The following is a 142,274-nucleotide window of genomic DNA, read 5'->3' on the forward strand; positions in this document are numbered from 1 at the left end:
TGGATTTCTTCCCTAGTTCTTATAATCCAATTCATTTTACGATCAATATCATCCCAGTAGTTGTCTAGAAGGTTTTGTTGGAAACGATAATCTTCAAAAGCCTTATCCACATCATCTTCTCTTTGTAACAACACTTTTTTCACTTCCTCGTCCATCTTCTCCCCTAATATAGGATGATCGACGTGGGGAGGGGAATTGGTTGAAACGTTATGGGAATTTGACTCCAAAGGAGGCTTATTGTTGGACGTAGATGTCCAATTAAAATTTTCCAGGATCCTTTTCATCTCCTCTGATCTTTCTGTCATTTTCACACTACAATTTTTTTGTTTTGTTTCTTTGATTTATGAATTGAAAAGAAATGTACATTAAATATTACATTAAATAGTAGTCAACGGTTAGAAGATAGTAGTCAAAACCTATAGAAAATAGTTACTCCAATAAAATAGTAGTCAAAGACTAATAGAAAGTAGTCAAAACCAATAAAAAAGTAGTCAAATAACAATGATGTGTCGAAACTTCACTGTACCATAAGACTACACATGAAGTAGTAGCCAATGGCTAGTAGACAGTAGTCAAATCCTATAAGAATGTAGTCAAATTACAATAATGTCTTGGTACGATATGACAACACCTAATATAATAGTCAAAACCTATTTGACAGTAGTCAAAGCCTATAAAAAAGTAGTTAAATTGTCAATTATATATAGACACTTAAATGTATGCGTCTGAGATTTACAAATAATATATTAGTGGTTAATCTGTAACCCTCATACACATACAATCATGTCCACCTCTCAAGAAAAATGGTGGTTGATGCCACAAGAGAAGCGATTGCAAATGTTAACAAAGGAAGAAGAGAACAAGAACGAGATTAAAGACGTTGAAGAAGATAGGAAACGGTTGGATAAATTACAAGCCGATATTTTGTCTAAAATGAGGTCAGTTCAAGACAAAGAACGCGACATAAAAACTGCAAGAGCTTGGGTACGAGATGTAATTGACTACGCCAACAAAGAAGAGGTTAAAATGAAAAAGATTCTAAAAAAACATACAAAAAAATTATGACCGGGTGATTCAAGAAAAAAACAAAATTTCCAAATGATTTTCCAGATGTTTGAATTTAATAATTCTTGATTAATCAAGTAGTAAGTTTATGCATTTTTTTGAGTTTATCTATGTAATAAGTTTTATATTTGCTTGTTTGTTATGATTAATCTATATACTATGTACTATTCTCTTGATAGTTTGTTTATGTTTAATAATTAGGGGAAATTTTGTTAAGTAATCGTCATCAAACAGTACACATTAAATGTCACTAAAAACATACAACTCGGACTAACTCAAAATCGACTGTATAGAAGATCCATAAAATACCATGACCGTCCTATAACGAAACTGAGTAGCAGCAACAACAGGTGTCATCGATATACCAATCGGTCGACCTGAAACAAGCTGCTCCATGAACATCAACATAAATACACCACACTCTACATACATCCCCTCTTGTTGGGTCACATCCATAACATTCATAACAGTGATGGATGCTTTCTGAAAAGGCAAACCCATGTGGTTCTAATACCCAATTTCCACCAGAATGCGGTCCATAAGCTCTTCAAACCGCACAAAATCAATAATCTTCACGGCGCCAAATAATCGGAAGTTGTCGTACAAATTCAATGACAATGTGTCCATCCATAACTCTCCAAGTACCCAATGATGTGGGTTGATGCATATTGGAAAGTAAACCTGTTTTAACACACAACCGTTGCAATTAATTACAATTAAATTCACTGATAATATATATTTTATCTTTACTTACACGGTTAACTTCCAGCTAAGATTTACATCCATCCAATGGGTCAAACAGATTTCCCGTTGCACTTCCTGCCCACAGGAACATCTCAAATGCACCAAAAAATGACGATGGCATGATTGTCCATCGAGCATCGTTCGGTCTCCGCTCATTCAAAAGCCTTCCCCATATGTCAACATGTTGCATTTAAATTTAATTTAAACATAAGTAGCCTATAAACTTTTTATATTATAAATATAAAGGAATGTCTTCATTACCGCTTCATCTAAAAATCTCATGTCACTTGCATAAAAAAGTCGATCCCAAAACCTTGCTTCCATTTTTTCATTGTATAACCGATGTTTCAAAAAAACAGTCGGGTTGTTTCCCATGTATAGAGCAGGGGCATTACAACCCGGATTCACATACGGCTCCAATAAAAGTGTCGAGGGATCGCTGGCAAATACGGGGGGCGGTTGTTCGTTGTGTATTACCCCACTTGTACGATATCAGGGGGCATTTTGAACCTACATTATATACGTAGTCAATAACTATCCATATAGTAATAAAATTATAGTAAATATGATTATTACCATACTTACCGAAACGTAAGGAGAACTAAGATATTGAGAAGGTTTCAATTGCCTAACCGAACGACCTTCTTTAACAACAGGAGGCCTGGGTATATATGATTTTCCGCATCCACAATGTCGCTAGCAACAACCTCCTTCTTTTTTTTCTTCTTCTTCTACAAAAAACATATTCATTTTTAATATACTTTGAAAAAATAAAAAGTTTAATATGCAAAAAAAAAACCTCCTTCGCAATTTGTTTTCTAGAATCATACTCTGGTGGATTACCAACATGATCATCATCGTTAACTCGATTTGATTTTTGTGGACTATATACCAAATCCTCAATCCCCTACATTTAAAGAAAAAATAATTAATAAAAAGCTTCATTAAAAAATTAAATAATACATCATATATATTTAAATTGATAGTAATACCTCAAAGGCGTCATTAAAAAACTATTCAAAATCATAACCGTCTCGAGTTCCACCTTTATTTTTCAATCCTCATATTTCTTCCTCCAAAGATTAAAGTCTTGCCATTATTTCTCGCGCGGTGTTTTTCTTAATTTCCACCGTATGAGTTCGCTCGGTAGACTTGGAAGATTGGTTGTTTCCACAACTTGTTTTTTACGAAGACGCCCCCTACATAAATTTTTTCATATATCAATAATACTTGAAAATTTTTATTATACTAAATTCTGCTTTTACAAATTTACTTACATCATTTCTAAAGTTGTAGCGTAAAGAAGAAGGGACTTCAGACGATTCACAATTCAGACTAGTAATATATGACAGATAATGTGGAGTAGAGGCCTCGACATCTGAGGCAATCATCTTTTTTTTCGGTTGATGCGCCTCGTCCTGATCAACATCGAAAAGATTGCAGACTTTCGCCCAAGTTAACCTCCTAATATGAAATCAGCGCAACATACGGGGATATAAATAATTGCGTCGTATCGCACCATTTCCCTGGATTGCTGGGAACATCTCCCATATCCATATCTTGTAATAAATATGCGTTAATTTATAAGTGTTAGCAATAACTAAAATTTAGAAAAAAAAAATATTAACCGATAAATTATTAAATATATTTTTTAATTACTTAAATATACCTTCAAAGGTATAACAAAACCCGATAGTGTGTACACAATCGCTTTTGTTGGATGGTTGGACATATGATCCTCAAATTTCTTAAACATACCCGACAATTTAGGGTATGTTTTAGTCCATAGATAACTCCCCCACGAGAACCTATATTATAAGAAAAAAGTATTAGTTAAAGGTATAAAAATTAGTATTTTATTATAAATATTAAATTGACAAATACCTGTTCCATTGATCCAGGTTCTCCACCACCCACAAATATTCCTTGGTGACTTTATCATTAAGCTCCTTTCCCAAAAAACCTTGATTGAGGATATATAGCAAAATGGCACGGACACTGTCTTGAGCCGATATGTCATTGAACTGTTGATTCAAGATAAGGAGCCCTAAATCTTCTACAACTAAAGAAGTGTCCGTGCGATATGGGAAGACTCTGGACCGAAATGTATTTTCACCATATTCGTGTTTATACATGGTTGAAAATTCGATCATAGATTTAGGACACCGGCCCATGTAAAGTCCGGTCACAAGACAAAACTCCTCCGGCCCAAATGATAGTGTACGTCTAGAAAACTAAAAATATAGGCGTTCAGTGGCGTCCGTTTCAGCAGTAGGACGCAACATATGCAGTAACAGGCCATGAATAAGAAGTCCGTCTTCGGACTGAGCTGGTACAACAAGTAACCAAAGCTAGTTGTTGAAAAAAGATCATGCACGGGTCTGTTTAAGTGACTCAAAACTTCATGCAATTTATGGCATGAAGCTTTGACAAATAAGTGACCCATCATCGATTTGTTTGGAAGCTACAAAATTAACTAAACATTAAGGTTAAATAAAGTTTTATAAAACTAAAAAAACTGATAAACAATTAAAGAAAGCGCACAATATAAGACTTAATCATTTCATATATTCTATTTACTTTGTATAAAATACCAAAAGAAATTAATTTACTACATTTTTTTGTATTTTCTATACTACTAGTATACCAAATTTAGCATTGTACTTTCAAAATGGTGTGACAGTAACATATTTTATAACAAACCCGAAAGTACCAAAACACAATGTTATTTTATCAACATAGTATACTTCAAAGTATCTACAAATTATAAACATAAAAACATTTTCAAATCAATAGTACATTGCTACTGTATGCTATAATTGAGACATAGAAAATAACATCATTTTAAACAACATGCAAACATTGAATCATAACATACATACAAGGGGATACAATCCTTAAAAATACGTTTAAAAATAACTTTCTTTTGAAGAATAATGAAATATATATATATATATATATATATATATATATATATATATATATATATATATATATATATATATATATATAAACATAGGTTTTAGGAAACCTACGATTTTTTTTCAAAAAAAAATCATAAAATACATAAAGGGGATACAAATGTTTATTAGTTATATTAAAAAAAAAACGAAACCATAGGTTTTTGGTAAACCTACGGTGTACAAGTTTTTACTGCACAAACTGTGCAGTAAATGCTTGTACACCGTAGGTTTCCAAAAAACCTACGGTTTCATTTTTTTTTATATATAAAAATTATACGACTACAAAATTAAGAAGGATCTGATGCTATTGAATCGATTTTTTTTTTTTTTAAAAAAAAAACGAATTTTTTTTTTCGTACGGTTCATACAAAATCGTAGGTGTACAAGTCGACACTGCACAATCTGTGCATTGGGCACTTGTACACCGTAGGTTTTGTATGAAACCTACAGTTTTATATTTTTTTTCGTTTTTTTTCAAAAAAAATTAACCACATATATAAAACCTACTCCTAATCACAAAGACGGTAAAATTTTGATAAAAAGTAGACAAACCTAGTTGTTCTTCGGGTGCTCCATTGAGAGAAAAAGTAGCCAAACCAAATAAAACAATAGGCAAAATGACCTAATCTGGAAAAAAAAATTCATTATATACTTTGGGCTAATGGGCCACGAAAAAGTAAACGGGCACGTGAAATAGTAGCTCATTTGCACAAAACAGTAGTTTTCTCCCTAAAATAGTAGTCAGCGGCGTTGACCGTAGTCAACCATAAGTTGACTACGGTTTTGTGGGCTATTTTTGGCTAAGTGGTATTTTTTGGCTATTTTTTTATAAATAATTAAGAAAAAATGCTAGATTTGTATTTTCCCCTTATTTTTTTTTAATGTTGATATAGAAAATGTTTAGGTGTTGAACTTTTTTTTAGATGTTTTATTTCATTATATTTTTTTAAGCTATCAATTAGTTATTGAAGTTTATTATTTTTTGTTTATTTTTGTCATTCTAACCGGTGATAATCAATATATAACATCGAACAACATTGTCAAGGTTATAATTAATCATTGATTTTTTTTTGTGTGTTTTATTTTAGTTATTATATTTTGTTTAAGTTATCATTGGTCATTGAACTTGGTTATTTTTTCATTTTAGTCGCTCTATTCTTTATTATAATTTATAAAAATTAAAAAAAATTACTATTTTTTTTCCTTTTTTTCAACAACTAAATTTGTTACATCAATTACTTTAGAGTAAATTATATGAATAATCATTGTGATTTATGGCAACGTTACATGTAGTCCTTAACTTTTTTAACCTAAATGTTCTCAATGACTTTAAAATGGATTATTGTCCCCTTGTCCATCTCATCGCTTTTGTCGTTGGTAAAAATGTATCCGATCATCATCAATAACTAGTTTTATTTTGGGTGACCCATGGAAAGTCTTCGTATCGGGTGACCTAAAGCAAACGATATCTTGGTACATATGAATCAACGGAAAACACTAACAAATTCACTTCTTCTTTCAGAAGCTCGAATCAGGATTCGGTAATCCTTTAATGCACAAGGGCTATGTTTTGTATAAAACAATTGAAAACATTAAACGTGCATGCTACCCTAAATCACATGAATTATTCATATAATTTAATCTAAAATAATTGATGTAACAAGTTTAGTTGTGGAGAAAATATAACTCCCACGTTTTCTTGCTAGGAATTAATAAAATGATGTAATTGAATTGATCAACAATTGTAACCTTTCATGAAGTAATAAAGGAAATTATTTGAGTATTATGTGCTTTAGTGTAATTATATGTAATATACGTGTTTATAGCGATATAATATGAATAAAATACGTGTCTAAAATAGAATAATGATTAGGCCGAATATCCTTAATGAAAGATGAAGTAGTCGCGATGAAGATTTCGAAGATATAAGGAGCACTCTAATCCGAATTATAACGAAGAAGCTATGATCGTTTGAAGTTTCGTGTGCAACCCGATACGGCAATGTGCGTCGTAAAAAGTGAATTTTAGATAGGTTGCTTATTAGCATAAGTAATCTAAACAAAAGTCGTAGTAATCGTAAAACCAAGAGTGTGCATATAAATAACGTTCAAATCTGACTTCGTATAAGGAAATTATGATTTTTCGAAGTTCCAGTGCAATGGTGCGGACATAGAAATCAAATTTTAAATCGATTGATTTTTAGCTGAAACAATCTAAAGGATAATTGAAGATCTCATTAATAGAAGCCCAACAATATACAGAGAGTCAAAAACGTAATCCGTATGTGAAAGTTATGAATTTTACACGGCCTATACGGCCATTATGAATTTTACACGGCCATTAACAGTGTAATCTTCGTAGACTGTTAAATTTAAGATCAACTGAGAATTAGCTGACGGGGTCTACTCGAAAATATATACGTCTAGATATAAAGAGCGTCAAAAATGGAGTTCGTATGGTCAAGATATGATTTTTTGATGTTTTAAATCTTACTTACCTATCAACAATGTGGCTCCACCCACCAGACGCCGCGTGTCTATTTCTAAGATGATGAGGAGCAACCACACCTGGGCGTGGCGCGCGTTCTATCTTTGTGCGACGTGCTTTAGGATGGCTCCATAAATAGCCAGTGATCTCTTATTCGATTCTCACACCCCTACAACCCTTTCTCTCAAGTCTTTCAACCTTTTAGCCTATTTTCCATTAGTCTTTGGTACTCCGAAGAAGCCCTGCAACCCCTAGGTGCTCAGCAGGTAGTAGCTATCAATTAGAAGCTCCACTAGTGGGATTTCCAGACTTTTTCTAGGAAATCTTTGTAAGTTAAATTACACTCAAGCTTATTTTAGTGTAATTTATATTTATAGTCATAGTTGTTGTTATGAATCTATAAATAAGATTTATCAGTAATTCCATGTCATTATACCGATTAATCTACTTACGAGAGAGGTGCCTAGAATGGTCACATTAGTTTGTTTGTTGGATTTCAGAAAAGTTATATGCTGAAATGGTCATGTCTCCTAAGTTTCCTTCCTGATTGATCCTTACTTGATAGATCTCTGAGTATACATTAGGATTGTTGAAGAATTTAGACTATTAATTAGTCGTAATAAAAATTAAACTAAGACTTAGTGATAAATGAACCCAGGTCACATTAAAGGAAATGCTAAGTGCTGAAGCGAAGTGCTGCCCAACTTTCCGGTCATCACTTTAATAAGTGAGTGCATAATTACTTTCAACTTACACATAGATATAAAATATCTAGACGATTAATTGCTATGTGTATGTATTGACGATGGAATATCAAGGTTTTTATATATCAATGAAATATGTTTCTTCCGAAACGCCTTTAAATATTTTTTGGAACAAATTTCGCATTAATTTTTATATTCTGAAAAAAAAAATTAAGCATAAGTATAAAGTTTTAAATTGGTTATGAAAATGGGGATGTCATAGTTGGTATCAGAGCATTAGTTTAAGCGAACTAGGAATATTTGAGGATTTCTAGACTTAAACTTAGAATGCTAAGCAATGATTGTGAGAGTGTGTCTTCAATATTTTAGCTAGTATGCCAGAAATGACACATGCACTAGCTTATTTTAGGAATGATGCCTAAATTGCTTTTATGTGCTAAATAATTTACGATAAAGCATGTTATAGCAATAAGATGTGTAACATCCATAAAATTCATAAAAATTTAAAACTTTTTCTAGCATCCAAAAACCATTACTTATTGCAAGATGTTTTTAAAATAGCTTCATATCAGAGTATCCCAGAAATCAAAATCATAAAATGTGAGGAGGTGTACGATCAAGCCTTCGCCTTCCCGCGATCACCCGAAGTACCTGAAACAAAATCCAAAACTATAAGCCCGAAGCTTAGTGAGTTCCCCTAAAATACCAATACATAACAAATAGCACACATAATAACAACATGTAATGGGTCCATAGCTTTACAGACTGGATTACCCTCGAGCCCACAGTATGAGTCTGGCTTGCCTTATAGGCCCACGACTCACATCTGGCTTGCTCCCGAGCCCACAACATAAGTCTGGCTTGCCCGTTCAGTCCTAGGACTAGAATCTAAATGATCAGCCCTCAGTGCAAGTCTGGCATGCTCCCCTGGATCTCAGCTCGCATCTGGAATGCTTAGGAGTCCTCAGTATGAGTCTGGCATGCTCTCCTTGGCCCTCAGCTCATATTTGGCATACTCCAGGGTTTTTTGGTTACCGCACGGAGCAATACAACCTCAAACCTACCCACACAACATGTCGAAATGTAGCAGCTAAATGCACATACAGATAATCGGACAATATCACAGGTAGTCCTACAGATCTACCAGACTAGCATATCAAACTAGCATGCATATCTAGCTCATGCTCAGCATAACAACAACTACCAGGATATCTATCCAATGGGTCGGTCTTAGTGCCTTCGACCCATAAGTATAGTTAGGAAAACTCACCTCATAATGTCGAACTGAACTGAAAAGATCAAGTTCTCGAACCACGACTCCAAACTCAAACACCGACAACCACCAGAGGACCAATTCCATTAAGAGCCAAATTACTAGAATACCCTCATAAGTCACACTTGGTCAACCTCGTTCAAAGTCAAAGTCAACAGTCAAGGTCAACAATCCATGTTGACCCAACTCGTCGAGTGCAGCTAGTAACTCGTCGAGTTCCTTCAGAACTCAGAAAACTGGGAAAAACCCTAATTAACTCGTCAAGTTGTCTCATCAACTCATCGGGTTTATTCAGAATCCAGAAAACGGGAAAACCCAACTCAACTCGTTGTCTTCGTTGCGAGGAGAGGGGTTTTTCAAGAGCGAGAACTCATAAGCCAAGGGGACAGTGGGAGGCAAATCGATCTTGAAGAGATTCAAGAGTCGAGCGATGAAGGAACCTCTAACGTTGGCGCTCAACCCAAGGAGGAAACTCCTATTGAACTAATTGACGAGTCCCTACCTCTTAGACGTTCCGAAAGAGTTAGGGTTCAACCTAAGTTTTATAGTTTTCATATTACTACAAAAGGGGATACATTCATTAGTGATTGTACACTAGTGAATTTGGACAAACCTAACAGCTATAAGGAAGCCATGGCAGGCCCGGATTCTGTAAAAATGGAAAGAGGCTATTAACAATGAGATTCAGTCCATGTATGACAACCAAGTTTGGAATTTGGTTGATAACATACCAGGTCGTAAGACGGTCGAGTGCAAGTGGATCTTCAAAAAGAAGACCAACATGGATGGGAATGTACACACCTATAAGGCGCGATTAGTTACGAAGGGTTTCACTCAAACTTCTGGAGTTGAATATGATGAAACGTTCTCACCAGTTTCGAAGATAAAGTCTATTAGGGTGATGCTAGCCATTGTTGCATTTCATGACTATGAGATATGGCAGATGGACATCAAAACTGCTTTCCTTAACGGGAAGTTGGCTGAGGATGTTAACATGGCTCAGCCAGAGGGTTTTGTCAATGGAAGCACCCTAATAGAGTATGTAAGCTTCAGAAGTCCATTTATGGATTGAAACAAGCGTCTCCCGGATGGAATCTTTGTTTCGATGAGAAAGTCAAAGAGTTTGGTTTTCTACGAAGCGATGATGAATCATGTGTATATGTCATAGCCAGTGGGAGTATAGTAAGCTTCCCTATATTGTATGTCGATGACATACCACTTATAGGAAACGACATCCTGACATTGCAGGAAGTCAAGTCCTGGCTTGGGAAGTAATTCGCTATGAAGGACCTCAGAGAGGCTGCCTATATTCTGGGAATAAGGATAGTGAGAAACAGAAGTAAAAGACTAATAGGACTTAGTTAGAATACTTACTTGGACAAGGTACTAAAGCGTTTTAGTATGGAGAACTCAGAGAAGGGGGATTTACCAATCCAAAGTAATGCCAGGTTGAGTAAAACTCAAAATCCGAGTACCGAAGTCGAGATAGCAGAGTTGAGTTGAGTACCATATGCTTCCGCAGTTGGCTCGATTATGTATGTTATGAATTTTACTCGCCCTGATGTGGCCTTCGCTTTGAGCATGGTCAGCAGATATCAAGGGAACCCTGGCAAAGCACATTGGACTTGAATTGCTAATTGCATATAACTTGGTAACCAACTTCACAAATCAATAAATGAGAACTAACCATAAGAAAAGTGGATTCGAAACTAAACAAAATTGTTTTTAATATATTGATTACAATCATTTTTAGTTGAGAACTTAAGTTTTTCTAAACTTGTAAAATGAGATAATAAACCCCCATTTTAGTTGTTTTTATTAGTTTAACTTTTAGTAGTTATTTGATTAATTAAATACCATTCCCTGTGATCAACACCCGACTTAATTAAACTATTCTATATTTTGACTAGGTACACTGCCTAGGTGTATTCTAGCTAGTTAAGTTCGTTAGGTTATAAATTTAAAACTACATACGTATAATCTGTGCACATCAGCAACCATGTATTTTCTATGCGTTTCGGCAGTGCGAGGTGAGTTTCTTCACTAGGTTTAGCGGGTCTAAGGCACCAAGGCCAACCCTCGATTCGTTATGTTATTATAATTATTGTCTGTGTGATACGTGTATGTGCTTGTATATGTATGTTTATTGGGCGGGGCCCGTATCTCATTGTTATTCGAGTGTGGGCGGGGCCATTATCTCATTGGGCGGGGCCCGTTATGTAACACCCCAAAATTCAAGTAAAGCTATTTAACCCTTCTCTTTTGTCAAGTTGTCAATATTAGCCCTTGAGTGAAATTTGTAGCAAATGAGTATGCTGGGCGTACTGGGGAGTACGATGCGCGTACTCATGCGCTTAATTTGGACGCGGACTCGCTTGGGTACGTTGGGCGTACCCAGGGTTACACTGGGCGTAGAGGGCCCATATGCAAACCCTAATATTTGGCTTGTGCACTATATAAGGGATGCTAAGGCTTATTTCTCAGCCACCATATCAGAGAGTGAAACCCTAAGAGAGCCTTCCTTCGTCCTTTAGCTTGTTTGTGAGTGTTTTGAGCTAAAATTGCCTTAGTGTGTTAGTGAAGAAGAAGGAGAGGAGCTTGTGGAGGCTAGGGATTGAAGTTCAAGTTTGGATCTGGGATCTTCAGGGGAAGGAGCTTCATCTAGAGGTATAAATTTCAAAACTTTCCTCTTTATCTTGGTTTGGTGTTGCATGGACCATTTCTAGGGTTAAAAGTCCCAAAGGTGGAGACTTTATGAGTGTAATGGACTCCATGGACCTAGATTTGTCCCATTTCAGTGATATTTGTGTTATAGATCCATAAAAATCACAACTTGGTCGTTGTTATGGGGTCATCCTTGAGTTATGAGTTTTCTAGGGTTGGAAATGGAATGTTATGGGTGTTAGTGACTTGTCCAGCCATGCAAAGGCTTAAAGTCACCAACTTTATGGATTAAGAGGCTTAGAAATGGACAGATCTAGAAGTTGGACGTGTGTCTTAACTGTTTAAGACCCCAAAAGCTTAGGGTCTGAAATTGAGAGTTACGCAGGGCGTAATCCCAATACGCGTGGCGTAAGGGGTTGCGTACCCCGTTTCTGTGAAGTCGTTGGGTACGCCCAGCGTAACCCGGAGGGTTGACTTTTGTTGACTTTTAGGGTATGGTCAACTTTAGGGTATTTGAACCATGAGAAGGGTAAAATGGTCTTTTACCCTTCTGAGAGTACTAAGAGAGGGAATAGTCTAGCCTTGAGAGTTGTATTGATTAGGAGTGTTTATTTCATATGATTAGGCGGAGGCTAGACCGGATTTTTACCGAGCCCGAGATTACTGAGTTACCTGAGGTGAGTCTTCTCACTATACTTTACCAAAGAGTGGTAATTAGAGTTATGTGACAGAGTATCTTGTATGCTTTTATATGATGTGATTTCTATGTGATTCTGCTATGTATGATTCAGAGTTTATAGAGTTAGGACCGACATGTCCACAGAGTTAGGACCAGAGGGGTCCACAAAGTTATGGGACTGGAGGGTCCCACTGAGACATACTGACCAGAGGGTTAAACAGAGTTATAGCCTCGAGTGGCTAATATGTGTTGTATGTGGTATTTTGGGGAACTCACTAAGCATTCATGCTTACGGTGTTGTGTTATGTGTTTCAGGTACCAGTGAGAATCGCGGGAAGGCGCCAGCATGATCAGTACACACATGAGGAGTTTTTATACATTATGATCTTGGGTTGTGTTTCTATGGATTGATATGTGATACAATGACATTTTTATAATATTTATGAATGAAAGTGTGTTTCTAAAATGTGAAAAACTATTTGAAAATTTTGGGTGTTACAAGTTGGTATCAGAGCCTTGGTTTGAGGGATTCAGGTGCACCTTCGGGCGTATCTGAACTCAAATTGAGGATTTGAGAGATTTTCAAAATAAAATCACAAAATTTTTCTCAAAGAGTAAAAAGTTTTTGAAAGAACAGAGTAGAGTAGTGTGTACGATCAGCCAGCCCCCGAACGGTGATTTCCCAAAATACCCTTACATTATAAGTTATGAGTTATGAGATATGTTATGATATGATATGCATGTTGGATTAGTGTCTAAGTCCATAACTATTTTGGTATGTACTTGACCCGATTATGAGCATGGTCCTTTTGGGTTGCCTTCACCATAACAATATGTAAGATGAATTATGGATAGAAAGGTTTAATTATGATTTATTAATATATTATAAGAATAATATATTAAAGGAGAAATCATATTGTTTAATTAATATTAGTCAAGAATTAATTGATAATTAATTTTGTGGCTAAAAGAGATTAATTAAATATAGGGGACTAGACTGCAATTATTGGATAATTGAGTTATTGGGCTAAGGAATGCTAAAGGAACAAGGGGTGAACGAAATTATGATGGGAGCCCATCATATTTTCGTCCATGGCCTTATCCAGAAGGTTCCATGGGCTGCTTAGAGTTTAAGCTGTCCATTAGGGTTTTGACTGAAACCCTAGCAGCCCACACATGTATATAAAGAACCCCTTAGGCCCCAAAAATGGGGTGAACTGAATCCTTAGGGTTTCTAGACGTTTTTGGATGTCCCCTCTCTTCTCTTCTTCGTCTTCTTGCTTAGTGGTGTTTGTGACTCCATTAGAGGTGCAACACTTGAGGCACTAAGCTTTCTGAAGCTAAGGATTGATTGTTATTGCTATATAATAGTCAAAGGTCAGATCTAAACCCTATTTTATGTTAATATGATTAATTGTCTGCTAGATCTAAGGTTTATAGCTTTGGATATTCAATTGCATGTTCATTAGACAAACTAGATCCAAAAGCGATTAGGGTTTGCATGTACACCATATGAATGATGTTTTGCTTAAAGCCCAACAATGCATGCTGGAGTAGGCTAGGTGTTCTTATTAGGACTAGAGTGGCCTGATTTGTGATGCCTTAGCCTAGGGGTTTTGCTGCTAGGAGATGCTTGGGAGTGAATAGATAGCAGCGAGGAGCTTATGAGAGATCTGCTAGAGAGTGGATTATGCATAGAGAGAGTAGAGTACTTGGGACTTGGGATTTTAGGAGGATGACTTGGGGTGAATATTGATGCGGTGTGGACGGTAATATTGGGCCCGTACTACCGAAGGCACCGGATCAGTGCGCAGCCCAAGTAAGAATCCTTAGGGCACCAGGGATCGAGTAGGAATGGGATATCAAGTGTGTGTACACTCCAACGAGTCTCTGATATTTTGTGTTGTATTTCAAAGAGACACCATGGTTGGGACACGCCACACACCTGAGAGCAGTGGTGTTAGCGATAAGGAGAACCGCAGATTGATTCATGAGGAGGTGGTTGTTGCCATCCGAGCTAAGATACCAGAGATGTTTGGGTCTATCAAGACCACCCTGATCGAGACTTTTGACGAGCGTTACGCTGATGCTGCTGTTGCTGCGGCCACCGCAGTCGTTGCTGCTAAGAGGCCACAGGGGGTGACTCATTGCTGTACCGAGAGTTCAACAACATGAAGCCACCAGAGTTTAATGGGAAGCAGGACCCGATCGCTGCGATGAGATGGATTTCTGATATTGAGGGATGCTTCTATACATGTTCTTGTCCAGAGCATCTGAGAGTTCGGTTCGCGCTGAACCAGCTTCGCTTGGGGACGAAGGACTGGTGGAAGTTTGTAACAGCGCATTATTCTTCTGCAGAGCTTGCCGCGGTGACCTGGGAGAGGTTCACCGCTATGTTTCGTGATGAGTACGTTCCCCTGGTGGAAAGGGAGCGTTTGGCCCATGAGTTCTTGACCCTCAAGCAGGGTATCGAATCTGTTATAGTGATCACTAGGATGTTTCATGAGAGGGCGATGTTAGTCCTGAGCACGTGTCTTCCAAGCAGGCACGCATGAGTAGATATTTGAGCATTTTGAGGAGAGAAATCCACGAGTTCGTGGAGAACTCGACGTACCGGACATTTGCTGAGCTTCAGGAAAATGCCTGAAAGAAGGAGATTGAGCTCGAGACTCAGGCCAGGGAGGAGGCGGAGTCTCAAGGGAGGGATCGGCGACCGACACAGTCCCAGTCGGCTGCCAAGCGGGCTAAGCCCGCCGATTCGATATCGGGGAACCAGAAGGGCCGCACTTGTGGCAAGTGCGTCAAGAGTCATGAGGGGGTGTGTAGGGCAGGGTCTTGCTACAAGTGTGGCAAGGAGGGGCACATGGCCAAGGTTTACCCCAAGGGGTTTGCAGTCTGTTTTCACTGCAACCAGACCGAACATCGGAAGGCCGAGTGTACGTAGTTACGGGGGTCAGCTCAGGGAGCATCTCAGGGATCTGCCCCTGCTGCCATACGAGCTACGGAGAGTCGGCCGGTGAAGGCCGAGGTGCCGAAGGCTCGCAGGAGAGCCTTCCAGTTGACAGCGGAGGAGGTCCGCGCAATACCCGATGTTGTGGCCGGTATGTATTCTTTCATCTATTTATTTTGAGTTTGTGGTGTTATGCTTATATTATGATATGCGTAGGTACATTTCTTGTGAGTTCTATACCTGCTTTGGTGTTATTTGACTCGGGTGCGAGTCGATCTTTTGTGTCGTTATCCTTTAGTCAGCACATCAGTATTCATCGAGAGGCGTTGAGTCAAACTTTGTGAGTTTCCATAGCGGACCAGAGAGCGGTGTATGCTAATGATGTGATTCAAGTATGTGTACTCGAGATCTTCGGCATTGAGTTTCCGATTGATTTAGTCCCGATTGCTATGGGAGATGTCTGTGTCATCGTGGGCATGGACTTGTTGAGCAGATTTGGAGCGGTTATCGACTGCGAGCGACAATTGGTAACCATACGAGACCCTAGTGGGGGAGTTCTTACGGTTTATGGCCAGGGTACCCGTTTTGGGTCAGCATTTTGCTCGGCCGCTAGAGCGAGGTAGAGTCTACAGCAGGGCTGTAGTGGGTTTGTGGCTTATGTGGTGGATACAAGAGTATGTGCAGAGAGACCGAGGTCGGTCGATGAGGTCCCGATAGTGCGTGAGTTCCCGGATGTTTTCCCCGAGGAGTTGTCGGGAGTGCCTCCCAAGAGGCAGGTAGAGTTCCGTATCGATTTAGTCCCGGGGGTAGTGCCTATCGCCAAGGCTCCCTATCGCCTTGCGCCACCAGAGATGCAGGAGTTATCCTCACAGCTGCAGGAGCTGCTGGGGAAGGGGTTTATTCGGCCGAGTAGCTCGCCGTGGGGAGCGCCGATCCTTTTTTCAAGAAGAAGGATGGTTCACACCGGATGTGCATTGGTTACCGGGAGTTGAACAAGCTGACAGTCAAGAACCGTTACCCCTTGCCGAGGATCGACGATTTGTTCGATCAGTTGTAGGGAGCGTCTTGGTTCTCCAAGATTGATCTGAGGTCTGGATATCACCAGGTGAGAGTGCGTGATGAGGATATCCAGAAGACAGCGTTCAGGACTCGTTATGGGCATTACGAGTTCGTGGTGATGCCTTTCGGGCTCACCAATGCACCGGAGGCGTTCATGGATCTCATGAATAGTGTGTGCAGGCCGATGTTGGATCGTTCAGTGATCATGTTCATTGATGATATATTGGTGTATTCGAAATCCATAGAGCATCATGAGGAGCATTTGAGGGAGATCCTTAGAGTTCTGAGATTGGAGAGGCTGTACGCCAAATTCTCCAAGTGCGATTTCTGGTTACGAGAGGTCTAGTTCTTAGGACACCTCGTCAACCAGAATGGGATATTTGTCGATCCGGCCAAGATTGAGGCGGTGATGAGTTGGGAGGTGCCAAGATCCCCTTCAGAGATCAGGAGTTTTTTGGGGTTCGCCGGTTATTATCGGAAATTTATCAAGGATTTCTCCTGGATTGATGTTCCTCTCACCAGACTGACCCGGAAGGGCGTTGCTTTCAGTTGGGGCCCGGAGCAGCAGGCTTCATTCGAGACAGACACTTCGCCAGAGATTGTGCGAAGCCCCAGTGTTAGCCCTTCCAGAGGGAATGGAGGATTTTATGGTATATTGTGACGCGTCGATATCGGGCTTGGGTGCGGTGCTGATGCAGATAGGGTATGTGATAGCATACGCATCGAGGCAGCTGAAGCCTCATGAGACGAGGTATCCTACTCACGATCTGGAGTTGGGGGATGTGGTGTTCGCCCTCAAGATCTGGCGCCACTATTTGTATAGGGTCCGGTGTACCATATACACAGACCACAAGAGCTTGAAGTATCTGATGGATCAGCCCAACCTGAATATGCGCCAGAGGAGATGGCTGGATGTGGTAAAGGATTATGAGTGTGAGATCCTGTACAACCCGGGCAAGGCTAATGTGGTAGCCGATGCCCTGAGTCGTAGGGTGGAGAGTGCCCCATTACGAGATGTCTGCTTGAGATTGACAGTGATGACTCTGGTGTTGGACACCATTTGGGAGGCCCAGGTAGAGGCCATGAGACCGGAGAACCACAAAAGAGAGCGGGTGATCGGACAGATATCTGAGTTCATTGCCGATAGCCGTGGGCTTATGACCTTACAGGTTCGGATTTGGGTGTCGTATGAAGGCGGGACACTTACCATTCTGATGGAGGAGGTGCATAGATCGAGGTTCTCGATCCATCCTGGGGCCACCAAGATGTATTTGGACCTGAAGAAGGAGTATTGGTGGCCCTTTATGAAGAGGGATGTTGCGTGGTTCGTAGAGAGGTGCTTGACCTGCCGCAGGGTGAAGGCCGAGCACCAGCGTCCGCATGGCAAGTTGTAGCCGCTTGAGGTTCCCGAGTGGAAGTGGGAACAAATTTCCCTGGATTTTATCACCAAATTGCCAAGGACTGCGAGTGGAGTCGATGCAATTTGGGTGATCGTCGACCGGCTGACTAAGAGCGGTCATTTTCTTTCCATCAGTGAGAGCTCTTCCGCAGAGAGGCTGACGGAGGTGTATGTGAGGGAGGTGGCATCGCGACATGGTGTACCGATCTCAATTGTGTCAGATCGAGACGTGCGCTTCACTTCTAGGTTTTGGAAGAAGTTCCATGAGGAGTTGGGTACTAGGCTGCATGTCAGTACCGCTTACCACCCACAGACGATTCAGGCGCTCAAGGACATGCTTCGGGCATGTGTGTTGGACTTTGGAGGGATTTGGTACACGTACTTGCCATTGGCTGAGTTTTCCTATAACAACAGTCACCATTCGAGCATTGGTATGCCTCCCTTCGAGTTGTTGTATGGGAAAAGGTATCGTGCTCCCATCTGTTGGGGAGAGGTAGAGCAGCGAGTGATGGGAAGCACTGAGATAGTGCTTCAGACAACAGAGCAAATACAATAGGTTAGACAGAGGTTGCTAACGGCCCAGAGTCGCCAGAAGAGCTACGCGGATAGGCGACGATCCGAGCTCGAGTATCAGGTTGGAGATTTTGTACTCCTGAAGGTATCTCCTTGGAAAGGAGTGATCCGATTCAGGAAAAGGGCAAGTTGAGGCCCGGATACATTGGACCGTTTAGGGTGATCGCGAGGGTGGGCAGGGTAGCATATTGTTTGGAGCTACCTATGGAGTTGAGCCAGATTCATGATACCTTCCATGTGTCTCAGCTGAGGAAGTGTATAGCCGACGAGTCGACAGTGGTGCCGTTGGAGGATATCCAGGTGGACGCGAGTTTGAATTATGTTGAGAGACCGATCGCGATCTTGGACCGGAAGGTCAAGGTTAAGAGGAACAAGGAGGTGCCTCTGGTTCAGGTCTATTGGCAGCATCGGAAGGGGTCCGAGTTGACTTGAGAGCCGGAGTCAGAGATCCGGGAGCAACATCCGGAGTTGTTTTCGGCATGAGACTTCGAGGGCGAAGTCTGGTTCTAGTGGGGGAGAATTGTAACATCCTGAAATGCAGGTAAAGCTATTTAACCCTTCTCTTTTGTTAAGTTGTCAAGATTACCCCTTGAGTGAAATTTGTAGCAAATGAGTACGCTGAGCGTACTGGGGAGTACACTGCGAGTACTCATGCACTTAATTTTGACGCGGACTCGCTTGGGTAAGTTGGGCGTACCCAGGGTTACGCTAGGCGTAGAGAGCCCAGATGCAAACCCTAATATTTGGCTTGTGCACTATATAAGGGATGCTAAGGCTTATTTCTCAGCCACCATATCAGAGAGTGAAACCCTAAGAGAGCCTTCCTTCGTCCTTTAGCTTGTTTGTGAGTGTTTTGAGCTAAAATTGCCTTAGTGTGTTAGTGAAGAAGAAGGAGAGGAGCTTGTGGAGGCTAGGGATTGAAGTTCAAGTTTGGATCTGGGATCTTCAGGGGAAGGAGCTTCATCTAGAGGTATAAATTTCAAAACTTTCCTCTTTATCTTGGTTTGGTGTTGCATGGACCATTTCTAGGGTTAAAAGTCCCAAAGGTGGAGACTTTATGAGTGTAATGGACTCCATGGACCTAGATTTGTCCCATTTCAGTGATATTTGTGTTATAGATCCATAAAAATCACAACTTGGTCGTTGTTATGGGGTCATCCTTGAGTTATGAGTTTTCTAGGGTTGGAAATGGAATGTTATGGGTGTTAGTGACTTGTCCAGCCATGCAAAGGCTTAAAGTCACCAACTTTATGGATTAAGAGGCTTAGAAATGGACAGATCTAGAAGTTGGACGTTTGTCTTAACTATTTAAGACCCCAAAAGCTTAGAAGTCTGAAACTGGGAGTTACACGGGGCGTAATCCCAATACACGCGGTGTAAGGGGTTGCGTACCCCATTTCTGTGAAGTCGTCGGGTACGCCCAACGTACAGGTTTGGTACGCGCAGCGTAACCCGGAGGGTTGACTTTTGTTGACTTTTAGGGTTTGGTTAACTTTAGGGTCTTTGAGCCATGAGAAGGGTAAAATGGTCTTTTACCCTTCTGAGAGTACTAATAGAGGGAATAGTCTATCCTTGAGAGTTGTATTGATTAAGAGTGTTTATTTCATATGATTAGGCGGAGGCTAGACCGGATTTTTATCGAGCCCGAGATTACCGAGTTACTCGAGGTGAGTCTTCTCACTATACTTTACCAAAGAGTGGTAATTAGAGTTATGTGACAGAGTATTTTGTATGCTTTTGTATGATGTGATTTCTATGTGATTATGCTATGTATGATTTAGAGTTTATAGAGTTAGGACCGACATGTCCACAGAGTTAGGACCAGAGGGTCCACAAAGTTATGGGACTGGAGGGTCCCACTGAGACACACTGACCAGAGGGTCAAACAGAGTTACAACATCGAGTGGCTAATATGTGTTGTATGTGGTATTTTGGGGAACTCACTAAGAATTCATGCTTACGGTGTTGTGTTATGTGTTTCAGGTACCAATGAGAATCGCGGGAAGGCGCCGGCATGATCTGTACACACATGAGGATTTTTTATACATTATGATCGTGGGGTGTGTTTCTATGGATTGATATGTGATACAATGACATTTTTATAATATTTATGAATGAAAGTGTGTTTCTAAAATGTGAAAAATTATTTGAAAATTTTGGGTGTTACAAGTTATTCAAGTTTGAGCGGGGCCCGTATCTCATTTTTATTCGAGTGTGGTATCTCATTGGGCGGGCCCCGTTATTCGAGTGTGGGTAGGGCCCATATCTCATTGGGTGGGGCCCGTTATGCGAGTGTGGGCGGGGTCGTATCTCATTTGGGTGGGGACCGTTATATGATATGTATGGTATGCGCTATCTTAGGGAACTCACTAAGCTTTGTGCTTACGGTTTTCAGTTTATGTTGTAGGTACTTTGGTTTTCAAATCGAAGAGCCCGGGATGATTTCAGAGCACACACCACATGTTTCCGCATTCTGTGATTTACTCTGATTTGATGATGTTTTGCTAAGTCTTAATTACCCATGTTTATGGAAATGATGTGTATTAACGAATTATCAATCTAAAAATGAAATTTTTATGTTATTATCAGTGGGACGTTACACTAGAGCTGGAATTTGGACAAAAGAGCTTAAGGATTAAGCTCTTAGTGTCATGCCCTGTTCCAAATCGCTTTCCTAATTCGGGACTGTGGCCTGAAGATGGGTTATCATAAGGCTGAGGGCCTTTGGAAAAGAGAGATCTAGACCCATTTAGGTGCGGATAATGTAATTTAGGTGATCCCGGAGTTTGGGTTGTGTCTTGGAGCCAAGGGGTAAATCGGTAAAGTGGTTGTTCGAGCTCTTTATAAATTTTTGATTTTTTGGAAGGTTTTGATGTAAGGATAAGTTGATAGATGTGTAGGGCTTCTCGCCACCTTTCCATGGATATAAAGAACGTCAAAAATAGAGTTGAAACGAAGAAGTTATGGCCGTTTGAAGTTGGAGTGGTTCGGGTGAGTGATCGTTGACTTGTTGACCAATCACATTTAAGGCTCACGACGTGAGCTTTAAGTGCTCACAACGTGAGACGCACCTGATGCACCAAAACCCTAATTTTCAGGTATTTAAAGGTATGGGATGATTAGGGTTGCTTCTCCTTAGCCTCTTTCACCCCCAAGTCACTGAAAACCCCTAGATTCGGCCCTCTTGAGCTTTTGTTGGTGGTTTTGGTGTGCTAATGGTGCTTTGATTCCCTTGAAGAAGAAGAAGAAGAAGCTCTTGTGGTGACTCATTTTGGAAATATAATCACATCTTTGTGGACTAGCTGAACTTGTGAGCTCCAGTAAGGTATAAAGATCCTACCTTTTTCACTTGAGGTTGCTAGATCTAGGTTTTGGCTACCTTCTTTGCATGAGATCTTGGCTTACCAAACATGAGGTCCATAAAGTTAGCAACTTTATGAACCATTGAGTCATTTGTTTTATTAGAACCCCTGGATTTGGAATTTGGTGTAAGTTATGGACTCTAAGTTTGAATCTTGATGTTTATACCCATCTTTTGACCTAACTAGTGTTTAAGTCATGTATTGGACACATGTGACTAAAAAGCTTCGATTTTTATGGTCCTTGGGGTCAAGGAAGACCCTCTAGACTACCCCATGTTAAGGCTTAAAGGATTAGGAGCTAAATGCTCATTTTTTTGGTCAGATCTGAACTCACAACGTGAGGAATGAAGCCTCACGACATGAGAGCGTATTCGAGGAAGTTTCAGGGCCAAAATCATGACCTCATGAAATGAGCATCACCTAAGCAAGTTTTGGGCTCTTTGATTGTGGGCTAGCTTGGTATTGGACTTATCCTTTGGTTTGGGCCTTGCCCTAATGGGTCTTGGATGATGAATTGGGACTTAGTGGGCCCAATGTAGTTAGGCCTTGATTGGGCCTAATGGGTTTGGACCTTTGGGCCATCAGAAAGTCATTAGTTAAGAAAAGTAAATGGGCTTTAGGAAAAGGCCCATGAAAGGGTTTGGGCCCAGTTTGGAAAATTGGGCCATTGATGGACTTTATTGGATTTTATAGTTTTGGGCCTCGATTGTAAGTATTGAATGGACCAGGGGTGAAACGATCATTTCACCCCAAGTAAGAATTAAGGATCATGGTTTGAGAACCATTTGCTAATTGGGTGATATTCTCGTATTGATAGTTTGAGGAGTTTCCAGGACAACAACTAAGGATTTTTTGCAATGGACTTCAACAACGCGAGGTGAGTTACTGTAACGACCCAAAAATCAAGGGTAAAAATTTCATTTTTAATATAACCCAAAAATAGATATCATTTATTCCAAATATTTCAAGTCATCATTAAGTAAAACATTTATGAGAGTTCATCCCAAAATCATTCATTGCGGAAATCATAGGTGTGTGCACTGCGATCAATCCGATCCCTTCCTTTCCAAAACGATGATACCTGAAACAATAAACAAAACCTGTAAGCACGAAGCTTAGTGAGTTTCCCAGAGCATACCATACACACAATCCACATAACACATATCCTGTTAGCTATAAAAGCTACCTACATCACATAAGCCATGCATACATAAAACCTAGGAAAGCCATGGGCTACCCCACATGGTCTTACTTCCAATCCCATGGGCTACCCCACATGGTCTTTACCTAGGACTACCATGGGCTACCCCACATGGTCTTACATCCAATGCCATGGGCTACCCCACATGGTCTTTACCTAGGACTGCCATGGGCTACCCCACATGGTCTTACATCCAATGCCACAGGCTCCCCCCGGGGTCTTCCATGCAAGTATCACAAAGACAATTAGCATAACACATATCATATAATCACTAGCATACCACTTAGCATAAAACTAACTACCATACCACATATATCTACTATAGCTAGTTTACCACATAACATAAAATGGGCCAGCCTTGGTGCCTTAGACCCATTGGTATGGTGACAAGACTCACCTCGAATGCAGAAGCTTCATGAACAAATCCCTAGCTGCTGCCCCGCCAGCTTCCCGAGCTGCCACTACCAATCAATACTCCCAAGTTAGCAATTGGGCCCCATACCATTATCCTTAATCCAAGCATGGGGTAAAATGACCATTTTACCCCTGGCCCCATATGATCCACAACTAAGGGTCCAAACCCAAAACAAAGGCCCAACATTATAATGCCCATAAAACCATCAATGGCCCAATTTTCCAAATTGGGCCCAGACCTTTCCAATGGACCTTATACTAAAGCCCATTACTTTCCTTAGTCAATAATCCTGACCCAAATGGCCCACGAAGGCCCACAGCAACCTAGTCCAATAATTGGCCCAAACCGAGGCCCAGAAATTTGATGTCCATTTCTATATTGGGCCACAAGGCCCAATAGGCTCATCTATTCCATTGTTGGCCAAAAGATGCATTTAGGCCCAACTATCAACAAATCCAAGCCCAAAACCACTAGGGCCTAAAGGTCCGAAGTCCACAAAGGCCCAAGTCCTTCTAAGAACATACGCCCATCATACGTCTTCTGTACGCTTAGCGTACTGAGCAAATGGAATGTACGCACAACGTACTACATAGTACGCCCAGCGTACAAGTAGCTCATGCACAACATCTATTAAGTGCTTAATACATGATCCAACAAGTCCAAATTACAAATATGAGCTATACTTAACATCTAAACCCATAAAGTCACTGACTTGGTGACCTTGCATGCCCCAAACAAACCCAAACTCCAAAAATGGCATTCTACTTCCATAAAAGTGACCATAACTCAAGCATGAATCCATTAAGACCATCAAGATGGCAACTTTCTGCCTTAGGGACTCAAATAGCATCAAGGGTGGCAACCCCAAGCCTAAAAACGGATTTGGAACCATAAAGCTCCATTCTTGGGACCAAAAGATCCAAAAACTCAACATAGTAGATCTAAGCATTCAATGGTCAAGTTCAGAGCTTTATACCTTCATTAAGCTAAGAATGAGTCCTAAAAGCCAGATCCATAAGCTCCTCCTTGATTCCCATCCTTGCATCAAACTCCAACTTCTTGAAAATAGGTTAAACACCCCAAAAAAGGACTCCATAATCTCAAAATGCCACCATGGATGCTATATGACGATTTCTAATGTTTAGAGGGGTCGAAGCTGAAGATTTTAGGGTTTGGTTATGAAATAAGGTGTTTAAATAGGGTCCAAGACCCTAAAATAGAGTTATGATCTGACAGAATTACGCCCAGCATAATTCTGGTACGCCCAGCGTACTCCAGAGAACCTTCGCGACCACTCCTGGTCATTACGCCCAGCGTAACCCAAAGTACGCCCAGCATACTCCCTTTTTCCCTAGTACGCCCAACGTACTCCTTGTGTACGCCCAGTGTATTCGGCTAAGCCTGAAACTACTAAACTTCCGGAAGCCATAACGTTTTCGTTATAAATCCGTTTTCAACGATCCTTATATCCACGGAAAGATGACGAGAAGCTCTACAATTCTAACATCTCAAACTTTCCTTAATACCTTCTCAACAAAATTCCATTATCTACAAAAGCCCGAACTGACACTTTACGAAATTACCCCTAAGCTCCAAAACACAACCCGAAAACCAGAATCACCTCTAATACATCACCTGCACCCAAATGAGCCTAGATCTTACCTTCTATAGAGCCATACTCCTTATGAAGACCAACCTTCAGCCCACAGTCTTAGACTAGAAGTCAATTCGGAACAGAGCGTTACAACTCTCCCCCACTTAAATTAGATTTCGTCCTCGAAATGATGCATCACCGTCCCCGACATGCCAGACAACCAGAACAACACCACCACAAACCCATTAATACCACAACCTTACTCAAGGCAATTGAAACCAATCGTCATAAGGTTCTAGAACACGGAGATGAACAAATTCCTTGCAACCCGATCACACCTGCCCCACCTGAAGTTTGAAGTCTCGAGATGGTCTGTCTCCCTGACAGACTGCCCAAAATGAATCATTATCGAACTGATTTCCCAAGAAACCAATCTAGATAGAATACTTCCCACTCACAATACCTTGATGCTTCCTAAAGAACAATATCACCGACCAACCGCGACTACCGAATAACAAGCAATTCCACATACAGACCCCAAATCACTGAAGTCGCTCCTACTCCCCTTGCTGCCACATGGATGCTTTCCTGGAGAACACTCGGGGACCTCCCTGGTCTCAACCTGTATGCCAATCGAGCCCAACACAAAAGGTGAATACCACTAGAATAGTTGCAGACTTACATCACACTCGGCCTCCGTCGACCCATCGCTTCCTGATTCCGACCTGTCGTGGCTCTATTACAGATAGGGCCACTCGAGACACATCACAATGGCTTAAACTACCATCAAACCAATCCGATCACCACCCTAGAATTCTGCCCTCGATGCCCTTGGCATATAGATTCCCCACATCCACACTCACTGAAACAAAATCCCGCACGAATTCCGATTCGGGTTCCTATCCAAATCCAAATTGTTACTACGGTCCCATCCCAAGATCCTCAAATCGGCATTTGCATATTGTACCATGACTTCCTGTCATCCTTTACTCGACCGATTAATAAATACCCTTAGCCGATTCCCTGAGACTTCCAGTCTCGCACCTGGTCCAACCACCAGGTTCTTATGAGATCCAATAGTAGGGCTACCCATCCGTAGCCCTACAGAAACATGCACTTCTTGACCACAAGATCCTATATCACAAGGTCCAACCCTTAGCCCATCAGTCTCTACCGGTTCCATCCTAAATTCCCATAACCACCCGAGCTCGCCCCTGGATATCTGATCGGTCAATCACCTCTGGTCCTGATCCTCACCACAACCCTACGAACTAGCCTACCCTAGTCCAAATCACTCGAGAGAACTCGTGAACGCTACGACTACCATGTAATCTTACAACACTTCCCACACCATCCGTTCATTAGTGAATGCTACGGCTCCCCCGTAGTCTTACAACACTTTCACCCTGACTGTCCATACACATCTCAATGTTGAGCACCCACACAGTCTATCCTCCTAAACTGAACTCAAATAATGGCTGGGACAAAACCTGGTTCCCTCCCCCGAAGTCTGCAATATGACGTCAGAAAGATGCGTTCCAAGTGCTGGGGAGTTTCCCGAACTCCCATCCCACGATATCCGATACTTAGTCTGCCCCTAAGGCCACCTTTCCTCCCAAAAGGGGAATGTGAGACGCATCCTCGTTTCACACTCGCTTTTATCCTAGATATCTGAATGATTCTCCCCCACTTAGATTTGACTAAATCCGTTTGGCACTTGAAAATTCAAGAATTCCTAATCCTCATTACGTTCCAATGTTCACCTTGCTGACGACCGGTGCTTGCCAAAGCTAGAACACCAAGAATAACCTTGCACATACAGCACACTACCTGAAATCCAGCTAACACTTCTTGTATCAATGACTTCAAACGCTTAAAAGAGACAACACGTCCAGATCTCGGAGTCCAACGAACGGATAGTCTAACTAAAACCTCAACGACAACTCTCACTTCCCCCGGCAATCCCGATGGCTCTTCCAAACATAAATACCAAGGCTACTGAAAACTAGACATAACTCTCTCGCTCAAGCACTTGGACCAACCCCGAAAATGACTGGAGCAAGTGTACTCACTGCTCCTCCCTGACCGTCAGACGATCGACCTCCTTGTCGTCCACCTGAAGACAACGAAAATATAACGGGCTTACTCCTTATGGGCAATCCCTGAAGACGTGGCCAAACTTGCTACACCTGTGGCAACCCATATCACTAAATAGATTCTAACAACGACTCGAAGCAATCACAGTATACGCGGAATCTGCTCCGCGAGGTACATCCGCCCGAGGATCCCTCAAGATTCCTCGTCATGTTGAAAGGAATCTGTAAACCCTTGCTATCCCATACAATAGCAGAAATCCGACCCGGGATCCAACTCATCATGATTCCCAAGCGATACAATTACCTGATACCCACCGAAAATGGCCGAAGATAGCATAACCACAACATCGGAAGGGTTCCTGACCTCCTCCTCCTCTTATGGTACCCCGACCACCCTGAGAACATAATGTAGCACCTCATTCCGATCCCAATGACAACCCACACCCTTGAAACGAAACTTCACCGCGCAAATCCTACGAGCGTCGCGCTGGATCCAACCCTACTGGCCTCTCGAAACTTGATCCAAACTCTTGGGTCTCCGCTCGAGACCCTCCAATCAATTCGCCTGAGTTACTCCTAATCCATCTTCTGTCCTCAACTTTGAGGTCCATATCATTCAGGGTCTTGCACCCTGATCCCCTTACTAGCTCAATTGTCCTGGCTATACTGCAATAGCTTGAGCAATCTCTGCCCTAAATGTGGCTACAAACTATCCCTGAGACTTGGTCTCCAAACCCGAATGGGAAATAGATTGCATAATCAACCCTTGCCGCCTGATACAAGAGATCTAAGGCGAACTCGAAATCCTAGCAGTCCTTCCACTAGCTGGCTCACCACCGGAGCTAAGACCACACCCTGATCCCACTCACGTGTGCTCATCCTCATTCTGCAAAGCAACTATTCCCACGATCAAGGCATAACCAAGAATTCTCCTTCCCATAAGCTTCTTATATTCTCCATGACTCTCACCTATTCGAGTATGGATCATGTGCTTTCAGTAGTATGGGCTCAATACTACCTTCCACATATATCCATACTTTCCTCAGCACTCCTCCTGAATCCTCTAAGTCGCTTACTTCACCGATACACTAACTGTCTGCTAAACAGCATAACAATCTCTACCGTAGCACCTCCTAGGGTCCCCCTAGGTTCCCAAATTCACCCAACTGCCCCACTAAGCTCACTAGAGCATATCCTACGCATTCCTAGGTTCCCAACCTCGCCTGACCCTCAGCTGCTGAAAGATTCCCATTATTGTCAACTAGCTACCTTATGAATATATCCACATGTAGCAGAGATCAAATAATCCTTCAAGTAAAAGACCCATCCTTAGAACGGTTGGACTCATACAAGAGCTGCGCAATAGGGTCAAGTCCATCACTTTGAGATTATCCATTTTGTGCTACATGTGACTTGGTATATTCACCTGATAGATAACTCACATTAATAAGAGTCCTACAAAGCACAAAGCGAGCAGCATTCAGGTAATCGGTAAATCTAACCAGCATACACTAGACAAGTCAGTCTATCCTCACATCCAATCTGCAACCAGGTAACATCTGTCACTAATCTCATCCTAGGCTCTCCCTATGGTAGTCTCCAACCTGCGAAGCTATCATCAGAAAATCACACCACGTACCACAACCCATGCTGTCCACTTCCATTCATCCTCATTCTCGGCTGCCTTATGCATGCAAATTATACACAGAACAGGATCTAATAAACTGTCGAATAATAGAATCTACCCTAAGAACATAGGAAATAAGATCAAATCAGCTATTCTAAGGCTATAAGATCCTAACCGTATACAATTTTCAAAACATACACATTGCAGTTACAAAATACCAATTATCATTCTCATTCCAGCATGACATCCAATATCCTCATGGCTACAAGCGCCACATATCAGGCCAACCTGTTGTTGACTAATCAGCACTAGCATGCAAGTCTACCAGCTCATAAAATATATGCAAGCATCTCTCCTAGCCCTAACTAGCATGCGATTCACAGAGTCATGATCAAATCATAACAGATAACAATTATGGGTATTCTGGGGAAACTTACTCGAGCTCGGTCGATTGCATGCACCACACCCTTTCTTGTATTAGAAATTCTTCACTTAAAACATTTTTCTTTTGAAAGCTTTACAGATCCTCAGTTTGAGTTCCAAAACACCCGAAAGTGTGTCTGAATCCCTCAAACCAAGGCTCTGATACCAACATGTAACGACCCAAAAATCAAGGATAAAAATTTCATTTTTAATATAACCCAAAAATAGATATCATTTATTCCAAACATTTCAAATCATCATTAAGTAAAACATTTATCAGAGTTCATCCCAAAATCATTCATTGCGGAAATCATAGGTGTGTGAACTGCGATCAATCCGAGCCCTTCCTTTCTAAAACGATGATACCTGAAACAATAAACAAAACCTGTAAGCACGAAGCTTAGTGAGTTTCCCAGAGCATACCATACACACAATCCACATAACACATATCCTGTTAGCTATAAAAGCTACCTGCATCACATAATCCATGCATACATAAAACCTAGGAAAGCCATGGGCTACCCCACATGGTCTTACTTCCAATCCCATGGGCTACCCCACATGGTCTTTACCTAGGACTGCCATGGGCTACCCCACATGGTCTTACATCCAATGCCATGGGCTACCCCACATGGTCTTTACCTAGGACTGCCATGGGCTACCCCACATGGTATTACATCCAATGCCACAGGCTCCCCCGGGGTCTTCCATGCAAGTATCACAAAGACAACTAGCATAACACATATCATATAATCACTAGCATACCACTTAGCATAAAGCTAACTATCGTACCACATATCTCTACTATAGCTAGTGTACCACATAACATAAAATGGGCCGGCCTTGGTGCCTTAGACCCATTGGTATGGTGAGAAGACTCACCTCGAATGCAGAAGCTTCCTGAACATATCCCTAGATACTGTCCCGCCTACTTCCCGAGCTGCCACTACCAATCAATACTCCCAAGTTAGCAATTAGGCCCCATACCATAATTCTTAATCCAAGCATGGGAAAAAATGACCATTTTACCCCTGGCCCAATATGATCCACAACTAAGGGTCCAAACCCAAAACAAAGGCCCAACATTATAATGTCCATAAAACCATCAATGGGCCAATTTTCCAAATTGGGCCCAAAACTTTCCAATGGACCTTATATTAAATCCCAATACGTTCCTTAGTCAATAATCCTGACCCAAATGGCCCACGAAGGCCCACAGCAACCTAGTCCAATAATTGGCACAAACCGAGGCCCACAAATGTGAAGTCCATTTCTATATTGGGCCACAAGTCCCAATAGGCCCATCTATTCCATTATTGGCCGAATGATGCATTTAGGCCCAACTATCAACAAATCCAAGCCCAAAACCACTAGGGCCTAAAGGTCCGAAGTCCACAAAGGCCCAAGTCCTTCTGAGAACGTACGCCCATCATACCTCTTCTGTACGCTTAGCGTACTGAGCAAATGGACTGTACGTGCAGCGTACTACATAGTACGCCCAATGTACAAGTAGCTCATGCACAACATTGATGTGCACGAAAGTACCCACTAATTTTAATATTTATAACCTAACAAACTTAGACTAACTATGCACTTATAGGCAGTGTACCTAGTCAGATTACAGTATAGCTTAGGTAAGTCGGGTGTCGATCACAGGGAACGGTGGATTAATTTAATATATTTGATTATAGGTTACAGGTCACACGAAAATAATAAAGAAAATGGTTTAATAAATCTCAAACTAACAATTAACAACTGTCGATAAACTAACAGGAAAGCACATCTCTTCAGGTACTTTGGTTTAGATAAATTACACCTTAAAAACATAGACAATTGCATACACAAATTCATTTATTCATGTTCACCGATTCCTAAAATGATTAGATTCGTGTTCACTATAACTAATCCTTTAGAAAACACGTCAATTCAAACAGTGATCAGTTGGTTAAACTAACATGCTTCCTAGTGTTCAGTTCGTATCAAGCAAGACTTGTAAATATAGTTAATCGAATTATTAATTCAATTTAACCTCTTGTTGATGGTCATCAAACAAGGCTCACACATTAACTTACTTATTCTCAAGTTAATCCTAGTTTCACATTCGTTATTTCTAGACTTATAATCTCGATGGTCATCAAAAATCATAAGAGACAAGCAAATCAAGCAGATGTTCATGCAACTTAATTCACTTAACAATTAACAGAAAATAATCATCATTAACACATAAGGGTCTTTTAACAAGCTTGGCAAGATAAATTAAACATAAACAAACAATTCAATATAGCAATTAGTCTAATAATCAAAGCTTCATTCAATCATAAACACAAAGTAAAAGGTTTTTACACCCAAATTAGAAACTAAATATAGGAAAGTACCACAATGGAATGCTAAACATGGTCACATTAACAATCCATATGATTACCGACATGTATCCGCTCTCCAACCCTTCCGATCTCCGCTCCCGTTAGCTTAACGGCCTTCCGGCCGCCTTCTAAACCCTCAAAACGGCTTAACAGAAGTTTAATATCGACTAAACTAAGTTGGAAGTCGAATTCCCCCTCCTGGTTAGCTGAAAATCGACTTTTATAACCTTTGTAGCCGACTTACGTACGCTGGGCGTAAGTCGGATTACGCGGGGCGTACTCAGGATCACTACGCGATTGAACATATCCGAGGCCAACCAGTACGCGGCGCGTACCCTTAAGTTACGCGGGGCGTAATCACTCCTTCAACATTTTTAATTTCTTTTAGCTTCTAAGTCCGGTTTCCGCTTCAGTCTTTTCTTTTGTGCTTTATTGCCAACGAATAGCTGCAAAACATAATTCAAAGCATTATAAGTACTTTTTAGTTCTAAAAGAGAATAAATAAGGCCCAAATATTAAGATAAAGTGCATAAAAATATATATATAAATACACATATCAAACATCCATTAAGTGCTTAATACATGATCCAACAAGTCCAAATTACAAATCTGAGCTATACTTAACATCTAAACCCATAAAGTCACTGACTTGGTGACCTTGCATGCCCCAAACAAACCTAAACTCCAAAAATGGCATTCTACTTCCACAAAAGTCACCATAACTCAAGTATGAATCCATTAAGACCATCAAGATGGCAACTTTCTGCCTTAGGGACTCAAATAACATCAAGGGTGGCAACCCCAAGCCTAAAAACGGATTTGGAACCATAAAGCTCCATTCTTGGGACCAAAAGATCCAAAAACTCAACATAGTAGATCTAAGCATTCAATGGTCAAGTTCAGAGCTTTATACCTTCATTAAGCTGAGAATGAGTCCTAAAAGCCAGATCCATAAGCTCCTCCATGATTCCCATCCTTGCATCAAACTCCAACTTCTTGAAAATGGGTTAAACACCCCAAAAATGGACTCCATAAGCTCAAAATGCCACCATGGATGCTATATGACGATTTCTAATGTTTAGAGGGGTGGAGGCTGAAGATGTTAGGGTTTAGTTATGAAATAAGGTGTTTAAATAGGGTCCAAGACCCTAAAATAGGGTTCTGATCTGATGGAATTACGCCCAACGTAATTCTGGTACGCCCAACGTACTCCAGAGAACCTTCGCGACCACTCCTAGTCATTACGCCCAGCGTAACCCAATGTACGCCCAGCGTACTCCTTGTGTACGCATAGCGTACTCGGCTAAGCCTGAAACTACTAAACTTCCGGAAGCCATAACTTCTTCGTTATAAATCCGTTTTCAACGATCCTTATATCCACGGAAAGGTGACAAGAAGCTCTACACTTCTAACATCTCAAACTTTCCTTAAGACCTTCCGAACAAAAATCCATTATCCACAAAAGTCCGAACTGACACTTTACCAAATTACCCCTAAGCTCCAAAACACAACCCGAACACCAGAAACACCTCTAATACATCACCTGCACCCAAATGAGCCTAGATATTACCTTCTATAGAGCCATACTCCTTATGTAGACCAACCTTCGGCCCACAACCTTAAACTAGAAGTCAATTCGGAACAGAGCGTTACAGTTACTTTCCAGTAGAGGTGGTTCTAAGGCACCAATGCCGACCCACCAGTAGGTGATTATGTTTGAGATAATTGTCCGGTTTTCCACTATCTGTTATGTTTTATGTGTTAGCATGTTATGTTATTATGTGGTAATGGTAGGGGTGAAATAGTCCCTGACTACCGGTTGAAAGAGACCGAAGGGGTAAACCAGCACCCAGATATGCTAGGCAATATGTGATTTATGTGTATATGTTAGGATATTACATGGTAGTATTAGGGGGGAAATAGTCCCCGGTTACCGGTTGAAAGAGACCGAAGGGGTAGGCCAACACCAGATATGCTAGGCGGTTACCGGTCGAAAAAAACCGAAGGGGTAGGTCGGACACCCAGATATGCCTCACAGTATGTGTTATATACGGTATGTGGTATGATGAGGGAACTCAATATGCTTCGTGCTTACGGTTTTCAGTTTTGGTTTCAAGTACTTTGTTTTCAAAGGAAATGAGCAGGCGATCGTAGTGCATCACACTATGTTTTCCGCACATGAGATATTTGGGATTACACTATGATATTGTTTTATGATAACATGTTTTGATTATTAACACTTTGGTTTTGACATGGGATGTTATTATGAATGTTTTTTCTTATACTGTTGGTTTTATAATAACTTAATTAAAATGAAATTTTTGGTCTTGAATTTTGGGATGTTACACTTAGTAAGAAGGAAAAGGGGTCAGTTGCGTACGTTGGGTGTAACCCAGGTACGCCGCGCATACAAGGTCAGTCGGCTCGCATTTTGGTCAATGCTCGTGTACGTCAAGCGTACAAGCTGAGTACGTTGGGCCTATGCTACCAAAATATAAAAGTAGGGTGACAAAACTCTAAAATCAATTCACTGTCCATAAGAACTTTGTTTTTAATATATATTATAATTATATTGATTTAATTAAAGAGAAAATGACAATAATAGTTTTTTTCCAAAGCTTTTTCCATAAAATAGCCAAGAAAAAAAATACCCAAAATAACCACAATTTTTGTAGGTGGGCTACATGCGGAAATATATATTTTGCGTAGGTACCTGCAAAAAAAAATTCTTACTTGTAAATTCAAACATTCATAACTTTTTTATACGGATTTTTTAAGTTCTTTTTTTATTGCTTTCTTCATAGCAAGAGTTTTCAAGGGACATATTACACTCAAAATTAAAATGTCGAGAAGTCATACATTTTTTAGCTCTCTAAAATAGCCTAGTTGGTGAAAATATGAAAAAAAAACTAATTTCATAATTTAGAAGTTTTGTATACGAACTCCACTTGAGTTGTATTTTATTATGTTTTTTGTAACAAGAGATTTCCACAGACATATTACACTCATAATTTTGGATGTTTGGAATAATACATATGTAACTTCAAAGTAGGCTACTCGGTGAAAATTATGAAAAAAAAATCCATAGTTTTTGTATATAAACTTCATAACAATCATCATACCATTTGAGGTCTCTCAATCACAAAGGTACCCTATAAAAATCTAAAAAAAACATTTTGCTTTCGTGTACAAACCAAACAACAATAATCATATATCATTTGGGGTTCTCCCAATCATAATGGTAACTTACAAAGAGTTGAAATTTTTTTTTTGCATGTTGTCTACATGTTTGCGAATGGTAGTCTATGAAAAGTAAATTTGATCATTTTGTATTTTTGTGACTATTTTGTTGTAAAAACTTCGAAAAATGGTTATTATGGTCATTTTTCTCTTAATCAGAAGATAAAAATGATATAAAATAAATAAATTAAAAATAAAAACTACAAAAAATTGTATATAAATATAATTAAAAAAATAAAAACTAAGATTATGTAACAACCAATATTTTATACTATTTGATATTTGGTAAACTAGTTGTGAAACTCATGTATTACATGAGTTAATTTAAAAAAAAAAGTTAAATATGAAGGTCTAAATAATTGAGAACTTTGAATTTATAAGAAAATAAGAAAAATAATGTATCACACCCCAAAACCGAGAACGGCGGAAACGTTATGGGGCGGAGGACGTCATGTACAGTATCACAACAATGAAAAGTAGTAAACAAGCAACAACATTATCCATTGCATTAATAATATAATTTTAATACAAGTGTGTTCTGTCAAATTATAATAAACACTAAAGTATAAATCAAAATGAAAGATGAGTCTTGAACGAGCACCATCTTCTCTAAACCTTGCATCAGTACCTGTCTACTGTTGACCTGAGGATACAAGTTATTTTGAAAGAGAGTATCAGCTTTAAAGCTGGTGAGATCATAAGTATTTTAGTGTCTTAATTTGTATGTATGTATTTGTTTGTATGTGAAATGTAAGTATTTGTATGTATGTGAAATGTAAGTATTTGTATGTATATGAACTGTAAGTATTTGTAAAACTATAATTGTAAGTATTTGTATGTAAAAGTTTTGAATAACCTAGAAAACCCTATGCTTCCTACTGAAAGTAGCCTTCTACCAAGGCATCTAGTATCTAACTGTGTCTATTGTAAGAGTGTGTATTTTCCCAAATCTAACTATCATTAACCAAAATATAGTATTTACATTACCGTGCATCGTGTGAATGTTCATGAAGTGAATGTAATGGGGAAATAATAATGTACTGTAGTTTTATAATAAGTGACTATTGTTGTACTAACTACCTTAAACCAATTGAAATTTAAAGTAACATGTGATCGGCCTGTATCCTGCTACCGACTCAATAGTAAAACGACGATGTAAGACGCCGTAAGAAATGACATTTGGCACCCGTAGACTTGCAAGTCCCACTGTAGCGAGCAACAAGGTGTAGGATAGTCAATCCAGTATAGATCTATACGCAAACTCATACGCTCCCCAATTAAGGAGATTCTGGACACAAAAACGGTCATGACAGGTAGTGCCATGACCCGTTTAATGGCTCACATAACTGAATGTAATGTATATGTAATGTATGTGCTAGCTGTATTGTGTTTTCTTCCTCTGTCTAGCCTGTATGTTTGTTTCTCATCACTATATATTATGTTTGTTTCTCATCACTATGTATTATGTTTGTTTCTCTTCACTATGTATTATGTTTGTTTCTCATCACTATGTATTATGTTTGTTTCTCATCACTATGTATTATGACTCATGTATGAACTGACTCTTTGTATGATTCATTGTTCTAGTATTAGTATTAGTAAAATCCTAAACTACGCCTATTGTAGTTTACTAGTAATATAACTTGTATGTATGAACATGAAAGTATACCCTTGCTACCCAAGGGTCTTGAATTGACTGGAAGAACCTTTATGACTATATATGTACACATGATATATAACTAATAGTTAAGCGACCTTCGAACGGATACTCGATACCCTACCAGACCACATCCCAACGGGGAAAAGGAAATAAGGCGGGTTAGCCTTCCTAAGCCCATCAAACATTACTTATATAACTATACATATCTAGGCATGCAATTGACAATATAAAAGTATAAAAGAAGTTTTGTAAAACCTTTGAAGAGTTTAAGAACTAAGAAAAGGTGACTTGATGTCAGTTTGTAAAACAGTTTGAAAACAGTTTATTTGATAAGAACAGTTTAAAGTATAATGAATCCTTTGTTTTGGAAACACAATTGTAACAAAGTTTTGAAGAGAAACATTAAGTATGTAAGACAGTTTGATAAAGATTTGTAAACTAGTAAAAATGTTTTGGAAAGTCATTTGAAGTAATATGTTTGGTAAAACAGCTAATGAGTAGTAAATCATTTGAATGTTGCTTATTAATCACATGTGATTGATATAATAACTAGCATGATTCTACTTGTACCCCCCCATAAAAACATTTAAAAAAATTTAAAACATTGATTAAGGGGTATGAACTCACCTGTAGCAAGTGGTTGGGATGAACGGACTGAAATAGGATGCTAGGTGTCAAGTGAAGACTTGAACACACTCTATGATCCTAGTTCACATATAATATTACATATATGTATCCAATTAGTCTTTAAACAACTAATAAACAAAGTCAAGACACCCTAGGACATGCTAAACACCTTATACAAGTGTTATAAGTCTCAAGGATTGCATCTAAGTGTTGTAGGGAAAGGCTAGTGTGTTTGGGGTTCAAGGAAAACTCCATTAGAGAGTTTACGGTTTTGTGGTCTTAATCAAAAGGGTTTACGGTTGTAAACCCTTGGGTTTACGGTCGTAAGCTCACCCTCTTTGTGACCATTTGTTGTTTGAAGCCTTCTAAGCTAATCCAAGCATTCCTACTTCATGTTTAAGCATTAGGAAGTGTTTTGTGGCATCAATACACTCCTAAATGGAGTTTACGGTCCATGGACCATTTCTCCATGATTTTAATACCGTAAAGTCTTATGGACTAAGGTATTTTGATGTTTTCAAGTCCCAAGCATAACAAGGAATAAATCTAGACTAGTTTCCTAAGCTTGTGAAGGGACTAGGGCCATTTTTACACCTCTTTGGGGTGTTTACGGTTTTGGGAGATCCCCAAACTGTAAACACGTATAAATGAGGGATTTTGGTGGTTTTCATGTGCTAAACACATCAAAGAAGGATTCTAAGTTAATACCCAAGGCTTAGGATAAGATAAAGCACACTTTGGCACCCTAAATAGGGTTTACGGTCCAAGGTGTTCTTGGACCGTAAACACCTTTGATCTTTGTGTTCTTGGACTATTTCTAGATGTATAGAAGTGTAACAAAGCTTGTAAGACTCTAGGATAGAAGCATTTACAAGTTAGAAGCTCGAAATGTGCTAAGGGCCCAAGAACACTAGTGTGTGTTCTTGGTGTTTTTGGAAATCTAGTCAAAACACATAAATGGATGGATGAAAAGATGTACAATCACTAGATTAAGTGATATACTAACTTGAAAGGAATAGAAACACTTACTAGATTGAAGATATTGAACAAAAACTTGGATGATACTTGAGAGAGTTTTTGGAGTTTACTCTTGAGATTGTAAGAAAGAATGAGGCACTTTGGGGAGTAAACTCATGCTTAAGGCATGAGTTTACGCTTTTTAGGGGAGTTTACGGCCCAAACATAAAAGTTTGGCCGTGAACTTCTAAGTTACGTGGTATTTGCGGTTTTGAAATTTCAAGACTCGAGTCGGCACATCCTTTCACCCGTTCGTTTAAAGATTAATTATTAAAATAATCAAACGAACTTTAAATTTTCTAAAAACAAATAAGAGTGAACTTGACTTATAATTTGAAATGATTGACTCTAGGGTTTTACCGAATGAAGATTTCGGGTTGTCACATATTAAAATTGAAATGTTTTTTTATCTTTTAAATTTAAACAAATAATTTAAATAAATAAACAAAAGAAACTAATAAACTTTAATTTAAAGTTTTAAAAATTAAAAGGTAAGTTCATTAATGAAATTGATATCCATTTATGTACTCCCTCTATCCCAAAATTATTGTCCACATTTGACTTTTAAAGTTTTTACATGTCAACTTTGATCATCAATAACTTTATTTGTGTTATATATTTTTTGATGAAACTTATAACAATGATAACACATTTAAAAAATAATCTATTTATATATCTTGCATAAAAAATTATATAACAAAAAGTAAATTATTTAAGGTCAAAGTTGAACAAAAGATACTCAAAAACTCAAACGTGGACAATAATTTTGGGACGGATGGAATATTATACTAGGTGTAAATCCCGTGTATTACACGGGTTGATTAAAAAAAATTAAATATTAAAATGTAAACATTAAGTATTTTTTTAATAAAATTTTAAAATAAGAAAAGAAAAAACATATCAATTACAATTACTATCATATTTATTATATTTAATACTTTGCATATATAAGTATTATGTGATTTTTAAATTTTAAAAATTAGAAAAACCTAAAACTGACATGTGAATATTATTTAATTTCAAAAATATCATAAAATGACAAATGTCAAAATTTATGATAGATTGACATGTGTCAAAATGAATCTTCATTTATTATAGTTGATGTGTCAAAATGAATTTTTATTTATTATAATTGATTTATTGCAATTATTATATTAAAATATATTATATAAAATTTAATAAAATAAAAAAACCTATAAAATTACATGAAAAAATTTTAATTCAAAATTATCACTAATTAATGGTAAATAAAAACGTGTGAAAAAAAGGTTTTTTTATTTATTTATGATTTTTAACTAGCATTGAAATGCGGTCAATGTTTTTTTTTTTTTTTTTTTTTTTTTCTGTTTTTTCCTTTTGAGCAGAACCTTTGAAAGTCAAACATCGAGGTACACGCTATTAATGCATCGTCCTTCGATGGAGATACAAGTAATTACAGCCTCCTCCAACGATTAAAATAGGCGCGCATTGACAGAAAACAAAAATAATACTATCAAAGTTACTTTTACGGTTGGGGTTTTCTTTCAGAGAAGTGGAAATGGAAGATGACACGGGAGAGCGATCAAGCTTCGTCATTGGACTCATAGAGAATCGAGCTAAGGAGGTATCGCTGCTTAGCTCTCATTCCCTATATATGTGTTTTGTGTCTGTGAATCGGTATATATAGATATTTGTATGTATACGTACTTGGTTCTGCATTGGGATTAGGGCATGGTATATGACGAAGTTATCGTTATTCGTTAATTGTCACTCAATTCCTAAAACATATCGCTGGGTGTTAAGAGCAATTATTACTCTTTTCTTGTTCATTCCTATTTTTTTTCATTGTAGGACGAATTCGTGCTTGCTTCTTAGATCAACATTGCAACTGAAAGAAATGATTATTGTTGTTTCAATTGTAAGAGATGAAGATTTTGTTTCCTTTTACTTTTGCATCTGGTGTAGGCCTCATTTAGAGGCAATTGTGGTTTTTGGATTAAGAATTGAAAGGGTGGAGGGAAGGAGATACGATGATCGACTTATTTAAGTTACTTAAAAGACGTTAGAATGTGTGAAGGATAGATTCCAAATCCAATCTCTCTCCGGACTCTGATGATCATAGTTTTCGTTACCTGATTCATATAAACAAACCTGTTACAAACATGGACGTTTGGGGATTTAGATGGATCAAGACATGAAAGACACATATTTTCTGCGTGGCCATGCAGTTTTTGCTCATATACTGTTCAAAATCTTGTATTTTATTACTGATAAAATACACCTTGGAACCATGGTTTTCAGAATTCTGTGATCTGCTATGAGATTCGGATTTAGCTTAGCTGAAATGGGCATCTGATGATGATTGTTTGCCTAACTGGAGATATCCATCTTATCATCAGGTTGGAGTGGCTGCTTTTGACTTGAGGTCGGCTTCACTTCACCTGTCTGAATACATTGAAACTAGCAGCTCCTATCAAAACACGAAGACACTGCTGCATTTCTATGATCCAATGGCAATTATTGTCCCCCCTAACAAGCTAGCAGCACCTGATGGCATGGTTGGGGTATCAGAATTAGTTGATAAATTCTATTCCTCAATTCTAAAGGTAGTATATCTACTATTCTATGTAAAAATGTTGTTTCTGATTTATAGTTAAGACTCTAAGTATGGGCTAGCCTTTGCAGGTCACTATGCATCGTGGTTGCTTTGATGATACAAAGGTATTCAGTTGTTTCTCATTCATTAGTAGTTTGAAATATGCTATAATGGGTATGTTTTTTTGAAGGGAGCTGTGCTGGTAAAAAGTTTAGCTGCTAAAGAACCTTCTGCACTTGGCCTGGATACTTATTACAAGCAATATTATCTCTGCTTGGCTGCTGCTGCAGCAACTATCAAGTGGTACCATTTGTTTAATTTTTAATTTAATTACATTTTAGATGCTAAATGAATGAAGAGATGGGATTCTAATCCTCCAAAATATTTGAGATGCTAAATGAAGCTGTCAGTGTCTACCAAATAAAAATTTGTTAACTGCTTTGTCAAACACAGGATTGAAGCAGAGAAAGGAATCATCATTACAAATCATTCATTGTTAGTAAGTCTCTATTTCTTTTCACATGTACTTTTAACAGAGGAAGCTGTTCTGTTGTGAGCTAGTTCCTATTTACCTTCCAGTATTGCTCTCAACTTATTAATGGTCAAAAATATCTTTCACTCTACTTCCACTGATTCTTCTTTCCTTCCATCTTTTTTCACCTCTCAGGTGACTTTCAACGGATCATTTGACCATATGAATATCGATGCAACGAGGTAGGGTTTTTTTAACCTTTTACGGTATGTTATAAATCATCCTGATGGGATATTATGATTATGGAAGTAGAATCAGGTTATTATTTATTATAACTAAGTATCTGCTTGATAGTGTACATAACCTGGAGATTATAGAGCCACTGCATTCTACACTTTTGGGCACAAGCAACAAAAAGAGAAGTTTATTCCAGACTCTCAAGTCGACAAGAACTGCTGGAGGGTATGCCATTGCCATTGATTTACTGGAAGATAATTGTGTTTATTTTGTTGTTGTTGTTGTTGTTGCAGGACTAGACTTCTTCGTGCCAATCTGTTGCAACCTTTGAAAGATATAGAAACCATCAAAGCTCGACTTGATTGCCTGGTCAGTGAGTGATTCTTTTTGACAATAAATGTATGCAATATCTATTAACTAAATAAATGATGCAGGATGAATTAATGAGTAATGAACAGCTGTTTTTTGGGCTGTCACAGGCTCTTCAAAAGTTTCCAAAAGAAACTGGTTAGTCTGTGGTGATTGATTAATGATTATTAGTTACCATGACATGATGTATGTACTTATGTTTTGATTCAGACAGGGTCCTCTGTAACTTCTGCTTCAAGAGGAAGAAAGTTACTAATGAGGTCTTGGGGGGCATTGACAATGCTAGAAAGAGCCAGGTTGTAATAGGAAACATTATTATTCTGAAAACGGCTCTGGATGCCTTGCCATTTCTCTCCAAGGTACATATAATATAATATATAACTTGTATGCTCAAACTCCAAAACATTTGAGGAATTTAAAGTTGTAACTGGTGTTAGGTACTGAAAGATGCAAACAGCTTTCTTCTTGCAAATATATACAAATCTGTTTGTGCAAACGAGAAATATGCTTGTATGAGGAAAAGGTAACATCATACTTTTTTTATTTTTTTACATCATAAATCATAAATCATAAATTGATTGATAAGTAGTAGTAAAATATGTCAGGATCGGGGAGGTGATTGATGAGGATGTAGTTGATGCAAGAGTTCCTTTTGTTGCGCGGACACAGCAGTGTTTTGCTGTGAAGGCCGGGATCGATGGATTTCTTGATATTGCACGAAGATCCTTCTGTGACACCAGCCAAGGTAGTTTATACATCTCTAATCACTATTTCATTCATTCATTCATTCATGTGTAATAATAATCATAGTCTTTACAGCTATACACAACCTTGCAAATAAGTATCGTGAAGATTATAAGCTTCCGAATTTGAAAATCCCATTCAACAATAGGCATGGCTTTTACTTCAATATTCCTCTCAAGGACATACAGACACAGGGAAAGCTTCCCACCAAGTTCATTCAGGTACCAAGTAAATTGTGCATACCATTTGTTCTCCTCTGATTTTGAAACAATTTTTTTAGGTTGCCAAGCATGGGAACAGTATACATTGCTCAACTCTGGATCTTGCTTCTGTGAGTATATTTTTTGTGATTAGTAGTTATTTGGTCAATAAAGAGTCTTTGCTGCTAATTTGTCATTAATGAAATGGGTGGGGTTGGTTAGTTAAATGCAAGAAACAAGTCTGCAGCGAAAGAATGTTATCTGCGTACACAAGTTTGCTTGGAAGGTGAGTGGAGTGTATTGTGTATAGATTGAGATTTTTGGTTTGATGTGGAATACTTACTTGATTAGCATAACTGCATAAGCCTTAGCAGCACTAATGGATACAATTCGGGAGGATGTGTCGGTGCTGACCTTGCTTGCTGAGATCCTATGCCTATTGGATATGATTGTTAATTCATTTGCTCACATGATTTCAACCAAGCCTGTAGATCGATACACCAGGCCTCATTTCACTGGTAATTATTTGTGTATATTTTTTTGTTATTGGAACGGAAGAATGACCGTTTTTTTTTTTTTACTGATAGAAAATGGACCGCTGGCAATTGATGCTGGAAGACACCCTATACTAGAAAGCGTGCACACTGATTTTGTTGTACGTACAAGTTCTATGTTGGTTGCTGCTTTATTTCTGACTCTCACTCTCACTCTCTCTCTTTCATTTTCAATTTTCAATTTTCAATTTGCATTGCAGCCCAACAACATCTTTCTTTCAGAGGCTTCAAACATGGTGATTGTCATGGGGCCCAACATGTAATGATTTATTTGTCCTCAACTATAACTGTCATCACTCATAATAATATTAATAGTAGAAGTTTGTTGTTTTGGGTCAGGAGTGGAAAAAGTACATACCTTCAGCAAATATGTCTGATTGTGATCCTTGCTCAAATTGGTTGTTACATTCCTGCCCGGTTTGCAACCCTAAGAGTGGTGGATCGTGTTTTTACAAGGATGGGCACACTCCATAATCTTGAATCAAATTCCAGTACGGTACGCCTTTCTTTTCTTTTCCTACTCATCACTTCACTTGACACAACTAAACTAACAAATCAAACAACCTACCTCTCAAATCCTAACATCTTCTAATCACACACACCTTTACTCATATAAATCTCTTTAGAAGCTGAGTTGTGTAGATGATTGAACAAGCTGTGATTTTGCAGTTCATGACAGAGATGAAAGAGACAGCTTTTATTTTGCAGAATATCTCTGAAAGGTAACATATCTATATTACACAATTTACAATCAGGGCTTCTTAATTTACTCAACAGATACATACATATGTATATGTTCGACAGGAGTCTTGTTGTGATGGATGAGCTTGGGAGGGCTACATCTTCCTCTGATGGTTTTGCAATTGCATGGAGCTGCTGTGAACAACTCTTATCACTCAAACCGTAATTTTAATTTTAATTTTATTTTTATATCCCATATGCTATTCTCATTATATGGTTTTTCCTAGTAGAATCTTCATCACTTGCTTGTTAATTGGGGGATGGGGTTTCAGTTACACAATATTTGCCACACATATGGAAAAGCTATCACAAGTAGCCAGCATATATCCAAATGTCAAGATTCTTCACTTCAATGTTGAAGTAAAAAACAATCGCTTGGATTTCAAGGTAAACTTAATGTATGTATGTATTACCAACAGCAGCAGCAGCAGATTAATATGTTGTTGATAATGATATGAATTCCACTACAGTTTGAGCTGAAAGATGGGCGGCGCCATGTACCACATTATGGGCTTCTATTAGCAGGAGTAGCAGGGCTACCAACTTCAGTTATCGAGACTGCCAAAAATATCACTTCAAGGATTACAAAAAAGGTAATCAATTCCTTCCTTGGTTTCTTGTCTTGTGGTTTTCAACAAATGAAAGAGGAGGATTATAATTAAGGTTAGTTTTGGCAGGTTAGAATGAAAAAAAAAAAAAATTGGATTAGAAATGGTTATGATGAGATGTGTAATTTTGCTTGCTAACTTTTGGCTGGTTGGTTGGTTAGGAAGGGAAGCGAAAGGAGTTGAACTATGAGGCATATGAAGGTATTCAGATGGCATATACAGTGGCTCAGCGTCTGATATGCTTGAAATATTCCACCCAAGATGAGGATTCCATCCGACAAGCACTTGAACATCTTAAAACCACCAATTTACAGAATTTTAGATAGACAGATAGATATCTCATATCTTGTTGGATATATGTATCAACACCATCTCTATCCCTTTGATTTCTTATACATATTACATAACATAACATAAACAATCTTACAAATACGGTAGCATGCATGTATGTACTTTTCAGCTGTAAAAGCTCATAACCCATTCGCTTTCTTTCTCCTTCATCCAATCAATCTAAATCTTTTCTAGCATCAAGTCATATTCTAATTCACGGAATCAACATCAAAGCATGTATGTATGAAACCATTATTTATGGCGCTATAATAACATCTTTCAGATCAGCAAGAAACCAAATTTAACTTCAATTCTCTTTTCAACTATCATTAACATTGAAACTCGCTCACACAGTGTATTTGTTTTGTTGCAAATATCATAATTCAGAAGTCTGTATATAGCAAAAATGAGCCGAGCACAAGATAAGCAAGAAAGGAAAAGACGAGTATCTGCATCAACAACTTTGGATTGTCCCTCAACCTCATGTTTGGAGATGCAACACCCCTGCATCCATTCCATAAACACAAACAATTCTGTAAATAAGAGAAGAAGATATGTAAAAGTTTAAAGGTGACGACTTGACTCTTGAGTGGGTGGGTTGTTAACCTAGCAATGCTTTGAGAAAGGCGAGGGAAGGGCATACTCTGGATAAACACAATTCCTGGTCCTCTCATCATTGCTGTCACCATATTCTGATTCTCCCCCTGCATGCATGCCCAACCATTTTACTTTTTAGAAACTAACAAACTGTTACTCTATTTTTTTTTAAAGAAAAATATATATCACCCCAAACACCACCCTTCTCATTGGACCATTATATTTGATTTGTACATCCACCGTTGTTGACAGGGCAATAATGCTACAAATGTCCACTGAAAGTATCTCACCAACCTCAAGATTTTTCTGCACAACTACAAAACCACAAGGAACATAAACACATTCACAGGCCATATCAAGCAGAATGTAAGGCAACATGAATTAATAGTATCATAATTACCAGATCCACCCCCAACCATGAATGCCAGGCCTTGCCCAGATACTTTTTGTCTCAACAATCTCTGTAAAGTAACAAATTTTAAAATTATATATATATATATATATATATATATATATATATATATATATATATATATATTATATATATATTATGGGACAAAACCTGGAAAAAGAAAATGTCACCTCAACAACATTACGATTAGGTTCCCTCTGATCAAATGTGTTGCTACTGACTTTCACATCACCAATGGAGCAAAGAAATGCATCTGGCTACAGACAGATTCAGAAAATAACAAAAACTGAGACAATGATGATGAATGAATTAATATTTAATTTAACATCATACCTGGCATAATATCTCACCACCGAATCTTGCCAGGTCAATCTACAGCGATAAAAGAAAATATACAATAATACATCAGAATCAAGCATCAAATGTAGTAACTAGCTAACTAACTAACATTGACAGATTGACTAACAGGGAGAATTCTTCCTAGAGAAGGTGCAGCCATGGCAACAAATCCATCGGTTGACCCACTGTTTACAAAGATTGTTTTAGTTGCATTCTTTCCAAAAACCCATTGCCACATTCCTGCTTCATTCTCTGGGGCATAAACATTTTCCATTTGAATGGAGCCAGACATATAGCACATGCAGCCTGTTGTAAATAACTCACTTACCATCAATAAATAAATAAATAAATAAATAATAAGCCTATTTCAGCACAATAAGCAAGCAAATACCTGGTTTTGCACTCACCTTGTCTTCTGGCTTCAACATAATCTGGCAAGAAAAATCAGGATCAGGATGATGAACATAGAAGGAAGCAAAACTAACATTAATGGACAATGATGCTACTGCTACACATACCTGAACTATCTGAGCTTCACCACCCAAAATCTGAAAAGGCGTAACAGCATCGTCTTGACTCTATTATTGTACATTAACCCCAAATCCAATGAGTAACAAAATGTTAAATACTCCTAAATACTACCATTCTAATAAACTGATTAACATATATAGAATCATAGATTTAAGTATAATAAGCTAATTAAAACAGTTACTCTACTTTTACAAATATTACGTTTATGTTATAATAAAATGCTCAATGTTATACTCTACACAACATTTCACCTTGATTAACCTAACCCTCACCTTAACTACCACATCATACACCATTTATCTGATCATCAATCCATACCAAAACGTTAAAACATAAAAACCCACAAAAACCTGTTTCTCAATGTAACCTTCAATCCGCGTCTGGTTAGAATAGTAATGTTGAATCAAATTACGTTCAGATACAATCACATTAACATACACACAAAAAAAACCTACTGAAATTCTGATTTCCATACCTGATAAACGAAGGGTTGGAAAGGCGTTGAAAAGAACGGAGCCGCCATGAACAGACAGGCACCAAAATTCAAACACGGATCAAACACATAAAAGATCAATCGAACGATTGAGTTCAGGTTTAAATTCCTAAATCACGAGTCCTTTCACTTCAAATTACCTGGGTCTAGAAGGGCGATTTAGGCATTATGTTGTTGACGTGGATGGTGACATGTCGGCAGCTGTGTGACGCGGTATGATTATGATTATGATGACATGTCAGATTTTTAATGGAAATGTTTAGCGTGTAGCATGTCATCGGTTGGTCATCGACTAAAATGTATTTATCCATCAGCCCTCCTACATTTCTTTTATTCGATAAAAAAAAAACTTATTATTAAATATTTATACATTTTAGGAAAAAGTTTCAATTTAGGTCCGATTTTTTTTTAACAAAATAACCTAGAAAAATGGATAAATTGAACAAATTAGAGAGTGTCTGAGATTTCTTTTCAAAGTGATTTTTTTGATTATTGGTTTTTCCAAAAAACTAAAAGTTTAAAAAGATGTTTGACAAATCTAAAAGTCTTTTTAAAATGACTTTTTGACAAGAAGAAAAAGAAATGGTTTTAAAAGTCATGAATTTGTGACTTTTGGTAATTTTTGGTTTTTTGGCATTTTCTCCCTCAAAAGTTAATCCAAACACATTTTAAAATCTTCTTTTGGAAAAAACTATAAGTCAAAAAGTTCTTTTGTTGAAAATGATTTTTTAGGCTACAAATCAAATCTCAAACACCCCCTTAGTCTTTTTCATCCGGTCACCCTTATTTACTCGGTTGTATTTGCTGATGTGGCATTAAATGACTTATGTGGATTGAGGTAAAAACAAACACTCTCGTTAAGTGAGAAACCCCCCGACATATCCTCTCTTCCTTCTCTCGTTTCACTCTTAGTAAAATTAGGGTTTTTACCTTCAAGGAAATGGACAGTGTGTATGTAACGCCCGTAGATCCGGGCTAGTCAATTTAGAGGCAATAGGGGCCGAAAACCACTTTTCGACAAAAGATCATTAAGAATAAATAATCTCAACCAAGTTGTAGTATATGTTACAAGGTTTCCGTACATATAAAGAGCGTCGAAATCCGAGTTATAACGAAGAAGTTATGACCCGTCGAAGTTTCGCGACGGAACCGACACGATACCGGAAGGCGTAAATACTAAATTTACGATAGAGCGAGATTTAGCCTTAGCGATCTAAACGAAAGTCGTGGTATATGTTAAACCGAGAGTGTGCATAAAAAGAACATCCAAATCTGATTTCGTATGAGGAAGTTATGATTTTTCTAAGATTTACCATAGCAGATCTGACTTTTAGATCGGTCGATTTTTAGCCAAAATAATCTAAACGATAAATGAAGATATCGTTAATAGGAGTTAAACAATAAAAATACAGTCGAAAACGGAGCTCGTATGCGAAAGATATGGACGAAGCGTAGTCCCTACTCTTCAAGCGCTGCGAAATCGATACAGTTTTGTAAATCTAAGATAGAGTGAGAATTAGCCGACGGGATCTAAATGAAAGTTGTAGTACTCGTAAATACCAATGCGTGGATATAAAGAACATCGATAATAGAGCTCGTATGCGAAAGATATGGATGAAACGTAGTCCCTACTCTTCGAGCACAATAAATTCGATATAGTTTTGCAAATCGGAGATAGAATGAGAATTAGCCGACGAGGTCTAAATGAAAGTTGTAGTACTCATAAATACCAACACGTGGATATAAAGAACGCAAAAAACGGAGCTCGTACGCGGAAGATACGGACGAAGCTTAGGAGCTACTCTACGATAAAATCCCTATAAATAAAGGATGAATCCTTCATAATTTCTTCACACCATAACCTTTCTTTCTCTCTCTAAATTCTCTCTAGCCTCCTTAAACCCCTCCCAAGTCTAGGGAACCTCCCTAGCATGAGAATAAGCCCCGGAGTGCCCGACGGCTCCGAGAAGAAAAGCTTTCGGCTCGGAAACGCTGCTCCTGCGAAACCCGTTTTTTTTAATAAAAACCCGCTGTAAGTGAGCTACGCCTATGCTATTTTTAATATAGCTTCTAATTAATTATAGTAACATTATTTGGACCTTAAAATAATTATTTGGCTATTATTATGAGTTATATAAGAGTGTTGTTTAACGCTTATATAATAGTAATAATAGCTAGACTATTAAATTAGTCTCGGTGAATATTGAACTAAACCCTAGTGGTAATGATACTAGGTTTTGTCGAGGGAAATTGTTTTAAGAAGTAACGAAGTGCTGTCCGAGTGCCGAGTCACCACCTTACCAGGTGAGTGCATAGTTACTTTCATCTTACACATAGATATGAAGTATTTTATATAAATTACGTGCTATGTGTGCATATTACCTGAGTACTTGTTGTCTATTCTGGATGAACGATTATATACACGTTTTAAATGATTTAAACTATATATGTATTTTATATCTACTGAAATGTTAGGGTAAGAAATGGGTAGATGTAATAGATGAAATATGAGTTGGATGACGAGTTGAGAGGTGAAATAGACCGTAAGGTGAGGGTGAGAGGTGGACGATGTGAGAAGCTTTTTTCCCAAATGATGGCCCCGTCATTCAGCAGAGTATGGATGACAACTACGAACTATTCTAGACAGTCCAGTGGAACACTAGCAGGCTGGCAACCTATAGGTGTTGTGAACGATGTGTTCACCGGTGTACTCTAAAAACCCATTGATATGTATTGCGAGTGGACTCTCGAAAATGATACTGTCAATAAAACCCTGGCAGATGCGCCTAAAGGACTCTACTGGCAGAAGCGCCTAATAGAGAACCTCATAACCCCTGCAGATGCGCCTAAAGGACTATTCCAGCAGATGTGCCCCATAGAGAATGTCACAATTTTGGCAGCTGCGCCTAAATGACAGAACTAGCAGTTGTGCTTGACAGATGTGTCATTTACAACGATAGAATTCGTACCTATTCCTTAAGATACTCCTTAGGAATGAATGAACAAGAAATAGTTGATTCTTAGGGTAGATCCTTAAGAATAAAGAAAATAATGGGGATGGGTAATTGGTTAACTGTTTGATGATTAAACATAATAATTATATTATTGTGGGTTGAAAACTCTATGTACTCACCAGGTTTCCCAACCTGACCCACTCAGTTTATTTATATCACAAGTGTCGATATGAAGTGACATTACACTGAGAGATTAAAGAGATGTAGATCACTAGTGTAAATAAATGTATGTTCCGTTTATACTTATGTTCTTGTATTGACGATGACATCCCAAACGTTTTAAAATGAATAAAATACGTTTCTTCGAAAATGTTTTGATAACGTATTTATCGTATTTTTCTGGGAACAAATTCCGCAACATTTTTATGAAAAGAAGTACTCTGATTTTTATAAAGCATAAACAAAATCGGTCTTTTCTGGCCGTGAAAATGGGGATGTCACAGTGTATGATTTAAATAGTATAGATATTGATAATGGCGAGGGAATGTTAACCTTTGGTAGGTCACTTGACCCACCTATTATTTTTATTTTTTATGATAATGTATAATACAATTAAAATTAGTGACCCACCTTTAACAATTTTAGTAAACTACCTAGTATGTTAGACAATTAAAACCCATGTATAAATCTGGTTTTTATAACCTATACATTATATTTTAATAGACCAATCCAATATCAGTAGTCAATATAACTTAAATTTTTTTAAAAAAAGGAAAAACAATAATCGTGTAAAGGCAAAACGACGTTTCCTCCCCAAGCCTCACAATCGTCGAGCGATCACCATCATGCATTAGGCATCAATCATCAGCCCATTGACCATCTCAATTGACAATCGGCATCACTTTTAGGTGTGTCGGTGCCACCGCCGTCAGTTCCACCCGCCCTCCGCCATTAGTAATGATACAGTTGTAGAAATATATCAAGATATGAGATCTCATTGGGTATAGTTGTAAGAACTTTGAATCTTTTCTGGCTTATACAATTCAACCCGATTCGAACACGCAACTAGTATTGTTTGATTTTTTTATCGTTTTCATTTAAATAGTGAACCATGTGATTTTACATTCTGGATTCGCCACTGGATGTGGAGCTCGATGATTATTTTAAGAGGAAACCAATTTTCTGATGCAGAGATGAATTTATGAACATTCTCTGTGAAGAAGACGATGACGATGATGCAACTGATGATGCTCAAGCTCAAAGTAACATTGAACTTCAAATCCATAACCAAGAATTGGACTCAGAGTATGTACAAAGTAGTGATGAAGAAGAGTTGGATGTTGATTTCGAGTCTTCCACCCATAACCCAAAGGTGAAATGGAACTTAATGAAACTAGTGTTTGGTGAAAGGTATGAAAAGCCACAAGAGCTCAATTGTGTTTAACTAACTATATTATCAGTAAGGATTATCAAATTCATTTCAAAAAGTGTAATAGTGTTAGATTAGTGGCAATATGTGGAAGTGCTCCAGAAAGTGCCCATTCGTGGTTAGGGCTTCTTGGATGAGTACTGAAAGGACATTCCAAATAAAAAAGCTTGTAGACCTGCATACATGTGTTAGGAGTTTTAATAATTGAAGGATTATGAATCCTACTTGGTTAGCAAGGCAATTCGTGAAGGAGCTAATTAGGAAACCTAACTTAAAATGTAAGGAGATGTAGGTTAAAATACATTGTAAATTTCATTGCAAAATCACATGGTTAAAATACTATAGATCAAGGATGAGGGCATTGTCATTAATTAATGGAAAAATGAGTGACCATTATGCAAGAGTTTGGGATTATGGGTCAACAATTGTAACCTATTTTGAAGTAATGAAGAGGAATTATTTGAGTATTATGTGATTTATGTGCTACACAAGTGCTTATAACGATATAATAAAATAATAATAAAAATATGTGTCAAAAATAGAATTAAGATTTGACCCAATATCTTTAAAGAAAGTTGAAGTAGTTGTAACAAGGATTTCAGGGATATAAGGAACGCTGAAATCCAACTTATAATGAAGAAGCTATGACCCATCGAAGTTTTACAACAAAACCGGCACGACGCTATGTATCGTAAAAAATGAATTTTTGATAAACTATTTTTAGCCTTAGTGGCCTAAACGAAAGTCGTAGTATACGTTAAACTGAGAACGTATATAAAAAAAACGTCCAAATCTGACTTTATATGAGGAAGTTATGATTTTTCTAAGATTTTGCATAACAATATGCAGCCCAGGAATCAAGTTTTTGATCGATCGATTTTTAGCCGACACAACCTAAATGATAACTGGAGTCTCGTTAATAGGAGCTCAACGATATAAAGACAGTAAAAAACAGACGTCGGATGACAAAGTTATGAATTTTTAACGAACTTTAACTGTCTAAGCTTGTTAAAATATAACTTTAAAAATAGAGTCAAAATTAGTTGATAGAGTCTAAATGAAAGTTGTACACCCTGTCATACCTACGTGTGGATATAAAGAACGTCAAAAAAGGAGATCGTATGCAAAAGTTACGAATTTTATAAGATAGTTAGTTTTTGGAGTGATCAACGAGTGACACGTGGCGCGGTCTGAGCCACTACTTCTTCCCCACGCCTTGCCACCAGATGGTGACACCTGGCATGAGTATGCCCAGTGTACCCATCTAGTACGCCCAGTGTATTGCCTTCATGCAGGCTATAAATAGAGGCGCATATCACTTCATTTCTTCACACCTTCTAACCCATTCTCTCCCAAACACTCCCAAACCCTCTAAGCCTTTCCCTAACACTTCCTAAGTGTTAGAAGCGAATCCCGGAGTGTCGGAAAGCCCTGAGAAGAAGAGCTTTCGGCTCAAAAGTTCTGCCCACGTAGAGCCCGATTCCTCGCCAAACCCCCATGTAAGTGAGTTATATTTACCCTACTTTAAGTATAACTTATGTTTATGTTCATTATCATTATCATGAACCTATAAACAAGATTTATCAGTGATTCAAAGTCGTTATACTGATTGATCTACTTACGGGGATGATTTCTATATTGTGATTTAGTGAGGTGTTTAAAGTGGCCTTTCCAAACAGTATACTACGTATACCAAACGGACCCTACCTCCGATATGATCCTACTTGGTTGTTCCTTACTTGATAGATCATGACGTATACCTCGGGTTATGATAAATCTAGACTAATAATTAGTCGTAATAAATATTAGACTAAAATCTAGTAATAATGATACTAGGTTTCGTCGAATAAAAAGAAAATATTAGATTTTTTAACATGTGCCACTTGTGACTTAGAATATTCACTTAGCAGTCAGTTCACATCACTAAGAGTCCCACAAAGCACTAAGCAAGCAGCATTCAGACAACGAAAAAAAAATCTAACTCACATACACTAATCAAGCCATTATATACACTTATCAGATGTTCATACTAGAATGCGATTCTAAAGCTCATACAATCAGGCATATAAAGGCACCTCTCCTATCATAAAATACTGAGCAGATCCTTAGCCCTAATCTAGCATGCAATTCTCATAATCATATCACATATCATAATAAACATGTATTGGTATTCTGGGAACCACTTACCTGAGCTTGGCCGATTGCACGTATCACACCCTTTTCTTTGATTAGAAATTCTTTTTTTAATGTTTACTTTGTAAAAATATTCACCAAATCCTCAGTTTGAGTTCAGGCACACCTGAAAGTATGCATGAATCCCTCAAACCAAGGCTCTAATACCAACTTGAAACATCCCAAAAATCAAGGGTAAAAATTTCATTTTTAATACATATACATTCAACATCTATTTATATTTATCCAACATTAAGGTATTCCAAATTAAAACATTCATCAAAGTAATTCCCAAAATCATAAGTTGCGGAAAAACATAGGTGTGAGCGCTGCGATCAAGCCGGGCCCTTCCCTTTCGAACCGGAAGTACCTGAAACCATAAACCACAAACTGTAAGCACAAAGCTTAGTGAGTTCCCCAAAATACCACATACCATACATAACCATGATCCAAACATAGCAGACATATCCAATCAATCAATAAAAGTGATATGTGTCAACCATAGTCTTGTCATTATGCCACGAGTTGCCTCGTGGTCTTCCTTGTCAGGCCGAGGGCCACAACCCTAGGTCTTACAAACAAGTTCCAGGAGCCACCTTTGGGTCTTCCATGCAAGCATCACAAAGACAACTAGTATACAATCTACACTACTTAATTAACTGCCAGAGTTCAGACTCAGGTCTTGCATACAGTTTGCCAGGAGTCGCCTCCTGGTCTTTCATACAAACTGCCAAGGGTTACCCTCGGGTCTTCCTATAATACATAAACCAAATGGGCCGACATTGCTGTCTTCGACCCATAGAATAGTGAGGAGACTCACCTCGAATGCAGAAGTTCACTGAAAGAAATCCCTAGCTACTGCTGCCCTAATGATTCCTCCGGGCTATCAATACCAAGATAACACCCAATTAGCAATTGGGTTCCAAACTATGATCCATAAACCATACTTGGGGTAAAATGACCATTTTACCCCTAACCCAACTGGAACCAAAACTGAGGCCTAAGTCCAAAAACCATAAAGGCCCAAAACCAAAAGTTACACAAAGGCCCACTAAAATTAGGCCCAACCCATATGGGCCTTATCCTAAAGCCCAAAAATTCCCTTTTGTCCAACAATTGATCTTAGATGGTCCAAAAGGCCCAAAGCAACAAAGCCCAAATAGGTAGCCCAAAACCGAAATTACACCACAAGGCCCAATAAGGCCCAAATCAGCAAGACCGACATCCAAAGTTAAGTCCAAGCCCAACAACCAAAAACTCCATTGATCGAACGAACGCACGACATCCAAGGGCTGAACGCACGACGTTCGTCGCCGGACAAATTGACAGGGACTCAAGACGAAACACGCTGCGTTCCCAGGGGCTACACACGGCGTTCAAGGCTAAGTTCCAAATTCTCTTTCTAAGGACTTAATCCATTAAGTCCAACGTCTAGAACCCCCAGAATAGTCCCATAACATTGACTTAACTCATAAAGTCGAAGGCTTTAACCCTTTGCATGGCTTAAAGAAGCCCAACACCAAAGATGAACCCCAAAGGTCAAAATCACCCCAAAATGTCTTTAAAACTTCTTAATACCTTAAGACCTCAATCCAAACTTCCATATCTGATTTCAAGGGACTTCTTAAGTCATAAAGTTATGACTTAACATAACTCAGTGGGACCCAAATCAAAACCCTGAGTCCTAAACTTCGTCAAGTGACTACCATATCATGCATGGAAGGTTTATACCCATCAAGATCCAAACTTTATGACTTTATAACCTCAAGAAGTACCAAATATGAAGCTCAAAGGTTCTAGAGTAACTTCTACTCACAAGAACCACCTCAAAGGGACCAAAACCATAACAAAATACCACTTGGCTAGATCTACATGAAAGAGTTGTCAAGGTTGAGACTTTATACCTCCAGAAGATAGATCTAGGTGCACAAAGCCTGGATCCAAAAGCTCCAAGTCAAGCAATGACTCTTCAAGAAGTTCATTCTTCTTCGGTTCTTCCTCAAGCACCAAAAACACACATAACTCACTTTGAAGCTCAAGAATCACTCAAATGGAGGCTAGGGTTTCGTTCTTAGGGTTAGAGAGGATGGAGGTTGAAGGAAATATGGGTTGGAGGTGATTTAAAGTCTTTAAATAGGGCCCAAGACCCTAATTTAGGGTTTTAATCTGGCCTGACGAACACAACGTGTTCCCAAATGCACCTGCGTCCAAATTCCAGTGTACGCCATGAGTACCTCCCTTGTACGCCATGCGTACCCGTTTTGGCCCAACACCCCTTTAACCTTCAAATGATCATAACTTTTGCATCCCTTATCCGTTTTCAACGTTCTTTATATCCACAAAAAGGTAACGAGAAACCCTACACTTCTATAAACTTTATCTGAAAGCCAACCAAAATTAAATCCAAAATTCATAAAAGACTGAATTATCAAATTACGATTATACCCTTGACCTCCGAACACACCATCGAACACTTGGATCACTTAAACCATCACACCCACACCCGAGACGGACCAAATTCTTCCTTCCCCAAGGCCCTAAGCCTCATGACCACTGAAGATTGGGCCGCGACCCCAAATAAAGAAGCAAATCCGAAACTGAATGTTACCGTTTCCTATGATTCACTTTGTTTTCTATTTTCGCCAAACAATGGATTTATGATTCTTGTTGTACCTCGTCCAATGAAAACTTGCTCTCATCTTGGTATCTCTAAACCCATATAGAGACTCGATCTTCACACAACTACCATCTCTCATATTCCTCGCTTTCACCTAAAAGCTCTCTAGGATCTGAATTGGCAACAAACAATAATAAATGAATACAGTGCACTTATTAAGAATAATATCTGGGTACTTGTTCCTAGGCATATGAGTGTGTTAATATTTTCAGATGCATGTGGTTATTTAAACACAAACAAAATATTGACAGATCCATGAGTAGTTGTTAATGGTTGTAACTATGGTAAAACCTTTAGCCCAGTTGTAAACGAGTCACAATTTGAACGTTTTGAGTCTGGTAGTTTCCAGAAAACGGCTTATTCAAACTTGATGTTAAGAAAACTTTCTTGCATGGACACCTTGCTGAGACTGTATACATGCATCAATCATTGGGATTTGTTGATAAATTTCTTCCTAATCATGTTTTCGTCTACAAAAATCATTATATGGGCCGAAACAAGCCCAAGAGGTTGGTTCTAACGTTTTGCCACCTATGTCATCACTTTCGGTTTTAGTTATAGTAAAATCAACCCAGCACTCTTTATTTACAAACATAGTAATGATCTGGAATATCTTTTCCTATACGTCGACGACATCATCATGACCACTTCGTCAGCATCCCATGCTTATGGCATCTTGTGGTCATGAATTCTCTATGGAAGATTTAGGCGGTCTTAACTATTTTCTTGGTGTCACGGTTACTCGGAACTAAGGTATGTTTGTGTCTCAAACAAAATATGTAACTCACATCTTGGAACGTGCATGCATGCTTAATTGTAACACTTATAAGACTCCCGTTGAAATCGACCATAAACTTGGCCCAAACCGGTAATGCATGACATGCAAAACCTTGTACCATAGCCTTGTCGGGGAATTTCCATATTTAACATTCGACATCCAACAAGTGTGTTTTTACATTAACGTAATAGTATGTTAATGTATTATATCCACCTGACAAAAGATTTTGTGTTATTGTACAATTAAAACTTGATCAAAAAGTTACAAAAACAGTTATTTTTAGAAAAACCTCAATTAAAAAGTTTAAAAAAACAGTTGGTTTTTAAAAAAAAAAATCATAAATTGCAGAAAACACTTATTTACAACTTTGATGCTGATGTTCTTTCTAGCTTATGTGGCGTGAAAAAAATCGATGTACCAACATGCTACCATTTCCTTCCCCCTAGACAAAGACAGAAAATACAACACTATTTTAAGATAACTCTCTATAGACATTGATAGTTTAAAATATATATATATATATATATATATATATATATATATATATATATATATATATATATATATATATATATATATATATATTTTGGGGTCGCCCTTTTTATTATTCTTATCCGTTTATTATCCTTATCCATTCAAAAACTAAAAGTCATAAGAGTTTGTTAATGATTTCCTATATATATTAAATGTAATATACTGAATCATATGTATTTTACAAAATAACATGCCATGTCACAAATCTAATCAAGATGCTCAACTAGTCGACAAAAAAGTAACAGGATTATTTGGTAATGTTTCATCCAGCTTCAAGCCAAAGCTCCATTGCCGAGCTATTCAAACAATAACAAGTAAGCTTAGATGTCAGAAGTTTATCACCAATAACTAGGGAAGACGACACTAAAAACTTAAGTCATAGTAGTATACACATAATCCCTCAAAGATAACAAGTACCATGTCAGACAGCCAATAGTCTGATAAATGACAATCTAATCCTAAAACTCATTAACAGATCAAACTTTGGTGAATCCATATCATATAAACCCTACTAGGCTAAAATCACTGGTGTGTAATTATGTTTTTTTTTTGCAAAGCCATGTTCCTCATCTCCAAGAGATTTGATCAAGTATTTAAAATCATACAAATTCACTACCACTTGAGTTGGTTGAGATTCAACACATGACACAGATCTTCATTCAACACATACTCTTTTATGGCATAACCAGACTAGGAAACGTAATTTTGTTAGATGATGATATTGAGCAAAATTCTGAAAGAAAATTTTACACCATAAGATGAAATGGAGAAAAAAAAAAGTAGCAATTTTGACATTTTCTGGTGCAAAAACAAAGGTTTTTTTTTTTACAAAGGAGACTGCAGAATATAATATTTAGCATATTCCAGCAAAGAGTGTTTCAGGCAGCATATTCAAGTGAAGTGAGAGAGTAAGAGTATGGACAGGAGACAGGAGAGATGATGAGATCCATATAGCAATACCTGGCACCAGCAGCCAACTTTGTTACAAGTTAGATTCAACACTCAAATGGCCTCTCACATAAATAATAATAATAATAATAATAATAATAATAATAATAATAATAATAATAATAATATGCCACCTGCTGCCCATACCATACCATATAGGGAAGAAATGGAAGTCCTCAGTCTGCAGAAGTAGATGGCATGCATATCAACCAGAAAAAACAAAACAAAACAAAACAAAACATGTTCATAGAGATGTGAATTATATTGTAGAAACATACACAGCCAAAATTCATATCTAAAATATTAGTAAAAAATGAAAAATATTATTATCAGCAAGCAATGATGCATAAAAGATGTGAATTTCTGAAGTTGGGCAACACCACAGCAAGAGCAAGAAGAATAAAGATGTGAATGTGAGTCTGAAACTTGAGTCACTCAGAATTCAGAAACCAAACAAATTAGGTTGGTTTGGTTTGGTTGAAAGCTCCAAGAAACCTGCCAAACAATATCCACCATAAACAAGAAGAATCGTTATCAACTAATTCACCTACATATCTTATCTCATATCATAAATCATACATTACATTACAACTGCCTATTCACTCCTATCTCATCCATCACCCCTGCACCAACCATTCCAATAACTTTTCCATTTCTTTATTCAAAAACCAAGCCACAAATGCCAAAATTCAGTATTTATCTCATTGCTAGTCTTTTACTTTCAACAAAACTAACAGCTCTTGTACAAAGAAAAACAAATCCACTCTTAACTCTTAACTCTTAAGTCTTACAAGAAAAAAGGTCAAAAATAACCCAATAATGACTTGAAAACAGTAGTCTAACTCATTGTTAGCATGAAAACAGTAGACTTTGATTAAAATTACAATTTACAAATACAAAGCAGCTCATGCCTCCCCTCCATCTGCCACAGAAAAAAAAATGTCTAGCAACTAGGTTTTATTTAGCAGAATCTGTCATTGATGAAACAGTAAACTTTAACTTAAGTACACATTATTTTAATTATTGTTACATTAGAAGAACACAATGGTTCTTAGTGGCTAAAAAAACATAACTCTTCAAATTTGTAGATTCATGGACATTAATTTCTATTTTGTCTCGAGTAATTAATACAAAATTTGTAACATCATGTCTATATGTTCAGATTGTTGACTATCTATTTTAAGTCAAGAATTTCAGTCGAACTTAAGTAAGTGACTAAGCAGAAGCCAACTCCTAAACAGAGAAAGGTAGGTAGAAAATAAGGTGCAGACTTACAGTCGATGCATATGCAGAAGAAGTAGAAGCAAGATTCATTTCATCTCAGCCATAAACTTGTCATACTCAGGGTCTGTGCCATAAGTAGTTTGCTGAGTTTGGTCTGCAGAGAGATTTAAAGACCAGGGTGCAGCTGCAAAACTTTGCTGCTCAACTACTGACTGAGTGTAATAAGAAGAGTAAGGATATGCAGTTTGGGTGTTTGGTGTTGTTGTTGTTGTCCCATAAACATTACTAGACTGGGATGGGGACTGTGCAGGAGGTGCATTCATATTATTTGGGTAGCTTTGTTGGGCTTGGGCCTCAGTATTATTATTATTATTAGTAGTAGTAGTAGATGTAATAACGCTCTTGTTCTGAGGTGGAGGAGGAGGAGGAGGAGGAGGATATTGAACACCATAAGAGGGGATCTGTTGTTGGCTTGGGTAGGATGAATACATGCTCGATCCAGGAGGAGGAGGAGGCGGAGGAGGAGCATAAGCAGCATAAGGAGGAGGAGGAGGCGGTGGTGGTGGTCCCCATGGAACCGGGGCAGTCATATAACTCCCAGGCGGTGGCGCAGTCATCTGCTGAGATGGATACCCGCCAGGATAAGTGGGCGCAGGAGGACCAGGGGGTACAGTAGGTTGGGGTGGCTTTCCTGCAACTCTTACTGCAATTACTCTTCCATCCAGACGATAACCATTCATGCTAGCAATGGCTTGATTGGCCTGAGATATATCAGAATACTTGACAAAACCATAACCTTTGCTCAGCCCAGTGACCCTGTCTTTAATCACCTTTGCCATTACTATCTCCCCAAATGGTGAAAACAACCGAATCAGGGCATCATCTTCGAAAGTCGGAGGCAGGTACCCGATATACAGATTGGTATCATCGATTTCTTTACCAATTCCAAGACCAAGACCAAAACCGACTCCTGGTTTTGCTACATTGCTTCCTAGACCCGGATGTGCAGATGTTCCTGTACTACTGCTTCCTCCTCCATTTGTGCTGGGTGCCCATGGGGGATTGCTCGTGGAAGAACCCATGATTGGCAATGGTGTGCTTTGCTTGGTGACACCTTCTGGAAGGGTCCCGCCAAGTTCTGCCAAGAAATTCTGATACTCATCATCCATTTTCTTTCCTGCAGTCCCTTTCACAGGGCAATCAATGGTTGGGTGTCCTCCGTCTCCACAGATCTTACACAACACATCGCTCTTAAAAGTTGACATGCGGGAGGGGCAGGCAAATTGACGATGCCCAGGTTCACCACACAATCTACAATACTCGTCGTCTCTTATTGTTCCATTCAGAGCAGCAAGTTCACGCAGCTGCTGTCTTTTATGTTCATTCAATCCTTCATCAACAGGATGCAATAGCTTTTCCACCATCCCTGCTGCAGCTTCAAGCCCTTCCTGTGTCTCTGCTTCCACTAAAACATGCAAATCTTCGTTTTCAGAAGGATCAAACTTCAAATCACGCTTTTGCCCAAACCTGCCTTCTTTCACTGAGCCTTTACCCCGTATAACGATTTTAGCTCCAGTCTCCTTTTCCATCCTCTTCTGCGTATTACCTCTCGGCCCAATTATAAGTCCGATAAAATTATAACCAGGGTACTCTTTCATTGGTATATACAGCTTCTTCTGAAGCTTCGGAGGCCTATAATCAGCAGGGGGCTTAAACGCAGGATTTCTTTTAATAATCTGCGAAATAATCTCTTGTCTCTCTCTGTTAAGCCTTTCCCTCGCCCTAAATTCTCTAGTGTTTATTCTGGTTCCCATATTATCATATATCGGGTCCGGCGAAGGAGACCTAGCACCTTCCGGACGATCATCTAACTGTTGTCCAGACTGTAAAATTCTACTAATTTCCATAAGCCTTGCATTCAAAGCCTGAATTTCAGGATCCATATCCATACCTCCAGTAAAATCCTTCATGAAATCCGGCAACTGAAACACGGGTTTCGGCTCGTCGTCCGCCCAACGAGACTTCCTCTTTTTACCCCCATTCTGATCAGCATCTCCATCGGTAGGAGGCGGGTCCCATCTGCTCCGCCTCCGTCTCCTGCTTGTTGTATCCTCCTCCACGCCAGAGTTATCCTTTTCCGTAGTAACACTCCTAACGCCGCCATTCTCAGGCTTCGGATCTGTTGTGTCTGGCTTGGGATCCGTTTGACATACGATTTGCAGTTGATGAGAAAAATTGTGGTCGGAATCGGACGGCGGGGGTGGAGGTGCTGAGCCAAAATCAGGCGGCGGATGCTGGTTACTGGAGTTCTTGGTGTAATCCAACGCATCATAGGGAGTAGGAGTGGGAGCTAGGGTTTCGGGGGGAAGAGAATCCATGAGGTGGGGATGGGAAGAAGTTCTGGTGTATCGCGTGTGTGAGAGAGGCAGAGAATCTAATATGTGTGTATTTATATCATACAAATAGATAAATGAGAATGCAAATTGTCTTGTTTTTCTTTTACTTTTTTTTTTTAATATTAATATTTCAATTAGTAATAATTATTTTATTTATATTATTATATGGGTTAGGTTATATGTTGATATTTTGTGCACGTTGTTTTATTAAGATGATTAAGAGAATATATTATTTGATAATATGAATATGTTCAACGTCATATAATATTGTTTATTGTCGTCATGTATTCTCGTTAATTCTTGTTCTCACGCATTATTATTCATTCCTTTCTATTCTTATAAAATACGATTAACAAAAACACACCTTGAAATACTTTTTTATTATTGAATTTTATTTATTTTATTTCACCGCTACTTTTATATTTAATTCTAAACAACCCCCCCCCCCTCCAATTTTATTTTTTATTATTTTATTAGTATGTGTCTTACATAAAGAGACATTGACCATTAGGTTGTGTCCATGAGGATTCGACCCTACTTCTCTGAGCTACCCATTAGTGTAACCATGTAGTGATTTTTATTTGTTTGTATATTTATGACGCATTTAACATGATCCCATGTTGTCTCCTTATTTGCAACAGGGTGCACAGGAGGGAGAACCTCTTCCCATCTTTACCTTTTTAGCTTTGGTATTTCCCCTTAAAACACAACAAAAACCTTAGACTAGTGTAATGACCCAAAAGTTCAGGGTAAAAATTTCATTTTTCATTATAGTCAAACGCAAATGTCACTTCATCCAATCATTCAAAACATTACATAAATTAAAACGTTTATCAAGTTATGTCCCAAAATCACATAAAGCGGAAAACACGGGTGTGTGTGTTGCGATCAAGTCGGCCTTTCCTTTCCAAACCGATGATACCTGAAACAATAAACAAAATTGTAAGCACAAAGCTTAGTGAGTTCCCCAAAGCATACCTCACACAGTCCACATATGCACATAATTCATACTAGCTATAACAGCTACATAAACCATATCAATCACATAAGTCATATCAATCACATAGCCATATCATATAAACATATAAGGATCTCATGGGCTCCTCCCAAGGTCTTACTCCAGGATGTCATGGGCTCCCTCACATCGTCTTACACCTAAGTGTCATGGGATCCTCCATTGTCTTTAGCTGAAAAGTCATGGGCTCCCCCATATGGTCTTACATCCAAGTGACATGGGCTCCCCTCATGATCTTTAGTTGAAAAGCCATGGGCTCCCCCACATGGTCTTACATTCAAGTGTCATGGGCTCCCCCGTGGTCTTTACCTAAAAAGTCATGGGTTCCCCTACATGGTCTTACATCCAAGCGCCATAGGCTCCCCTCATGGTCTTCCATGAAAGTATCACAAAGACAACTAGCATACCACATACCATATAGTCAAATAGCATACCACATAATCACTAGCATACCGCATATACATGCATACCAAACATATCAGTAGTGAATTGATATGTGCATAATTAGTTAATTATTTAACATATATTCTTAGTTATTTTTGATTGATTATGAGAATAATGTGGACAAAAGGTACTTAAAATGTTGTGAATTGTGTTTTCAGTCCAAAAGATATGCTTGGAGGCAAAAAGGAGAAAAGGAAAGCAAGTGAAGATTAAAGAGTGAAAGAAGGAGTTCTACTCGGCGAGTAGATCGATCCTACTCGGCGAGTGCACAACGATATGCCAGAAGATAAATACGACTGCTAATTCAAGACGGATAAGTATGGACCTACTCGGCGAGTTGATTCTACTACTCGCCGAGTACCCTCTGTTTTGGGATATCTATAAAAGACGAATCCATATCCCATGGGAAGGCATTCCTGGTGATTTTTGAAGGATTAGCTGCGACTAAAAGGTTCAGAAGGCGCTAAGGAACCCTAAGCTTCAAGAGTTGGAAGAATTCAAGCAATTAGGTTAATTCTACCACTTAGACTTAGGAATTAAACATGTTTGCATTAATAAACTTTGTTTTGTGTTTGTTTCTACTGCAACTATGAGCTAAATTTGTTTTTGTTTCTGTTTGGGGAATACCAAAGAACTCCTATGGTTTGATTATTAATTCTTGCTTAATTGTCTATTGGTGATTTATTAAATCAAGTTTGTTAAAGAACCTTATGTATTAATCACTACTATTTTCTGTTAATTGGAAGGCAATTAGGTTGCATGAACATCACTTAATTGTTAACCTCATATGTCTATGTGAATGCTAAAACATATGCTTAGAAGTAATGATTATGAAACTGAGATTAATAAGAAAATAGGAAGATTAATGTGTGAGCTTGTTTGAGAAACCATCAACAAGAGGTTAATTGAATTAATAACTTAATTAACCATTACAAATCTTATTTAATCCAAATAATTAATCTAGGGAATTAATTAGTTTAAACACTTGATCAACGCTTAAATTAGTTAATTGTCTAAGGGTTAGGAGTAATGAATATGAACCTAACTATTATAATTGGTAACCAATAGCAATTAATCCACCTTAACTTAAATAACCATAGGAGTGAATTGGTTGAACCTAAATAGAAACATCTTTATCAAATTTGGTGAATAGTTGTTGCTTTAGTTAATTAGTTTGTCTAAGTTTCTAGTCTTGCAAAACTAGAGAAAAACCCTTTACTTTTATTATTTGTTTTAGTTAAAATTAGCTATTAGTTTAATTGCCCGTTCCCTGAGTTCGATACCTCACTTATCAATCTATACCACTTAAAGACAGGTTCACTGCCTTTGTGTGCTCAAATTATTAATAAAAAGTAGGGATAAAACTAGTTGAATTTACACACATCAAGTTTTTGGCGCCGTTGCCGGGGAACGGTTCTAAATAATTAAGCTAATTCCTAATTTTTTCGATCCTTTGTGTGAGTTTACTTGCATAAAGTTCATTTATTGCAATTTAGTAACTAGTAATTAGGTTTTAGTATCTGTTTTAGTTAGGTTAAAACTTAAAACTTTTTTTTGAAATATCACTGATACTCGCCGAGTGCACTCGCACCTACTCGACGAGTAGCAGTTTAGTCAGCAATTTTTTTACAATCTTTTTGTTCTTTTTACGTTTTTTTTTATTTGATCAATTTCAGGACTCTCATGACCAAAGGAGCAAACACACCACTGGTACCCCCGTTTGAAGACCCCGAATCCGCATTGAAAAGAAACAAAGGGAAGGACGTGGAGAGTTCAAGCACACCAAAGAAATCACCATTGTCCAACTTGAAGACTGTTTTTGGGAAAAAGAAGAGCAGTAAATCAGGAGTTTCTAGCGCTTCCTTGACAATTGAGGAGCCAATTCAAGAAGATATTGGATACGAGACCGAGGAAGAAGAGGAGGCAACGTACGAACAAGAAACCGAATCGGAGGAAGAGTTAGCATTCACTATGGCTAACATTGATGAAATTCCCATGGGAGAATGGAAGAAGAGGATGCGCGACGACCATGGCCCGGGACTTGTGCAACCCGCAATTCCTGCAACTGCTACCTTCGAGCTAAAAGGTCATATCCTAGCTTCGCTCAAGGAAATACCTTTCTATGGGAAAGATCATGAAGATGCCTACAAACATTTGGATGAAGTAAATGATGTTGCTGATTACTTCAACATTCCAAATGTAACCCGCGAAACTCAACTACTTCGGATGCTTCCGATAACCTTCAAGGGTGCTGCTAAAGACTGGCTCAAATCACTTCCCCCCGGGTCAGTCACTACTTGGGCCAGAATGAAGGAAGAATTTATTGATCACTTTTGCCTACCATCCAAAATAGCCAAACTCAAGAAGGCCATTGCAAACTTTGAACAACAAGCTAGAGAGTCTTTATATGAAGCATGGGAGAGGTACAAAAGTCTGCTACGAAATTGCCCACACCATGATCTAACCAGCCAGCAAGAAGTTTCCATCTTTTATGATGGATTCAGTGTCACAACCCGGCAGTTGCTAGACTCACAAGGCCCACTTACAAAGAAGCCACCCCCGGTGATTAAAGAATTGATTGAAGAATTCTCTAAACACTCTAGAGAATACCACAACCCTAGGAATGATGTCACGCGGGGAGCCGCGTACGCTGCTACTGAAGATTTATCCGCGGTCATGGCCATGTTAGAAAACCATGGATAGGAGAATGGACAAAATGGATCAAACTATCCATGCCATACGGGTGGGTTGTGAAAACTGCAATGGACCTCACCTCACTAGAGATTGCGATTTGGATGAGAACGGCAACAAAAAGGCACAAGTATGTTATTCGAGTGGTGACCGGTATGATGAGGACTGGCGCAAACAAAAGAAGGAGTGGCTACCTTACGAAGAGTATAAGAAGGCCAAGGAGGAGAAGTACAGACAAAAAGGGAGAGGTTTTTACCAAAAGGAGGAGCCGGTGCAAGAGAAGAAGCCAAGCTTGGAAGATATGCTAACTAAATTTGTGGCCGCTTCCGAGAAAAGACATAGTGACCATGATGCTGCTATCCAAGAAACAAGAACAATGCTCAGGAACCAGCAAGCATCCATCCACAACATAGAAACGCAGCTTGGGCAACTTGCTCAACAACTAAACCAAAGGTCATCGGGTGAGCTTCCTAGCAAAACCGAGAACAACCCACGAGGCGCACAAGTAAATATTGTTACCACAAGAAGTGGGAAGATCATTACTCCCCTGGTCCCCATTCGAACTGAAGCAACCAAGGACTCACAGAAGGAAGGAACTGAAGAACAAGTCGAAAACCAACACTCACAATCTGAGAGTCCTACTCGTCGAGTAGGACCGATGGACTCGGCGAGTACCCCTGCTAAAACAAATGAACAACCGCCCTTGAAACCATACCAGCCTCCAATGCCATACCCAGCCCGAGCCAAGAAAGAGAAGCAGGAAGAGGAATATCAGAAGTTTCTAGATCATATTAAAACTCTTCAAATCAACATTCCTTTCATTGAAGCCGTCATGCAAATGCCTAAGTATGCAAAGTTCCTTAAGGAACTCCTCACTAACAGAAGAAAGATGGAGGAAGTGCAGAAGGTAGTGCTTAATGAGAATTGCTCCGCCGCAATGCTAAACAAATTACCAAAGAAGAAGGGTGATCCGGGGAGCTTAATTTTGCCTTGCCAATTTGGCAACTTGGCTGCAATTCATGCCTTAGCTGATTCTGGAGCAAGTGTGAACCTTATGCCATACTCGTTCTTTAAGAAGCTGGACCTCCCAGAGCCAAGGCCAATTCGAATGGCAATTCATTTGGCAAACAAGACTGTTACTTTCCCAAGAGGCATTTGTGAAGATTTGCTAGTGAAAGTAGACAAATTTGTCTTCCCGGCTGATTTCATCATTCTCGACATGGAGGCGGATCAGCAAGTGCCAATCATCCTTGGAAGGCCTTTCCTCAACACTGCTAGTGCTATCGTAGACATGAGAGATTCTAAGCTCACATTGCGAGTTGGGGACGATTCAGTGACATTCGGGGTAGACCAAGCCATGAAGTACTCAAGGAGTAGTGACGACACGACTTTCTCAATCAACATGCTTGACGAAATATTGGAAGAAGACATACCTAAAGATTCCAGCAAGTTTGCAGCTTTGGATGAAGTATTTGATCCAGAAAAGGACTTACTAGAGATCGAAAGACTGTTGGAAGAAGCGGAGTATGAAGAAATAAAGAAGCAAGCTGAAAGCCCTACTCGCCGAGTAGACCTGATCTACTCGCCGAGTATATCTGAAGAAAAGCCAGAAGTCGTGAATGCAGCCACCAACTCGCCGAGTACCAAACTTACACTCGGCGAGTCTGTCACTATGCACAACAAATTGGAGCTCAAAACACTACCTGATCATCTGGAGTATGCCTTTCTGGAAGAAGGAAATCAGAAGCCTGTGATCATAGCCTCGGACCTATCCAAGACGGAAAAGGAGGAGCTTGTACGCGTGTTGAAGAAAAGGAAAAGAGTCATCGCATGGAGCATCTCCGACATCAAGGGAATAAGCCCATCCTACTGCTCTCACAAAATCAATCTAGAAGAAGGAGCAAGGCCGGTGGTGCAACATCAAAGACGATTAAACCCGAACATGCAAGAAGTCGTCAAGAAGGAGGTGGTCAAGCTTTTGGATGCAGGAATCATCTACTCCATCTCCGATAGTCCATGGGTGAGCCCGGTCCAAGTGGTGCCCAAGAAAGGAGGAATGACGGTCATTACCAACGAAAAGAACGAGTTAATTCCAACGCGAACGGTAACCGGTTGGCGAGTGTGCATCGATTATCGAAAGCTAAACGATGCCACTCGCAAAGACCATTTTCCCCTCCCTTTCATAGATCAAATGTTAGAGAGACTATCGGGCCATAGCTACTATTGCTTTTTAGATGGGTTTTCAGGGTATTTTCAAATACCCATAGACCCAATGGACCAAGAAAAGACCACCTTTACATGCCCCAGTGGGACTTTTGCCTATAGACGCATGCCATTTGGACTATGCAATGCACCTGCGACATTTCAAAGGTGCATGACCGCCATATTACATGATATGGTGGAAAAGTTCATGGAGGTCTTTATGGATGACTTTTCTGTATTCGGATCCTCTTTCAATGACTGCCTCACAAATCTTGACTCAATGCTTGCTAGATGTGAGAAAACCGACTTGGTCCTAAATTGGGAAAAGTGTAACTTCATGGTCAAGGAGGGTATAGTTTTGGGACATAAAGTCTCTAAAAAGGGAATTGAGGTGGATCGGGCAAAGATAGACACCATTGCCAAATTACCCCCACCAACTAATGTGAAGGGCATTAGAAGTTTTTTGGGACACGCAGGTTTTTACCGACGTTTTATAAAAGATTTTTCCAAAATCACGAAACCTCTAACACAATTATTACTAAAAGATGCACCCTTTAATTTTACTAAAGAGTGTTTAGAGGCATTTGACTTTCTAAAGGAAAAATTAACTAATGCCCCGATCATTATAGCACCAAATTGGAACTTACCCTTCGAGATCATGTGTGATGCTAGTGACTATGCACTAGGAGCGGTCCTTGGACAAAGGGTTGATAAGCACTTTCAACCCATCTATTATGCAAGCAAGACCTTAAATCCTGCCCAAGAGAATTATACTACTACTGAAAAAGAACTGTTAGCCGTGGTTTACGCTTTTGACAAGTTTCGCCCTTACTTGGTTTTATCTAAAACCACTGTTTTTACTGACCACTCTGCTATCAAGTATTTGTTTTCCAAACAGGATGCCAAGCCAAGACTAATATGATGGGTGCTGCTTCTTCAAGAATTCGATATAGAGATACGAGACAAGAAAGGAATGGAGAACGTAGCGGCCGATCATTTATCTAGGCTCGAGAACCCGAAATTGCAAGAAGATAAGGATGGAGACGACTTTCCGGATGAATACATTATGGTGTCCGTGGGAGAGGAGCCATGGTTCGCAGACATAGCTAACTATTTAGCTACAAATTACATTCCGAAGGATTATAGTAGTCAGCAAAAGAAGAAATTCTTTGCGGAGATCAAATATTACTTTTGGGACGATCCATGCCTCTTTCGAAGCTGTGCGGATGGAATTATAAGAAGATGTGTGTTCGGGAAGGAAAGTCGAAGAATACTAGAACACTGCCATAGCGGGCCCACAGGAGGACATCATGGAGCACACTATACCGCAAAGAAGATCTTTGACATTGGGTTCTATTGGCCTACAATCTTCAAAGATGCAGCCCAATATGTCAAAGAATGCGATGCTTGTCAAAGGGTGGGAAACATTTCATCTCGAAATGAGATGCCACAACATAGCATTCAAGTGTGTGAGGTGTTCGACGTATGGGGCATTGACTTCATGGGACCTTTTCCCACCTCCAAAGGAAACAAGTACATCCTAGTGGCGGTAGATTATGTTTCGAAATGGGCGGAGGCGCAGGCTTTACCTACAAATGACGGACGGGTAGTGGTACGATTCTTAAAAAAACTATTCTCCCGGTTTGGTGTTCCGAAGGCCCTAATTAGTAACCGTGGCACACACTTTGCCAATGATCAATTGGAAAAGGTGCTCAAGAAATATGGGGTGACCCATAAGTTCTCCACGTCATACCACCCGCAAACGAGTGGACAAACTGAAGTGACCAATCGAGCTTTGAAGCGTATTTTAGAGAAGTCGGTGGGAAGCAACCGCAAGGAATGGTCGGATAAATTGGATGACGCGCTATGGGCATTTCGTACCGCTTTCAAAACACCTATTGGTACTACACCATATAGGTTAGTTTATGGAAAGCAATGTCATTTACCGGTTGAAATCGAGCATAAGGCATATTGGGCGTTAAAGAGGTGTAACTTTGACATGGAAGAATTGAAGACCAACCGTCTAATGCAAATGAATGCCCTTGAAGAACTCCGAAATGAGGCTTATTCTAGTTCATGGCTCTATAAAGAAAAGACCAAGAGATGGCATGACAAAAGAATCAAAAGCAAAGACATCCATGAAGGCCAAAAAGTACTACTTTTTAATTCTCGATTAAAACTTTTCTCGGGCAAACTCAAATCAAGGTGGGATGGTCCCTTTTTGGTCAAGACGGTGTTTCCTCACGGGGCTATAGAATTGATCTCAAGAGACGGCACACCATTTAAAGTAAATGGTCATAGAGTGAAGAAATATGAAGAAGGAGTTCCCCGAAATGAAGGATTGGAGGAGCTGCTACTGTGCGGAATCGCAAACACGTAGACGGGGCGGAGTCCAGCTAATGACTCCATCAAAAGAAGTGCTTCTCGGGAGGCAACCCGAGTTTCACGTTTGCATTTTCTTTCCTTTTCTTTATTTTTCATATTGTTTTTTTTTATTCTTCTTCATTTATTCTATTTCTCTAAGTGCTTGAGGACAAGCTATACTGTGAGTGTGGGGTGGAAGGGCTAAACAAAGGAATTCATACAGTAAAATTGGCAAATTTAAATTTTTTTTTCAACCTGAGACATATAATCGGCGAGTATATCGACTATACTCGGCGAGTAAATGTTCACTTACAGCCAAAAATCGATAACACGCGTGTATACTCGGCGAGTAGATCCATTCTACTCGGCGAGTAGCCGGTTAAAACCCAGTAAATTAAAACCTGTAAAAATTATTATTACTCACCAATTCATCCCCATACTCGCCGAGCATATCCTCTCAGCCGCATCTCTAACTGTTCTTCAAGATCTCTCCAATTTTCTTCTTCTTTCTCTTCATTCAAGCAACAAGGTAACATCTTTACCCTTTAATTTTATGAAAGGTCCAATCTTTATCATATATCTTCCCATATTTGTTATGATTCCGGATTTGGGGAGTTTTTCCCAATTTTTAGGGCTTTGATTTACTCATGAATTAGAGGTTGTTTGGAGTAATTTCTTCAAGATCTATGGTTAGATAAGTAATTACAACAAAACCCTATGAACAAATTGGACTATTACACAGATTACACAGATCCGATCTCGATCTGTCAAAAAGTTCATACTACTCGGCTAGTATGTTCGTGTACTCGGCGAGTAGGTCCCAGTAAGATCAAAAATTTTCCTATTTTAATTATGGGGTGTTGTTTGTTGCTGTGTTTATGCAGATAGCATGGCAAGGAGAGGACAGTCATCACGTGGAGGAGGCCATGGTGATATGCCATGGTTAGCCTTTCAACAAATCACCTCCAAATCCTCCAAAACTCGAGCCCTAAACAGGTTGGAGGCGCTGCGACAGAAAGAAATCCACTTGCCCAATGCAGTGGATTGGGGATGGATGGGTAATGTCGGCTTGGAAGAGGAACTTACTCCATATTTGGTGAAAGATTGTAACTTGGGTTATGCCAACATCACTTGTGATGGTTGGTTGCAATTGTTTAAAATACAAGAGCCAGTATACGCGGAGTTGTGCTAGGAATTCTTTGCTACCATTTCATTCCGAGGTGGTAGTGAGTATTACAATCCAAACACGATCTCGTTTTCTTTAGGAGGAGAGCTGCGACAATGCTGCATGGTTGAGTTCTCTTGGCGGTTGGGCATCTACGATCAAGACATGTCGATGACGGACTACTTTGAAGCCTTCTTGGAGAATACCTACAAAGAACTTCCCGAGGGGGTGGTGGCGTCGACATGGTGGAGTACAATTGCTAACCGGGTCTACATACCTTCCACTGCTCAAGAAGGTCATATCCGTTCTCCAATCCATCGACTCATTCACCGGTTCCTTGCAAGCACGATCAACATGCGGAAGGATTGGGACAAAGTTCCCACCCTTGATGTCTTTTACTTGTGGAGTATCATCACTCCCGATGTCTTCTGCAACCTCCCGTACTGTGTTGCTAAATTTCTTGCGGAGGGAGCGGTTAAGGAGAAGATAAACTCGAAGATCAATGGGGGCATGTTCATTACTCGGCTTGCGAGATCATTTGGGATCTTGGAATTGCCGCAAGCTCAAATGCTAACGATTATCCACCCTCCTCCGTTCAACACTGCACTTTATAGGATGGCTCGGATAGTTGAAAATTTTGGTGATTCTTTTATTATTCCGAATGAGGATGAGCCAGCGGTCCCTGAGGAGCCGGGAAGACGGGTTAGGCCAAGGAACGAGCGGGTACGAGAAGATCCACCGGTTATTCCGGTGGAGGATAACGAGGGATGGAACCAAGTGGAGTATCGACAATACTTGGATGATATAGGGCGAGGGGTTAATTACACCAATCAATCCTTCGAGTATCTTTTCCAACAAATGCATATTGACCCGCGACCAGGACCCGGCTACCCTCACATTATGGATTGGGACGAAAGGATGTGAAGAAGGGGTGGAGAAGGAGGTAGTGGAGCTGGAGGAGCCGGGATGGAAGAGGAAGAATGAAGATTTTATTTTATTTTGTTTTGTTATGATGTTTGTTTTAAGACAATTGTGGACATGTTGAATTTGGCTATGTGGTTGGAATATTAGTGTTACTTTTAGTTTTCTTTTCAGGTATTGAAGCTAGGAAGCATGCTATTTAGGAAGGGTCAAGAGAGGAATGAGAGTCTTTATGAGTGATTATGGAGTCTTGTTCCTAGGATTGAGTCTGTACGAACCAAGAGTTTATTGAAGTGTTGCTGCTTAGGAAGTTCACGGGAGAGTACATTTATGTTTCCATGTCAACACTAGCGTAAAGAGAGACAACGGTTCATAAAACTCTGGAAATATAAGCTCTACTCGCCGAGTGCACTAACACTACTCGGCGAGTACATCTGCTTTTGCACGAACTACTTTGCCAATTGAGTTCTACTCGCCGAGTTTGATCACCTACTCGCCGAGTAACCTGCTGCAAGAGGAGTTTCTGATTTGTTCTGGCTAGTTTTTCTGCGCCATTCATACACTTTTTATGAATTACTACTGAGGATTGTGCAACAACCCTTTTTCCTTGGAGTTTTCGAGCTATTAACCACACGAGACGTATGACGCCCGTGCCATGGATGAGCTGTTCCCATGGTTAAAGTCACTAGAAGAAGGAGTTGAAGAAGGGAGTGTCAACCTAGCGACTGCTACCCCAGGGGAGTTTGTTCCAACTTTCTCTCTATTTGCATTTTTAGTTGTTATAATATGCAATGAGGGCACTGCATAAAATAAGTGTGGGGTAGGGGGTTAGTCACATCTTAGAACACTTAGAATCTTAATTTAGGCTAATTTTTAAAAAAATTTGTGCATATCAAAAATGCTTAGGTCTTAAATTAGAAAATTTTGGTAAAAATTAGGATTCCATATTAGAATTGTGTTAAATATTGCATGAGAACCCAAATGTTTAGTTGAGCCTATATACGTTCTAGTGCATTTGTGACTTCCTTATTTCAGTGAAATCATGAGACAAAAACACGACCTTGCTCAGCCTGAGGGATGCAATATGTTTAGCAGCCTAAACCTGAAATGTATCCAGGAAAGTTTTTATCATTAGCCAATAAAGGTTGAGATTGAGCGCCCCTGCTTAAGCATGTAGGGATTTGAGTGAAAAAAAATAATATATTGAGAAATACATGAAAAAAAAGAGAATTGCTAGAAAAGTTATAGGAATTTTGGAGCAATCAAAGTGAAGATCAAAAGATCAAAATTCCAAAAATCCAAAAAGTTGAAGATACCAAAAGTCAATACAAGTTGGTGAATTCAAAGATATCTAAGATCAAATTATCAAGAAAGTGAAGAATTCAAAGAATTCCATAGTGGTATCGAAAAGTTGTAATTCTAGAATATGTATGCTTGGGTTGCTCAATTAAAAATACCTTGAGGGTAAAGAGATTTTCTGAGGATGGATTCGGAGGGTTGCATAAAATGAGCATAGTTCGGGGTGAGTGGGCGAATGTTTATGAGGATTGTGAGTATTTGAAGTATGGGGGGTTTTTAGGAATTTTAGACACAAATGCATGCGTTGCGGTCTTGACATAATGGCTGGGTTGGATTGGAGTTATTAATGTGATTTTAATGTGTTTAAAATTTAGTTTTGCTTGGGGGCAAGCAAAAGTCAAGTGTGGGGTATTTTGATATGTGCATAATTAGTTAATTATTTAACATATATTCTTAGTTATTTTTGATTGATTATGAGAATAATGTGGACAAAAGGTACTTAAAATGTTGTGAATTGTGTTTTCAGTCCAAAAGATATGCTTGGAGGCAAAAAGGAGAAAAGGAAAGCAAGTGAAGATTAAAGAGTGAAAGAAGGAGTTCTACTCGGCGAGTAGATCGATCCTACTCGGCGAGTGCACGACGATATGCCAGAAGATAAATACGACTGCTAATTCAAGACGGATAAGTATGGACCTACTCGGCGAGTTGATTCTGCTACTCGCCGAGTACCCTCTGTTTTGGGATATCTATAAAAGACGAATCCCTATCCCATGGGAAGGCATTCCTGGCGATTTTTGAAGGATTAGCTGCGACTAAAAGGTTCAGAAGGCGCTAAGGAACCCTAAGCTTCAAGAGTTGGAAGAATTCAAGCAATTAGGTTAATTCTACCACTTAGACTTAGGAATTAAACATGTTTGCATTAATAAACTTTGTTTTTGTGTTTGTTTCTACTGCAACTATGAGCTAAATTCGTTTTTGTTTCTGTTTGGGGAATACCAAAGAACTCCTATGGTTTGATTATTAATTCTTGCTTAATTATCTATTGGTGATTTATTAAATCAAGTTTGTTAAAGAACCTTATGTATTAATCACTACTATTTTCTGTTAATTGGAAGGCAATTAGGTTGCATGAACATCACTTAATTGTTAACCTCATATGTCTATGTGAATGCTAAAACATATGCTTAGAAGTAATGATTATGAAACTGAGATTAATAAGAAAATAGGAAGATTAATGTGTGAGCTTGTTTGAGAAACCATCAACAAGAGGTTAATTGAATTAATAACTTAATTAACCATTACAAATCTTATTTAATCTAAATAATTAATCTAGGGAATTAATTAGTTTAAACACTTGATCAACGCTTAAATTAGTTAATTGTCTAAGGGTTAGGAGTAATGAATATGAACCTAACTATTATAATTGGTAACCAATAGCAATTAATCCACCTTAACTTAAATAACCATAGGAGTGAATTGGTTGAACCTAAATAGAAACATCTTTATCAAATTTGGTGAATAGTTGTTTCTTTAGTTAATTAGTTTGTCTAAGTTTCTAGTCTTGCAAAACTAGAGAAAAACCCTTTACTTTTATTATTTGTTTTAGTTAAAATTAGCTATTAGTTTAATTGCCCGTTCCCTGAGTTCGATACCTCACTTATCAATCTATACCACTTAAAGACAGGTTCACTGCCTTTGTGTGCTCAAATTATTAATAAAAAGTAGGGATAAAACTAGTTGAATTTACACACATCATGAATCTACAATAAACACTACAACTAACTGAATGGGCCGACCTTGGTGCCTTCGACCCATTGGTGTGGGGAGGAGACTCACCTCACACTGCTGAAGTCCCGCGGATAAAACCCTACCTGCTGGATGACAGATTCCCGAACTGTCCATATCAAAACAACACCTAATTAATAATTAGGTTCCAATACATAACCATAAGTCTATGTTTGGGGTAAAAGTCTATTTTACCCTTAACCTAACTTGGTCCAAAACCAAGGTCCAAACACACACTCTGAAAGCCCAAAAATCAATCAATGAACCAAGGCCCAACATATAGGTAGGAGCATAAACTGAAACATTCTGGAGCTACAAAGATAGTTATTAAATCGTTAGCACCACATAAAAACATTCCTCCTATAGTAGTTGTTAATACGAATAAGAGAAAATTGGGCCCAAACCTTTACATGAACTTATCTTATGGCCCAACCATTTATCCTAGCCCAAACATTTGGCATTCTGATGGTCTAATATCTGTCACAACTAGAAAATTTTGTGTCTTGTAACTACAACACTTATGTCAACTATGAATCAAAAACATGAAAGCATGCATGATGCTTACTTTATGACAACAAAATTTCAATCAAACACCTCATACAAGCATTGCAAATAGTCAACAAGCAATTGGAAACCCTAGAAGTTCTTGTTTAAGTCCATTTTGGACAAGGACTTCCTTATTGGGCCCAATGGACCGATAAGCTTCCAATTTGACTATCTTGGGCTTAGAACTCTTAAATGGGCTCTAATTGAACCCACTTCCATTTATTTCAATAGTTTGGGCCATATTGGGCCTAGAATGAAATAAATTATTTAAATGAACCATATTGGGCCATAATTAACCTAATTTAGCCCTAATAGGTCATAAAAATCACATTTATATTTATTTGGACCAAACATCACTTAACATAACCATGAAAAAGGCTTAAGCATACAAGGCCCAATCTTTTTCTTTTTCCTCTCCAAATCTCGGCCCAAGCCCAACCCAAAGAATGAAGAGTTGACTTGTGAGATTGCCACCTCATTTATACATCACATACCTCCATGCATGGACCAACATGCATCTAAGTTAGTCATCTCAACTCTTTCTCTCTCTCTTCTTCTTCTTGATTCTCTGCCGAGAGCATCCCAAACACACACACTTCATCCAATTTTCTTAAACAAACTCTCTCAAAGAACATCCTCACTTTTCTTCATCAAATTTTCGAGAATCAAGAGCTTTTCAAAGAGACTTTCCACCAAAAATCATCATCTAAGGTAAGTTGATGTTAGATCCATAAGCTAGCTATTTCCTTTCATTAAAGAATCATCTCTTAATTCATTCAAACTTATGATCTAGCACCTTGGAAGCATCCAAGTTCGAGATCCTCAAAGAAAGGTTGCTAGGATCGAATTCTTCTCATCTTTTCCTTCCAAAACCGAAACCACACCCAAGGTGAGTTTCATACCCCCTTATTTTCGGTTTTATAAGTTCTTATGGGGGATAATACAAGTAAATGTGTAGATCTATGTGTAAATGTATGCTATGTGTGATTTGATGCATGTTTGTGTGTAATATCATGTGTTGTGATGAAAATGTATCCAAAAAGTATGTAAAAACCGAGATCTAAAACATAGGGAAGGAAATAAACATAACTTAAACTATTTTACCCTAATCAAGTCAAGAAAAATAACTCATATGGTTAGGATGAACATGCTTGAACATAAAACCCATTTTTGGGCTTAAATTGTTAAAAATACAAAACTAAGGGCCCAAACCGACAAATTATAGTTTCTGGAGGGTCAAAAGAGTCCAAACAGTTTCTATAATAATTTTTCTGAAACAAAACATTTTTGAAGGACTAAAAATGTAAATTTTACACTTAATGGGCTAAACTTGGGCTTTTCGGCCCAATAAGCCTCAATATGCGAGATTTTTAAGTTTGAGGGGCTGAAAAGGAAGTTTTCTGTAAAACAGGGGATTTAAAGTGTATTAAAACCATTTCAAAGGTCAAAAATGTTTTTCAAATTCAAAAGGGATCAAAAATGTAAACATTTCCTATTTTGGGCCAAAACTGTAAAAGTTGCGAAAATGGGGGTTCTAACCGAGAAAACTTCATTCTGGAAGGACTTAAGCTGTTTACAAAGCAAATTTGGGCTAAAAATGTCTTTTCAACAAGTTATGATACTAAAGTGTCAAGAAAAATGGTTTAAGGACTAAAATGGAAATTCATTTATATAAAGGACTAAAAGTGTTAACTTTATAAAAGAAGGGTTGTGAAAAGGTAAAATTCTTACTTTTAAACAAACAAATCCCTTAAGACAAAATACGGGATCCACGACTACCGGCGAAACGTAATAACAAATACACTTTCAACAACCAATATCGTTACCAAACGAATTGATTCGGTCTTGAATCAATAACAAAACCAAAAATCAATAAACTGTAGTACTTCAATAAACATGCGATAACTACGAGGAGTCAATATTCAATCTTTGGGCTTGAAAGTTTCAAATCGTGCTTGTTGGGCCTTGCTAGCCCAATAACATGATCTTTGGGCCCGAAGGGGGACGCGCTTACATGTTAATGGGCCTTCTATGACCTAATTCCATGTAAAAGGACTTTCAATAGCACTATTGTGCTGTTGGGCCCCAAGGGTCCATTAGTACTGCTAGCGAAGTCGAGAAGTCAAATGCGAGTTGGGCCAAGTGCCTTTCGTATTCCCGATAGCCTTGAATGACTTATGGAAATAAAGGAGGCTTCTTACCCTCCTTTCTCCTCGGTTGTGGGGCTATGAGAAACCGAGTAAGCAGATTCGTGACGTTAAACAAGAGAAGTCAGGGTGGTTGGATTATGTGAGTAGTATGGACGACGCCTCAAGGATCGTTCATAATTTGTAGTTATAAACTAGTCATTTTCAATAATGCGTGATTGTAACAACTCACAACCCTTAATTAATCCAATGTCACCTGGGTAATCAAAAACAATCGTCGTATCGGTATAACAATAAACAAGTCATGTAAATTACGCATTGGGAAAACATCGGGTTTTCCCGGGGAGTTCAACATTTTAACCTATGTGATGTATACAAAATTCAACAATTATTCATGTTTTCAAAATCGACAAGCATATTTACGGATCTTCACACTTTTTTTTTTACAAATACTCTTTTTAAGAAAATATCGGATTTTCTGGGTTTGCAATCTTCACAAAAATTATTTTTCCATAACATTACTTATGAACTCACCAACATTTCATATATTGACCGTTTTTCAAAATAACTTGTATTCTCAGGTAACAGGTAAACAGACGAATATGTATCAAGTTATATCATGGTGTTTTGCTTAGATTAATGACCAAACGGTTTATGTTATGGAATTGTAATGTTTAAAACAATGTACTGAATGTAAACAATATCAGTTGTAATATTTCAATGCATGGTGATGAATGATGTTATGATTCATGTATAATCATTGTGATGGTATTCAATTAAGTCACAAGAGCCCTCGGACGTTTCCGCCGTCTGGTTCGGGGGTGTGACAATATCTCATAATCATCAAGGCCCAATTATAGCCCACCTATGTTCCCCAATTATGGCCTCTCTTATTAGCCTTATCCTAAAGCCCAATAATTTCCTTAGTCCATAAACATGATCCCCATCTGGCCTACGAAGGCCCACATCAAGTTAGTCCAAGAATGGCCCAATAAGAACCCAAGCCCAGTTAGGGTTTTAAGGGGTGTTTGTTTGGATGGATCGGTTTGATCCGATCCAATCAAGTAAATCCAAATGGATTTCGGTTTTCAAAACATGGATCCGAATAGTCCAAACTAAATTCAAATCTGACCCGATCCAACATTACGGTTCGGTTGGATCAGTTTTTACAATTCGGTTTTTAAGAGGCAATACATTTTTAATAATGTATAACTTAAATATTAGCTAACTATTTAAAAGTAACTAAATAAAACTTTTTAGCTATGAATTATAATTTATAAACAACTATTAAGAAAAATTAGTTATAGTTCAATATTTCATTGACAAAAAACTTTTGATAAGAAGTACATATTAAAGTACTATATTAGTTGAAAGTTTCTAATAATTAAAAAAATAATTTAGTAAATTTATAAATGATTAAAGATATATATTAAAAATAAATAATAAGTTGTTATTTGGTTTTTTTTGGAGTATTCGGTTCTTATTTTATAAACCAAAATCAATCCGAAATCCAAAAATAATAATTCGGTTTAGCTTAAAATCAATCCAAAAATCCGAATATCCAAACCAAATAGTCCAATCCAAATTGTCCGATTGGACAATTCGGTTTTAACCAAATAGTGAACAGCCCTAGGGTTTTTCGCATAAAATGACGTTTAGGGTTAAGTGTTCCTACTTAACCTATTAAGGACTTAATCCATTAAGTTCATCACTCCAATAGTCCAAACATGCAATGTGGTCGGGTGTAAATCAAAATTCCAAATCCAATGGTCCAAAAGCGGGTCCCGACAAGTTCAAAATTAGGGTTTTCTAAACCCTAATTAGGGTTTCCAACCAAATCAAAAAACCAATTAATCCAATAGTTAAGTTTTACATTAATTAAAGTCTAATCAAGTCAGGTACCACCCACTACCACCTCGACCAGTGGTGGTTGACGGTGGTTCACGACGGTAGCCACCACCTCGTTGTGGTGGTGGTTTTGATCTTGGGCCAAAGAAACACCAAAAGCACTCCAAAAATCAATCTAAAAGCACCCAAAAGCCCACAGCCATTGGAGATGGTGGCTAGCAGTGGCGGAAGGTGGCGGCCACCACCTCACGGTGGTAGTGATGAGTTTCCTTCCGTTTCCTGCCCAAAAGTGATTCATACAATCATTAAACTCATGAAATACGTTCATTCTTACCCACCACCACCACCATAATGTTATTTTGGGTGGTTGGTGAAATCTATTTGTAACATCATGCTTCGAGATAATTCTTAATTGAATTTTGGTCGTGATTTGATCAGGTAGAGGTCTCGGGCCTCAAAGGATTAGGCTTGGATCTAAAGGGAGAAGGCAAATGGGCTATAAGTTAATATTTTAGGCTAAAGGTGAAGTTAGGCTTAATCGGAAGCTGGGTTTGTTGGCCCAGGCTTTTCACGGTGTGATAGATGGTTTACCACGGTACGATAGGTATTGTAGCCCAATCCCATGAAGATTAGATTTTCCTCTGTATTTAAGGGAAACATAACCGTGTTTTAGGTCATTAATAGCCTCCATCTGGCCATTAAGCTCCTTGGGAGAAAACCCTAGCCACCATATTGCTCTTTCACCATTTCATTTCAAGTTTTAAGCTTTTTGTGCACTTTTAAAGATAGAGGAGGTGGTTCTTGGTGTTGGATAAGGTGTCTAAGTCCATAACTATTTCTGGTCAGCACTTGACCCGACCCGGCATGGTCCATTTGGGTTGCATGGCACCATGCAATTGGATAGACTAAATGAGAGAAATAACACTTGGAGATTATTAATATATTATAAGTTCTAATATATTAATAATATTATTTAGTTAGTTTGATCAAGAATTAATTTAGAATTAATTAAGTGATCAAAAGATAACTAATTAAGTATATGGGTTGATTATGTAAATCATTCATATCTTGTATAGTGGGCTAAGAGGCTCCATGGATTATCAAGTTGGGTTCCACCCATAGGATGCTCCATGGATGCTCCATGGGGGTTACAAATCCATGGGTCATGGAAATGAAGAGTCATGACACATTAGGGTTTACATGGTGTAACCCTAGATGTGTCAACACTATATAAGAATCCCATTCTCCACCAAAATCGGACACACATATGAAACAAGAGGGCTAGGCCGATTTCAAGAAGTGTGTATTCTCTCAAAAGTCTTTCCAAGAGCATTTGGTGTTGTGTGAAGCATTTGAGGCATCACACTTGGGGTGCTAGGCTCACAAGGTTTCAAGGAACATAATCAACAACAAGGTAAGTTATTCTATCTTTTATTCAAGTTAAAAATGTTCCCCATGTATGCTAGATAGGAATATAACCTTGGAGTTCAACTTTGCATGATAATTAGACAAACATAGATCCAAGGTTATTAGGGTTGCATGTACACTTAGGAAGTGTTAGAATGCTCAAAACCCATCAGTGGTATCAGAGCCTAAGCTTGTTTGTTTGGTATTTGTGCTTAAAAGTTGGAAAAAGTCGAAAAGCTTGTTGTCTGCCTGATGAACTCGCCGAGTCCATGGGGAGACTCACCGAGTTCACTTGTATCTTCAACCTACTCGCCGAGTAGGTTCATGCACTCGGCGAGTAGGAGCCACAGAGTGCAGATTTTCGACTTTAGTTGCTGGAAATGGACTAGAAACATTACCCTAAACTGTTTTGGTACTTGAAAACTGATTTTAGATGGAGTAATGTCTTTCCTAATCCATTTACAACAACTAGTTATCAAAGTTACAAAGTTTTAAGTGTAATTTTGATTCATGATAGTGTTCATGTTTATGGTCTTGATCTTATGATGTTTAGATGATCATAGGAATTATTTGTAACCTATGTGGTAGTTTAATTCTTGATCATAATGTGTTTTAATGGAGTCCATAACTTGTCCTCAAGTTATGGAAAACCAAAAGTCACTTGAATTAAAACCATTAAAAGAACACAAGAGTTAGAAAAATGAAGAGTCTTCATTTTTATTACTCTATTAAACTCATAAGTTACAAGAAATGAAAAGTTTTGAAAGTTTACAAAACTTGCCCTCAAGTTTTGGAACAAGTAAAGTCTTGATTAAAACTTTAGTTCCAACCCTTAGAATTTTAAAAGTTAAAATTCAACCCTTATGCTTAAAATATTATAAGTTAATAATATATATATATATATATATATATATATATATATATGTGTGTGTGTGTGTGTGTGTGTGTGTGTATGTATAAGATTAAAGTCGTCTTACCGCTAGTACGCCTCATTCACGAAGCCGGTATATAAGGTGGGTATAAGGTTGTTGCCTATAAAATGGAAAATTAATGGGTGTCCACTCTCACCCACCGCTCGCTTGACTGGTGGAGGGTCGTTAGCCGAACGGTTAGGACAAGGACTTATAAATTGTCATTAAAAGTATGATGAATATTATAAAGTAACTAAATGTTTTATTAAATTCTCAATCTTAGTTATTTTAGGAAAAATGTGAATAAGGTGCTAATCCATGAAATTACACTTTACACTTTGTTTAAGTCGTTGGTGGAGCATGTGTGGTTAACCGGCACACTAACTTGGACTTAACAAGGTAGGTAAAGGGTGACTTAAGGTTTATTATAGTATCGGTGGAGCGTGTGTGGTTTACCGGCACATCGATTGAGTGATAAACTTTAAGGGTACCAAGTGATTTGCATGGTTACTTCACACCTCGTTTTGTGGTCCTCGGTATCCCAGTCACAAAACTTGGAGGGCACACTCGAGATTTAAACATGCCTTTGAAAAAGTTCATTGAATCTCAAAGAATCTAGGAATTTCTAAGAACCAATCAAAACCTAATATTTAATATTTCGGTTTTCGTGGTGGAAATTGGTGAATCGTCATTCACCTACCTTTCAAATATGTTATAACTTGGATTACGACATACCTCTTCTAAGTTATAATATATTGTGATTGGATCCTAGCCTTAATATTACATTTGGGTGTTTTATTAAGGACTCTATTAATATCTAAACTAATCTTGTCCTCTTCCTTCAAATATCTTCAAACAATGCTGCTTCTGGCTCTAATCCTAATGGCTCCTTTACCCTTATGAACTTGTGTGGGAAAGTCACTTTTGATGGATCCAACTTCAATGAGTGGATCAGAAACATCAGGATGATTACCCACTACGAGGACAAAGAATATGTCCTTGACAAGGAGCTTAAGGAGATTGATGAGACCACTGCAACTCCCTAGGAGATCGCTGACTTTCAGGCACGTGAAAGGGATGCTACCAAAGTGGCATGCATTATGATGGCCACGATGACAACGGAACTCCAAAAGTCCTATGAGGATTTCTACCCTTATGAAATGCACCAAGATCTGATGGAAAGATACCATCAAAGTGCACGACAAGAGAGGTATGAAATCATCTGCTCCATGATAACAACCATGATGAAGGAAGGGAATCCGTCACAAGCCACATGCAGAAAACGCAAAGTTATGTGGATCGATTGTTGAAGCTTAATGTGAACTTCCCTGAAGAGCTTGCAATAGATATCATTTTGCACTCCTTACCATCGTGCTATGATCAATTCCGCTTGACATATCACATGAATAAGGAAGAGGTCACACTCAGCAAACTTCAGGGACTTCTCAAGACCGCTGAAACAGGTCTTAAGGGGAATTTGGTTGGTAACACTCCTACTCCAAACTCCACTCCGGTTTTGGCAATCGGGAAAAGTCGAAGGAAGAAGAGAAAGAGATCTTCAAAGGGTACCAAGGCTCGGACCCTTGATGGCTCTTCTTCAAGTGGAACCAAGAAAGGTTTCGTCACTCCTTCTTCTGACCCAAAAGAGGCTGAATGCTTCTATTGCCATGAAAAATCACATTGGAAGCGGAACTGCCCAAAATATCAGCAAGATGTGAAGGATGGGAAGGTTAAACCCAACCATCCAGGTATTTACACTATCATTTCTAATAACTCACCTCATTCTAAATCTTGGGTCCTTGATACCGGTTGTGGTATTCATATTTGTTGTGACTTGCAGGGACTAAGAAGAAGTGAGAATGTGGAGCAAGGAAGAATAAACTTAATCATGGGGAATAGGAAAGTTACACCTGTCATTAAGATTGGAGTGTATATTTTTTCGCTAAGTAGTGGGTTAAATTTAGATTTGAATAAATGTTGTTATTCGCCAGAAATGGCAAGAAACATTATTTCCTTTCATGCATTGTACAAACAAGGGTTTACCTTTTCATTTAATAATGAAGTTGGTTCTATTGATGCTTTCTTTAATAATGTTCTTTATTTTAAAGCATTACCTTGTGATGGTGTGTATGAAGCTGTGTCTGTTGTTGATAACTTAGGAAATAATATGATGTGTATTGATTCTATTAACAATAATAACTTGGATAAAGCATCATTATGGCATTGTCGTCTTGGACATATAAGCAAGAAACGCATAGGCCAACTCCAAAAGGATGGGGTCTTGGAGTCGTTTGACCTAAAGTCAGATGATAGTTGCGAATCATGCTTACTTGGAAAAATGACAAAGTCACCCTTCACAGGCTCGTGTGAGAGGGGTGAAGGTTTGTTGGACCTTGTACACACGGATGTGTGTGGACCATTCAAACATGCCACAAGGGATGCTAATTGTTATTATTTGACTTTTACTGATGATTACAGTAGATATGGATATGTCTACTTGATCAAGCATAAGTCAGAGACTTTCGAAAGGTTTAAGGAATTTAAACAGGAAGTCGAGAATCAATTGGGCAGGAACATTAAGATGCTTCGATCTGATCGTGGTGGTGAGTATCTTAGTTTAGAGTTCCTTGACTATCGAAGGGAATGTGGGATTGTCTCACAATTGACACCTCCTAGGACACCATAGTTGAATGGTGTGGTTGAGAGGCGTAATCGAAGCTTGTTGGATATGGTTCGTTCCATGATGAGTCAAGCTTCGCTACCAATCTCATTTTGGGGGTATGCCTTAGAGACTGCCGCCCATATCCTTAATCTAGTACCTACAAAGAAAGTTGCCAAAACTCCTCACGAGATGTGGACTGGTAAAGTACCTAAACTAGACCACATCAAGATTTGGGGTTACGAGGCTTTCGTGAGACGCGAGACTCATGATAAGCTCGAACCTCGAAGCAAGAGGTGTATTTTCATCGGCTACCCACAACAATCCTTTGGTTACCTCTTCTACAGACCTAGTGAAAATGTGGTCTTTGTAGCTAGGAGGGCTTTCTTTAGAGAGAGAAAGAGTTCATAAGCCAAGGAAACAGTGGGATGCAAGTTGATCTTGAAGAAATTCAAGAGTCAAGCGGTGAAGGAACTTCAAAACCTAGCACTCAACTTGAGGAGGAAACTCCTGTTGAGCCAATTGACAAGTCTGTACCTCTGAGGCGGTCCACAAGGGTTAGGAATGCTCCTGAGCAGTACTATGGATTCCATGTTACTTCAGAAGGTGATACACTTATCAGTGATGAGACACTGATAGGTCTGGATGAACTTAACAGTTACGCGGAAGCCATGGCAGGCCCTGAGTCAGCCAAGTGGAAAGAGGCAATGGACAGCGAAATACAGTCCATGTATGATAATCAAGTTTGGAACTTGGTTGAGAATGTACCAGGTCGTAAGACAGTAGGGTGCAAATGGATCTTTAAGAAGAAGACTGACATGGATGGTAAAGTACACACTTATAAGGCTCGACTGGTTGCAAAGGGCTTCTCTCAAATTCCTGGAGTGGACTATGATGAGACCTTTTCTCCAATAGCCAAGATTAAGTCTATTAGGGTTCTATTAGCCATAGGTGCATTTCATGACTATGAAATATGGCAAATGGATGTCAAAACCGCTTTCCTGAATGGAAAGTTGGTTGAAGATGTTTACATGAGTCAGCCAGAAGGTTTTGTCAGCAACGAGTACCCTAATTGAGTGTGTAAGCTTGAGAAATCCATTTATGGATTGAAGCAAGCACCTCGCAGATGGAATCTTTGCTTTGATGAAAAGGTCAAGGAATTTGGCTTTTTTAGGAGTGAAGATGAGTCTTGCGTGTATGTCAAGGCTAGTGGGAGTATAGTTAGCTTTTTGGTATTGTATGTGGATGACATACTACTCATAGGAAATGACATCCCAACTCTGCAGGAAGTTAAGTCCTGGCTTGGGAAGTGGTTCTCTATGAAGGACCTAGGAGAAGCTGCCTATATTCTAGGGATAAGGATCTTGAGAGATCGGAGTAAAAGACTAATTGGACTTAGTCAGAGTACCTACTTGGATAAGGTGCTGAAGAGATTCAGCATGCAGTACTCCAAGAAAGGAGGGTTACCCATCCAGAGTAACGCCAGATTGAGTAAGACACAAAGCCCTAGCACTGAGGCTGAGATAGCATAAATGAGTCGAATACCTTATGCTTCGGCTGTAGGATCGATCATGTATGCAATGACGTGTACTCGACCTGATGTAGCCTTTGCCCTGAGCATGGTTAGCATGTATCAGGGGAACCCTGGCAAGGCACACTGGACTGCTGTAAAGAATATCCTCAAGTACCTACGGAGGACTAAGGACTGGGTCCTTATCCTCGGTGGGAGTGATGACTTGAGAGTTGTAGGGTATAGTGATGCTAGCTTCCAGACTGATAGGGATAATTTCCGCTCTCAGTCGGGCTGGGTCTTTACCCTAAACGGAGGAGCAATTTCTTGGAAGAGTTCCAAGCAAGAGACAGTGGCTGATTCAACTTGTGAATCAGAGTATATTGCAGCTAGCGAGGCGGCAAAGGAGGCGATATGGCTGAAGAACTTCATTAGAGACCTTGGAGTTGTACTAGCTATTAAAGAGCCAATGGAAATTTTCTGTGATAGTGAAAGCGTTGTTGCCTTAGCCAAGGAACCAAGGGATCACGGGAGATCCAGACACATCGACAAAAAATACCATTTTATCAGACATCGGATAGAAGAAGGACTCCTCGTGGCAAAGAGGGTATCATCGGATGAGAACCCAGCAGATCCCCTCACGAAGGGACTGACTCGGGTTAAGCATCTCCAGCATGCTCGGAGCATAGGGCTCGGAGCATAGGGCTCGGAGCAGATCCCCTCACGAAGGATGATATTAGATTTATCGATGGAGCGTGTGTGGTTAACCGGCACATCGATTGAGGGGTAAACACTTAAGGGTACCAAGTAATTTGCATGGTTACTTCACACCTTGTTTTGTGATCCTCGGCATCCCAGTCACAAAACCTGAAGGGCACACTTGAGATTGAAACATGCCATTGAACAATTCAATGAATCTCAAAGATCTAGGAGTTTCAAAACCAATTAAAACCTAATAATACATTTCGTTTTTCATGGTGGAAATTGGTGAATCGTCATTCACCTACCTTCAAATATTTTATAGCTTGGATTACGGCATACCTCTTCTAAGTTATAAAATAGTTTGTTGGGTCCTAGCCTTAATATTTCATATTGGGTGTCATATTAAGGACTTAAGATCAACTATCTTGAATATCTCCCAAAAGATGTCTGGTTTAGACAGTTATGATCTTCCCAAATCTCTTGAAACAAGCTTTCCTAAATGAAGATGATGTCCCTTGGAAATCATACTTCTTTCACCTCCTCCAATTATCCTCCCTAACCCACAAGTTCTTGAAAAGTTTAAGGTCACTCAAGCCCTACTGGCACGACAAGGTCTAGGTGTGGTCACGTCTTGGAGATGTAGTCACATATTGACAAGCCGGGAGAGTTGGGTGTCAAAGTCTTGAGAAAGTTGGTGGTTCAATCACTTTCTAAGTCACATAGTGAGTTCCTTTGGGACACCTATGAAACAGACTATGACAAGACCCTTAATGATCTTATCTATTTTTTAAGATCAACTTCCTTAAAACTTGATGGACATTGACAATAGTGACACAGGAAATCCAGAAAAACATTCTCTTCCCAATGGAAAGGGATCGGCCATAGTCAACTCGGTTGACCAAATGGTAAAGAGAAAAGCTAAGTCTGTGATAGTCCCGTGTACCATTATCAAAGGGTCCAGATGTTTATATTGCCAAAGAAAGGGGCATTGGTTGCGAAGCTGCCAAATTTACCTAAGGATGTTAAAGTCAATAAGTTTGACTCTACTTCAGGTAAAGTCCACTATCTAACTCTGTTAAGTTCTATTCTGAGATTCCTGATACATGAAGTGACTGGGTCACATGGTGATGTTTTAAGAATCAAAGAAAAGTAAAGGAACTTAAAGAAAGAATATGATGAATCTGATCGCGTAGATGGATTTCTATCGCGTAGTTTGAAGATCGGATTCTTGAGCTACTTCTTAGGAGTTATGAGATATTGCTTAGGAATAGATAACAAAAAGTTTTCATATGGATTGTAAGGATAAGTTTTTTCGCAAAGTTTTAAAATAAAAGAAAATTTTTGATTTTATTTATTTTAAAATATCCTTACAATGGCATTTGAGGAAAAATTGTTGCTTATATGATTCCATTAATAGCAAGAGTGGAAATATGAAATTGATTCTTTCATTTGTGGTAATGTCTAAATTTACCAAATAAGGAAAGATTCTCATCACCCAAGTTTCAATTGGACTGGAACTTGGAATCATGCAAGTTGTATAACATGATGAATGAGAACTTTCAAGTGTTGGAAAATTAAGACGAATTACTTTTTCACATGGATGTGTGAGTTATGTGAAGGACTAAGGGATCGAGTACACATTTTTGTGCACTGGTCAAGTCCACCACAAAAGATCGATAAGATTATTCGTCATAATTTACTATAGCTCAATAAATATGGTTATACTTACAAGCTTAAGTGTAATTCTGAGACATTGGAAAAGGTTCCAATGTAAGGCAGAGCGAATAAGAAGAATCAAATTAGGAAGAAGGATAAAAGTTTCTCAAATCTGAAAAGATGGGAGAGAGTACTTTAGTATCAGTTTTGTGATCATCTTAATGATTTAGAGACCTTATCATAATTCATCCTCTAAGAGTCTTCTTATAGCTAAGAAGAGGAACTTGAATTGTTGAAGTGGTTAAATCAAGAAGATGATTCATACTTCGTTCCAAAAACAATTCTTAGAGTTATACTCTAAGATTGTAACTTGAGTGACATGTCTTAAAGAAGGTTTAAAACACTTGTCAAATGTAAGAGTAAAAGTTTTCTACTCTTGTACATTTGAAATTGGTAAGTTGTGATGTTTTGGATAAAACAAAGACCAACTTAGGCCAATTGTGTGAAGTGTTTGTCTTGATTAGAATCCACACTATCTCTTGGATGTTTGACAAGGGAGTCTTATAGGTCAAGAGGACAGTGGGAGTGTTAAAGGTCTTGAAAGTCTCAAGAACTAATCAAGAATAAAACCTGAAGTTCTTCACTAGCACACGACTTGAGGTTTATAACCTATCGTGTTGACATATTCTGTGCCCATTCCATTTAATGTTGGCTTTGATGGGTTTTAGCCATAAGAACTTTACTATGTGCGCATGCAAAACCCTAATGCTTGGATCTAGGCTTTCTAATTAAACATGCTTTGAATCCAAGACTTCTAATGGCTAATTAGGTTAAATAACAACATTGAAACAGATCTAGAACCATACCTTTGAATTCCTTGTTGATCTTGTTGTCTTGGAGCTTCTAGAGTCACAATTGGCACTCCTCTAATGGCTTACAAACACCAATAGCAAGGAAGATGATTTAGGAGAGAGGAGAGGGGAGAAAGTCGGCCAGGGTTCTCTTACTTTAAGTGAGGTGCCGATTTCCCTTGCCCATGGGATCTATTTATACTTGCAGACTCCTTAAGAGTTACAACCTAAACCCTAATTGGATAATCTTATCTTAAGGCTATCCAAATCCTTTCCTTAGATAACTCATTGGACGATTTTTAAGCTATCCTAGCTTCTAGAATCCGTCCACTATATATCTATAAGGATTTATAGTCTAAAGCTTAACTATCAAACAATTGACAGTTTATACCCCTTTATTTAATTAACCTCTTTAAGTCACCAAATTAATTCCAATTAATTCTATGACTTATATTAATCAAATAACAATATATTATTCTTTATATTATTCCCATAATATATTAATAATATTTACTCTCTCTTAACAAATCATCCTATCAAGTTGCTATGGTGAAGGCAACCCAAAAGGACCATGCACAACCGGGTCAAATACTTGCCTAATATAGTTGCAGCCTTAGACACTATTCCAACAGTCTCCCACTTGGATAAGTCTAGCAACTATATGCACAAGTACAATTCGGTTTGCAATCGTATCTCTCAAAGACGCTGTCAAACTCTGATCTAATCAATCTTGTCCTTTAGATAAGGGATCGTACAGTCCTCTGTTAGATATCATGCTGACAATCCTATGGAATGGTTAGTCAAGCATTTAGGTTTCTTGATCTCTGATTTATTTGACATAGAACTTAATCGAACACATCAATTCAGTTCTGACCGGGCCCGACACATAAGTCAAATCAAATCATCGAGTGGCCGAGATATCACTTTTACTTTCTTAGATAAAAGTTATAGATAAACTTCGACTTATATGCATTTACTTATTCATTAATCAACTATACACAACAATGTGTTTTATAACACCGAGTTACTGATGCGTTTTCGCATTATCAATGTACAATCAATTAACAAATAACAAACCATATATCTAGGTTTTAAGACTAAATGATATTATCGTCTTGCGATCACCCTTTTATATCACATTCCACAAGGTGATTCCAGCAAGTGCGGGTTTGTTCCAATGCTCAAAACTAGTTCATAAGCACTCATGAACGTTGCAGCAACCCTTTGCTATGTCTAAAACCATTTAGACAATCTACACACCAATTCATGACAATCTTCATTCATATCTACTTCCAACATATGAACGATTGTGGATAATTTGAACAATTCGATTATTCTTAATAAACTCAATTATTCTGGAAGTCAAAACATGCAAAGTGAAACAATAGTTAAACAATGAACATAAGACAGTAACATTACTCATAAATAAAACTCCTTTATTTAATCATCAAATGTTAATTACATTTATCTATTACACGTTTCTAATACTATCTAATCTATGCTAATATCATCCTTCAGCCTAATACTCCTAGCATGCTGCAAGTGCTTAACCCTACTCAGTCCCTTTGTAAGCGGATCTGCTGGGTTATCTTCTGATGATATCCTCTTCACTACGAGTTGTCCTTCTTCTACACGATGTCTAATGAAATGATATTTTCTGTCGATATGTCTTGATCTACCATGATCCCTCGGTTCCTTGGTCAAGGCAACTGCTCCTTCGTTATCACAGAAAATCTCCATAGGCTCCTTTATGGCGGGTACAACTCCAAGATCACCGATGAAGTTCTTCAGCCATATTGCCTCCTTCGACGCTTCGCTCGCTGCAGTGTACTCTGATTCACACGTTGAATCAGCTACGGTCTCCTGCTTGGAACTCTTCCATGTCACTGCTCCTCCATTTAGAGTAAAGACCCAGCCCAACTGCGAATGGTAGTTTTCCCTGTCGGTCTGAAAACTGGCGTCACTGTACCCTCACACCTTTAAGTCATCACTCCCTCCGAGGACTAAGAACCATTCCTTCATCCTCCGAAGGTACTTAAGGATATTCTTCACCGCAATCCAATGTGCTCTGCCAGGATTCCCTTGATATCTGCTAACCATGCTCAAAGCGAAGGCTACATCGGGGCGAGTACAAGTCATAGTGTACATGATTGAGCCAACTGCGGAAGCATATGGTACTCGGCTCATTTCTGCTATCTCAACTTCGATACTCGGACTTTGAGTCTTACTTAATTTGGCATTACTCTGTATCGGTAATTCTCCCTTCTTCGAGTTTTCCATACTAAATCATTTTAGTACTTTATCCAAGTAAGTATTCTGACTAAGTCCAATTAGTCTCTTACTTCTTTCTCTTACTATCATTATTCCCAAAATGTAAGAAGCCTCTCCGAGGTCCTTCATAGCGAAGCACTTCCCGAGCCAGGACTTAACCTCCTGCAGAGTCGGGATGTCGTTTCCTATGAGTAATATGTCATCGACATATAGAACGAGGAAGCTTACTATACTCCCACTGGCTTTGACATATACACAAGATTCGTCTTCGCTTCGTACAAATCCAAACTCTTTGAATTTCTCATCGAAGCAAAGATTCCATCTGCGAGATGCTTGCTTAAGTCCATAAATGGACTTCTCAAGCTTACACACTCTATTCAGATGCTTCGGATCCACAAACCCCTCTGGCTGAGCCATGTAAACATCCTTAGCCAACTTTCCGTTAAGAAAAGCGGTCTTGACATCCATTTGCCAAATCTCATAATCATGAAATGCGGCAATTGCTAGCATCACTCTAATAGATTTAATCTTCGCAACTGGTGAGAAGGTCTCATCATAGTCAACTCAGGGAGTTTGAGTACAGCCCTTCACAACCAATCGTGCTTTATATGTGTGTACCTTTCCATTCACGTCGGTCTTCTTCTTGAAAATCCATTTGCACCCAACGGTCTTACGTCCGGGCACATAATCAACCAAATTCCAAACTTGGTTATCATACATGGATTAGATCTCGCTATCCATTGCCTCTTTCCACTTTGCAGACTCTGGGCCTTCCATGGCTTCCTTATAGCTATTAGGTTCATCAAGATTTATTAGTGTACCATCACTAATATACGTGTCCCCTTCGGTAGTAATATGGAAACCATAAAACTGGGGATGAACTCTAACTCTATCGAAACGTCTAAGAGGTAAGGATTCGTCAATCGGTTCAACCGGAGTTTCCTCCTCGGGTTGAGTGCCAACGGTAGAGGTTCCTTCATCTATCGACTCTTGAATCTCTTCAAGTTCGATTTGCCTCCCACTGTCTCCTTGGCTTATGAGTTCTCGCTCTCGGAAAACTCCTCTCCTTGCAACGAAGACAACATTGTCCTTCGGTCTATAGAAGAGATATCCAAAGGATGTCTGCGGGTAGCCGATGAAAATACATCGCTCACTTCGAGGTTCGAGCTTGTCGTGAGTATCTCGTCTTACGAAAGCCTCGCAACCCCAAACCTTGATATGTGCCAACGAGGGAGCTTTCCCTGTCCACATCTCGTGAGGTGTTTTGGCAACCTTCTTAGTAGGGACTCGGTTAAGGATATGGGCGGCAGTCTCTAAGGCATACCCCCAAAAAGAGATAGGTAGTGAAGCACGACTCATCATAGAGCGAACCATATCCAATAAGGTTCGATTACGCCTTTCTGCCACACCATTCAACTGTGGTGTCCTAGGAGGCGTCAATTGCAAAACTATTCCACACTCCTTGAGATAATCGTGGAATTCAAGACTTAGGTACTCTCCTCCTCGATCGGATCGAAGCATCTTGATTTTCCTGCCCAATTGATTCTCCACTTCATTCTTGAACTCTTTGAACTTTTCAAAAGTTTCTGACTTTTGCTTGATTAAGTAGATATACCCATATCTACTATAATCATCGGTAAAGGTCACATAGAAGCGGTTCCCATCCTTCGTGGTTGATCTAAACGGTCCACATACATCGGTATGTATTAGGTCCAATAGACCCTCACCCCTTTCACACGTACTCATGAAGGGTGATTTAGTCATCTTTCCAAGTAAACAAGACTCGCATGTGTCATCTTCCCTAAGGTCGAATGACTCCAATACTCCATCCTTTTGGAGTTGGGCTATGCGTTTCTTGTTGACATGTCCAAGACGGCAATGCCACAAGGATGCTTTATCCATACTAGTGGAAGAATCTATATTCAAAACATCATTTCCTAAGTTATCATAATAGTTTCATATATTCCATTACACGGTATAGCTTCAAAGTAAAAGACACCATTTAGATAAGCCAAAATAGAACCATTCTTATTATTAAAAGAAAATCTAAATCCTTGTCTATATAAACCATGAAATGAAATGATGTTTCTAGCCATTTCTGGAGAATAGCAACAATTGTTCAAATCTAAACACAAATTATTCCTAAGCACTAAAGAATACACTCCAATCTTGGTCACAGACGACGGTCTTCTGTTCCCCATGATTATATTGATCCTTCCTTTGTCCACATCCCTACTTCTTCTTAGTCCCTGCACATTAGAACAAATGTGGTAACCACAACCGGTATCAAGAACCCAAGAAATAGCATGATTAGAATCGTTAGATTTAATTGTGTATATACCTGCGAAAGATGGCTTGATCTTTCCTTCTTTGATTGCTTGCAGGTACTCTGGGCAGCTTCTCTTCCAATGTCCTATCTTGTGGCATTGGTGACACTCTGCCTCCTTCGGGTTAGGACAGGGCTTAGCGGGAGCAACTTTGGTCCCACTAGAAGAGGCACCATCTCGGGCTTTGACCTTGCGATAGTTCTTCGATGAAGCCTTCCTCTTCTTTCCCTTTCCTTGACCAATAGCCAAGACAAGAGCAGCAGGCGGATTGGGAGTCGTCGCAACAGACTTGTATTTGAAGTTGCTCTCAGCAACCCTCAAGAGACCTTGGAGTTTGCTTAGGGTGACCTCTTCTTTGTTCATGTGGTAGGTCATCCTAAATTGGTTGTACATCGGAGGCAAAGAGTGAAGCACCATGTCGATCGCCAAGTCTTCCCCAAAGTCAACATTTAACTTGCGAAGGCGGTCGACATACCTTTGCATCTTTTGCAGGTGCACGGTAAGAGATTCTCCATGACCCATCTTAGCGGAAATCATGTTGGTGAAAATCTCATAACGCTCTTGTCTCGCGTTTTGGTGGTACCTCTCCAATAAGTCTTGGTGCTTCTCGTACGGGTACATGTCCTCGTAGGACTTTTGGAATTCGGAGTTCATGGTAGAAATCATGATGCAATGTACCTTCGTTGCATCTCGTTCATGAGTCTCAAAAGCGATGATTTCGGCCGGAGTAGCGACTTCGAGGTTGATTTTCTCGAGCTTCTCATCGAGGACATACTCCTTATCCTCATAGCGAGCAATGGTGCGAATGTATCTTATCCATTCGCTAAAGTTCGTTCCATCGAAGGTGACCTTTTGGCAAAGGCTCATCATCGTGAAAGAACTAGCAGCAGCGTTGTTTGCGTTCGACATCTACAAAAGAAAAAGGACAAAGATAGATTAGAATAAGAATCCCTAATTATCACCCAATAAGAAAATTAGGGTTAGGATCCAACAATAACATTTACATACTAGAAAAGGGATGTCGTAATCTAACATGCAAATAAATTGAAGGTAAGGGAATGACGATTCACTAATTCTCCATCAAAACTTAACTATTAGTCCTAAGTGTATTGAGAATTCCTAGGTTCGAGTGAGATTCATTGAAACTATTCAATGGCATGTTTAAAACTCGATATGCCCCTATTGTTTGTGACTGGGATACCGAGGATCACAAAGCGGGTGTGAATTACCATGCAAATTTACATGGTGCCTTCATTGTAACGATCACCTATTCGATGTGCCGGTAAACCACACACGCTCCATCGAACTATGATAAACAATGAATCACCCTTTGCCACCTTTGCTTAGAACCAATTAGTGTGCCGGTAAACCACACACGCTCCACTAACTTCTTAGCAAGGGTGCAAAGTGTAATTTCATGGGATTGCATCAATTCACTTTTCCTTAAGTAACTAAGATTGGGAAATTTTAAAAAAAAAGTGTAGTTACTTTGTATTTCTTATTATACTTTTAATGAGAGGATGAGGTTGCCCTATCCTACCCGTTCGGCTAACGACCCTCCACCAATCAAGCAAGCGGTAGGTGTGAGTGTACACCCATTAAGCGCCATTTTATAGGCCGCAACCTTATACCCACCTTATAGATCGGCTTTGTGAATGAGGCCTACTAACGGTAAGACTAGCATTTAGTTATACATATATATATTATTCTAGTAATATCATATTAGTATAGGGTTGTATTTTAAACCTTTTAAAATCTAGGGTTTGAAATTTAAGTTGTCTAAATTAAAACTTTTAATCACAAATATAAATTTCAAAACTTGAAGGCAAGTTCTATTGTCCACCATGGGACTCGTCGAGTTCATGACTCAGAAACCAAAAATCGAATTTTGCAGGTTTGTTTCAGTTAATCAAGCAACAATTTAAAGAAAACCAAGCTAGGCTCTGATACCACTGATGGGTTTTAGCCATAAGAACTTTCCTATGTGCGCATGCAAAACCCTAATGCTTGGATCTAGGCTTTCTAATTAAACATGCTTTGAATCCAAGACTTCTAATGGCTAATTAGGTTAAATAACAACATTGAAACAGATCTAGAACCATACCTTTGAATTCCTTGTTGATCTTGTTGTCTTGGAGCTTCTAGAGTCACAATTGGCACTCCTCTAATGGCTTACAAACACCAATAGCAAGGAAGATGATTTAGGAGAGAGGAGAGGGGAGAAAATCGGTCAGGGTTCTCTTACTTTAAGTGAGGTGCCGATTTCCCTTGCCCATGGGATCTATTTATACTTGCAGACTCCTTAAGGGTTACAACCTAAACCCTAATTGGATAATCTTCTCTTAAGGCTATCCAAATCCTTTCCTTAGATAACTCATTGGACGATTTTTAAGCTATCCTAGCTTCTAGAATCCGTCCACTATATATCTATAAGGATTTATAGTCTAAAGCTTAACTATCAAACAATTGACAGTTTATACCCCTTTATTTAATTAACCTCTTTAAGTCACCAAATTAATTCCAATTAATTCTATGACTTATATTAATCAAATAACAATATATTATTCTTTATATTATTCCCATAATATATTAATAATATTTACTCTCTCTTAACAAATCATCCTATCAAGTTGCTATGGTGAAGGCAACCCAAAAGGACCATGCACAACCGGGTCAAATACTTGCCTAATATAGTTGCAGCCTTAGACACTATTCCAACAGGCTTTGCATATGAGTTCTTAGAGTTCTCAATTTGTTACACAACAACTTGGAAGCAATGGCAGGCTCTTGAGCTATCAGGTGGCAAGTAATTAAGATTGAGTTCAGTCCATATGAGTTTGGATTTGTCATTATCCTTGTCTTGTGACTATGGTTTTGACAATTCACATAGATAAGAACACATACACCATTAAATCTAAGTGTCATAAGGTTTCTCTCCGATTCATGAAAATGATGGCGAGGAAACACTTTCACTAAGTAGATTTTAGCTAGATAGCAATTGTGATATTTGCATTCTCAAAGTCGTTAGTGGAGCGTGTGTGGTTTACCGACACACTAACCTGGACTTGTGAGAAGTGGCAAAAAGGTCTAACCATTATGATTACGACATCCCTCTTCATAATTGTTTAGATACACAAGTGTGCTATCTAAGGGAAGGTGTATGAATTTGATAAAGTCTTATCAAAACAATCTAGTATCAGAAATCTAAACGTTGGTAAGAAAGTCAGCTGATTTCTGAGTACATGTCAAAGCTAGTGGGAGCATAAGTGTTATGCTAATAATCATCATGTTAGTGGGAGCATGATAATTATGATAAGTATTGCAAGTTAGCAATGTTAATTATAGAAAACAAAAGTTTCAATTGGGAAAGAGTTGTTTTGCTATAATTAAGGGAGAGGAAATTATACTTCATCTCAAATCTATAAGCTTAGATCGTGAGGTTTTAACCATTTAGTCAAGGATATATATGAATTTCATGTTGGAATGGCTCAACATAAGGAAATTCTATATATGGGTCCATTGTTTGCGTTCTAAAATTCGATTATGATTACGGCATCCCTTTTCATAATCTGAATTATGAGATCTTGGCAAATTGAAATGGAAATATTATAGCAAAAGACTGGTTTAGTCTTTATGTGAGACATCATGAATCGTGTCCCATATTCTTCGGATATAGGATCGATTACATGTGCTATATTCATCCATTCTAAAAATTTTCCAAATGCCCGGGGCATTAAGAAGGGAAAAGGTTTAGAACTGGATATGACTAAATGGATTAAACAACTGTCGAGGACAATCTAAGGTGTACCAAAGATTGGTTGCTCAAGGATAGTTGAAAGTATAGTGATAATTCTGGAAGGACCATATTGACATAATCTGTAAGGAGGCAACTCTTGTTCAGAAGTGATAGTCAAAATGGAATCTGGAAATGTTTCAAAGTTAGAATTTTCAATCTGTGTAAGATTAAGGAAACTTAATGCAAGAAGGATGTTTCCAAGGAGTTGATCTCCTTTGGAATACTCTGTAATGATTGTTGTCAAGTCTTTCTGACTTTGTGCATAATCATTACAAGAGGATCAATGCATATAAGTTTAGAATCTAACAGATTTCAGTAAATGACATGAATTTGGAATTCTTGTATTTGCAGTAAGGATTTGGGAGTGTGAAAAGAGAATCATTGAAGTTATAAATTCATAGGCAAACATAGTATGCATAGTTGGTGTATAGCATGACTAGTGTTTATAAAACATAGTGTATATGCTTGGAGCATGGGAAAACTATTGTTTTAAATTCAAGAATAAAGTTGATAGCTGAAACAACATACAATGAATAATGTGTAATCATATGGTGATAAATAAAAGGTGTTTTATTTATGTTCAAAGAGTTGATACCATATTGGATTCAATTATTATTGTGTTTCACTTTGCATGTTTTGACTTCCCGAATAAACTAGGTTATTCTTCCGGAATGACTAAGTTATTCAAATCATCCACAGTCGGTCATATGTTGGAAGTAGATATGAATTAAGACTGTCATGGGTTGGCTTGTAGAGGTCTAAGGTGTTGGACAAAGGGCTACAACACTCATGAGTGCTCACAAGTTCTCAGTATTGGATTCAACCCGCGCTCATTGGAATCACTTCATGGATTTTATCACGAGTGATCATGAGACGATAATATCTTATATTCTTCAAACCTAGAGATATGAGTTGTTACTATGAGTTGATAGTACATTGATTGCACGAAAACGCATTGGTAACTCGATGTTATAAAACGTGCCTTTGTGTATGATTCAACAAGTAGTAGAACAAGTCATATGAGTCGAAGTTTATCCATTCCTTTTACCTTCGGGATAAAAGCGATATTTGTGGGCCCCTCGATGATTTGATGATGACAAATGGAAGTGCTCGGCCAGGCCAGGGCTGATTTGATTTGTTCAATTAGTCAGTCGTCATAAATCGAAAATCGGGAAACAACAAATGGACAGAGAGAATGATTATAATCCATGTCTCAGTCCATATGATATCTAGAATGGAGGAATATATGATCCCTTATCTAATGGACAAGTCATTGAGAAAGGTCAGAGTTCATCTACAAGGTCAGAGTTCGACAGAAGCTTTTGAGAGCTACGATTGCCAGTCGGTTCCTGAAGTCATACGCAATAATAGTTTTAGACTTATCCAAGTGGGAGACTGTTGGATTAATTTCTAAGTCCATAACTATAATTGGTAAGACTTGACCCGACCCGGCATGGTCCATTTGGGTTTCATGGCATCATGCACTTGGATAGACTATAATGAGAGAAATAAGACACTTATGGTTATTAATATATTATAAGTTCTAGTATATTAATAATAAGAATAATAAGATTATTTAATTAGTATTGATCAAGAATTAATTTAGGATTAATTAAGTGATCAAAAGAAGACTAATTAAATATATGGGTTGATTGTGTAAATCATCCATACTTGTATAGTGGGCTAATGCTCCATGGATAATCAAGTTGGGCTAAAACCCATAGGATGGTCCATGGATGCTCCATGGTGTATGTGAACCCATGGATCCAAGGAAATGGAAAGTCATGACAATTAGGGTTTACCTTAATTGTAACACTATATAAAGATCTTATTCTTGACAAAATCGGCCACTAGTGTGTGTAATAGAAGGGCTAGCCGATTTTCATGAAGTGTAGAATTCTCTCAAGTTATTCCAAGTGTATTTGGTGTTGTGTGAACCATTTGAGGTGTCACACTTGGGGCACTAGGCACTCAAGCTTCATGAAGACATTCTACATCAAAGAGGTATGTATTCTATCTTGTTACTCTCATTGTTTTGTATGCTAGATTAGGATAATACCTTGGAAGTTCTTATTTGCATGTATAATAGAGAAAACATAGATCCAAGGTATTTAGGGTTGCATGTACACTTAGGAGTGTTAGAATGCTCAAAACCCAACAGTTACTATCTTGTGCCAATTGTTTACTATTGTTTCATTTTACATGTTTTGACTTCCAGAATAATATGATTATTCAAACCATTCACAGTCGATCATACTTCGGAAGTAGGTATTGAGGCAAGACTGTCATGAATTGGATTATAGATTGTCTAAGAGTTTAGACATAGCAAAAGTTTGTTGCAACGTTCATGAGTGCTCCTAAAATAAGATTTGAGTATTGGATTAAACACGCGCTCACATGAATCACTTCATGAATTTATCACAAGTGATTGTGAGACGATAATATCGTATAGTCTATAAATCGAGATATATGAGTTGTTGTTTATGAGTTGGTTGTGCATTGATAATGCGTAAATGCATCAGTAACTTGATGTTATAAAATGTATTGTTGTGTACGATTTAATGCATATAAGTCAAAGTTTATTTGTTCCTTTTATCATAAGAGGATTAAAAGTTATATCTTGGTCCCCTCGATGATTTTGTGTTGACTTATGTGTCGGGCCCGGTCAGGACTATATTGATGTGTTCAATTAAGTTCTATGTCAAATGAACCAGAAATCGGGAAACAAACTGCTGGACAATAAGTATGACTATGTTCCATGTATTTGTCCGGATGATATCTTGAGAACGGAGGACTACATGATCCCTTATCTATAGGACGTGTCAGATTTCAACAACGGATTTTGAGAGCTACGATTGCTAATCGGAATATCGGATTTTGAATTCGTACTTGCATTTATAGTTATTAGACTTATCCAAGTGGGAGACTGTTGGATTAGGTGTCTAAGCCCATAACTAAATTTGGTATGTACTTGACCCGATAGTAGCATGGTCCTTTTGGGTTGTCTTCACCGGAGCAACTTGACTGGATGAATTATGGAGAAAGAGGTTAATTATGATTTATTAATATATTACAGGAATAATATATTAAAGGAGAAATTATATTATTTAATTAATATTGGTCAATAACTAATTTAGAATTAATGTTGTGGTTAAAAGAAATTAATTAAATTAAGGGGACCGGTACTGTAGTTATAAGATAGTTACAAAGTTGGGCTTAGGATCCATAAGGAAGCGATGGACCAAATTTATGTGGAACTCCACATTGAATTCGTCCAACGAGCCTTCTGGAAGGATCCTATGGGCTGCTTAAGGACTAAGCAAGTAGATTAGGGTTTTGAATGAAACCCTAACCGCTTAGCTATATAAGGAACCCTATGGCATCCCAAAATCGGCCACTAGAAACCCTAGAAGGATCTCCAGCCGATTTTGTGCCTCTCCCTCTCTCTCTCATTCTTCCAACTTGCTCTTGGTGTTTGTGATCTATTAGATGCATCGCATTTGACGTGCTAAGTTCTCAAATGTTGAAGATCAAGCAAGCTACAATTGAAAGGTAAGAGTCTAACTATGTTTTAGATATAAATTTCGATTTATGCATGCTAGTTTAGGGTTATAGCTTTGGATGATTATTATTGCATGTACATTTAGAGAAAACCTATATCCATAGCTTTAGGGTTGCATGTGCACCATATGATTGATGTAATGCTCAAAACCCATCAGAAACTGTTACTCCTGAGCAACTGGCTGAGTATATGGCTCTTGAGAAGGACACGAGAAAGGTTTTGTGCATCATGCTAGTCACTATGACTTCTGAGTTTCAGAAGTCCTACGAGGACTTCTAGATTTTCAGGACGCAGAGAGATTTGATGGAAAAGGTACCATCAGATTAATCGACAAGAAAGGTATGGAATCATTGTCTCCATGATAACAACAAAAACGAAGGATGGAGAGTCCATCACGACCCACTTGCAAAAAAGGCAAAGATATGTGGACCACTTGCTAAAGTTGAATGTCAATTTTGACGAAGAGTTGGCTATTGACATTATCCTACACCTTTACCTTATTGTTATAATCAGTTTCGAATGACTTATCATATGAATAAGGGGGAAGTCACTCTAAGCAAGATTCATGGCCTTCTGAGAGTTACTGAAAGTAGTTTAAAAGGCAAGTCTGTTGTACACACTCCTATTATTGTTGCCTTGGTGTTGGCAATTGGACATGGTAAAGGGAATAAAAGGAAAGCTCCTTCAAATAATCACAAGGGAAAGTCTCGTGATGGATCCTCTTCCAGTGGGTCCAAATTTGGTCCTGCTACTCCCTCATCCAATCCAAAGGAAGAAAAGTGCTTCCATTGTCATGAAAAAGGGCATTGGAAACGAAGCTGCCCTTAATACTTGCAGGACATCAAGGATGGGAAGATAAAGCCCACCTTCGCAGGTATTTACACTATTCAATCTAACAACTCATCACATGCTAGTTCTTGGGTCCTTGATATGGGATGTGGTTTTTGTTGGGTTTTATGTATATAACACTCCTATGGTGCACATACAACCTCAATGCTTTGGATCTAAGTTTTCTCTAGTTATACATGCAACAAAAAATTATCAAAAGCATGAAACCTACAACTAGCATACAATTTGATATGTGAAACATAAAATCAAGTTAGATGAATACCTCTATATTGTAGCTTGTATAATTAGGCCTTTCAGGAGCTTAGCACCTCAAGTGTGATGCCTCAAATATTTCACAAAACACCAAGAGCAAGAGGAGGAGAAATGAGAGAGAGGCTATGAACCACCAAAATGGCTAGCATCTTCTTGGAATGCATAAGTGCCCATTTTAGGGTTTTATGGGTTACACTTATAGTGTAGAATTCTAAGAGTTTCAACTTGTAAACCCTAATGCACTTCCTTGGTCCTTTAATCCAATAATCCATATGATAAGCCCTTTGGACTAAATCTTCATGGAATCCACAAAGATTTAGTCCACATAATAAACATGGATCATTAGCCCAAATTATAAGTATCACTAATTTACTTAATCAGTCCCCGTTAATTTAATTAGTCTCTTTTGATCACTAAATTAATTCCAAATTAATTCTTTAATAATACTAATTAAATAATATGATTTCTCAACTAATATATTATACTTATAATATATTAATAAATCATAGATAACCTCTTTCTCAAATATCCTTCCTATCAAATTGTTTTGGTGAATGCAACCCAAAATGGAACATACTACTCTCGGGTCAAGTGCATACTAATTATAGTTATGGGCTTAGACACATAATCCAACAGTCTCCCACTTGGATAAGTCTAATAACTATTACTGCAAGTACGACTCCAAAACCCGACTAGCAATCGTAGCTCTTAAAAGCCGTTGTCGAACTCTGACGTGTCCATTAGATAAGGGATCTGATATGGGCATATTTAGTTATAAAATTCAGGCATTATCTTAATACTTTATGTTTTTTTTTTGTCTCATTTAATGAAACAAAGTGCTTAGTTAGTTTAGAATTTCATTTTTCAGCAACAATGACATGCTCGGATGGAAAAGGAAGCGGAACTAGCGATTGGAGGCTTGGATCTTGGATTTTGAAGAAAGAAGGATGTTGCTGGACAGCTTGACCCCTCGCCAGTGTTTTGACCATATCTTAAGAACCGTAACTCCGATTGACGAGATTCAAAATGTTCTGAAAACTAGATATAATTTTGGACGACTTTCGTGTTTTGAGAAAATGCTGATTCCAAACGGACTCGATGAGTTGGGCCTCAAGTCGACGAGTCACGTCGAACTTTCGCGATTCTGGAGTCGTTGACTTGCCGTACACGGGTTTTAAGTGACAGACTCGCCGAGTAGGTTAGTAGACTCGACGAATCACCTTCGTTTTGTGAAAATATGTATAAAGGGCATTCCTGCCCGATACCCTAGCATATAGATGAACCCTTGGAGGCCAATTGTCGACTAAAGGTGCTGCTGGAGCGTGGGAGGCGAAGGAATCAACCATACATTCAATTTTAAGGAGAATCAAGGCAAAATAAAGTTTAATATTTACCTAATCTCTTGTTTGAACTATTTACCAATTGATTTCGTTTTTGAGCTTGTTTTGCTGTAATCATGAGCTAAAACTTATAACTTCTCTTTAGGGTAGATGAGTTTGTAAACATGGATTGATTTTATGGTTAGGATTAATTTTAATTGGTGATATTGTTTTTTTAGGCTTGTTAAAGAACCTCATATGTTAATAACAACTATTCTATGTTAATATATCAATAATTAAGCTGTATAAACATCTCTTAGTTATAAATTTCATCTGATTTATGTGACCACATAGTTATATGTCTAGGAATAACGAATGTGAAACTAGAATTAACTTGAAGATAGGTAAATTAATGTGTGAGCTTGTGTGATACACCATCAACAAGAGGTTAATTGAATCACCAATTTGATTAGCTAATTGCAAGTCTTACTTAACCCGAATCAATAAACTAGGATACTCATTGGTTTAATCAACTGATCACTGCTTGAATTAATTTGTTTTCTAAGGATTAGTAATAGCGAACGTGAACCTAATCACACTAATCGGTAGCCAATGCCAATTAATCCATTTCACTTGTCATAAAATCAACCATAGGAATAAATGATTCGAACCTAAACAGAAGTCTCCTTAATTATTGAATTTAGTCGATTTTTATTTGCTTAGCTCTTAGTTTCTTAGTTTAAATTTTAGTTAATTGTTTAAGTTTCTAGTCTTGCAAAACTAGAGAAAATCCCCTTTCTATTACTTGTTTTATTTAGATAATATTAGCATTTATTTTAATTGTTTACCGTTCCCTGTGTTCGATACCCTACTTACCTGAACTAAACTGCTAACCGATAGGTACACTGTCTTTCGTGTGTTTGTCTTTGTGTTTAAGTTAGTAGGATTAAAACTAGTGCATTTCAAACACATCAAGTTTTTGGCGCCGTTGCCGGGGAACGGTTCAAAAATTAATTCTAATTTCTAGTTTTATCGATCCTTTGTGAGATTTATCTTGCACAAAGTTATTTCTTAGGTAATTTAGTAATTAGGATAAGTTTTAATAATTTTATGTTTTTAGAAGTTAGTACGTAGTTTTTCTGTTTTTGCTCTGAACTCGTCAAGTGCAATCGAAGCGAATCGGCGAGTCCATCACTGTTACACAATTTCGTATTTTATTTTATTTTTGTTCATTTTACGCGTTTTTCTTGTTTTGTTTGCAGGCATTAGATGACCAGAGGATCTAACACACCTCTAGTTCCTCCATACGAAGACCCAGAATCCGCTTTAAGGAAAAACAAAGGCAAGGAGGTTGAAAGCTCTAATACACCTAGGAAATCACCTTTGACGAGCTTGAAAACGGTTTTTGGGAAGAAAAAGAACAAGAAGGCAGGAGAGACCAACACTCAAAAGAGCGAAGAAATCAAGTTAGAGAATATTGAAGATAATCCAAAAGAGGCCGAATTCGAATACGACTACGAATCCGATTACGAAGAAGAAAGCGACTTTGAAGGCAAATTAGCTAACCCCATGGCTAACATCGATGAAGTTCCCATGGGAGAATGGAAGAAGAGAATACGTGACGATACCGGGTCGGGACTTGTGCAACCCACAATTCCTACAACCGCCACCTTTAAGCTTAAAGGTCACATACTTGCTCAACTAAAGGAGATCCCCTTATACGGTAAAGATCACGAAGATGCCTATAAACACTTGGATAAGGTCAACGATGTAGCTGATTATTTTAATGTTCCAAATGTGCCCCGCAAGACCCATCTGCTTCGTATGCTTCCAGTTACATTCAAAGGTGCTGCAAAGGATTGGCTCAAATCATTACCTCCAGGATCTATCACTACATGGGCTAAAATGAAGGAAGAGTTCATTGATCAATTTTGTCCACCCTCGAAGATAGCCAAGTTGAAGAAAGCTATTGCCAACTTTGAACAACAAGCTGGAGTGTCCCTTTATGAGGCATGGGAGAGATATAAGGGCCTACTAAGGAACTGCCCACATCATGATCTAAACAGTCAACAAGAAGTCTCCATTTTCTATGATGTAGTCAATGTAACAACTAGGCAGCTCCTTAACTCGCAAGGACCCCTCACAAAGAAGGCACCCCCGGTGATCAAAGAACTAATTGAAGAATTCTCTAAACACTCTAGAGAATATCATAATCCATGGCATGAAGTAAGTCGGGGGTGGTAAACACTGTTAACGATAGCATGGCAGCAATGATGGCTAAACTAGAAAGTTTAGATCGGAGAATGACTAAGATGGAACAATCCATCCACGCTATCCGGGTAGGATGTGAGAATTGTAGAGGACCCCACCTCACTAAAGATTGTGATTTGGATGAAAATGGGAACCGGAAAGCACAAGTTTGCTATTCAAGTGGTGATAGATTTGATGATAATTGGCGAAAACCCAAGAAGGAATGGCTCCCGTATGATGATTACAAAAAGGCAAAAGAGGAGAAATACAAGCAAAAAGAAAGGGGTTTCTATCAAAAGGAGGAACCGGTTATGGAAAAGAAAACTGATTTGGATGGAATTTTCACAAGGTTTGTAGTTGCGTCCGAGAAGAGGCACAATGATACCGACAATGAATTGAAGGAGCAACGAATAATGCTTAAAGATCATCAAGCTATGATGAAAGATCAACAAAATTTGCTTAGGAATCAGCAATCCTCCATTCATAACATTGAAAAACAGATAGGTCAGCTTGCACAACAAATCAATCAAAGAACACTTGGTGAACTTCCTAGCAATACTTAACAAAATCCAAAAATGGCGCATCCAAATGTGATAACCACTAATTCTGACAAAATTTTCACTCCTTTGACCTCTATTCAGAAGAAACCCAGTAAGCTGCAAACAAAAGAGACAATTAAATGGAAATCGAGCAAACCCGACTCGGCGAGCAAGTCGGCATCATGGACTCGACGAGTCCGAGGTCTGATGAGAAAATTGTTCACTTTTGAAACCTTACAAGCCCCCTTTGCCATTTCCGATCCGAGCCATACCAGATGAGCAGATTCGACAGTATAGAAGATTTATGGAGCAAGTGAGGACCCTCCAAGTGAACATTCCATTTGTTGAAACGATACTTCATACACCCAAGTATGCAACTTTGCTTAAGAGCCTCTTTATTACTAGACAAAATATGGAAGAAGTTGCTGAAGTATTGTTGAATGAGCTGCCAGAAAAGAGGGGTGATCCGGGAAGCATAATCGTGCCTTGCCAATTTGGGAACATCATGACTACACGAGCATTGACCGATTTACGGGCAAGTATTAACATTATGCCATATTCTTTCTTCCAAAAGTTGAACCTCCCGATTCCGAAACCTGTTCACATGAAGATCCACTTGGCCGACAAGAGAATAATACATCCAATGGGAGTGTGTGAAGACCTTCTTATTAAGGTGGATAAGCTAATATTTCCGGTTGAGTTCATAATATTGGATATGGAGAAGGATATTAAAGTACCAATCATTCTTGGAAGACCATTTTTGAATACCGCTTGTGCTTTGTTAGATATCAGTGAATCTACGCTAACATTAAGAGTAGGTGATGAATCGGTAATTTTTAAAGCTGAGCAAAAAGATACGCAAGAAGGATCGAGAGAAGAAAAGGTTTCGTCACTAGATTTGGATGATGAATTGTTAGAAAAGGAGCTTGCATCTTTGCAGGAAAGCAATCCAAATCAATTCTTTTTATCTTTGGAGGATACTTCTGATGCCAATGGAGATGTAGAAGAAATAGAAAGGCTGATCAGGGAAGCTGATTATCAAGAAAGCATAAGAAGTGTTCATGGTTCCCCGACTCACCGAGTCGTATCTGCTGACTTGACGAGTCCAGTAAAAAATTTAAATCTGGCAAACTTTTGACTCTACAACCAATTAGTGACCTTGCTGAATCAGATGTGCACTTTATGCCTGATCCCTTTGAGAACGTTCTTGAGGAAAATGAGGATATTGAAGATGTTATCAATATTGGGAATGCACATTTGGCATTTCTTGAAGTAATCATGGGAGGTGATGAGATTGTCCAAGAGAAGAATGCGGGAAGTTAAGAAGATGAAAACCACCATTATCCAATTAAATCACAAATGCTAGATCAAGAAGAAGTTTTGACCAAAAGATAAAGGAGCAAGCCTCGTGCCATTGTCTCTACTATGTTCGAAGTGTTAACTTTCACAACACCGGATCCTTTAATGAACAAAAAGACAAGCAAGGAATGGAGAGCAACAAGCATGGTAAGGGGGTGAAGCATAAAGCTGAAGAGAGTGCTGCAAAAAAGAGAATGGAAGACTCGAGGAAGGCTTATAAAAGGAAAATCCATCTTTACAAGACGAAATACAAAGTACAAAGGTTGAAGAAGGAGAGCCTCATGGAGGAAGCAGCAGCAACGTAAGCAAGATGGAGTCCAGCTAATGACTCCTAAAAACAGAAGAACTTAACGGGAGGCAACCCGTCACTAGAGTTTGCTTTCTTTTACCTTTTTCTTTAGTTTTTTTTTTTTTTATTTTTTTTTTATTTTTTTTATTTTTTTTTTAGGATTTATCTATCTTCATTTTCTTTATTGTTCAAAATGATTGCTTGAGGGCAAGCATGGTCTGAGTGTGGGGTGGGTTGAATATATTTTTAAGAAGGAATAAAAAATATATCCAATTTATAAAAAATATATCAAATTTTTCAAAATCGCGACCAGACACGCCGAGTCGGACCCCGACTCGACAAGTCCGTTTATTTTACTGAAAAAAATAAATAATAATTTTTACATATCAGTTAAATTAGGGTTTTTTACCCTAATTGGTAACCACTTCTCATTCAACCAGCCGACACTCGACGCGCGCTCTCTCTCTCTCTCTCTCGCTCGCTCTCTATCTCTCTCTCTCTCAAGCAAGAAAGGTACTAAATTTCTTCTCCATTTCTGTCAAAGCTTCGATTTTTAGGAGGTTGGAAGTGCTAATTAGATAGAAAACCCGTTTTTGAAGTTTTAGAATTTCTAGGGTTTCGAATTTGACCTAATTAGAATGCTATGGATGAATTTTCTTATACTACTGTGCTCGAAATGCATCCCTGGACAAACCCTTGCAATAAATTTTGATTTTTATGGATGAAATTTGACAGACTCGTCAACACACTCGCGCAGTTCGTATGACTCGTTGAGTCGGTCTACGGACTTGGCGAGTCATGTCTGAAGCAGTACAAACTTTATTTTCTAATTGTTCTGTTCGTTTCTGGTTGTTTGTGTTACTTATTTATGCAGGAACATGTCTTCGCAGGGTCAAAGCTCAAGAGGAAGCCAAGGGGATTTCCCTTGCTTGAATTTTCCACAAATCGAGTCCAAATCTACGATGACTAAGTGGAAGAAGAAGCTTGCAGAAATCCGGAAAAAGGAGATTCGTGTCTCCAATGCGATTGATTAGGAATGGCTGGGGAGAGTTCGTTACGAAGAGGAGTTGGATCCTTATATAGTCAAGACGTTTGTGCATAATGGGGTGTCCATCACGTGTGACGGATGGAGTCGCATATTTCGTATCCAGGAGCCAGTTTATCAAGAGTTGTGCTTGGAATTTTTCTCCACAATATATTCTGGGGTGGGGACGATTACTATAACCCCGGGAATATTACTTTTTGTCTTGGGGGCGAGATTTGCTATTGTTCTATGGTGGAATTAGCTTGGAGGTTGGGAATTTATGACCAACAATTGATTCACACGGCTGCATTTGGTACATTTTTGGAGCATTGCCATAAAGTATTCCCGGATGGTGTCACAAGCACAAGTTGGTGGAACACCATTGCCAACAAGGTTTACATTCCCAAATCGGCTCAAGAGGGGAGCATACGATCACCTACGCACCGTTTTATCCACCACCTTATTTCAAGCACCATCAACCAAAGAAAAGATGATGACAAGGTTTCTAACCTTGATGTTTTTTTTTTTTATCTTTGGAGCATCATAACACCCAACACCTTTTGCAACCTTCCATGGTGCGTGGCTTCATATTTAGCTGAAGGGGCGGTCAAGGACCGCAAAAATTCTAAAATTAATGGTGGCATGTTTGTGACGAGTTTAGCCCACTCTTATGGGTTGATGGCTCATGGTGCTTGGAACTTAATGACAATGGTCCCGACCCCTCCCTTTAATCATATTCTTTTTCCAAGGGCTAGAATTATTGAGGATTATGGAGGGGGACACAATGCTCCGTGATTGGACCCGAGGAGCCGGGTAGGAGAGTAAGGCAAAGACACGGGCAAGCACCTCCCGATCCACCGGTTATTCCGGTGGAAGATGAAATACCCCTGGAGTGATTTAATGTTGAAGGGAGACAATATCAAGATGATTTGGCAAGAGGCGTGAATTTTGCCAACCGGTTCTTTTTCCAAATGTTTAACCACTTCAACATCCAACATGTGGACGGGGGCCAATTTCCTTATATACCAACTTGGGAAGAGAGGATGAACGCAAGGCAAAGCGGAGTCGGTGGGAGCGGGGCAATGCATGATGATGATGATAAGGAAGGAGATGAAGATTGATTTGTTTTTATTTGTGTTTTGTGTTGAACAATTTGTTTTTGTTTATATTTTGTTGGAACTTCTAGTAATTAGGATTTTAGTAGTTTATTTTCTCATGGGTTGTTTAGTGTCTTTTCAGAATTTGAAAAAGGGTTGCCTACAAAGAGTCTCGAGAGTAATAGGAGTTTTGAGTCTAAGCGAAAGAGAGAATGAAGTCCAAGTATCGAGTCCGGTCATGAGGAGCATTCAATTGACTTTAATTACTAAAGAAAAATATTAGCTTTAATATAATTCTGAAGTGGTTAGGATTTATCAAAAAGACTTGGAGCAAAAAAACAGAAAATTTTCACCCAGTGACTGACTCGTCGAGTGCAAATACTGACTCAACAAGTCTAGGAGTGAAAACACGGATTCTGCACTTTCACGACTAAACTCGGCGAGTATGATTACTTACTCGACGAGTTTCTATGAATTTCACCTCTTGGCTCCAGGCTTGACGATTATATTCCCACGACAATTGGTTTTTATTAAGAAGAATAATTTCTGGAAAATTCTGAGAGTTTTTCCTGCATTTTTGGAGCTGTTGCCACACGAGACGAATGATACCTAATGCATGGATAGGCTGTTCCCATGTCTAAAGTCAGCTGAAGATGGAGCTTTAAATGATGAAGATCAACCTCGTAACTACTATCCCAGGGGAGTTTGTTCCAATTCCCTCTTTACTTTTATGTTCTTTATCATGCATAATATGCAATGGGGACATTGCATAAATTAAGTGTGAGGTAGGGGTTGGTTACATTAGTTAAAATTTTAGTTAAATTTTGAAAATTTTGAAATTTTTGCATTAAAATTGCTAGGGCTAAATTAGAAAATTTTGGTAAAAGCAATTAGGGTTCATGCTAGTATTATGTTCGATGATTCTTTGAAGAACCAAATGTTTAGTTGAGCCAATATATGTTATAATGCATTTGTGGCCCCCTTTATTCTAGTGAAATCATGGGACAAAAACACAACCTCACTTAGTTTGAGGATCGCAACATGTTTAGTATCATGTACTTGAAATGTATCCAGGAAGGCTAATACTTTAACCAATAAAGGTTGAAGTCAAGCGCTCTTGCTTAAGCATGTAGGTTTTGAGTGGAAAAAAGAAGTGAGTTACATGTGAAAAAAGAGAGAGAATTACAAGAAAAGTTGTAAGAATTTTGGAGTAGTAAAAGTAAAGATCAAAAGATCAAAATTATGAAGAAATTCAAAGAGTTGAAGATACCAAAAATTAAAAAAGGTAGTGAATTCAAAGAAATCAAGATCAAATTATCAAAGAAGTGAAGAATTCCAATAGCTCCATAGTGGTATCGAAAAGTTGTAGTTTTCTAGATTATGTATGCTTGGGTTGCTTGACCAAAAATACTTTGAGGTTAAGAAAGTTTTCTAGGGATGGATTCAGAGGGATGCATAAAATGAGCGTTGTTCAAAAGAAGTGCGCGAGTGTTTATGAGGATTGTTAGTATTTAGAATTAGGGGGTCCTTAGGAAAAAATTTAGACATAAATGCATGCGTTGCAGTCTTGGCATAATTTATGGGTTCGATTAGGATTGTCTTATGTGGTATTAGTATGTTTAAAATTCAGTTTTGCTTGGGGGCAAGCAAAAGTCAAGTGTGGGGTATTTTGATATGGGCATATTTAGTTATAAAATTCAGGCATTATCTTAATACTTTATGTTTTTTTTTGTCTCATTTAATGAAAAAAAGGTGCTTAATTAGTTTAGAATTTTATTTTTCAACAACAATGACATGCTCGGATGGAAAAGGAAACGGAACTAGCGATTGGAGGTTAGGATCTTGGATTTTGAAGAAAGAAGGATGTTGTTGGAAAACTTGACCCCTCTTCATGGTTTTGGCCATATCTCATGAACCGTAACTCTGATTGATGAGATTCAAAATGTTCTGAAAACTAGGTACAATTTCGGACGACTTTCGTGTTTTGAGAAAATGTTGATTCCAAACGGACTCGACGAGTTGGGCCTCAACTCGACGAGTCACGTCGAACTTTCATGATTCTGGAGTCACTGACTTGCCGTACACGGGTTTTAAGTGACGGACTCACCGAGTAGGTCACTAGACTCGATGAGTCACCTCTTTTTTGTGAAAATCTATATAAATGGCATCCCTGCCCGATACCCTAGCATATAAATGAACCCTTGGAGGCCAATTGTCGACTAAAGGTGCTGCTGGAGCGTGGGAAGCGAAGGAATCAACCCTACATTCAATTTTAAGGAAAATTGTGACATCCCCAAAATCTCGGCCAGAAAAGACCGGTTTCATTTATGTTTTTTAAAATAATTTCAGAGTCAATCCTTTTGATTTAAAAGAGTTGCGGAATTTGTTCCCAAAACAAAATATGATAAAATAATATTTATCGAAGCATTTCATCAAGAGATGCATTTTCATTATATAATCAAAACTCGGGATGTCATGTTCCGATACAGACCATAAAGCATAAACGATAACATTACAAGTTATTCAACAAATATATACATATACAGACTTGTAAACAAAACAACTCGATGATTCATCCATCTTATGCCCTTGCGCCACTTCCTGTAATACAAATAAAACTGAGTGGGTCAGGCTTGGGAGCCTGGTGAGCATATAGGGTTTTCAACCCACCATAAATAATTATATTTAATTTCACCAACCAACAACAACCCGATTACCTATTCCCGTTATCCTCACTTCACGTGCCTAAAACAACATCTATCTCAAGGGACCTAATCTATGATTTTCATCGGGACGGACATTACTGCTAAGGGGTTTCCTCAACAATAGGTGTCCTAAAAGCAACCATGAGGGGGATAGATTACACCGGTGAACACATCGTTCACAACACCTACAGGTTATGAACCTGCTAGCGTTCCACTGGATTGTCTAGAAAGAGTTTGTGGTCGTTATCCATACTCCGCTGAATAACTAGATCAACAACAACAACATCGAGGCCTCTCATCTGTTTATTACACAACAACTATCTACCCATGTTCTACCCAACATATTAGTAGATAAAAATATATATTTTTATACATAGTTTAAAACCTGTATAACATTTTCATTCAATACATATTCCACATAACAGATGAGGCAAACCCACATAACACGTATTTCATAGAAAGTAAATCAGATCTATGAGATAGAAGAGAGTGGATATACATACACACACATAACAACAAAATTATACACATAACACGTATTTCGTATAAAATACTTCATAATTATGTGTTACAAGAAAGTAACTACACGCTCACTTGATCAGAAGATGGTCGGGCAGCACTACGGCTTGCAGAAGTAGTGTTTCTCCGTAGATCTGGAAGATCTCCACAAAAATCGAACTTCTCGCGGGCAGAGCTTCGGCTCGGGAATAACGCTCTTCGGGATTCTCGGGGCTTCGGATCTTGCTTCGGGGCTCGGGAATATTACCGGGGCTTTGGGGTATAAATGGCAAGCTAAACGAGGAAAAACTAGAAAGAAAAGGATGGAAATTGTAAAAGAACTAAGGCTACCTTCGCAAGCCTTTTATAGGGCCGATCCTCGGAAGTACGCTGGGCGTAACTTCGGGGTACGCGGGGCGTAATTCCTTGGTTGCCGTCATCGCTTGCGTCATCGGCCCTCTACGTCATCGCATACGAACTCCAAACACTCGAGTGGTACGCTGGGCGTACTTCGGATGAGTCCGCTGACTCCTCTTCGGATAATACCAAGATTTGGAATTAAATTAATTATTAAATATTTAATAAACTTTGAAAATTCATATCTCCCTCATACGAACTCCGTTTTCGACGTTCTTTATATCCACGCGTAGGTGAGACTACGCTCTACAACTTTCGTTTAGACTCTGTCGGCTAATTTTGACTTTATTTTTATTATTTATTTTTAGTAGGCCGGGACAGAAAAACTTCGTTATAAATTCATAACTTCTTCGTTTGACGTCCGTTCTCGCCTAACTTTTTATCGTATCGCTATTAACAACGAGATCTTCGATTCTCGTTTAGATTGTTTCGGCTAAAAACCGCTCGATCTCAAATCGAGTATTCGGGCTGCATACCGCTAAGTCGAAACTTCAGAAAATCATAACTTCCTCATACGAAGTCAGATTTGGGCGTTCTATATATATTCGGAAACCTCGTTTCAACTACTACAACATTATCCAAAGATATCAAGTTTATTTTACACTTAAATTTTGACGCTCATTTTATTCTTAATTAATCAAATCACATAATTAAGCAATTAAACACAAGATTTGGGCGTTCTAACATTCTTTCCCTAATTATTTTCAACTTTTTAGCAGTTTGATGGACTATCTCCGGTCCCATAAACTGCTTTTCCCCAGCCTCAAGCCAACAAGATGGCGTACGACACTTCTGTCCATACAAAGCTTGATAAGGTGCCATCTTTATGCTCGAGTGGAAACTATTATTGTAGAAAATTTTTACCAAAGGTAAATGTGCATCCCAATTACCTAGGAATTCCAGGGTACATGCTCTCAGCATATCTTCAAGTGTTTGTATCGTTCGTTCGATCTGACCATCAGTCTGTGGATGGTAAGCTGTACTTAAACACAACTTGGTACCCAATTCCTCTTGTAGACTTTTCCAAAACCGCGAGGTGAAACGGCTGTCACGATCTGACACAATCGTTAACGGAACACCGTGAAGCCTCACAATTTCCTTCACGTAAGAATTCGCAAGCTTATCCATAGACCATTTCTCCTTGGCCGCTATGAAATGCGCACTCTTAGTGAATTGATCAACGACCACCCAAATCATGTCGTGACCACTTTTTGTTTTGGGCAGTTTAGTGACAAAATCCATAGCAATGTCTTCCCACTTACCCATAGGCACAGGCAATGGTTCTAAACTCCCGTACGGTTTCTGATGTTGTGTCTTGACTCTCGCACAAGTCACACACTCGGCCACATACTTTGCAACATCAAGCTTCATCGTCGGCCACCAATAGTAGGGTTTCAGGTCCCTATACATTTTAGTGCTACTGGGATGAATCGAGTACATGGTCTTGTGAGCTTCTTCCATCAGAAGATCTCTGATTCCTCCTGTCTTAGGTATCCAAATCCGATCTTGGAACACCTTCCGTCCATGACTGTTTATACCGAACACCAACGTTTTGCCCAAACGTTCCTCCTTTCGGTCATTCTTCTCATAAGCTTCCTCTTGAGCTTTCTTTATACTTTCCACAATTGCCGAGACAACTTCAATTCTCAACGCTCTTGGCCTCTTCCTTTCAAGATTGACTTTCCGACTGAGAGCATCAGCAACAACATTAGCTCTACCGGGGTGGTAAAGTATCTCACAATCGTAGTCCTTAAGTAACTCTAGCCAACGTCGTTGCCTCATATTCAATTCTTTCTGATTAAAGAGATATTGGAGACTCTTATGATCAGTGAAAAGTTTGCACTTCGTGCCATAGAGGTAATGCCTCCATATTTTCAGAGCGAAAACTACCGCTGCCAACTCCAAATCATGAGTCGGGTAGTTCTTTTCATGCTCTTTCAATTGTCGAGACGCATATGCGATCACCTTTTCTCGTTGGGTCAAAACACAACCCAATCCAACCCTAGACGCATCGCTATAAACAGCGAAGTCTTCAACTCCATCGGGTAGAGAAAGTATCGGTGCCTCACATAGTTTCTTCTTTAGCTTCTCGAATGCTTCTTTATGCTTATCACTCCAAGCATAACTAGCTCCTTTGTGGGTCAAAGCTGTTAATGGACTAGCGATCAAAGAAAAGCCTTGGATAAACCTTCGGTAATATCCGGCTAATCCTAAAAAGCTTCGGATTTCCGTGGGACTTTTTGGTTGTTCCCACTTCATCACAGCTTCAATCTTGGCTGGATCAACCATTATCCCTTCTTGGTTGACCACGTGACCCAAGAATTGGACTTCTCGAATCCAAAAATCACATTTGGAGAACTTCGCATACAACTTCTCCTTCTTCAAAACTTCTAACACTTCTCGCAAGTGTCTGCCATGCTCTTCTTGGCTCTTTGAATAAATCAGAATGTCATCTATGAACACTATCACATATTTATCTAGGAACGGGTTACAAACCCAATTCATCAAATCCATGAATGCTGCTGGAGCATTGGTTAGTCCAAACGACATAACCAAGAACTCGTAGTGTCCATATCGTGTTCTGAATGCAGTCTTCTCTATATCCTGTTCTCCTACTTTTAGCTGATGATATCCTGACCTTAGATCGATCTTCGAGAAATAGCTCGAACCTTGCAATTGATCAAACAGGTCATCAACCCTTGGCAACATATATCTATTCTTTATGGTTGCCTTGTTCAGCTCTCTGTAATCAATGCACATTCTCATACTTCCATCTTTCTTCTTTACGAATAACACCGGAGCTCCCCAGGGTGATGAACTAGGTCTAATGAAACCTTTGTCCAATAACTCCTGAAGTTGCATCATCAGCTCCTTCATCTCCGTCGGTGCTAATTGACATGGTGCTTTTGCTATTGGCGTCGTCCCTGGCAACAAGTCTATTCTAAACTCCACTTGTCTATCAGGCGGTAATCCGGGAAGATCTTCGGGAAATACTACCGGATAATCACACACGATAGGAATGCTCTGCATCACCTTTTTCTCCTTTTTAGCATTGATCACGAATGCTAGATACGACGTACATCCTTTAGCCAAACACTTTCTGGCTTTCATCAATGAAATGATTTCAGAATTTACTCTGCGTTTATCTCCATACACCATAAACGACTCTTTCCCAGGTGGGTTACTTTGACTATCTTTTTCTTGCACAATATATCGGCGTCATTGGTGCTAAGCCAATCCATTCCCAACACGATATCGAAACCATTAAGTTCTATAGGCAATAATTCCTTGTGGAACGTATTCCCATTCAAGTCAATTAAGATGTTTTTCATACGATGACTAACAGGGTCAAACTTGCCACTAGCAACTTCGACTAATAAAGCATTATCTAGTCTATCAACAGGCAAAGCTAGCTTTCTACCAAATTCATGCGATATAAAGGAGTAGTTGGCTCCAGAATCAAATAAAATTTGGGCAGGCAATTTGTTTACGAGAAAGGTACCTGAAGCGACATCAACTTCATCTTTAGCAGCTTCCAGTGTCATCCGGAATGCTCTCGCCTTCGGCTTTGGCGGAATGCCGTCGACATGTGTCCCTCCTCACCACAACCATAACAAACTTTCTTAGTGAGGGTACATTCATTGGCATAGTGCCCTAGTTTTCCACACTTGTAGCATGTGGCCACTACCTAACATTTTCCATGATGCTTCTTCTTACATTTGTCGCACCATTTCGCTTCGCCTCCACCTCCCCTCGAACCAGCCTTCGAGAACTTGTTTTTCTTGTTGGACCCTGAAGTTCCATTGAACTTCCTCTTTTCACCAACATCTATCCTTTCCAGACCCTTTTCCTTCTGCTGGGTCTCCATATTCTTAGCTGCACGAACAACTGTTTTCAGAGTAGTTGCCATCTTGTCTGTCGGACCAAAGTCGGCAGGCAGTCCATTAGCAAACCTCTCAATCTTGGAGAGTTCCGTTGGCACTAGGTACGGAAATAACTTCATTTTCTCAGTGAATGCAGTAGCATAGTCATCTATGCTCATCCTCCCCTTCTTCAAGTTTTGGAACTCATTGTTCAGATCAATCAGATCTATCTCTGAACAATACTGTACCCTTAACTGTTCCAAGAACTCCTCCCATGACATTTTCAGGGCTTCTCCTTGTGGCATAGTATCTGCCAACAACTTCCACCAACTCAAGACTCCAGTCTTCAGTTCTCTAACTGCAAAGACAGTCTTCTGTTTGTTGCTACAGTCGCAACTTTCAAATACCATCTCCATTTAGGAGATCCAATCCATTATCTCAACAGGCTTTGGGCTTCCAGAAAGACTTGGCAGCTTGGCGCCCAAGAAGTTCTTATATATTCGCCCATCCTTGTTGTTTCTCCTTTCCGGACCATTCCTTCATTCTCCTTGAGTCCCAACTTGACTTACCATGCGACTATTGTTCCCTTCCTCCGATTGCTCGGGAATCAATTCGGGTTCCTCAATAGGTATGATAGGTTCGTCTCTATTATCATGCAACATCTGTCGCATTTCTTCCCTTTGTTCGGCTAACATAGCCTGAATCATGGCTTGCACCCCAGCCATCGTTATTGGTTCTGGTGCTGCTGCTACAACAAGTATTTGCTCAATCACTGGCGGTTGATTCATGTTTTCATCCGCGTTTCCAACGCCACTCCTTGTTCTCACCATTTTTGATCTACACACCGAATAAGGTGAAATTAGATCCTCATTCACGATAGATATTCAAATCATCCTTATTACTCCGAAACGTTTACATGTTAGTTCTAATGTCGGAGACGTACTGTAGCACCCGGTTCCTGGTAGGTAAATCTTATTTGAGTATTTCCCTTCTTTTAGCCTTGGACTCGGCGAGTCATAGGTCCGACTCGCCGAGTGGATGCGGGACCCGGGACACGTTTAAGTTGGCGATTCGGCGAGTCCATATCCTGGACTCGGCGAGTCACAGCTGTTGGATGAAACCCTAAGTTTCAGGGGTTTGCACCCTATTTAAACGACTTATCCACCCCAACCTCGCCCCCATTCACCCTCAGAGCCCTGTATCTCTCTCTAGCCTTGCTTCCTTGTGAGTTTGAAGTGTTTTGGGTGTTCTTGAGGTTTCTTTGAAGGAAAAGAAGAGGGAATCAAGAAGAGGAGAAGGAGGCCAAGCATCTCTGTGTCATTCCAACGTTTCCCCTAAGGTATAGCTCGTTTCCCCTCTGTTTTTAAGCTTATTGTCCCTTATAGCTCCATTAAAGTCCTTTTTGAGCCATTTCTAAGATTGTGTATGCTTGAGGGTTTGTAATAAGTCGATTGGCCTCTAGATCTAGGCAAGATTGAGCTCCAGGAGCTCAGATCTGTTAGCTTTATGGCCCCATGTTGCTTGTTCACCCTAGATCTACCCTTTTGAGGCATTTTGAACCCTAAAATCCATATTGGTGAATATCTACACGTAAAGTTGGAAACTTTACGTGTGATTCGTGTCCTTGAAGTCCAGATCTGTGAATGGCATGGACTGGAATCGAGCAAATCCGTATATTCAGTGGGTGCATGGCAACGACTCGGCAAGTCGTTCATGTGACTCGGTGAGTCTGTTCGCGAGTCTCCGAGTTTGTCCCCTTTTCGTAGTGTCGAGTGAGCAGTGAGTCACGGGGTGTAACTCAGTGAGTCGGAAGCTGAACTCATCTATGGAGGTACCCGGCGAGTCAATGCCCTGACTCGGCGAGTTCAAGGCAATCTCCTTAGATCAAGAACAGACTCGGCGCGTTGTTCATACAACTCGGCGAGTCGCAACATAAGTGTTCTTCGGATGAAGATGGACTCGGCGAGTTGTTCATACAACTCGGCGAGTCTTAGCATAAGTGTTCATCGGATGAAGATGAACTCGACGAGTTGTTCATACAACTCAGCGAGTAGGATGAAGGACTTGAATATCAGTTTAGAAGGTGAACTCGTCGAGTCATCGCCTAACTCGACGAGTAGGAACGAGATTCAGGGCAAGCGTTTGGGTAGGGACTCGGCGAGTTGGAAAGCCAAATCGGCGAGTCGGGTCAACTGAAAGTTGACTCTGATTTTGACTTAGGTCATTGTAACGCCTGTGTTTCCGGGCTTGCCATTTTTAGCAATGTAATAGTCTAGGTTAACCTTTGTAACCCGTTTTGAAATAATAAGATTGTATTATTTGAGTATTATGTGTTTTGTGCTTAATTGCTTAATTATGTGGTTTGATTAATTAAGAATAAAAATAAGCGTCAAAATTTAAGTGTAAAATAAACTTGATATCTTTGGTTAATGTTGTAGTAGTTGAAACGAGGTTTCCAAATATATATAGAACGCCCAAATCTGACTTCGTATGAGGAAGTTATGATTTACCGAAGTTTCGGCTTAGCAGTGTGCAGCCCAAAATACTCGATTTAAGATCGAGCGGTTTTTAGCCGAAGTAACCTAAACGAGGATCGAAGGTCTCGTTGTTGGTATCAAATCGATAAAAAGTTAGGCGAGAACGGACGTCAAACGAAGAAGTTATGAATTTATAACGAAGTTTTTCTGTCGCGGCCTATTAAAAATAAATAATAAAAATAAAGTCAAAATTAGCCGACGGAGTCTAAACGAAAGTTGTAGAGCGTAGTTTCACCTTCGCGTGGATATAAAGAACGTTGAAAACGGAGTTCGTATGAAGAAGATATGAATTTCCGAAGTTTATTAAATATTTTGTAATTAAATTTAATTGAAAATTCGGAAGCATTATCCGAAGGAGTCACCGGTCTGATCCGAGGTACGCCCCACATACTCCGAAGGTGTCGACACTCGCAGCAAGTGGCTCGGATGACGCATGCAATGACGATTTCGGAAGCAGTACGCGTCGCGTACTGCAGTACGCACCGTGTACTCCGAGGCTCCAGCCTCCTATAAATAGGATCCGAAGGCAGCCGAGTCTTTTGTTCATTTTCTCTCTTCTCTCTCCCGTTTTGCATCGTTTTGCGTGCCAGAAATATCCCGAAGCCCCGGTATCATACTCAAGCCCCGAGGCAAGTCCCGAGATCCCGAAGATCCCGAGAAGTGCGGTTCCCGAGCCGAAGCTCTGCTCGCGAGAAGTTCGATTTTTGTGAAGATCTTTCAGATCTGCTGAGGATTACTACTTCTGCAAGTCGTAGTGCTGTCCGATCATCTTCTAATCAAGTGAGTGTATACTACCTTTCATAAACACGATAATAATACAAGTATGGTTTGAGTGTATTAAGTATATTGTTGTTTATAGGTGTGAGTGTGTAGTTACCTTCTTCTAACACATAAATATTAAGTATTTTCTATAAAATACATGCTATGTGTATGGTATATTGTTGTTTATATGTGTGAATGTGTATTCACTCTCTTCTATCTCATAGATATGATTTATTCTCTATGAGATATGTGTTATGTGTGTGTGTGTGCCTCATCTGTTATGTGGATTATGTGTTGATTAAAGCATGCTATACAGGTTTTAAAACTATATATAAAAATGTATATTTTATCTACTAATATGTTGGGTAGAACATGGGTAGATAGTTGGTGTGTAATAAACAGATGAGAGGCCTCGTTGTTGTTTGATTTAGTCATCTAGCGGAGTTTAGATGATGACCACGGGCTATTCTAGATAGTCTTGTGGAAACATTAGCAGGTTCGCCACCTGTAGGTGTTAATGAACTTGGGTGTTCATTCGCTGTACTCCATCCCCCTCATGGTTGCCTTATTTGACTTATATTGCTGAGGTACCCCCGAAGCATGTGTTGTCGCCCCGATGAAATATTCTTAGACTAGGTCCCTTATGTTAGTTGTTTTAGGGACATAAAGCGAGAATAACGGGAATGGGTAATTGGGTTATTGTTGGTTGGTGAAAATTAAATATGATTATTTATTGTGGGTTGAAAACCCTATATGCTCACCAGGCTCCCAAGCCTGACCCACTCAGTTTTATTTGTATTACAGGAAGTGGCGCGAGGTCATGAGATGGATGAACCATCAGTTGTTTTGTTTACAAGTCTGTATATGTATATATTTGTTGAATGACTTGTAATGTTATCGTTTATGCTTATTGGTCTGTATCGGAACATGACACCCCGAGTTTTGATTATAATGAAAATACATTTCTTTTATGAAATGCTTTGGTAAACATTGTTTTATCATGTTTTGTTTTTGGGAACAAATTCTGCAACTCTTTCAAATCAAAAGGATTTACTCTGAAAATATTTTAAAAGCATAAATGAAAAACGGTCTTTTCTGGCCGAGATTTTGGGGATGTCACAGTTGATATCAGAGCATTAGTTTAAGCGAATTAGGAATTTGTAGGATTTCTAGACTTAAACTTAGAATGCTAAGTGGAATTTTGAGATGTGTGTCTGTTGTGTTTTAGACACGAGCACTGGTTTATTTTAGGAAAGTTGCCTAAAATGCTTTATGTGCTAAATGTTATATGTTGCCATATATGATATTATTTGTTCGGATCTATGGTCTGTTGCCGACCGGATCTAGGAACCTTATGTGTGTAGGATTCTAAGCGTATGTCTACGATATTAGAACTAGCATGTAAACGTTTCGGTGTGATAAGGAAGATTTGAATATCTATCATGATTGAGGATCTAATTTCACCTTATTCGGTGTGTAGATCAAAATGGTGAGAACAAGAAGTGGGGTTGGAAATGCTGATGAAAACAGGAATCAACCACGAGTGATTGAGCAAGTACCTGTCGTAGCAGCAGCACCTGAGCCAATAACCATGGCTGGTGTGCAAATGATGATTCAGACGATGTTGGATCGCCAGATGGATGAAACTAGACGGTTGCTTCAACAGAATCGTGAAGAACTGTCAATTCGTGTGGAAGAGCCTGAATTAAATGAAGGGCACTCGGAAGGGGGAAACTTCAGTGGGTCTATTGGTTAAGCCAACCCACCGATAGTTAGGCAAGACAACCATGATGGAAGGAATGATGGAATGGGATGCAAGTACAAGGACTTTCTAACTTGCAAACCATCGACCTTCAATGGAAAGGAGGATCCGATTGGGGTTATGGATTGGATCTCCGAAATGGAGTTAGCCTTCATGACTTGTGGCTGCAGAGGTAAGTTGCAAACTATCTATGCAGTGCGTCAGTTCCGAGGTGGAGCCGTTCGTTGGTGGAACACTCTAGGGAAGACATTGAGCCCTAATGAGCCACTGCGATTGTCATGGGCAGAGTTCTTGGTGCAGTTCAAGCGCAAATTCTGCTCGGCTCAAAATTTGTTGGAGTTGGAGAACAAGTTCCTGACATTGACAAAAGGCAGCATGTCAGTTGATGAATACACCAATAACTTCACCGATAAGATGGAGTTTGCCTTGCGTATCGTTCCAGACAAGTTGACAAAGGTGGACCGGTATGCGAAGGGACTCCCATGGGAGTACGAGGTGCAAGTACGTCAGACACTTACTCTAGAGGCAGCTATCTGGGCTGCCAAGTCTGTTGAGAACATGATAAAGGGAAGAACCACCGTCAAGGTTGAGGTTGGTGAGAAAAGGAAGTTTGAGGGAACATCTGGTTAAAGTAAGAAAAGCAAATTTTCGAAATCTGATTCGAAAAAGTTTGGAGGAAAAGGAGGCGAAGCGAAGTGGTGTGATAAGTGTAAGAAAAAGCACTTTGGGAAATGTAGCGAGGATGTGACCTGCTACAAGTGTGGAAAGGTTGGACATTTCGCCAATGAATGTCTGAACAAAAAAAGGATGTGTTTTGGTTGTAATGAAGAGGGGCATATTTTGAAAGATTGTCCGAAGAAGAAGGAGGCAGCTAGGCCCAACATTCCACCAAAGCCGAAGGCGAGAGCCTTCCAGATGACACTTGAGGCTGCTAAAGATGAAGCTGATGTCGCTTCAGGTACCTTTCTCGTAAATGAATTACCTGCTCAAATTTTGTTTGATTCTGGAGCCAACTACTCCTTTATTTCGCATGAGTTTGGTAGAAAGCTAGTTTTGCCTATTGATAGACTAGATGATGCTTTATTAGTCGAAGTAGCTAGTGGCAAGTTTGTACCTGTTAGCCATCGTATGAAAAACATCTTAATCGACCTTAATGGGAATAAGTTTCTCGAGAAATTATTGCCTATCGAACTTAATGGTTTCGACATCGTGTTGGGAATGGATTGGCTTAGCGCCAATGATGCCGAAATATTGTGCAAGAAGAAGATAGTTAAAGTAAACCCGCCTGGTAAGGATTCATTTATGGTGTATGGGGACAAACGCAGAGTGAATTCTGGAATCATTTCTCTAATGAAAGCCAGAAAGTGTTTGACCAAGGATGTACATCATATTTAGCATTCGTGATCAATGCTAAGAAGGAAAAAAAGGTGATGCAGAGTATTCCAGTGGTGTGTGATTATCCGAAAGTATTTCCTGAAGATCTTCCTGGATTACCACCTGATAGACAAGTGGAGTTCAGAATAGACTTGCTACCAACAACCACGCCAATAGCAAAAGCACCTTATCGGTTAGCACCGACAGAGATGAAGGAGCTAATGATGCAACTTCAGGAGTTATTGGACAAAGGTTTCATTAGACCTAGTTCATCGCCCTGGGGAGCTCCGGTGTTATTTGTGAAGAAGAAAGATGGAAGTATGAGAATGTGCACCGATTACAGAGAGCTGAACAAGGCAACAATAAAGAATAGATATCCGTTGCCGAGGATTGATGACCTATTTGATCAATTGCAAGGTTCGAGCTATTTCTCGAAGATCGATCTAAGGTCAGGATATCATCAGCTGAAAGTAAGAGAGCAAGATATTTGAGAAGACTGCATTCAGAACTAGATATGGACACTACGAGTTCTTGGTTATGTCGTTTGGACTAACCAATGCTCCGACAGCGTTCATGGATTTGATGAATAGGGTTTGTAACCCGTTCCTTGATAAATCCGTGATAGTGTTCATAGACGACATTCTGATTTACTCGAAAAGCCAGGAGGAGCATGGCAGACACTTGCGAGAAGTGTTAGAAGTTTTGAAGCAGGAGAAGCTGTATGCGAAGTTCTCCAAATGTGATTTTTGGATTCGTGAAGTCCAATTCTTGGGTCACGTGGTCAACCAAGAAGGGATAATGGTTGATCCAGCGAAGATCGAAGCTGTGATGAAGTGGGAACAACCGAAAAGTCCCACGGAGATTTGAAGCTTTTTAGGATTAGCCGGATATTACCGAAGGTTTATCCAAGGCTTTTCTTCGATTGCTACTCCATTGACAACTTTGACCCACAAAGGAGCTACTTATGCTTGGAGTGATAGGCATAAAGAAGCATTCGAGAAGTTAAAGAAGAAGCTATGCGAGGCACCGATACTTTCTCTACCCGATGGAGTTGAAGACTTCGCTGTTTATAGCGATGCGTCTGGGGTTGGATTGGGTTGTGTTTTGACTCAAAGAGAAAAGGTGATAGCATATGCATCTCGACAGCTGAAGGAGCATGAAAAGAATTACCCGACTCATGATTTGGAGTTGGCAGCGGTAGTTTTCACTCTGAAAATATGGAGGCATTACCTCTATGGCATGAAGTGCAAACTTTTTACTGATCATAAGAGTCTCCAATATCTCTTTAATCAGAAGGAATTAAATATGAGGCAACGACGCTGGCTAGAATTACTTAAAGACTACGACTGTGAGATACTTTACCACCCCGGTAAAGCTAATGTTGTTGCTGATGCTCTCAGTCGGAAGGTCAATCTTGAAAGGAAAAGGCCAAGAGCATTGAGAATTGAAGTTGTCTCGACCATTGTGGAAAGTATAAAGAAAGCTCAAGAGGAAGCTTCTGAGAAAAATGACCGAAAGGAGGAACGTTTGGGTAAAACGTTGGTGTTTGATACTAACGGTCATGGACTGAAGGTATTCCAAGATCGTATTTGGGTACCTAAGTCAGGAGGAATTAAGGATCTTCTGATGGAAGAGGCTCACAAGACCATGTACTCGATTCATCCTGGTAGCACTAAAATGTATAGGGACCTGAAACCCTACTACTGGTGGCCGACGATGAAGCTTGATGTTGCAAAGTATGTGGCGGAGTGTGTGACTTGTGCGAGAGTCAAGACCCAACATCAGAAACCTTACGGGAGTTTAGAACCATTACCTGTGCCTATGGGTAAGTGGGAAGACATTGCTATGGACTTTGTCACTAAACTGCCCAGAACAAAGAATGGTCACGACATGATTTGGGTGGTCGTTGATCGATTCACTAAGAGTGCGCATTTCATAGCAGCCAAGGAGAAATGGTCTATGGAAAAGCTTGCGAATTCTTATGTGAGGGAAATTGTGAGGTTTCACGGTGTTCCGTTAACAATTGTATCGGATCGTGATAGCCGTTTCACCTCAAGGTTTTGGAAAAGTCTACAAGAGGAAATGGGTACCAAGTTATGTTTAAGTACAGCGTACCATCCGCAGACTGATGGTCAGAGTGAAAGAACGATACAAACACTTGAAGATATGCTGAGAGCATGTACCTTGGAATTCCTAGGTAATTGGGATGAACATTTACCATTGGTAGAATTTTCCTATAATAATAGTTTTCACTCGAGCATTAAGATGGCACCTTATCAAGCTTTGTATGGACAGAAGTGTCGTACGCCGTCTTGTTGGCTTGAGGCTGGGGAAAAGCAGTTTATGGGACCAGAGATGGTTCATCAAACTGCTGAAATGTTGAAAATAATTAGGGAAAGAATGTTAGCAGCTCAAGATCGTCAAAAGAGCTATGCTGACAAGAAGCGAAGACCGATGACTTTTGAAATTGGAGATTCGGTTTTGCTTAAAGTCTCGCCGTGGAAGGGACTTATAAGATTTGGTAAAAGGGGAAAGTTGAGTCCAAGGTTTATTGGACCGTTTAAAGTTCTTCGGAGGATTGGGAACCAAGCTTACAAGCTTGAACTACCAGAGGAACTGAATGCAATTCACAACACTTTTCATGTGTGTTATTTGAGGAAGTTCACGGGAGAAGTTCCCGACATAATTCCAATTTCTGAATTGAGGATTGATGAGAACAAAAGGTTGACTGAAGAACCAGAGGCAATTGTTGACCGAAAGACTAAGAAGTTGCGACGCAAAATGGTTGGGTTAGTGCTTGTCCGATGGAAACACACGAATGGGCCGAATGTCACCTGGGAGACAGAGAGTGACATGTTGAGTCGTTATCCGCATTTGTTTGTTGATGTGTGATTCCGGGGACGGAATCATTCTCAGGTGGAGAGAATTGTAACGCCTGTGTTTCCGGGCTTGCCATTTTTAGCAATGTAATAGTCTAGGTTAACTTTTGTAACCCGTTTTGAAATAATAAGATTGTATTATTTGAGTATTATGTGTTTTGTGCTTAATTGCTTAATTATGAGGTTTGATTAATTAAGAATAAAAATAAGCGTCAAAATTTAAGTGTAAAATAAACTTGATATCTTTGGTTAATGTTGTAGTAGTTGAAACGAGGTTTCCAAATATATATAGAACGCCCAAATCTGACTTCGTATGAGGAAGTTATGATTTACCGAAGTTACGGCTTAGCAGTGTGCAGCCCGAAATACTCGATTTGAGATCGAGCGATTTTTAGCCGAAGCAACCTAAACGAGGATCGAAAGTCTCGTTGTTGGTATCAAAGCGATAAAAAGTTAGGCGAGAACGGACGTCAAACGAAGAAGTTATGAATTTATAACGAAGTTTTTCTGTCGCGGCCTATTAAAAATAAATAATAAAAATAAAGTCAAAATTAGCCGACGGAGTCTAAACGAAAGTTGTAGAGCGTAGTTTCACCTTCGCGTGGATATAAAGAACGTTGAAAACGGAGTTCGTATGAAGAAGATATGAATTTCCGAAGTTTATTAAATATTTTGTAATTAAATTTAATTGAAAATTCGGAAGCATTATCCGAAGGAGTCACCGGTCTGATCCGAGGTACGCCCCACATACTCCGAAGGTGTCGACACTCGCAGCAAGTGGCTCGGATGACGCATGCAATGACGATTTCGGAAGCAGTACGCGTCGCGTACTGCAGTACGCACCGTGTACTCCGAGGCTCCAGCCTCCTATAAATAGGATCCGAAGGCAGCCGAGTCTTTTGTTCATTTTCTCTCTTCTCTCTCCCGTTTTGCATCGTTTTGCGTGCCAGAAATATCCCGAAGCCCCGGTATCATACTCAAGCCCCGAGGCAAGTCCCGAGATCCCGAAGATCCCGAGAAGTGCGGTTCCCGAGCCGAAGCTCTGCTCGCGAGAAGTTCGATTTTTGTGAAGATCTTTCAGATCTGCTGAGGATTACTACTTCTGCAAGTCGTAGTGCTGTCCGATCATCTTCTAATCAAGTGAGTGTATACTACCTTTCATAAACACGATAATTATACAAGTATGGTTTGAGTGTATTAAGTATATTGTTGTTTATAGGTGTGAGTGTGTAGTTACCTTCTTCTAACACATAAATATTAAGTATTTTTTATAAAATACGTGCTATGTGTATGGTATATTGTTGTTTATATGTGTGAATGTGTATTCACTCTCTTCTATCTCATAGATATGATTTATTCTCTATGAGATATGTGTTATGTGTGTGTGTGTGTGCCTCATCTGTTATGTGGATTATGTGTTGATTAAAGCATGCTATACAGGTTTTTAAACTATGTATAAAAATGTATATTTTATCTACTAATATGTTGGGTAGAACATGGGTAGATAGTTGGTGTGTAATAAACAGATGAGAGGCCCCGTTGTTGTTTGATTTAGTCATCTAGCGGAGTTTAGATGACGACCACGGGCTATTCTAGACAGTCTTGTGGAAACATTAGCAGGTTTGCCACCTGTAGGTGTTAATGAACTTAGGTGTTCATTCGCTGTACTCCATCCCCCTCATGGTTGCCTTATTTGACTTATATTGCTGAGGTACCCCCCGAAGCATGTGTTGTCACCCCGATGAAATATTCTTAGACTAGGTCCCTTATGTTAGTTGTTTTAGGGACATAAAGTGAGAATAACGGGAATGGGTAATTGGGTTATTGTTGGTTGGTGAAAATTAAATATGATTATTTATTGTGGGTTGAAAACCCTATATGCTCACTAGGCTCCCAAGCCTGACCCACTTAGTTTTATTTGTATTACAGGAAGTGGCGCGAGGGCATGAGATGGATGAACCATCAGTTGTTTTGTTTACAAGTCTATATATGTATATATTTGTTGAATGACTTGTAATGTTATCGTTTATGCCTATTGGTCTGTATCGGAACATGACACCCCGAGTTTTGATTATAATGAAAATACATTTCTTTTATGAAATGCTTTGGTAAACATTGTTTTATCATGTTTTGTTTTTGGGAACAAATTCTGCAACTCTTTCAAATCAAAAGGATTTACTCTGAAAATATTTTAAAAGCATAAATGAAAAACAGTCTTTTCTGGCCGAGATTTTGGGGATGTCACAGTCATGATCAGGGGTAAAAGGGTCATTTTACCCAAAGGACGGTTAGCAGTGTTTGATTGAGTATGTTGTGGGAATTGCAGCCGGAGGATTTCCGGAACAGCAGCAACAGCAGAAGTCAGTCAGTTCCCGCTCAGATCAGCTACTACTTCGAGGTGAGTTACCTTCCAGTAGTGGTGGGTCTACGGCCACAATGCCGGCCCACCAATAGGAGTTGTATGTTAGATGATTGTCTTTGTGATATCATCTAGGTTTGCTACTACCTGATATGTTAAATGCTGGCATGGTATGTATATGTAATAGTTGTAGAGTTCAGTTGTTAGGACCGAAGGGTAGGTCAGACACCCCAGATATGTCTGACAATACGTGATGATATGTTTGCATGTTGGCTTGTTATGTTATATGCGATAAAGGTAGTAAGAGGGGACTAGTCCCCGAGGATCGGTTGTTAGGACCGATGGGTAGTCAGCACCCTAGAATGGCTTGACACGGGTAGTCAGCACCCCAGAATGGCTTGACACGGGTAGTCAGCACCCCAGAATGGCTTGACCGGGTAGTCAGGCACCCCAGAATGGTCTGGCAGTATGTATGTTATGTGTTTGTATGGTATGTGGTACGATGGGGGAACTCACTAAGCTTTGTGCTTACGGTTTTCAGTTTTGGTTTCAGGTACCTCCTCAGCTAGGGGAAAGGAGCCGGCGCGGTAGCAGCATGTCACACACACACTCTCTGGTTTCCGCATTTACGAGCTTCACTGGGATATGTACTCTGATATTTTGATTGGTTGTATGATTTGGCTTTTAGACATGGTTCACGTTGTGTTATGGTTTGATCAAACAATGTTTTTAGTTATTAATATTTTCTAAAGTAATGTTTTTAAAACAAAAATTTTGGTCGTGAAAATTGGGTCGTTACAAGTTGGTATCAGAGCCCTGGTTTGAGGGATTCGGACTCACCTTCGGGGGTGTCTGAACTCAAATCGAGGGATTAAAAGGTTTCTAAAAGAAAATGTTTTTTTTTTAAATTGAGAAAAGAGTTTAAGAAAGAACGAAGTGTGTGATGTGCGCGACCGGCCGAGCTCAAGTAAGTATTCCCCAAAGTACCCATACAAGTTTATGTTATGTTTATCAGCTTTTGTATAACAGCATGCTAGAATAGGACTAAGGATCTAGGTGTGATGCCTTATGTGCCTGCTTTATGTGTTCAGTTGTATGATAATTGCATGCTAGTATCAAGTAGACAACGGTAGGGTAGCCTGTTTAGGTTATGCCTGATAGTGCGAGTTTAGCGTTGTGTGCTAGTTCAGTTCTCTCTATGAGAGCGGAGTTACTTGAGGTTGTTTCTCTTGTTCGAATGCTGCTTGCTTCGTGCTATGTGGGGCTCTGAATAATGGGAATTAGCCACTAGGCGAATACGTCATGTCACATGTGATCAGGGTTGAATAGTCTTAGAGTACCGGATTTGATCCTACTGCGTAGCTCTTGTTTGAGTCTAACCGTTGTAGGGATGAGTCGGGTACTCGAAGGATTATCTGAGCCTCGTCATGTGTGATGGTATTCGGGTAATGGCTAATTGGCATTACAAGGAGGTCTACAGTAGCTGAGGACTGGATCGAGTAGAGTCGGAGATTTCCCTAGAGCGAGCCTAGGATGAGTATAGTAGTGATCAGCACTAGTGAAAGGGATCTGGTGGAGTCGAGGCAGTCCTTGAAGAAGGTACGGATAGATGTGGAAGGTAGTATGGGCCCGTACTACTGAAAGCAGAGGATCCGTACCCAAACCAAGGAAGGCCAAGACAAGACCGGGGAACTTGTAAGTAGTTGTGATCCCTCAGGAAGTATAAATATCACTAATGATTGTATTATGTATTGCAGAATGGTGGTACTTCGATCGAGGCCGGTAGATGGCGGTTCAGGAGAGGGGTCAGGTTCGGGATCAGGTTCCGAGCCGGTAGATGAGGGACTACGCGAGTTCATCGCGTCAGAGATCACCAGAGGCATCCTTGAGTCGACCCCCATCCTCTTTGGGTCGATCAAGGAAGGGATCATGGAGTTGATGGAGGATCGCCTGCGGGCATTCAGGAGTGATTTGGCATCTAGCCAGTCGGGATCTCGCACACTGTCCTTCAAGGACTTCAGGGGCAGTGTTGCGCCGTATTTCCATGGGGTGAAAGACCCCATTGCTTCCAGGCGATGGATTGCAGACATCGAGTCTGCCCAGTTGACTAGCTTCTGCCCCGAGAGGTCAAAGGTGAGGTATGCAGCAGGGTGTCTACGGGACCGAGCCCGGGATTGGTGGGAGTCAGTGGGTGACTCGTTGGGAGCCTCGGCTATCGAGGCTATGACCTGGTCGGACTTTGTGACCAGGTTCAGGGCAGAGTTTGCACCGGCTGTCGAGCTTCAGCAGCTAGCCAGGGAGTTTCTAGACATGAGACAGACGACGGAGACTGTGGCGGAGATCACCGCCAAGTTCCGGGAGAGGGCCTTGTTGGTGCCCCAGTATGCTGGTGACGAGGATATGAGGAGGACTCGTTATCACGATATGCTACGAGCTGACATCCGGGAGCATGTTAGCTTTTCGGCTTGCCCTACCTTGGACTCTATGATTGCCAGGGCGAGGGAGAGGGAGATAGATTTGGAGCACATCCGGAAACGGAAATTAGAGGAGGGTCAGGCAGGAGGGGCTTCGGGGAAGAAGCCCAAGGGATCAGATGGTAGGCCGAAAGGCCATTCAGGACCGAGCCGCTGCAGGAAATGCGGCAGGCCGCACGAGGGGGCGTGCAGGATGGGATCATCAGGCTGCTACAAGTGCGGCAAGACTGGGCACATCAGCAGGGATTGCACTGCTCCGGCAGCAGTTATTCAGACATCAGAGTTTCTGTGTTTCCACTGCAACCAGAGGGGCCACAAGAAGGCCAATTGCCCCCAGTTGACAGTTTCAGCGCCGGTGAAGGCGCCAGCTCCAGCGACCCTGCAGATCACGGATGGCCGACAGGGCAAGGCAGAGGCTCCAGTGGTGAGGAGCCGAGCATTTCAGCTGACTACCGAGGAGGCACGCGTCGCACCCGATGTGGTGACGGGTATGATTCTTTCCCTCTATCTTATTTTATGATGTTATGTTATTGATATGTGCTCTGTATGTATATGTATGCATTAGGATCGTTCCATGTGAACGGCCTTCCAGTTCAGGTGTTGTTCGACTCGGGTGCGTCCCGATCATTCGTTTCCCTTGCGCTTAGCAAGAAGTTTCATGAGTCATCAGGCGAGTTAGATTGCCCTTTGGAGGTGGAGATTGCTGATGATCGATCGGTGCGAGCATCGATGGTATTTCGAGATTGCGTGCTGCGTTTGTTTGAGGAGCGCTACTTGGTAGATTTGGTTCCCATTCCGTTGCGTGGGAACAAGGTGATTATAGGCATGGATTGGCTGAGCCCTAATGGGGCGGTGATAGATTGCGCGCAGCAGCTAGTGCGGGTCAGGACCCCAAGCGGGGGTGAGTTAGTGATTCATGGTGAGAGGCCTCAGTATGGACCCACTGTATGTTCAGCAGCGAGGGCTAGGCGCTACCTTCAGCAGGGATGCGCAGGATATGTCGCGTATGTGATGGATACCCGGGAGGCGGGTAAGGCGACAGTGAGCGAGGTTCCGGTGGTCCGAGACTTTGCAGATGTTTTCCCGGAGGAGCTTCCTGGGATACCTCCGGAGCGACAGGTGGAGTTCAGGATTGACCTTGTTCCTGGTGCGGCTCCGATAGCCAAGGCGCCGTATCGGTTGGCTCCTCCCGAGATGCAGGAGTTGTCTACGCAGCTACTGAAGCTGCTGGACAAGGGATTTATTCGCCCTGGGGAGCCCCGATTCTGTTTGTGAAGAAGAAGGACGGGTCACACCGGATGTGTATAGATTACCGGGAGCTGAACAAGGTACGGTGAAGAACCGTTACCCGCTTCCGAGGATTGATGACCTCTTTGACCAGCTTCAGGGAGCATCTTAGTTCTCCAAGATTGATTTGCGTTCGGGTTATCATCAGATGAGGGTCAGGGAGGAGGATATGCAGAAGACCGCGTTTCGGACGCGCTATGGCCATTATGAGTTCGTGGTGATGCCGTTTGGGCTCACCAATGCTCCTGCCGCGTTCATGGACCTCATGAACCGCGTATGCAGACCGATGCTGGATCGGTCTGTGATAGTCTTTATCGATGACATCTTGGTTTATTCCAAGACTCGGGAGGAACATGAGGAGCATCTGAGAGAGGTGTTGGAGACGCTGAGGAGGGAGAGCTTGTATGCCAAGTTCTCCAAGTGTGAGTTTTGGTTGCGCGAGGTGCAATTTCTTGGACACCTCGTCAACCAGAACGGGATTCTGGTCGATCCGGCCAAGGTCGAGGCCGTGATGAGATGGGAGGTTCCGAAGTCTCCATCTGAGATTCAGAGTTTCCTGGGATTGGCAGGCTACTATCGGAGATTTATCCAGGATTTCTCCAAGATAGCCGTGCCCCTGACGCGGCTGAGGAAGAAAGCTGTGGTCTTTCGGTGGGGACCCGAGCAGCAGGCTACATTTGAGACGCTGAGACAGAGATTGTGCGAGGTGCCGATCTTAGCCCTGCCAGAGGGCGTAGAGGATTTTGTGGTTTATTGTGATGCGTCCATTTCTGGGTTGGGCGCGGTACTGATGCAGAGGGGGCGTGTCATTGCCTACGCTTCGAGGCAGCTCAAGCCTCACGAGGCGAACTACCCGACGCATGATTTGGAGTTGGGGGCGGTGGTTTTTGCCCTCAAGATTTGGCGGAATTACCTCTACGGGGTTCGATGTACCATCTACACGGACCACAAGAGTTTGAGGTACCTCATGGATCAGCCGAATCTGAATATGAGGCAGAGTCGGTGGTTGGACGTGGTAAAGGATTATGATTGTGAGATCCTCTACCACCTGGGGAAGGCCAATGTGGTGGCCGATGCGCTTAGCCACAAGGCGGCGCCGATCAGGGACGTTTGCATGAGGATGACTGTGGTGACTCCCCTGTTGGAGCGAATTCGGGAGGCTCAACAGGAGGCTATCAAGGAGGAGCATCGGAAGAGTGAGCGTGTTGTGGGTCAGGTTTCCTCCTTTGATTATGATAGCTGAGGACTTCTGACACTACACCGTAGGGTGTGGGTACCGTATCACGGAGGTGTGCGCCAGATTTTGTTGGAGGAGGCGCACAAGTCCCGATTCTCTATTCATCCCGGGGCGACGAAGATGTATAGGGATCTTCGTCTAGATTATTGGTGGCCCTGCATGAAGCGGGATGTGGCATGGTACGTTGAGCGCTGTTTGACCTGCAGGAAGGTCAAGGCCGAGCATCAGAGACCGCATGGCAAGATGCAGCCATTGGATATTCCACTATGGAAATGGGAAGATATCACGATGGATTTTATCACGAAGCTTCCCAGGACCGCACGTGGAGTGGATTCGATTTGGGTCATCGTGGATAGATTGACCAAGAGTGCTCATTTTATCCCGATTCAGGAGAGCATATCGGCCGAGAAATTGGCTGACATCTATATCAGGGAGATAGTGGCGCGGCACGGGGTGCCGGTATCGGTGATCTCGGACAGGGATGTGCGTTTTACTTCCAGATTTTGGAAGAGATTCCATGAAGAGTTGGGCACTCATCTGCATTTTAGCACCGCCTTTCACCGGCAGACGGATGGTCAGAGCGAGCGGACCATCCAGACTCTGGAGGATATGCTGCGGGCATGCGTGCTAGACTTCGGTGGTAGCTGGGATACCTATCTTCCCCTGGCCGAGTTCTCATACAACGACAGCTACCACGCGAGTATTGATCGTCCTCCATTTGAGATGTTGTACGGACGAAGGTGCAGGACCCCGATATGCTGGGGTGAAGTTGGCCAGAGAGTCATGGGGAGCACCGAAGTGGTGCTCAAGACGACCGAGAGGATTCAGCAGGTCCGGAGCAGGCTTCAGATTGCTCAGAGTCGGCAGAAAAGTTATGCCGACAAGCGTCGATCCGACTTGGAGTTCCAAGTCGGGGATATGGTCCTCCTGAAGGTGTCGCCTTGGAAGGGCGTCATTCGATTCAGGAAGCGAGGCAAGTTAGGTCGGAGGTTCATCGGACCATTCAGGGTCGTAGCCCGGGTGGGCAAGGTGGCGTATAGACTGGATCTGCCAGTCGAGCTCAGCCAGATCCATAGCACTTTCCATGTTTCCCAGTTGCGGAAGTGCTTAGTGGACGAGTCAGCGGTAGTGCCTTTGGAGGATATTCAGGTTGATGACAGCCTGAATTACATTGACCGCCCAGTCGCAATCCTCGACAGGAAGTCGAAGGATTTGAGGAACAAGAGGGTGGAATTAGTGAAGGTGCAATGGCAGCACCGCAAGGGTTCGGAATGGACTTGGGAGCCGGTGGACGAGATGATAGAGCATTATCCCGAGCTGTTTCGGGATCGAGCAGCAGACTTCGAGGACGAAGTCTAAAATAAGTGGGGGAGATTTGTAGCACCCGGTTCCTGGTACGTAAATCTTATTTGAGTATTTCCCTTCTTTTAGCCTTGGACTCGGCGAGTCATAGGTCCGACTCGCCGAGTGGATGCGGGACCCGGGACACGTTTAAGTTGGCGACTCGGCGAGTCCATATCCTGGACTCGACGAGTCACAGCTGTTGGATGAAACCCTAAGTTTCAGGGGTTTGCACCCTATTTAAACGACTTATCCGCCCCAACCTCGCCCCCATTCACCCTCAGAGCCCTGTATCTCTCTCTAGCCTTGCTTCCTTGTGAGTTTGAAGTGTTTTGGGTGTTCTTGAGGTTTCTTTGAAGGAAAAGAAGAGGGAATCAAGAAGAGGAGAAGGAGGCCAAGCATCTCTGTGTCATTCCAACGTTTCCCCTAAGGTATAGCTCGTTTCCCCTCTGTTTTTAAGCTTATTGTCCCTTATAGCTCCATTAAAGTCCTTTTTGAGCCATTTCTAAGATTGTGTATGCTTGAGGGTTTGTAATAAGTCGATTGGCCTCTAGATCTAGGCAAGATTGAGCTCCAGGAGCTCAGATCTGTTAGCTTTATGGCCCCATGTTGCTTGTTCACCCTAGATCTACCCTTTTGAGGCATTTTGAACCCTAAAATCCATATTGGTGAATATCTACACGTAAAGTTGGAAACTTTATGTGGGATTCGTGTCCTAGAAGTCCAGATCTGTGAATGGAATGGACTAGAATCGAGCAAATCCGTGTATTCAGTGGGTGCATGGCAACGACTCGGCGAGTCGTTCATGTGACTCGGCGAGTCTATTCGCGAGTCTCCGAGTTTGTCCCCTTTTCGTAGTGTCGAGTGAGCAGTGAGTCACGGGGTGTGACTCAGTGAGTCGGAAGCTGAACTCATCTATGGAAGTACTCGGCGAGTCAATGCCCTGACTCGGCGAGTTCAAGGCAATCTCCTTAGATCAAGAACAGACTCGGCGAGTTGTTTATACAACTCGGCGAGTCGCAGCATAAGTGTTCTTCGGATGAAGATGGACTCGGCGAGTTGTTCATACAACTCAGCGAGTCTTAGCATAAGTGTCCATCGGATGAAGATGAACTCGATGAGTTGTTCATACAACTCGGCGAGTAGGATGAAGGAGTTGAATATCAGTTTAGAAGGTGAACTCGTCGAGTCATCGCCTAACTCGACGAGTAGGAACGGGATTCAGGGAAAACGTTTGGGTAGGGACTCGGCGAGTTGGAAAGCCAACACGGCGAGTAGGGTCAACTGAAAGTTGACTATGATTTTGACTTAGGTCATGATCAGGGGTAAAAGGGTCATTTTACCCAAAGGACAGTTAGCAGTGTTTGATTGAGTATGTTGTGGGAATTGCAGCCGAAGGATTTCCGGAACAGCAGCAGCAGCAGTAGTCAGTCAGTTCCCGCTCAGATCAGCTACTACTTCGAGGTGAGTTACGTTCCAGTAGCGGTGGGTCTACGGCCACAATGCCGGCGCACCAGTAGGAGTTGTATGTTAGATGATTGTCTTTGTGATATCATCTAGGTTTGCTACTACCTGATATGTTATATGCTGGCATGATATGTATATGTGATAGTTGTAGAGTTCGGTTGTTAGGACGGAAGGGTAGGTCAGACACCCCAGATATGTCTGACAATACGTGATGATATGTTTGCATGCTGGCTTGTTATGTTATATGCGATAAAGGTAGTAAGAGGGGACTAGTCCCCGAGGATCGGTTGTTAGGACCGATGGGTAGTCAGCACCCCAGAATGGCTTGACACGGGTAGTCAGCACCCCAGAATGGCTTGACCGGGTAGTCAGGCACCCCAGAATGGCCTGGCAGTATGTATGTTATGTGTTTGTATGGTATGTGGTACGATGGGGGAACTCACTAAGCTTTGTGCTTACGGTTTTTAGTTTTGGTTTCAGGTACCTCCTCAGCTAGGGGAAAGGAGTCGGCGCGGTAGCAGCATGTCACACACACACTCTCTAGTTTCCGCATTTACGAGCTTCACTGGGATATGTACTCTGATATTTTGATTGGTTGTATGATTTGGCTTTTAGACATGGTTCACGTTGTGTTATGGTTTGATCAAACAATGTTTTTAGTTATTAATATTTTCTAAAATAATGTTTTTAAAACAAAAATTTTGGTCTTGAAAATTGGGTCGTTACATGTACGCTTAGAATCCTACACACATAAGGTTTCCAGATCCGGTCGGCAACAGACCGTAGATCCGAACAATTAATATCATATATGGCAACATATAACATTTAGCACATAAAGGCATTTTAGGCAGCTTCCTAAAATAAAATAGTGCTCGTGTCTATAATATATCAGAAACACATCTCATAATCTCCACTTAGCATTCTAAGTTTAAGTCTAGAAATCCTACAAACTCCTAGTTCGCTTAAACTAATGCTCTGATACCAATTGTGACATCCCCAAAATCTCGGCCAGAAAAGACCGGTTTCATTTATGCTTTTTAAAATAATTTCAGAGTAAATCCTTTTGATTTAAAAGAGTTGCGGAATTTGTTCCCAAAACAAAATATGATAAAATAATATTTATCGAAGCATTTCATCAAGAGATGCATTTTCATTATATAATCAAAACTCAGGATGTCATGTTTCGATACAGACCATAAAGCATAAACGATAACATTACAAGTCATTCAAAAAATATATACATATACAGACTTGTAAACAAAACAACTCGATGATTCATCCATCTTATGCCCTTGCGAAACTTCCTGTAATACAAATAAAACTGAGTGGGTCAGGCTTGGGAGCCTGTTGAGCATATAGGGTTTTCAACCCACAATAAATAATTATATTCAATTTCACCAACCAACAACAACCCGATTACCCATTCCCGTTATCCTCACTTTACGTCCCTAAAACAACATCTATCTCAAGGGACCTAATCTAGGATTTTCATCGGGTTGGACATTACTGCTAAGGGGTTTCCTCAACAATAGGTGTCCTAAAGGCAACCATGAGGAGGATATAGTACACCGGTGAACACATCGTTCACAACACCTACAGGTTATGAACCTGCTAGCGTTCCACTGGACTGTCTAGAAAGAGTCTGTGGTCGTTATCCATCCTCCGCTGAATAAATAGATCAACAACAACAACATCGAGGCCTCTCATCTGTTTATTACACACCAACTATCTACCCATGTATAACATTTTCATTCAATACATATTCCACATAACAGATGAGGCACACCCACATAACACGTATTTCATAGAAAGTAAATCAGATCTATGAGATAGAAGAGAGTGAATATACATTCACACACATAACAACAAAATTATACACATAACACGTATTTCGTATAAAATACTTCATAATTATGCGTTAGAAGAAAGTAACTATACACTCACTTGATCAGAAGATGGTCGGGCAGCACTACGGCTTGCAGAAGTAGTGTTTCTCCGTAGATCTAGAAGATCTCCACAAAAATCGAACTTCTCACGGGCAGAGCTTCGGCTCGGGAATAACGCTCTTCGGGATTCTCGGGGCTTCGGATCTTGCTTCGGGGCTCGGGAATATTACCGGGGCTTCGGGGTATAAATGGCACGCTAAACGAGGAAAAACTAGAGAGAAAAGGATGGAAATTGTAAAAGAACTAAGGTTGCCTTCGCAAGCCTTTTATAGGGCCGATCCTCGGAAGTACGCTAGGCGTAACTTCGGGGTACGCGGGGCGTAATGCCTCGGTTGCCGTCATCACTTGCGTCATCGGCCCTCTACGTCATCGCATACGATCTCCGAACACTTGAGTGGTACGCTGGGCGTACACCAGTACGCTGGGCGTACTTCGGATGAGTCCGCTGACTCCTCTTCGGATAATACCAAGATTTGGAATTAAATTAATTATTAAATATTTAATAAACTTTGAAAATTCATATCTCCCTCATACGAACTCCTTTTTCGACGTTTTTTATATCCACGCGTATGTGAGACTACGCTCTACAACTTTGGTTTAGACTCCGTCGGCTAATTTTGAATTTATTTTTATTATTTATTTTTGGTAGGCCGGGACAGAAAAACTTCGTTATAAATTCATAACTTCTTCGTCCGACGTCCGTTCTCGCCTAAATTTTTATCGTATCGCTATTAACAACGAGATCTTCGATTCTCGTTTAGATTGTTTCGGCTAAAAACAGATCGTTCTCAAATCGAGTATTCGGGCTGCGTACCGCTTAGTCGAAACTTCAGAAAATCATAACTTCCTCATACGAAGTCAGATTTGGGCGTTCTATATATATTCGGAAACCTCGTTTCAACTACTACAACATTATCCAAAGATATCAAGTTTATTTTACACTTAAATTTTGACGCTCATTTTATTCTTAGTTAATCAAATCACATAATTAAGCAATTAAACACAAAACACATAATACTCAAATAATACACTTCTATTATTTCAAAACGGGTTACAAAGGTTAACCTAGACTATTATATCAACATTAATGACAAGCCCAGAAACACATGCGTTACAATTCTCTCCACCTTAGAATGATTCTGTCCCCGGAATCACACATCAACAAACAAATGCGGATAGCGACCCATCATGTCACTCTCCGTCTCCCAGGTGAGATTCGGCCCATTCGTGTGTTTCCATCGGACAAGCACTAACTCGACCATCTTGCGTCGCAACTTCTTAGTCTTTCGGTCAATGATTGCCTCTGGTTCTTCAATCAACCTTTTGTTCTCATCGATTCTCAACTCCGAAAGTGGAATCGTGTTGGGAACTTCTCCCGTGAACTTCCTCAAATAACACACATGAAAAGTGTTATGAATTCCATTCAATTCTTCTGGTAGTTCAAGCTTGTAAGCTTGGTTACCAATCATCTAAAGAACTTTAAACGGTCCAATAAACCTTGGACTTAATTTTCCCCTCTTACCAAATCTTATAAGTCCCTTCCACGGCGAGACTTTAAGCAAAACCGAATCTCCAACTTCAAAAGTCATCGGCCTTCGTTTGTTGTCAACATAGCTCTTTTGACGATCCTGAGCTGCTAACATTATTTCCCTAATTATTTTCAACTTTTTAGCAGTTTGATGGACTATCTCCGGTCCCATAAACTACTTTCCCCAGCCTCAAGCCAACAAGACGGCGTACGACACTTCTGTCCATACAAAGCTTGATAAGGTGCCATCTTAATGCTCGAGTGAAAACTATTATTATAGGA

At 39.6% G+C, this 142,274-nt stretch overlaps 3 protein-coding genes, 2 non-coding genes and 1 pseudogene across 20 annotated transcripts; 2 read left to right on the forward strand and 4 right to left on the reverse strand.

The window, feature by feature from the left end:
• The first annotated feature begins 39,644 nt into the window (after positions 1-39,644).
• Positions 39,645-45,216, forward strand: MSH4 (MUTS-like protein 4). Of its 7 annotated transcripts, none has more exons than XM_079028983.1 (24): positions 39,645-39,788; positions 40,564-40,770; positions 40,841-40,885; positions 40,951-41,063; positions 41,214-41,259; positions 41,428-41,474; positions 41,587-41,694; positions 41,763-41,838; positions 41,904-41,976; positions 42,049-42,197; positions 42,276-42,361; positions 42,444-42,583; positions 42,658-42,803; positions 42,863-42,913; positions 43,005-43,068; positions 43,148-43,300; positions 43,370-43,437; positions 43,537-43,595; positions 43,676-43,832; positions 44,006-44,058; positions 44,141-44,239; positions 44,308-44,464; positions 44,548-44,670; positions 44,847-45,216. In XM_079028983.1, exons 1-24 carry the CDS (start codon positions 39,723-39,725, stop codon positions 45,009-45,011), a joined length of 2,451 nt encoding a protein of 816 aa, XP_078885109.1. In that variant the 5' UTR covers positions 39,645-39,722; the 3' UTR covers positions 45,012-45,216. The 7 variants fall into 7 exon arrangements, with proteins under 7 accessions (XP_078885109.1, XP_078885110.1, XP_078885113.1 ...); XM_079028984.1 differs by having other exon boundaries at positions 43,154-43,300; XM_079028987.1 differs by having other exon boundaries at positions 39,646-39,788; positions 44,350-44,464.
• A 99-nt stretch (positions 45,217-45,315) lies between these two features.
• On the reverse strand, positions 45,316-47,624 carry LOC145091307 (uncharacterized). 9 transcript variants are annotated; one of them, XM_079029000.1, is made up of 10 exons: positions 47,528-47,624; positions 46,882-46,941; positions 46,771-46,794; positions 46,473-46,669; positions 46,358-46,396; positions 46,195-46,281; positions 46,013-46,073; positions 45,802-45,926; positions 45,622-45,719; positions 45,316-45,519 (listed from the first exon to the last, which is right to left on the reverse strand). In XM_079029000.1, exons 4-10 carry the CDS (start codon positions 46,662-46,664, stop codon positions 45,399-45,401), a joined length of 723 nt encoding a protein of 240 aa, XP_078885126.1. In that variant the 5' UTR covers positions 46,665-46,669; positions 46,771-46,794; positions 46,882-46,941; positions 47,528-47,624; the 3' UTR covers positions 45,316-45,398. The 9 variants fall into 9 exon arrangements, with proteins under 9 accessions (XP_078885126.1, XP_078885121.1, XP_078885119.1 ...); XM_079028995.1 differs by having other exon boundaries at positions 46,755-46,794; positions 47,528-47,622; XM_079028993.1 differs by lacking the exon at positions 47,528-47,624 and adding an exon at positions 47,370-47,521 and having other exon boundaries at positions 46,491-46,669; positions 46,755-46,794.
• An 11,481-nt stretch (positions 47,625-59,105) lies between these two features.
• On the reverse strand, positions 59,106-62,540 carry LOC145091308 (splicing factor-like protein 1 pseudogene; annotated as a pseudogene). Its single transcript, XR_013702115.1, has 2 exons — positions 60,155-62,540; positions 59,106-59,374 (listed from the first exon to the last, which is right to left on the reverse strand). The product of XR_013702115.1 is annotated as a splicing factor-like protein 1 pseudogene (transcript).
• Positions 62,541-65,641: 3,101 nt separating this feature from the next.
• LOC145094210 (uncharacterized) lies at positions 65,642-72,407 on the forward strand. The gene is made up of 5 exons (XM_079032512.1): positions 65,642-65,916; positions 66,986-68,760; positions 68,896-69,327; positions 69,805-70,752; positions 72,100-72,407. The coding sequence occupies exons 1-5, from the start codon at positions 65,642-65,644 to the stop codon at positions 72,405-72,407; spliced, it is 3,738 nt and encodes a 1,245-aa protein (XP_078888638.1).
• LOC145096640 (small nucleolar RNA R71) lies at positions 66,314-66,420 on the reverse strand. Its single transcript, XR_013704013.1, has one exon. It is a non-coding gene; the product is annotated as a small nucleolar RNA R71 (small nucleolar RNA).
• A 34,544-nt stretch (positions 72,408-106,951) lies between the features above and the next one.
• On the reverse strand, positions 106,952-107,058 carry LOC145096676 (small nucleolar RNA R71). Its single transcript, XR_013704047.1, has one exon. It is a non-coding gene; the product is annotated as a small nucleolar RNA R71 (small nucleolar RNA).
• Between the last annotated feature and the right edge of the window lie 35,216 nt (positions 107,059-142,274).

Source organism: Lactuca serriola, chromosome 3 (assembly GCF_051521515.1).
Source record: "Lactuca serriola cultivar US96UC23 chromosome 3, Lser_US96UC23_V15, whole genome shotgun sequence".
NCBI lineage: Eukaryota > Viridiplantae > Streptophyta > Magnoliopsida > Asterales > Asteraceae > Lactuca > Lactuca serriola.

Excerpts from the sequence above, each read along its gene's own strand:
- LOC145091307 (XM_079028991.1), bottom strand. The coding sequence starts at position 47,417 with ATGGCGGCTCCGTTCTTTTCAACGCCTTTCCAACCCTTCGTTTATCAG. Across the intron at positions 46,074-46,194 it reads CTAATCGTAATGTTGTTGAG|AGATTGTTGAGACAAAAAGT; the intron begins GTGACATTTTCT and ends GTTACTTTACAG. Across the intron at positions 45,720-45,801 it reads TGAGAAGGGTGGTGTTTGGG|GGGGAGAATCAGAATATGGT; the intron begins GTGATATATATT and ends GCATGCATGCAG.
- MSH4 (XM_079028983.1), top strand. The coding sequence starts at position 39,723 with ATGGAAGATGACACGGGAGAGCGATCAAGCTTCGTCATTGGACTCATA. Across the intron at positions 40,886-40,950 it reads GTTGCTTTGATGATACAAAG|GGAGCTGTGCTGGTAAAAAG; the intron begins GTATTCAGTTGT and ends GTTTTTTTGAAG. Across the intron at positions 44,240-44,307 it reads CAACTCTTATCACTCAAACC|AATCTTCATCACTTGCTTGT; the intron begins GTAATTTTAATT and ends TTTTCCTAGTAG.
- LOC145094210 (XM_079032512.1), top strand. The coding sequence starts at position 65,642 with ATGACCAAAGGAGCAAACACACCACTGGTACCCCCGTTTGAAGACCCC. Across the intron at positions 65,917-66,985 it reads GAAACCGAATCGGAGGAAGA|ACATAGTGACCATGATGCTG; the intron begins GTTAGCATTCAC and ends TTCCGAGAAAAG. Across the intron at positions 70,753-72,099 it reads CGCTTTCAAAACACCTATTG|ATAGCATGGCAAGGAGAGGA; the intron begins GTACTACACCAT and ends GTGTTTATGCAG.